The sequence below is a fragment of the Onychostoma macrolepis genome, chromosome 01 (genome assembly GCF_012432095.1).
Source record: "Onychostoma macrolepis isolate SWU-2019 chromosome 01, ASM1243209v1, whole genome shotgun sequence".
NCBI classification, from domain to species: domain Eukaryota; kingdom Metazoa; phylum Chordata; class Actinopteri; order Cypriniformes; family Cyprinidae; genus Onychostoma; species Onychostoma macrolepis.
In genome coordinates, this window is record NC_081155.1 from 37,076,569 (window position 1) to 37,220,747 (window position 144,179).

The 144,179-nt window shown below is 37.7% G+C and overlaps 1 protein-coding gene and 1 long non-coding RNA gene across 7 annotated transcripts; one reads left to right on the forward strand and one right to left on the reverse strand.

The window, feature by feature from the left end:
• Positions 1-32,604: 32,604 nt before the first annotated feature.
• On the reverse strand, positions 32,605-95,906 carry pcdh10a (protocadherin 10a). Of its 6 annotated transcripts, none has more exons than XM_058774413.1 (6): positions 92,936-95,906; positions 91,792-91,850; positions 90,842-90,948; positions 78,959-79,116; positions 76,586-76,635; positions 32,605-32,680 (listed from the first exon to the last, which is right to left on the reverse strand). In XM_058774413.1, exons 1-6 carry the CDS (start codon positions 95,423-95,425, stop codon positions 32,620-32,622), a joined length of 2,925 nt encoding a protein of 974 aa, XP_058630396.1. In that variant the 5' UTR covers positions 95,426-95,906; the 3' UTR covers positions 32,605-32,619. The 6 variants fall into 6 exon arrangements, with proteins under 6 accessions (XP_058630396.1, XP_058630397.1, XP_058630395.1 ...); XM_058774414.1 differs by lacking the exon at positions 32,605-32,680 and adding an exon at positions 74,872-76,468; XM_058774412.1 differs by lacking the exon at positions 32,605-32,680 and adding an exon at positions 74,872-76,468 and having other exon boundaries at positions 78,799-79,116.
• Positions 95,907-97,371: 1,465 nt separating this feature from the next.
• Positions 97,372-101,916, forward strand: LOC131539790 (uncharacterized). The gene is made up of 3 exons (XR_009271036.1): positions 97,372-97,749; positions 100,061-100,226; positions 100,361-101,916. It is a non-coding gene; the product is annotated as an uncharacterized LOC131539790 (long non-coding RNA).
• The last annotated feature ends 42,263 nt before the right edge of the window (positions 101,917-144,179 follow it).

The following is a 144,179-nucleotide window of genomic DNA, read 5'->3' on the forward strand; positions in this document are numbered from 1 at the left end:
CATTCCTTGTGAAGTTCACCCAAATTCTTTAATCGATTTTGCTTGACAATCCTCATAAGGCTGTGGTTCTCTCGGTTGGTTGTGCATCTTTTTCTTCCACACTTTTTCCTTCCACTCAACTTTCTGTTAACATGCTTGGATACAGCACTCTGTGAACAGCCAGCTTCTTTGGCAATGAATGTTTGTGGCTTACCCTCCTTGAGAAGGGTGTCAATGATTGTGTAGCCTAGTGAACCAAACTGAGAGACCATTTTGAAGACTCAGGAAACCTTTGCAGGTGTTTTGAGTTGATTAGCTGATTGGCATGTCACCATATTCTAATTTGTTGAGATGAAAAATGTTTTTTTTTTATTGGTCTTATGAAGTATTCTAATTTGTTGTGAATTGGTGGGTTTTTGTTAAATGTGAGCCAAAATCATCACAATTAAAAGAACCAAAGACTTAAACTACTTCAGTCTGTGCATTGCATTTATTTAATACACGAGTTTCACAACTTGAGTTGAATTACTGAAATAAATGAACTTTTCCACGACATTCTAATTTATTTAGATGCACCTGTGTATATATATATATATATATATATATATATATATATATATATATACAGTGGGGCAAAAAAGTATTTAGTCAGCCACCAATTGTGCAAGTTCTTCCACTTAAAAAGATGAGAGAGGCCTGTAATTTTTATCATAGGTATACCTCAACTATGAGAGACAATATGAGAAAAAAAATCCAGAAAATCACATTGTAGGATTTTTAAAGAATTAATTGGTAAATTCCTCTGTAAAATAAGTATTTGGTCACCTACAAACAAGCAAGATTTCTGGCTCTTACAGACCTGTAACTTCTTCTTTAAGAGGCTCCTCTGTCCTCCACTCGTTACCTGTATTAATGGCATCTGTTTAAACTTGTTATCAGTATAAAAGACATTTGTCCACAACCTCAAACAGTCCAACTCCAAACTCCACCATGGCCAAGACCAAAGAGATGTCAAAGGACACCAGAAACAAAATTGTAGACCTGCACCAGGCTGGGAAGACTGAATCTGCAATAGGTAAGAAGCTTGGTGTGAAGAAATCAACTGTGGGAGCAATTATTAGAAAATGGAAGACATACAAGACCACTGATAATCTCCTTCGATCTGGGGCTCCACGCAAGATATCACCCCTAGTGAATGACCTGCTGAGAGCTGGGACCAAAGTAACAAAGGCTACCATCAGTAACACACTGCGCCGCCAGGGACCTGCAGTGCCAGACGTGTCCCCCTGCTTAAGCCAGTACATGTCCGGGTCCGTCTGAAGTTTGCTAGAGAGCATTTGGATGATCATATGGTCAGATGAAACCAAAATAGAACTTTTTGGTAAAAACTCAACTTGTCGTGTTTGGAGGAGAAAGAATGCTGAGTTGCATCCAAAGAACACCATACCTACTGTGAAGCATGGGGGTGGAAACATCATGCTTTGGGGCTGTTTTTCTGCAAAGGGACCAGGATGACTGATCCGTATAAACGAAAGAATGAATGGGGCCATGTATCGTGAGATTTTGAGTGAAAACCTCCTTCCATCAGCGAGGGCACTGAAGATGAAACGTGGCTGGGTCTTTCAGCATGACAATGATCCCAAACACACCGCCTGGGCAACGAAGGAGTGGCTTTGTAAGAAGCATTTCAAGGTCCGGGAGTGGCCTAGCCAGTCTCCAGATCTCAACCCCATCGAAAATCTTTGGAGGGAGTTGAAAGTCCGTGTTGCCCAGCGACAGCCCCAAAACATTACTGCTCTAGAGGAGATCTGCATGGAGGAATGGGCCAAAATACCAGCAACAGTGTGTGAAAACCTTGTGAAGACTTACAGAAAACGTTTGACCTCTGTCATTGCCAACAAAGGGTATATAACGAAGTATTGAGATGAAATTTTGTTATTGACCAAATACTTATTTTCCACCATAATTTGCAAATAAATTCTTTAAAAATCCTACAATGTGATTTTCTGGATTTTTTTTTCTCATTTTGTCTCTCATAGTTGAGGTATACCTATGATGAAAATTGCAGGCCTCTCTCTGTCACGTTTCATGGGTTCGGTATCTCATTCTGGCTTGTGGTGTGTGTGTGTGTTTAAGTGGTGGGTGTGTCAGAGATACGAGTTGATTGGAGTCAGGTGCGGCTCGTATCTCTCTGGCTATTTATGGCACGCTAACCTGTCTTGTCTTCGTCAGTTCCTCTGTGTTAGTTCCTGGGTTCGGCTGGCGCGTGTTCCTGGATCCTCTCACTGTTCGACCAGTTTCACCTCTCGTTCTCCGGCTGATGGTCTTCGTCCGGCTAGGCTGCCCATTGTGGTCCCTGCGCTACCCAGCCAGCGAACCTCTTGTGACCAATTACTTCTTGTCTTCAGTCAATAAACTGTATTTCACCGCACTTGAATCCTTTTGTCTCATTCCCCGTGACAATAGGAACTGACCATGCAGGATTCAGCGGATGCAACCGATCTTCAGCACTTCCTGGGTAACACCACTTCTCGTATGGACGTTCAGGATGATCAGATCAGGATGACTGGACGGGCGGTCCAGGAGCTGGTAGCGCAGGTGTCTGAGCTCTCCACGCAATTACAACAGCTGAGACTGCCCGCTGCGCCACCCACGCCGCCGATGCCCCCGAGACCAGCGTCTGACTCTATACAGTTTGAACCACGTTTACCCACTCCTGAGAGGTATGATGGGGAACCCAACATGTGCAGAGCATTCTTGACCAAGTGTTCGATGTTCTTTTCCCTCCAACCATTTACGTTCTCCACGGAGGCGTCGAAGGTGGCATTGTCTTAACACTCCTAACTGGTAAGGCGGCACTATAGAATGCGGCGGTGTGGGAGAACCGACATCCGTGCTGCTCCTCGTTCCACCGCCTGTCTACTGAAATGAGGTCCGTGTTCGATCGTGCCGTGACTGGGCGTGAGGCGGCCAGAAGACTTCGCCGATCTCCGCCAGGGTGAGCGGTCGGTTTCTGATTATTCCATCGAGTTCCGAACCCTGGCGGCGGAGTGTGAGTGGAACGAGGAGGCGCAGCGGGACATTTTTCTGCATGGGCTGGCTGATCGCATTCAGAAGGAGATTGGTCTGCTGGAGTTACCAGACAGTTTTGAGGATCTCGTAGTATTAACGCTACGTGTGGATTCACGTTTGCACCAGCTGAATCGACGTGCCCACAGTCAGCCGTTTGTGAGTTTTCCCGAGTTTCCCTTGGAGACCAGGAATGCGATCAGCCATTCTACGGACACCGAGCCCATGCAGATTGGCAGAGCTCGGCTTTCTCGGGAGGAGAGAGATCGCCACAGAAGACAGGGTTTATGCCTTTACTGCGGGGTCACAGGACATTTTCTGATGGAGTGTCCAGTAAAAGATCGAGCCCGACAGCAGAACTGAGGTCACTGTTGGGTGGAGCTTCGTTGGACAAACCCTCAGCGAGTACTCTCCTCCCGGTGAGATTGCAATGGGCAGCCAAAGACTACGAGTGCAGCGCCCTCATCGACTCTGGTTCTGAAGGTAATTTTATGGACACGGCTCTAGCCGAACACCTTCACATCCCCAGAATTCCTCTGGGTCGGCAGATTTCTGTTAGGGCACTTTGTGGATTAGCGCTGCCCAGCATCACTTTCTCCACGCCCACACTGACTCTAGTCACCTCGGGCAATCACTCCGAACGTATCAAGTTTTATATTACTGACTCTCCTCTGGCCCCTATAGTGTTGGGTCATCCTTGGCTCACCCAACATGGCCCTACGATCAATTGGAGACAGAACTGTGTGACGGCGTGGAGTGAAGGATGTTATGCCTCGTGTCTTGTGTCTGCGTGTTCCCCTGTCTCTTGTGTTTCGTTGCAGGATGAGGTGGCGAACCTGTCTAACGTGCCCAGGGAGTACCACGACCTGAAGGAGGTGTTTAGTAAGTCCAGGGCTGTGTCAGAGATACGAGTTGATTGGAGTCAGGTGCGGCTCGTATCTCTCTGGCTATTTATGGCACGCTAACCTGTCTTGTCTTCGTCAGTTCCTCTGTGTTAGTTCCTGGGTTCGGCTGGCGCATGTTCCTGGATCCTCTCGCTGTTCGACCAGTTTCACCTCTCGTTCTCCGGCTGATGGTCTTCGTCCGGCTAGGCTGCCCATTGTGGTCCCTGCGCTACCCAGCCAGCGAACCTCTTGTGACCAATTACTTCTTGTCTTCAGTCAATAAACTGTATTTCACCGCACTTGAATCCTTTTGTCTCATTCCCCGTGACACTCTCATCTTTTTAAGTGGGAGAACTTGCACAATTGGTGGCTAAATTTTTTGCCCCACTGTATATATATATATATATATACACACACAGTGGGTACGGAAAGTATTCAGACCCCCTTAAATTTTTCACTCTTTGTTATATTGTATGGAGTCAATTTAATGCCGCATATATATGCAAAAGAAAATAAAGTTTTGCAAAGAAAAATAAAGAATTGCAAAAGAAAATGAAGTATTGCAAAAAGAAAATAAGTTTTGCAAACAAAAATAAAGAATTGCAAAATATAAATAAACAGAGCAAAAGCAATGATTTTGCAATACATATTTTCCATGGCCATATCTACTAATTTATTTGCAATGCAGCTTTTATTTTGCGTTTCAGTGAAGTTTGAGCTTGCGATACCGTTTTCCCCTTTGCGCTTCACGTTTCTGCACGTCTCACTTTGTGGCGCTGTTTTGACATGGGGGTAGAGTCAGGGGACGGGGGCGTGTCCAACAGGCCTGGGCATGCCTCCCTGGAAGTGACGTCATCGGCCCGAGACGCAGATCACAGCTGATCCAGGCACCGTCATTGAGCAGAGGCATGCGGGTGGATCGTTTCCTTTTATTCACTAGCTTTAAAACATGCATGTTTTCATTTTATTAACAAATGTATATGTGTATTAGCAGCGTTTGCTCAAGTTAAAGAAGTTGTTAATACGAACATCTGCTGTTTATTTCTCTCAAGGTGTGCACACTTTTATAGCATTAAAATGTGTATTGTTTCATTTGGTTAACTAAATGTGCATTAATAGTGCTTGTTTAAAATCTCTTAACCTGTGCACAGCGCTCTTTGTTTACATTAGTTCAGAGTTACTGCTAGTTTTAATGTAAAAGAATGCAATTAACTTCATAAACTATACATCATTAAAAAGGTCTAAGACTCGAGCTTCATATCCATCTCGACTTCGTTTTTCATTTACATAACTCCTGGCATAAATTATATTTAAATACATTTTATTATAATATATTTATATTTTACTATTTTTTTATTTGTTAAAAAAAAGAAGAAAAAAAAAAGAGGAATTGGGCATATCAGCCAAAAATGAAAGTTGTTTTAGAGGCAGAGCAAGTCTAAAGTCTGCAATGAAAGTCAAAGATTTCTATATGAGCTCATGCAAAACAATTATTTAAAATTTTAGTAATATTTTACAAAATTACAGTTTTTACTATATTTTGATCAAATATATGCAGCATTGGTCAGCATAAGAGACGTCTTTTAAAACATTAAGAAATCTTACCTACCTCAAACGTTTGAACAGTAGTGTACAAGACTTTTAGGTGCAGGTATCAGTAAACTGGCATGCAGAGAAGTGGTTGCAGCAAATAATGGTGCAGCTGTCCTTACAATAGGATAGAAATGGTTGATGCAAATTACCTAAAACAAAACTCTTGGATATATTGTATAATAAAGATTGTATGCTGTGAAACTTTGCCAAAGCCTAGTCAGATACACAAAGCATTTTTGAGCATTTGGTCCATGCTGCTCATTGTAAATGCCCCAGTGATGCCAAAGTGATGGCAGTCAAAATGTACTGCAATGCCTCATTTATAGCACATTTCATTGTCAGCAACTTCCACAGCTGTTTTGCTATGAATTTTTTATTTTAAACTTTGATGGTGTTATTGGTGCAGTATCAGATTTTTATTTATTAACTTTTTTTTTTCTGGAGACGTAAGTTATATTAACATTTAAAAAATATTAAATAAATAAATAAAATAATATGAATAAAATAAATTTGACTAGACTAGCTATGCAACCTTAAAACTGAACCAAAATTGCAGCTGGTTAGGACCTGGTTTAATCTGATGAAACATTTTGTGAAGATACATTTTAATCAAAGTGAACTTCTTTTTTTTTTTAAAGAGAGTGGACGACATTTTAGACCTTAGTCAAGGTAGCACAATATCTCATTTTTGATAAGAATGAAAACAAGGCTGTGAAGGACAGAAGAACCATTTTCAGTTCAGTTCACATTTATTTGTGAGTATCGTTTCAAAGCAGTATTACAGAAAATAAATGTTTCTACACTACAATTAAGAGCGATCTGTTATGAGAGCTGACTATGGCAAAGAAACGTCCATATGGCAGAAATGTTCAAAGATTATACAAATCATGCTGTTAACGTCACATATTAATTTAAACAGAAACTATGAATACATTAAGGCAATGATTACATGATGTGATTATGATGATTACAATATAAGAAAAAAAATGTCATCTCTTCACAGGTGTTGGGGTCATCTGAAGTGTACATAAGAGTCTGGATCCAATCTGGAGCTGGCGTAATCTCTAGTTACCTCAGTATGGACATACCGAGGTAGAAACAGAAAAGCAAATGGAGAATAATTAGCATAGCTGCTGTTCAGAACATTTCAAGCAAAAGATAATCATGTGCATTTGTTCTGATGTAACTGTAGCACAAGGTTCTGAGATGTATTATGTGAATGCTTGGCTAAAAAGATGTCTTTTTAATCTGGCTTTAAACTGGGAGAGTTGAGCCCTGAACTTTATCAGGAAGTCTATTCCAGAGCCAAATGCAAAAAACGCTCTACCTCCTTTAGTGGCATTTGATATCCTTTATACAACCAAATGCCCTGAGTTTTGTGACCTTAAAGAGCATGATGGATTGTAGCGTGATAAAAGATCTGTTAAATACATAAGAGCTAAACCATTTCCAGCCTTATAATTAAGCAGCAATACTTAGTAATCAATACAAAACTTAATGGGTTGCCAGTGTAGAGATGATAAAATTGGGGTTATATATTTTCTTGACCAATGTTCAATAGATTCTTCCATTGTTTAACAATTGTTCTGCTGACAAAACATCTTTATAAAAAAAAATAGCAAAAAATAGTTTTTAATACATATGTTTATCCCTCTCAGCCTTGTTGTCATTCATGTAAAATTCAATATGGTGTTTAGTACCCTGAATAAGGTCTGTGACAACAAGGTTTTCTTCATGAATTTTAAACAGGTTACACTCAGATATCATTTATTGCTTTTAGAAATAATCTTTGTGATTTGTTGATTCAGAGGTCAGGTCTGTAGTAAAACTTTTGTTCATTTCTGAATTAAAACTTATTTATTTATTTATTTTTATTATTATTTATTTTATTTTTTTTTCAGAGAATATTCTTGGAAGTACTTTTTTTCAGTATACTAGCTCCACAGTCGTCACCCAGGTGCACAGCTGAACAACATATTGATTAGATTATGCTTCTATCCTAAACAGCCTTTTTTGTTGTTGTTGTTGCCATCTACTTCGACTAAACTCTGAAGAACCCATTAGTGCAAGGTTGGAATGTTTCTTCTTAAAGGCCGCTTCGAACCATCCTGAAAGCCTGTTTATACCTGTTTTGGAGATTTTCCATCTTTAAAAAAATAACAAATAAATATCAACAGCTGATAACAGCAGATGTGTCATTCTATGAAACAGGTGCCTTTTTTTAGTTTAAAATGGGCAATATTAAAGTATATCTCTATATGATTTAAAACATTTGATCAGCTATGTAATATATTTTGTGTGCTAGTAAATCACATTTATCATCTTGAGGTAAATTAATACATGTTGGGACCTAATTATACCTCCAGAAAAGCAACAAGGCAGTTGTTGATGGGGTTGAGAGTTTTCTACATTTATTGTCCCCTCTTTTAAACTAAAAACAAAAACAAAATAAAAAAATAAATATATCTATATATATATATATATATTAATCATGCATGATCTTAAAAGAGGGGGAAAAAAATAAAAACTTTAAATTTGAGGTCAGAATTTTAAGTATTTTAACAATACATTATGCTATAAAATAAATAAATAAAATAGGCAAGAAAAATAATTATTTCCAGAAATTTTGATTTAGCTAATGTGCAAATTACTAAAATGGATAACAATAATAATAATGATAACTGTATTTTGCTGATATTTTAGCACATATTTAAAATGTGGCATCATCTATTTATTGTTAAAGCATTTGTGTATATATTTATACATTCATTTTTTTATTTTTTTATTTTTTTTTATTTTTTTATAAATATTGTATTTAAAGGGCCAGCTGGCACCTATTTAATATGTTTTGTGAGAAATATGTATCTTGTCACTTACATAAGGAAGGCATGCTCACACATCATGTCTTATTTTCCATACCATGATGGAATGTTTCATTTTGTGCTTTCGTTTTACTTTTACATTAGCCAAGCTTGTCTCATCCACTCCTCCTGTTGTTGATGAACATGCGCTCATTCGCAACGCTTCAATCTGTCTACCTCTCTCTCTCTCTCTCTCTTTCTTTTTGCACTAGGCAGGTTAAAATGGTGTCAGGTGTGAGATGCTTTATTGCTTGCTAAGCTCTGTCTGTGCGTATGTCGGTGTGTGTTGATGTGCGCGAGTGGGCTCTGTTCGGGGTCTAATCCAGACAGCATGAACCTAAGCGGCCCACGAGTAGAGACACGCCTGCTCTCCACGGTCTCCTGTTTAAACAGGTTTAATCCAGAACACCTCCTGTCAGCTTCGTATTTTATGATGAGAGCCGTTGGCTGCAGGCAGCGGTGGGAATCAGAGAGAAGGCTTCATTCGCCGGCTAGACCAGACCTGCTCATTTTTTTTAGCCTGCTGCATATTCATGCTGCCAGTTTAACATGTTTATTCAGTAGAATAAAATTATATACAGTATATTTATATATACAGGTGCATCTCAATAAATTAGAATGTCGTGGAAAAGTTCATTTATTTCAGTAATTCAACTCAAATTGTGAAACTCGTGTATTAAATAAATTCAATGCACACAGACTTAGTAGTTTAAGTGTTTGGTTCTTTTAATTGTAATGATTTTGGCTCACATTTAACAAAAACCCACCAATTCACTATCTCAACAAATTAGAATATGGTGACATGCCAATCAGCTAATCAACTCAAAACACCTGCAAAGGTTTCCTGAGCCTTCAAAATGGTCTCTCAGTTTGGTTCACTAGGCTACACAATCATGGGGAAGACTGCTGATCTGACAGTTGTCCAGAAGACAATCATTGACACCCTTCACAAGGAGGGTAAGCCACAAACATTCATTGCCAAAGAAGCTGGCTGTTCACAGAGTGCTGTATCCAAGCATGTTAACAGAAAGTTGAGTGGAAAGAAAAAGTGTGGAAGAAAAAGATACACAACCAACCGAGAGAACCGCAGCCTTATGAGGATTGTCAAGCAAAATCGATTAAAGAATTTGGGTGAACTTCACAAGGAATGGACTGAGGCTGGGGTCAAGGCATCAACAGCCACCACACACAGACGTGTCAAGGAATTTGGCTACAGTTGTCGTATTCCTCTTGTTAAGCCACTCCTAAACCACAGACAACATCAGAGGTGTCTTACCTGGGCTAAGGAGAAGAAGAACTGGACTGTTGCCCAGTGGTCCAAAGTCCTCTTTTCAGATGAGAGCAAGTTTTGTATTTCATTTGGAAACCAAGGTCCTAGAGTCTGGAGGAAGGGTGGAGAAGCTCATAGCCCAAGTTGCTTGAAGTTCAGTGTTAAGTTGCCACAATCTGTGATGATTTGGGGTGCAATGTCATCTGCTGGTGTTAGTTCATTGTGTTTTTTGAAAACCAAAGTCACTGCACCCGTTTACCAAGAAATTTTGGAGCACTTCATGCTTCCTTCTGCTGACCAGCTTTTTAAAGATGCTGATTTCATTTTCCAGCAGGATTTGGCACCTGCCCACACTGCCAAAAGCACCAAAAGTTGGTTAAATGACCATGGTGTTGGTGTGCTTGACTGGCCAGCAAACTCACCAGACCTGAACCCCAGAGAGAATAGGTATTGTCAAGAGGAAAATGAGAAACAAGAGACCAAAAAATGCAGATGAACTGAAGGCCACTGTCAAAGAAACCTGGGCGTCCATACCACCTCAGCAGTGACACAAACTGATCACCTCCATGCCACGCCGAATTGAGGCAGTAATTAAAGCAAAAGGAGCCCTTACCAAGTATTGAGTACATATACAGTTAATGAACATACTTTCCAGAAGGCCAACAACTCACTAAAAATGTTTTTATTTTTTTTTATTGGTCTTATGAAGTATTCTAATTTGTTGTGAATTGGTGGGTTTTTGTTAAATGTGAGCCAAAATCATCACAATTAAAAGAAACAAAGACTTAAACTACTTCAGTCTGTGTGCATTGAATTTATTTAATACACGAGTTTCACAATTTGAGTTGAATTACTGAAATAAATGAACTTTTCCAAAACATTCTAATTTATTGAGATGCACCTGTATATATGTGTATTTACCTGTATTTGATGTATGGCCCATTTATGTTTTGAGAGAGACGTGTATATACAGTATGTATACACATACAGTACTGGTCAAAAGGCTGCATTTATTTGATAAAAAATACTGAAATATTATGAAATTTTAAAATAATATTATTTGAAATATTGAAATATTATTTTAATATAATTGTTTTTAAGTATTTTATTTCTGTGAATATTCAGCAGCAATTATTCCAGTCTTCAGTGTCACATCCTTCAGAAATCATTCTAATATGATGATTTTGTGCTCAATTACTATTAATTATTAATGGTACTAAATTATTCACAATGTTTCTTATTATTATCAGTTTAGATGTTGTGGAAACCATGATTGATTGATTGATTGATTGAATGAATGAATGAATGAATGATGTATTCTGGATTCTTAGATGAATAGAATGTTCAGTGAAAAGCTTTTATTTGAAACATAAAGCTTTAGTTATATTATAAATGTCTTTAAATGTCTGTAATTTTTGATGAATTTAATGTATCCTCGCTGGATAAAATTAATATAAACAAAATATATATATAAAAAAAAATACCCCACACTTTTCAGTAGTAGTGCATCATGGTTTTCACAAATATATTAAGCAGCATAAAAGTGTTCAACATTAATAATAATAATAATAATAATAATAAATGTTTATTCAGCACCAAATCAGTATATTTGAATGATTTCTGAAGGATCATATGGAACTGAAGACAAGGGGGAAAAAATATTTCAAACTATATATACAGTATAGATATATAATTATGTATATATTATGTTAAATATTTTAAAATATTTAATTGCATGAAACTAACAGTAATGCAAAATGGGTTGTTGTGAATTGTATTTTACACCTTTCTTTCAAAGTTTCTGTATTTCTCCCTCTCTCATTTTGTTTATCACTGTATATCATCATGAAGTACATGCTGCAAAGTCGATTTTGTTGGTCGTACAGAAGCCAAAGTTATGCAGAGTGCTGATCTACTGCATTACCGCAGCTTTTGTGATGCTAAACACATTGTTACACACCTGCAGAAATCAGCCTCTCAATTTCAATGGATGGCGTGATAAATGAACTCCTTAAAGAGCATTTGAGTGTTTCATCTCGCTCGGTAAAGGAAAATGGACCACTGTATAAATGTTAAATGGAGACCATCAATGCGCTTTCAGAATTACGCCTATTTAAATATGAGCTAAAACATGATGAGTGGAGTTAAAGCAGACCGTATCCTCTGAAATTAGCATCTGTTCCTTTGTTCTTATTTTAACGCTTTGAATTAAATAGTTAAGCATGCTTTTTCTTTAACACTTTCCTTTTACGAAACTTTTCAGCACCTGATCAAAAAGTAAGGAGATTTAAATATGCATGAGACAAGAGTTGTTTGTTAAATTCTTTACAAGAAAAGTAAATGTTCTATGGTATATGGATCAGTGTGGAGGAGACCTTTCACAGACTACAGCCTGATTGATGATCCACATCAAGTATTATAAGTTATGTGTGGCTTTCATTACAAAGACCTTTCTCTGTGTACAGGGTGCAGAAATAATCTCATTTCTCTCTGGTCCCGAGGGGGTGAAGAATGCATGATGTCTGCATAGGTACAAGACAAATTAGTCACAAGTTTAACTAAAATGTGAACGGGTGAAGAAAGAGCACACTGTTTACTAGTTCATTCAGGAAAGGCGAAGCGGTCATGAGATGTGAGTGTGCTTGAGCTTATGTTGGCAAAAGGCCCTCTCTTTTTGTCATATGACACTTCATCGTCTACCATATGCCTCCTCTGACACAGAGAGCTCACTGTCTTTGTTTATTTTATTTTTTTCACATGGGAATCATTGGTTGGTTGGTGTGGGATCCAAACATTGACACCAGAGAACATTTCTGAGCAATGTTTTAAATGTGACTTTCATCCAAGGTCAGTTCACACAGGTGTCCTAGCAGAGGAACCACAAGATATTCATCACATTAACAATGACCATGATCAGTAAACAACCAGAAAGTGTCCAGGTACTTCATTATATTTAATATTGGATCCTTACCAATAATTCTATATATAATCAGTATCTTTATTTGTGTAGGCCTATATGTATGTGTGTGTACACTTGGTGTTCCCTATGGGGACAAAATGTCCCCACTAGTATATAGTAATACCAGTAATTTTGGGTTCCCATGAGAAAAAGAGTTTATAAACCATACAGAGTTTTTTGAAAATCTAAAAATGCAGAGAGTTTTGTGTGAGGGGTAGGTTTAGGGGTACAAAATAGAGTTTGTACAGTATAAAAAATCACTGTAGGCTATCTATAGTAAGTCTGTATAAATCATGGAAACCTGTGTGTGTGTGTGTGTGTGTGTGTGTGTGTGTGTGTGTGTGCAGTACTGCTGCTCCCTATACGCAGAGTACGCAGTTAACGTAGGGCACCAACTCCCTGGGGGGCACCTTCCCAGTTGCTCCAAAAAAAAAGATGGAAAGAAGCCCGTGCGTCACTTTCTGGTAACTTTTTTGGGTGTTGAAGTTAATAACGTGTTTTAATGTCGGTAATAATTTCACCACCACCAACGCATCTAATATTCTCTCCGAGTTTCCATGTTCACTTAAGAAAGTTAGCCATGTTTTTTTTTTTTTTTTTTTTTTAACATGAATAAAACAAACAGAAAAATAAAATCATGGTTCTTGTAGCCATGGGAACCGCAAATTAACCATGTTTTTTTTTACTTCAAATAATATTTTTTAAGTATTAAGATAATATGTTTTTGTGGTTATAAAAACAAACCTAAGCCAACAACAGCCTTTAAAATGACTTAAAATGCATTATATAAAAACAATGAGGCAACCCTGTTGAAAAACAACAACAACAAAAAGAACAGTAGGACCATCACAGAAAATTCTAATACCATCACAAATGAATCACAGATAAATCGCAAATACCATTACAAACATTACAAACCATCAACTTTTAACCAAAAAAAAAGAACAAAAAAAAGGTTTTCTGTAGTCTGTATTCCATTAGGATGTATTGGTTTTGACAAGCCACCAATAAAAGGTAACCAATTACCAGTAGAGACCAACAGGGCCGTTACAGTTTCCATTAAAACCAATACAAGTCCCATTATAACCAGTAAAACCATTACAAATTTTGTGATGGTGTCTATTGTTTTTTTTTTTTTTTTCAACATTACATGTTATTAAAAATGCCTGCAAAGGGAGCCAAAGTCCTGGTAATTACTGCTGTTACACTTACAGGACTATCATATCCTTGTTTAATAGGCTATTGACCAAACATTTAATGACACAGCCTCTATAATTTCTTCAACATAAAACATGTGGTTTTCTTTTGCTTGATTTCTGAATGCTTGAGAATATAAAATCAATCAGACAATTGTATTAATAAAATCATCGCCACAGGTAACTGTCTAGACTCTAGAGGTACAATTGTAATTTGTAAATAATGCAATTTAATTACAATTAAATTAAATATTGTCCCATAAAAATGTAAACTTATTTTTAGTATGGTTTGAAATATATATATATTAGTGCTGTCAAACAAAATAAAAGTTTTGTTTGCATAATATATATGTGTGTGTTCTGTGTATATTTATGTATGTAGTATACACATACAGTATATATTTTGAAAATATATTTATATTCATATAATTTATATTATAAATAGTGCTGTGCAACCATTAAAATTTTTAATCGCGATTAATCACATTATGCACAAAATTCAATAATGAATTCAAAAGTAGTGTAGCACCTTTTCATTTAAAAGTACTGCTATATGAACAAAAGTACAATAACATTTGGTTTGCAAATACACAAATAAGGTGTTTTTGTTGTTGCTGTTTTTACAGCAGTATTCTTTTTACATATAGTTAAAATATTTCTTGTATATCTCCACTTATGACATTAATGTAATGTAATCAAATTAAATATAAAACCAAAGCTATTTGTCACTGCCCGGGCATTAACATTTTTATAGAAAATATTTTATAGTTTGTTATAGAAAAACAAGTTATGTTCAGAGTCCAGAGCCTCGATCATAACATTATAACATTATAAGGCACCTTCTGAGTAGAGACCTGCACTATCGCGGGACACAACGCAGAATGCGGCGCGGGACAACACTTGATGAGCGAGTCCGGGCGGGTAGAGACTCGTGTGTGCGGGATGCGGGAGAATAAGGGTGTACTCACATTAAGCAATCTTAATCGTGCCCGAGCGCGTTTGACCCCCAAAGCCCGGCTCGTTTGACTAGTGTGATTGCTCCGTGCCGCGCTCCGGCGCGGTTCGTTTAGCCGTCCCTGGCTTGGTTGGAAGAGGTGGGCCAGAGCACGGTTCAGTTGGGCTCGGGCGCGGTACGCATGTAGCGTCGGAGCACTTAACTTCTGATAATTGCAGCATGATTGCGTGAACATTTCTTAGCAGCAAAAGTTATACATCTGTAAAGTAATATATTGTGAGAGGGCCATGTGTTACCGCGTCCCAAACGACTCAAAATAATAAACCACAAAGTTAACAAAACAATGCGCTCCACTGTGCTGAGCAAGAGCGCTTATTCTCTGCTGCATTCACGTGCTAACGGAAACTTCCTATTTCCAATTTATGAAGTTGTGAGCGGCGCCGGCGCATCCAACCTGATCTCACAGAATTCCGTGTAATGACCACGGACCCTTAACTCCGAATCTGTGGTGGCATCACGGAATCGCCGGAAATTCCGTGATGGCTCACAGAAGTGATACCAATGTAAGTCAGTGACAGGCATCAGCCGTGGTCCATTACACGGAATTCTGTGAGACCAGGTTGCAAATTATATATTGGGTAATAACATTGCCATTATTGCATATATGTTGGGGTGTGATTTTTCAATGTAAAAAGTCAAATCAGTTTTATTTATATTACATTATTTACACATTTATGAGCACGTAACCCAACCCCTGCCCCTAAACCTACCATTTATAAATAAAACACAAGCTATAAGGGACAGACACAACTACCGTCATAATTTATTAAAAAGTATTAATATTCCAAGTCTTCCGAGGCAAAACGATTGATTTGTGAGAGGAATAGACACGATCGCTGTCTCAGCTATGTGCTGCAGTCTCTGTGCTTAAATTCAAAAAATGCCGCCAGAAGAAGCCTTATGTCAGCTTTGGTTGTGAAATGCCATTGGCTCTTGCGTGTCTCGTGATCGATTGCGTCATGCTGTTGTGGCAGGCTATTGGTTCTTGTATGTCTCGTGACCGATTGCCTCATGCTACGGCCCGGGAGTATCTTTTTGAATGAGATGTGAGCGCGTTAACGGAGCGGGATCATTTTCAGCAATTAAAACCTTGTGTTTTACTCTCTTCTTCGCATAAAGACTTTGTATGGCTTCAGAAGACTTGGAATGCAATACAACTTGTTTGTAATGCTTTTATACTGCTTGTTTATGGACAGTTTTTGCAATAAATACCCGTGACTGCACTTATATTTGCCTGTGTGTGTTTTATATTGTTCAGAAGTGGGTAGGTTTAGGGTAGGGGTGGGTTAGGTGCTCCAGTGAAAATATAAATTTATATACAAATATAACTGCATCGGAGTCACTCTTTTTACGTGGTCCGATGCAGCTCTGGTGTAACTAGTGAAACCGTGCGTGGACCAGTGTTAATTTCGTCGACGAAGACGAAAAATATTCGTCAACGAACCTTTTTTCTGTGACTAAGACTAGACGTTGACGAGCTAAAATGAATGTCTGATGATAAAAACTATGACGAAATTTATGCCGCGTCTTCATTAACAAGACGAGACGGGACTAAAATGTTATTTGAGGACTACCAGACATTCAAAATACATCCTATATGCTAAATGAAGTGTCTTGTCTTTCAAAATGTGCGTCTCTGTCATTGGATTACAATCAGATGAGGGGCGTATCTAGTCTCAGTATGGCAGCCGCAGCGGACAGATAGGCTATCAAAACGCAAACTAACGATCTGAAACAATAGCCTCAGCACCCGAAGGGTTAGGGATAGGGTGACCAGACTTCCCGTTTTTCCCGGGAGTCACAATTCGTTGTCGATTAATTTAAAGTTAGTGACGGTGGGATAGGCGGAGTCGCGCTGATAGAAGCGCTCTCTCTCGCGCGCAAGCTCCACTTCTTCAGTTCTCATACAGCGCGCAATCAGTTCTCAGTGCTCAAATACACACACAGCAGTCCCGTGTCTATCGTGTAGTAGAGTCAGAGTATCTCACATAAATACAGTCAGTTATGGCTTAAGTGAGCGTAAACAGGTGGATGAAAACTGAATGTGTGTCAGTATTACATGCATGCCTTCCGTCTTAAAGGGACAGCATTCCTAATTATCCGTGTCATAAATGTTAACCAACAAAAGATGTCAAATAAATGTATACTTAAGTAAAGCTACTGTATCTGAAAAATGAGTTTAATTTGTATCTCTACCAAAAAATGAAAATGTATTCCAGTTTTTCCAAATTCAATCCTTGATTCAAATTTCTCATAAGCTTAATTGATTTGGTCTAAAGAGAGAAGAATTGATGCCTATTTTTGTTTGAATACTACATATAAAATAGCTACCAAAATAAATGTTGTTAACTGCACTTTGACTAAAAGTAAAGACTAAAAGTTGACAAAAATACAATGACTTTTTGTCGACTAAAACTAGACTAAAACTATGAAATACTCAAATGACTAAAATGTGACTAAGACTATTAAGCATTTTCGTCTCAAGACTAAGACTAAGACTAAATCAAAAATGCCTGCCAAAATTAACACTGGCGTGGACCACGGCTGATGCCTGTCACTGACTTACATTGATATCACTTCTGTGAGCCCATCACGGAATTTCCGGCGATTCCGTGATGCCACCACAGATTCGGGGGTTAAGAGTCCGTGGTCATTACACGGAATTCTGTGAGATCAGGTTGCAACGTTCAAGCATATCACAATGTTAGTTTAAATGTTTAAACTATATAAATGTGCGCTAGGCGCACATCTAATCATTTGTGTGAAGAGTGGAAGCTGAAGTGCACTTTGCAGGAAATGGAGGTGATAGACACTTGCATTTTTTTTTTCTTGATAGTGGAAACAACTTAAAATATGTTGTGATTTTGCTCATAAAGGCTAGAGTAATACATCATTCGGAACTGTAAAAGGTCTACTTTTATTTGTGTGCATTCTCAATATCAACAAAATGTTGTGCTTTTATAAAATAAATAGGAAAACAGAGGATGCGCTTGCCATCTAGTCTTGAACAGGAGTGCTTCAAAACGAAAACAAAAACTCTTTCATTATGTAATCCATAAAGATGCATTTCTCTCTAAAGGCATGAGGAGATGGCGAGTCATTTTTTCATCACCCTCTAAAATATAAAAATAAGGAAAAGCCTAAAACAGGCCCAATTTTATATATATATATATATATATATATATATATATATATATACATGCTCTCATTGGTTGAGATATGTGATGACACCCATCCCAAGCCAGTACTGATCAACATCCCATCCCTCCTGTGATCCATGGTTTGTCTGTATGTGTATTCAGAGCGTGAGCAATGGACTTTAATAATAATAAAAAACTGCATTAACGCGCAATAAAATAATTGTCGACATTAATCAATTAATGTGTTAATGCGATAATAATGCATTAACTTGCCCAGCCCTAATTATAAATAAATATATTTAATATATAAACATAACATATTATTTTTCTGAAATATATACATGCATGTGTGTGAGTATTTATATATACGTAATAAATATACACAGGACACACACACACACATTATGCAAACAAAACCAAAAACTTTTATTTTGGATGTGATTAATCGTGATTAATCGTTGGACAGCACTAATAATAATATATATATATATATATATATACATATATATATATATATATATATATATATATATATATATATATATATATATGTGTGTGTGTGTGTGTGTGTGTGTGTGTATGTACAGTACCCTCCACTAATATTGGCACGCTTGGTAAATATGAGCAAAGGCGGCTGTGAAAATAAATCTGCATATTTTATCTTTCATTCAAAAAATTCATAAAATTCCAACCTATCATTGAAGTAAAACAATTGAAAGTGGGGGAGTGGGGGGGGGGGGGGGCATTGTGAAATAAATGCTTTCTCTAGTTCATGTTGGCCACAATTATTGGCACCCAATTATTGCAAAGTAACAGCTGTAACAGCTTTGAGTTTTCTCCTATAATGCCTGAAGAGGTTGGAGAACACCTGATAAGAAATCAGAGACCATTTTCTACATACAGAATCTCTCCAGGTCCTTCAGATTCACAGCTCCATGTTACTTTTTCTCTTCGGTTCACCCCACTCATTTTCTGTAGGGTTCAGGTCAGAGGACAGGGACAGTCATGGTAAAAGATTAATTTTGTGCTCAGTGACCCATTTTTCTGAATCAGAAAGGTTTTGTTTTTTTTATCTGTTGGTATTTGATAGAATCCATGATGCCATGCATCTGAACAAAATGTTCAGGACCTCTGGCAGAAAAACAGGCCCACAACATTAAAGATCCAGCAGTATATTTAACCGTGGACATGGGGTACTTTTTATCCTTCTTTGTACTAAACTCATCTGGTGGGTTTTGCGGCCAAAAAGGTATTTTTTCAGTTTCATCTGACTATAGAGGCCAGTGCCATTTGAAGTTCCAGTCGTGTCTGACAACTGAATATGCTGGAGTTTGTTTTTGGATGAGTGAGGAGAATTTTCCTTGAAACCCTCCCAAACAACATGTGGTGATGTAGGGGAAATATATATATATATATATATATATATATTTATTTATTTAATTTTATTTTTTTGTAGGTTTCTGACCCTCCAGCTGTGATCCTTGGAGAGTCTTTGGCCACTCAAACTGTCCTCCTCACCGTGCATTAGGATGATATAGACATGTCCTCTTCCAGGCAGATGTTTAACATCTTTAGTTGATTGGAACCTCTTAATTATTACCCTGATGGTGGAAATGGGGATTTTCAATGCTTTAACTCTTTTCTTACAACCACTTTCTACTTTGTGATGCTCAACAATCTTGTTCTGCACATCAGAACTATATACTTAGGTTTTATTCCTTGTGATGGATGATTAAGGGAATTTGGCCTTTGTGTTCCTCATATTTATAATCCTGTGGAACAGGAAGTCATAGCTGGACAATTTCATGCTCCAATCACCCTGGTTTGCTAAAAAAAAATGTAAATATGAATGGGAATATACTTCAGAGATATTTTACTCATAAGAATTTCTGGGGGTGCCAATAATTGTGGCCAACATTCATTGAAGAAAAATATTATTTCATCATGAGATTTTCTACCCACTTTCAATTGTTTTACTTCAATGATAGGTTAAAATTTTGCAAATTTTTTGAGTAAAAGATCAAAAGGATAAACAATGCAGATTTATTTTCATAGCTGCCTTTGCTCATATTTATCAAGGGTACCAATATTAGTGGAGGGCACTGTGTGTAGGCCTATGTATGTATGTACAATATATCAAAACTGGGTTGTGCTAAAAGTCACTATATATATATATATATATATATATATATATATATATATATGTGTGTGTGTGTGTGTGTGTGTGTGTGTGTGTATGTATAATATATCAAAACTGGATCATTCTACATATAATAATAGACAGTTTAATGGTTCGAGCACTTCATGTCTGTTAAACTCTAGATTCATTTTTCTTGTTTTAACCATATTCTGTTAGAAAGTGTGAGCTGATATGATCTCACTTGAAGTAATGATTAACTTTTAAAACTTTTAATACTTTCATCATTTAAAATCTGTCACTTCTCCTTTTGTAATAAAATTTTTCCTTTTTTGTCAGCTCAAGCGTGCTGTGCTTGAAGGTATTAACCTTGATCCCATAGTGATTACGGAGCGATTTTGATCTAACAATTTTATAAATATATAAATATATGGTTTTTATATTTTATAAGTCAGTTTACCTTTGCTGGGGCAGTAATTAAAGTTTTGTATTATTTTATTAAAAATGAATCCGTTAGTCATCGGATTGACTGCAAATCTCTGGCACAACATATTGTCACATTAAAATTAATGCACATTTAAAACCATATTTCATTTTAATCACCGCAATCTGCTTCTGATTGCAGATAATTTTTTAGGCTGGTAGATTAAATTAAATATAACAACTCCAGCAGTCTCATTTGAATTATAAGCATTTCAAGCAGTGGGAGACAGTGTAACAGTATTCATACTGCTCTATTACAAATATTACATCCTGAACCAGACATGCATGAAGATTAGTTTAGACACTGATCCCAATTTCAGTGACTAAGAGTAATTAAAAACCCCTGTGCGTGTGTGTGTGTGTGTGTGCCAATGTGTGTTTTCAGAATAAATCCTTTGATGAGTTCCATGAGGCTTTCAATATTATAAAGCACACAGTTCACACTCATTGCAATCTCTAAATTTGATTCTCGAGAGATCAGGCTGATATGCAGAGCATTTATTTTCTATTGTTTTAATGAAGTATACCATTCACATTTGATAAAACAACTAATTTTTTATCTTTTATTTTTCCTATGAACATAATCATTAAAGTACTTCTAATTTACAGATAAAAACTTCTCAAAAGAGTTTCTTTATCGTTCACTGAAATTTCCCCCTGAGTTTACATTTGTTCAAAAATATTAGTCACCCTCATTATTATATTATTAAATTATCTGGGTCATTTCTGTCATTTAGTATATTTTAAATAAATTATTTTATACCAGACATTCAGAAATATTTACTGGTCAAGCTCAGGCCTGATTATTTACACAGTGGTGGGAAATTGAAAACATTAGCCATTGCTCTGAAAATGTATCAAACAAGATTAACAAACAAACAAAACAAAATTCATCACAGCCTTATTGTGAAAGTCTCAGTAGTGCATGTTGTGTAAAAAAAAAAGGCCTCCAAAATTACTTTCCTTTTCTGCTGACATCACTTAGGTATAGAAGCCTGTTTCTGCCACGGGACAAAACAAAAATAATAAGAAAGGTGATTGCGAATTTTTGCAATTCTGAGAAAAACATGTCAGAAACGCATGATAGAAACCCAGAATTATTTTTTTCTTGCAATTCTGGCCTTGTTTCTTTGAATTTGAGTTAACATTGTGCAGTTCTGATTTTTTGTTCCTGCCAAGGAAAGATAATTGCTCATTTTTATCTTTTGATTCAGACTTTATTTCTTGCAATTATGAGAAAAAATGTCAGAAATGCATTTTTCTTGTAATTCTGACTTTTTTTGTCTGAATTCTGTTTGTCTCACCACTCTTCTTTTTTTTTTTTCTCGCACTTTTGAAAAATGTGAGATGCAAACTCAGAATTCTGACTTTTTTATTGCAATTCTGACTTTTTTTGGTTACACTTTATTTTGATAGTCCACTTTAGACATTCTACTAACTATAAGTAACTTTGTAACTACATGTCAACTAATTCTCATTCATTTGCAACTACACGTCTACTAACTCTCAGTAGGGTAGGTTTAGGGTTAATAAGTTGAAATATACTTGCAAAGTTTCTCATAGTCAGTATGTTGTATGTTGTGGACCCATCAACATAAAATGTTAGAAGATATTAACCAGACGGTCTACTAATACTCTAATGACTGCTAGTTGACATGTAGTTGCAAAGTTACTTACTGTTAGTAGAATGTCTAAAGTGGACTATCGAAATAAAGTGTTACCCTTTTTTTCTGTGAATTCTAAGTTTATGTCTCACAATTCTGACATTTTATTCAGAATTGTGACTTTTTATCTAATTTTTTATATAGAAAAAAAGTTTAAAAAAATGTGAGATGTGACCTCAGAATTCCAACTTTTTATCTCAGAATTGCAAGAAAAAATTGCACATTGTGAAAATTAAAGTTGCAATTACATTCATTCTGATTGGGAAACGAGCTTCCACACTTAGGCCACGCTGTCTATTGGGTAATGTTAATAGCCAAATAGTTCTGGTATGCATCACCCGCTTGTCACCATTTAAATCAATTATCAATGGATAAAAGCATTTCCTTAATGTGAAATTACTTTACGAGAAAACTTGAATTATATTAAGATATACTGTAAATAATGGGGACATGAAAATGCACCGCCTAGTTTGAATGTCCTTTGTGGTTTCATGCCTTTAAATAAAAATTAAACCCAATAAAATGAGAAAAGATTGATTTATATGTTAATTAGCAAGATATTTTAAGTAATGTTTATTTTCCATACAACTCTCAGCGCCGTGTGAATAACGTGTGTAAGAGATTGCTATGACAACATACCGCTGCGTTCTTTGCGTTCACGGCACACTGCTGCTTTCCTCCCCACCTCTGGATGTTAATAATTTCCTTTCATCTCATCTCATCTCATCGCTATTTCTTCTGCCTGCACGCTCTTCAGCTGCATTTAAAAGCTCCCATCCGAGTGCACAAAGACTGCATTGTTTTCAGATGATCACGCAGACAAAGTTTTCCTTTATTCCCTTAACTAGGCTTGTCTGAGCCCCAATAGGCCTCTCCGTTTTGTTAGAGCAAATTAACCACCCTACTCGGTCATATGATAGCTTCCTCTCTCGTTTCAGCCTCTCTCTCTCTCTCTCTCTCTCTCGCTCTCTCTCCCCCTGTCTTTCTTCGTCTCATGTCAGAGCTCTTTTGTTTCTTGTCACAGAGCTAGCCCTCACTGTAGGTCATTTTGACATGAGAAATCTGTGACCTCAGATGCAGTGGCACCTGCTCCCGTGCTCTCGGCTCCGCTGTTCTCCGCTGTCATCCTCCGGGAGCTTTTGACAGAGTAATAGTGGGAAATTGAGGTTATTGAGGATGGTCGAGGAGAGATGCGGGCACCATTATTGAGGGAAGGTAAAGATGGTTTCAGTGGCAGAAATGAGAGATCGAGACCAAAAGATCGTCATTTCTTTCAAAACACATTTTTTTGGGTGATGAGATTTCCTTTTTGTTCTCCAGAAGTAAAGAATCCTAAAAGCTCTATCAAGCACAGATAAGGCCCATTCTTGTGGAATAAAAACCTTTTGATCAGTTTAACTTATAAATGGTTTAACTGCTCATTGTTATTCAGCTTAATAGATCACATCTGGTTGTGTGTCTTGTGTGAAGAATTGCTCACCCTGCTTCGCTAATGATGTACAATAACATGTTCCATACGGTTAGTGAAGAGCTATGAGTGTCTTTTCCGTGTAATACACAAGAGAAGAAAAGAAAAATAGAATATTCAGAGGTGCTGTGGTCTAATTAACGATGGCTTTTATTTGCTCTGGGAATGGGTTAGAGCTTTCAAAAGAGAGAAGAAACATGAAAAAAGAGAATGAGAGCTAAGTGTGTGTATGTAGAATGATAATTCAGATAGAGAACGACCTGTGCTATTGGCGCATGTGTTTCTGATCACAAAGTCATACTGTTCTCATCCAAATATTCAAATTTGGTGTTTCAAACCTCCATTTTATTTATTTATTTATTTATTTGTTTTTTAATGTGTCAAACACAAAAAGTAAGTTTTTGAAGAATATCCTGGCCATTAAAAAAAAAAAGAAAGTGTATCCTATATTCCATGTCTTGTGAAGCTGTACAGTAGCTTTGTGTAGGGAATAGACTGAAATCTGTTATTCTCTGAAATTAATCATATTTTTTTTAGTCAAATCTGAATCACAGAATCACAGATTCACAGAACTGTTTTACACACTGATCCACTTTTCACTGACTCACAGACTCAATGATCTAATCCCGGCATTTAACAGAAAACTATGCAATATGTCACACAAGTCAGTGGACATGGTACTTTTGTGTCCTTTTTGAATTTTGAAAGCTCCAGCCTTTGTTCATTGTAATTGCTTGGAAAGGACTGGCCAAATCATATTTCAAAATATATTATTTTGTGTTTCACGAAAAAACAACAACAACAACAACAAAAAACTTAGAGTTAGTTCACCCAAAAGTGAAAATTCTGTCATTAATTACTCACCCTAGCAAGGACATCGGTAGTCCATGTGACATCAGGGGTTCAACCGTAATTTTACGAAGCTACGAGAATACTTTTTGTGCACAAAGAAAACAATAATAATATGATTTATTCAGCAATTCTTCTCCCTGAGTTACCATCTTCCGCCATTTTGGAGAGTACCCCAGAACGTAATCAACGTAATGAGCGTTGCTGGCGCTATCTACTGAACGTAAACAACGCTGATTAAGTTAAGTGAAAGTGCACGCATGCTGAACATAAACGATGTTTTTTGCGTTGATTACATTCTGGGGTACTCTCCAAAATGGCGGAAGACGATAACTCGGGTAGAAGAACTGCTGAATAAATTATGTTATTAAGAGAGAGCTCTCAGATTCTATCAAAAATATCTTAATTTGTGTTCTGAAGATGAACAAAGGTCTTACGGGTTTGGAACTACATGAGGGTGAGTAATTAATGACAGAATTTTCATTATTTATTTAGGCTATTTATTTTTTAGCCTGTTGATGTCCTTATTCAGCAGTTAACAACGAGCACAATTAGAGTTGCTTAGTACGTTTGTAGACATTATCCTGGGATGTAACATTAAAGGCAGTAGATAGGGAAAAATATAACTGTTTTTAAGAGCCCTTAAAAAAAATAGCACTTAGTAAAACATCTACTATAATCTACTATAATACAATGAATACAGTGACTCCATGGCCACAACCTAGTGAATGAATTAACCTACAAAAAAGCTCATTAAGTGAATTAATGAACAAGTCTTTTTGGTTCATTGATTCAAAATCAAAAGGTTCAAGATCAGATTAGGTGAAGATATCGATATACATTTGCCATAATTTATTCATGCTGTGTTTTTAATAATTCCAGCTTTGATGGTAGTTAGTTTTACAAAGTTTTCACAGTGAAACCAGTCATTTGTTGACCCGGGCTGGTTGCTAATCGTGCTTAGAGCTGGTTGATTCTTGACTAATCTGGGTTGACATGGTTAAAAACATCTGGTTAACTAGTTTGACCCCTATAATCTGGCTGACCTGTTTTCTTCAGCCTGGAACAAACTTGTCAAAATTTGTGTCTCTAAATAAACCCAACCAAACACACACACTTTAAACATTAAATGGTGAAATTTTTCAGCCCTCCGGCATCTTCTGCTCAGCTCTCTCTTTCTTTCGCCAGTGTTAGGTCACATTAGAAGCAAGGTGACGTGAGGTTGGCACAAAATGTTATTTGCTCTATGTATGTGAGCGTGCATTTGTGCTACAGAGCTTGATGGAGTAGAAGTAGGCCATTTGCAGCGTGCGTATAGACGTTAGAACAGGTTTTGCACCACGGGCTACAATCAGCCACAGCCTTCTCACTTAATAACGCTCCAGGAGCAAGGCAGGAGAGAGATCAGACCTGATGCCCAGGCAGGGTGCAGCGCGAGCAGGGTGCGAGGCGGGGGGCTGGGTGACGGTGCTCCTAAAAATGTTGTGTTTGAACTAGAGGGCGGCCCGAGGGGTCAAATAATTTGTTGTATGCCACTTTTGCTTTTTCTCCCTTCACTTAGCAGAGCTCTCTGCGAACACACAGGGGAAAGTGGCCAGCAGGCGCTAACGAGGATAGAGGGCCGACTGGGGGAGCCGCATTCTGCTGTTATCCAACTAATGAGTCTGCGAGGGAGCGAAAGAAATGAGGATGCTTTAAGAGCTTTTTAAACTAGCATGATAAGGGCTTTGTTTGTGGCAGCAATTTGGAGCGGTTCTGTGGATCTGTTTGTTTCTTCTGTAATTGTGCGTGTGTGCGTTTTACTGAGTAGACCTATTAAAGGATTAAAGTGGCACGGATTTCTTTTCGCATTCGTATTGCTGTCAGTTATTTGTGCGCAGGCCCATGTGTTCTTGTGTAATTGTTTTAGATTTCACTTTGTTTGCACAGCTCTCACTTACGCACGTGTGTTTTTGCGAGTAATGTGCCAGAGCGCGTCGGCCCATTTTAAGGTCCCTGTTTTCTTTCCGCTCATTTTTCTTATCATTCTGCCTCTTTGGTTGTTCTTCACCTCTGACCTGTTTGCTCTCTTTTCCCTTCCGCTCCCCTTGGGGGACTGTTAACCTTTGTCATTCTTTCATTGGCCTCGGGGTGTGATTTGCACGCAACAGCGCGGACCCGCTGCTCGCTAACACGAGCGTGCTAGCCGACGCTGCAGCACCAGTGCACTGCTCTGGGATAAAGATTATTGCAAGGCACACACACAAACATTAGAGGCCCTTTAAACAAAACAATCATGGTGGCTGGCTTAAAAATCTGTTTGCTAATGCATTAGCGATGGAAATATGGTTGTGTTCTTTTTGTGATCGACTAGGAAATTAGCTGGCATTAACATGGAATGAAGACACTTGTTGTGGGTCATCAATAGAGACATGTTCACAAGGTTGATGTATTTTCCGCTGACACGTTGATGCTTTTTTTTTGCACATTCTCGTAGTCTGAAATGTTTTAATGGATTAATATTTAATTTAGATGACGATACACTACACATTTGGGAACATTTCTGATGCATTATGTCGCTAAATGTGGTAATTATAATTTCTTTGCGGTTGACTGGGATCTATCTATCTATCTGTCTATCTATCTTAAACAGTTGCAGTGAAAATTATACAATTATGTTTCATTGTGCTGATAGGCTGATGGTTAAAAAAATATAAAATGTCAATTATAGTATAAATAAATATTTGGTGTGCAACTAAGTGCAACTAGCGTTTGATGCTATGTATACTAAGTATGTACATATACATACATATATTAGTATTTTTAATGCATTAATTATGCCCTTTAATGCACCTTATAATGCACTATATAGCCTCAATAATCATTTTAACCACAGTTATAATAACACTTATCTATTCATTGAACACACCTTTAGAAAGTGCATGAAAACACGACAGACAACCAATTTCAAATGTAATGCATATAATGCATTTTACAATTGTTTGTGAACAGATATAAGGCATTACAACATACATTATGAATACCTTTATATACATACATGTATATGTGCATTATAAATAAGTAAAGTGTTACCAAAGTTTTTTTTCATTGCAGTGTAGAGTTAGATGTTATTTGGACTAAATGCAAATATTAATGCAAATATAATGTTAGCACAAACACTTTAAAATAGAATCAGTGTATATTTATTTAAATCATAAATGGATGCTGCATTATTCAGACCTTACTTGTTCCGACCCTAAAGCTCACCCCTACACCTACCTGTGTGTGTGTGTGTGTGTGTATGTGTGTGCTTGTCACTTCAGAGCATCTGCAGGCTGAAATTATAGCATTTGTGTCCTCTGATACAAGTCCTGATGAATTTGTTTTTGTCACAAATTGTGAAAGATGGTGCATAAAACTTGAGTTTAAGGAGCAATCTGTGCATGGTGCTGTTCATTGTCTTGGTTTATGTGCATGTGTGTGTGGTCAAGGCAAACTGTCATCAGTAAACAACAAAACATGCTGAGCTTTTCAGTTCAACATTTTTAATGGCCAAACACTCATATTTAATATCTCTAACTTTAAAAAATGTGCAAAGTAGACAAAGATTGTAATTGTACTGAAATGACTCCACATTCCATGCTTTTTTTCCCCTTCTTCATCAAATTTCTTTCTTTTTTTCTTTCTTTCTTTGGTGCTTGACAGCCACTGCTCTCCATCTTTTTTCATTGTATGAAATGGAGAAGCATGGACAGTTTGCTGAATAACTCCTTTTATTTTTACATTTAAAATCATGTAATTTAAAGTGATGCAATGGTGTGTATGCATTTGATTTGATTTGATTACCCTGCTGGTAAATCTCATTACTACAATTTGTGGGCAAAACAAAACATCTCTATTAATGTATTAATGACTATTTAAAGGTAGAAATACATTTGAAATAAATGTATTATTTATTTATTATTATTATTATTTTATCATGAGGGGTCTCAAAAAATAACTTTTGTATTTTTTTTTTTTTTATATATATACTGCCTTTAACATCTCATAGCTGAGGACCGTTGATAGTGAAGGGTTTGTGTCTGTACTCTTTTTTTGTGGTAATATCAGCCAATTAGCATCATGACATCATTTCCCCACGGCTCAACAACGATTACTCACATGGCATTTACGCCTCAAAAACAACTGCGTCCATAACTGAGTGCCCATGAAAAAATTGAGATAAATGGGAATACTAACAGATAGCTTTCATAGTGTCATAGAGCTTCTTGGTTGATTTGCTATTGTCTGTCTGTTGTTCTGTTTCAGTCAAACCCATGACATTAGTATTTCTAGTGCAACACTCCAGCAGATAAGCTACATTAACAGTCTTTTGAGACTTCTGTTCATTTGTGTGTCATTGTAAAGTCTCTTCTCAACTCCAGGTGAGGGAAGGTTACCTTTGTAACTGCAGACCCAAGAGTGTCATATGATTCGCCGCTCTCTCATTGAATTGCTAGGGTGTACTTTGGGACTCACTGGCTGCAAGACTCTCCCTGGATTCTCAATGCTCCCTCATCGATTACACAGGTAAACAATGTTTATTCAACAGCAGATGTTTGATGGCACAGAGGTTGGATCAGACCTGATTTAGCATTCATAGACCTGAAGATCAGCTTCACGGGACCTGCTGTGGACCCAGGCATGTACGGTTCTGTAATCTAGAATCGTGGTCATGATTTGATAGCATTGGTTTAAAGAAAGTTTTAGACTATGCAAGAGCATATTTGTGTGTGTGTGTGTGAGCGTGAGCGTGTGTGTTCTAATAAATTTGCTGTTAACCTTTGGCATCACCCTTCAATTCGCAATCATCAACATTCAGTGTTCAGCTGTGTGTTTAAGCCGTATCCAAGCACCATGTGCTCATGGGAGATAACTCTCGTCATTAAGCACAGCCTACAACCTGGGCAGCTTAAAATGAACAGTTTTCTGCAAAGATGATTCGAGGTGAAGTCAGAAAATCTCCAAATCTCTCTCTCACGCTCAGTGGCATCTGCTTCTTTGTGGCTTCCTCAGGCAAAGTCTTGTGCCTGTGTACAATCTGTGCTTGTTTGGAATGGCCTGATTTATTTAGCAGAATTCACACAATTGACATATTGGATTATGTGCAGTTTAGTTCACACAAACATGAAAATTATGTATCATCTTTATATTTATATTTAAAAAATATTTTGTGTAGAACAGATTTTTCAAGTTGTTCTTCTGTCAAAAAAATAAAATAAAAATGTTTGGGTCTCATGTTATTTTTAATTTAATTTAATTTAATTTAATAATTTTTTTTTATTTAATTGTATTTTATTTCATTTTATTTTACAGCAAATAACAACATAATTTTGCTCTCTTTGTCACAAAATTAATATATGGCTTCGGAAAACAATACACTACCATTTTTTTTTTTTTTCACCTCATGTTTTTAAAAGGCTGCATTTATTTGGTCATAAATACAGTAAAAAGTAAATAGTAATGTTGCGAAATATTAAAGTTATTATTTTCCATTTTAACACATTTTAAAATGTTATTTATTTCTGGTAATTGTAAAGCTCAATTCTCTGCATCATTATACTCCAATCTTCAGTGTCAACGTGATCCTTCAGAAATCAATCATTTATTCATATCATTTTCATTTAATATTATCCACGTTGAAAACAGATGTACTGCTTAATATTATTGTGGAAAATGTGGCGACAATTCACTTTCATTTTATGGAAAAGAGCAGCTTAAAAATTCTGCTAAACATTTAGGTACTTTAGGTACTTAGGTAACCTTTTTGAGAGAAAAAGTCAGATTGGGATTTTGGGTGAAATCTCCCTTTAATGTTGAGAAAGGACTTTTTTTCCCCCATCAAGTCATTACTGTTCCTTTATTTGTATAAATTTTTATTAAAAGTTAATTTTACTCTAAAGAACCCTGTGAAGTACAAGGAAAACTCGCTAACAAATTCTCATCTTGATGTTTATTAAGCTTTGATGAAGCGGGATGTGAAATGTGGCACATTTTTCAAATCCCGCATTTGTTGTACGTCCATCTGACGGCTCTCCAACATTGTTTATCATGTAGCAGGAACTAGATAGATAGCATTATTTATGTGGAATGTGAAGGTGGGGTGAGTCTCTTACATGCTGTCAGTGGCCTAGTGAAAGAATTGTGTTCATTATCCAGGCATATGTCTTCAGTCTAATGCACTAACAGCGTGATGCCTGTTTGCCGTCAGTCCCTCATAAACAAACTTGCTTGAGAGAAAGAGACAGTGAATGATAGAATGCCTGTTTTTGACCACAGGCTGAAAAACACTGACTGTTGTCAGTGTCAGTCGAGGTTTCCAGGGCTTACTTTCTAAAAATCACAATGATATTTGCTTTTGGACATGACAATACCATAATATTTTTTTGAAATACTATCAATCATTGAATACCATGGTTCACATTACAGTACCAACACCACACCATGATACCATCGCAGTACCTTTTTTGTAAAGCCTATGTTCAGTTTTTATTATTATATTATAGTTGTGATATGGCAGTGAAGGCTCAATACTCAACACTTCTGCACTCTTAAAAATAGTTTCCAAAAAGGGAGTTTTCTCAGCAGTGCCACAGAAGAACTATTTTGAATTCTGTTAAGTTCTTAAAAGAACCTTTTTAAAATCACCTTAGAAATCCCTTTTCCACTACAAATAACCATTTTCTATTGATTCAAATTGATTAACCATTGATTAAAAAAAAAAAAACTTTGATCTTTGTGGTTTCTAGGGTGTTTCTAGGATGTTCTAGGTGGTTTCTTATAAAAATCCCAACCATTAAGTCTCTAGAGCTATTAATATTAAATAAAATAATCAATGTAGGCAAGTATATACACGTTAAACAACTGGTCAGAACCAAACAACACACTACACTAGTAATTACGGTGCATTTTCTAATAACAAGGCTTCAAGGTGAAATGTGCATTTTTTTTTTTAAATTTTAGTGTTAAAATGCTTTCTCCTATCCAACCTTAATATCCAGAATAAGCAAGTAAGCCATTTTATGAGTCGATTTCCCCTTGAAATTTTAAACTCTATGACTCTGTGGCACTATAAAAAAAATGCTGATTTGTATATTAAAGCAATATATAATTCCGATCAGGACCACACAGCAAGATTGACTCAACAAATACTATAAGTATAGGGGCAGGGCTATCTGTTTGGTCAACCAATGACAGACATTTCAGTCTTAATGTTTCAGGAAACCAGTTTGAAAACAGCCATTCATTATTTTTCCAGTTGTTGCCACAGGTGGCACAGAGATTATATGCTTTACCTTGAATAGCTTTTGAGGTAAATTGATCTTGTTTTAAAAATGTTTAAACATTGTACTTTGGTTTACAGTGGGAGTCTGTAACTGTTTGGAAAGCAGCAGATTCTGTATGACTTCAGCCTGTAATGTATCTTAGGGAAATCTCTTAGTGAAGCTGTCATAGGTGATACATGAGCTTGTAAAACCAGCCAACCTGAAGACAGTTTCATTTTTTTTTTGTCTTCTCTGTGGAGTCCTTTGGCATAAGGGTTTTCCAGCATTCTCTGTCCAGTCTTGAACAGAAATGAAAAAGGAACTTGCACAAAGAATTGCAAAAACAGAGAAATAAAGTCAACATTTCCTAGTGGTACAGTTCTGGCGGGAAATTCCAACATGAGAGAAAACAAGGTTTTTTTCCTCAGTGCTGTCCTGGGTGCAGTTTTTTCTCCTCGGCTGGACGTGGGTAATATGTCATCCTGGGCAGAAGTTAAAACTTTAAATCATGTAGCAGGGATGTTTCCAAGCAAACACAGGCTCTCTTATGTATCTGTTCTGGGCCGTGGATGTCTTTGTATGTGTTCAGCATGCGAGTCATGAGCTTAGCATGCCTTTACTACAGCTCCCTGATGATACAGGCTCTCCATATGCCACCTTGTACTTATTCAAGGTGTGCATGTGTGTGTGTAGTGCTGGTAAATACATTAAAACATGTAAGTGCTGTTTTAGTATGTAGATGTTCTTCTTACCCTGAGGAATGGCTCCTTTATGCGTGTGTTCCTTCCTCTGTCCCCTTTGAGACTGGAAATATGCTGTGATGGGAAGAGCTGGCAGAAAAGAGACAGAAATGTTGCTTTCATTACAACTTCATGGTCAAACACAAACACACACACACACACACACACACACACACACACAGACAGACGGTATTGCTACTTTCATTAGGAATGGCCACAGTACAAACCCTGTATGACCCAAGATGGCGGCGCGATCAGACGCGGCGGCTGCTCCAGGTCCCAAAGACGGTGCTTTTTTGTCTTTTAATGTCGTCTGTTCGTCTCCAAATAGTGTAAATTTACCGCTAGTTCATAAGGAAATCACTCCTAAACTCAAATATGTTCGCCAAAGACTTTTGGATATCGGCAACGCATACAAAGACCAACTCGCCGGCGGCTACTGAGAAGCTACGAGGCCTCTGTTTACTGCTGAAGCCGGACCTCGAGACCGCGGCCTCGCCTACTGTCGCTACCCGCACAAGGCGGCGTCAAGCGGTGTGAGAGAGGACGGAAGCGCGGTAAGCGCGGAGGTATACGAGCTAGGCTGAGGAAAACCCCACAAGACCGGCTCTTCCAACACTCATGCTCTCAAACGTTCGCTCTCTGGAAAACAAACTGGACTTAATTCAACTCAGTCGATCTACACAGCATGAGACAAGGGATTGTTGTGTGTTTGTTTTCACTGAAACATGGCTGAACGACAACATCCCGGACTCCGCCATTCAGCTGCACGGACTAACTTGCTACCGCGCGGACAGAGATTCATCACTGTCTGGTAAGACTCGGCGGTGGCTTGTGTGTGTACGTCAACAAAGAATGGTGTAACAATGCTGGGGTAGTGACAAAACACTGTTCATCGCTGGTGGAGTTTATGTTTGTGAAGTGTCGACCGTTCTATCTGCCGCGGAGTTCACGGCCATTGTTATTGTCGCGGTATACATCCCACCGTGCGCAAATGCAAAGGACGCGCCGCGAGCTGTACAGCGCCATCAGCGAACAACAAACAAATAACCCCGACGGCTTTTTCATCATAGCCGGTGACTTCAACCACGCAAACCTAAAGACAGTTTTGCCAAAGTTCTACCAACATGTGAACTTTGCAACAAGGGGAAATAACACACTGGACTTTGTTTACACAACAGTTAAGAGCGCATACAAAGCTGAACCCGCCCCCACCTCGGGTACTCAGACCACATCTCTGTTATGCTAATCCCAGCATACAGACCACTTCTGAAACTGGCCAAACCGGTTCACAAACAGATCAAGGTATGGCCAGACAATGCCACCTCAGCACTGCAGGACTGCTTCCAGGACACAGACTGGAACATGTTTAAAGAGGCGGCCACCTACAACAACCACACAGACCTGCAGGAGTACACTGAAACTGTGACTGCTTACATCCAAAAGTGCACTGATGATGTGACAGTCACCAAGACCATCACCACACGCGCCAACCAGAAGCCATGGATGACAGCAGAGGTTCGTGGGCTGCTAAAGACCAGAGATGAAGCATTCAGATCAGGAGATAAAGCAGCCCTCAAAACAGCAAGAGCCAATCTGTCCCGCAGCATCAAAAATGCAAAACGGTCATATGCTCAAAAAATCAACAATCACTTCACAGACAGCAGTGACACACGGAGCCTGTGGCAAGCTATTCAGACCATCACAGACTACAAGCCCCCGCCACAGGCCTGTGATGACGACACATCCCTCCCAGATACACTCAACCACTTTTACTCACGGTTTGAAATGCTGAATGACACACCTGCACAAAAACTGCCCACACCTCCCAACGACCAGGCGCTCTGTCTGTCTCCAGCCGACGTAAGGAAGTCCCTATCTAGGATCAACCCACGCAAGGCTGCGGGTCCCGACAACATACCTGGCCGTGTACTGAAAGACTGTGCTGCACAGCTGACAGATGTCCTAACAGATATCTTCAACACCTCGCTGAGCCAGGCAGTCGTCCCCACATGTCTCAAATCCACAACAATCATACCGGTACCAAAGAAATCACCTGTGTCCTGTCTAAATGACTACCGTCCCATAGCACTGACTCCAATCATAATGAAGTGCTTTGAGAGGTTAGTCATGCACAACATCAAAACCAGCCTCCCCAACACACTCGATCCGCTCCAGTTTGCATACCGTCCGAACCGCTCACGGACGATGCAATTTCCTCCACTCTCCACCTGGCTCTTACCCACCTAGAAAATAAAGACTCTACGTTAGAATGCTGTTCATTGACTTCAGCTCAGCATTCAACACAATAATCCCACAACAGCTCATAAATAAACTCAACCTGCTGGGCCTTAACAATTCCCTCTGCAATTGGATCCTGGACTTTCTAACGGAAGACCTCAGTCAGTCCGTGTCGGCCACAACACCTCGAGCACTACCACACTGAACACAGGTGCCCCACAAGGCTGTGTGCTCAGCCCGCTGCTCTTCACGCTGCTGACCCACGACTGCACTGCCAAGTCCAGCTCCAACCACATCATCAAGTTCGCTGATGACACAACAGTGGTAGGCCTCATCAGCAACAACGATGAAACGCACTACAGAGAGGAAGTGGCACAGCTGGCTGAATGGTGTGGCACTAACAACCTGTCCCTCAATGTGAGTAAGACAAAGGAGGTTGTGATGGACTTCAGGAGAAACTCCGGTGATCACCCCCCACTGACCATCGACAGCTCGCCTGTGGAGAGAGTCAGCAGCACTAAATTCCTGGGGGTGCACATCACAGAGGATCTCACCTGGTCCACCAACACCATGTCACTCTCCAAGAAGGCACAACAGCGCCTACACTTCCTCCGCCGGCTGAAAAGAGCAAGTCTCCCTCCACCCATCCTCACCACTTTCTACAGGGGCACCATTGAGAGTGTGCTGACCAGCTGCATCACTGTCTGGTACGGGAACTGTACTGCAGCAGACCGCAAGACCCTACAGCGGACAGTGAACACCGCTGCAAGGATCATCGGTGCCCCTCCCCTCCATCCTGGATATTTTCCTCACACGATGCTCCAGCAAAGCCAATAGTATCGTGAAGGACTCCACACACCCTCCCACAGTCTCTTCCAGCTCCTACCATCAGGAAGGCGGTGCGAGCATCAGAGCCCGCTCTGCCAGACTGCTCAACAGCTTTTTCCCCAGGCTGTGAGAGCCCTGAACTCAAATCACCCCGCCCCTCTCTGAACCCCCATACAAACCCCCTACCTCCTGTAACATGTAACGTGCAATTCGAAGTGTGCTACACACAGGTGAGTGGGCCTGTACAAACCACCTGTAGTAGCACACTCTCCTCCTCTATGCGCACTAGTCACTTTTCACACACACTGCTGTGTGTACACAAATCCCACAAAAAGAACTCAGTAATATATGTATGTTTACATGCTCATGCACTACAAATCATCCTGCACTGTTCCCCAGCCAGCTGCTTGAACTCAATGTTTCTCCTTGCACATGTACAGTACTTATCTGAAGCATTCGTATAGTTTGTATAGTTTGTATTTTTTAGTTTGTATAGGTACTTTTTTATAGATAGTATATTTATATTTATAGTCAAAATCTATCAGTAGGATAGTTGTGTATAGGTTTATATTGTCTTACTCCATTGTTGTATGCCTGTATTTATGTAGCACCGTGGTCCTGTGAGGCACGACATTTCGCTCCACTGTATGCCCCGCATGTAGCGGAATGACAATAAAGCTCAACTTGACTTGACTTGACTTTGTATAGTGCAGATGGTTATTAGGTTACACTTTATTTTAAGGTGTCCTTGTTACAGTGTAATTATACATTTAAGTACTGGGTAATATTAATTAACTACATGAACTTACTATATGGTTATGGTTAGGATGAGGGTTTGGCGTAGGGTTACTTGCATGTAATTATGCATAATTTATTGTTATTATAATAGTAAGTACATGTAATGTGTAACGAGGACACAAATAAAGTGTTACCAATTATTACCACATTCATACCTTTTCGGAGGTACTTAGAAAATTCTATGAACTATGAACAAAATAGTATATTTTTTAGAATATAATTCAAAATCAGGTTGTAAATCAAATTATGTAAAAGTACAATTATTCTGCAAATCTTTCTGCACATTTGGTGTAAAGGAGCTAAATCAAGGAGTTTTTTTATTTTTATTATTATTATTTATTTATTTATTTTAAATGTGTCTTCTATTGCGGCCTGTGAGAATTGTCTTTATACTATTTGAAATGTTACGGACCATAGACGCTCAATGATTCACAAATGAAAGTCCCAGTTGGCTCAGCTGGTGTTTGAAAGGGATCAAACTTGAATGGAAGGACATTTTGAATGTACGTGATCTTTATATTTTACATGCTGGGAGATATTAGGCATACTCAAAAAATAAAATAAAATAAAATAAAATAATATATATATATATATATATATATATATACAGTCATGGCCAAAAATATCAGCACCCTTGGTAAATATGATCAAAGAAGGCTGTGAAAATTAATCTGAATTGTTAATCCTTTTGATCTTTTATTTTAAAAAAATTGACACAAATCTAACCTTTCATTGGATAATAAGAATTTAAAATGGGGGGAAATATTATTATGAAATAAATGTTTGTTCTCAAATACACGTTGGACACAATTATTGTTATGTATATTGTTTCAATACCTGATTGAAATTGTTATGAGTAAAATATCTCTGAAGTATATTCCTATTCATATTCACAATTTTGAGCACTCCAGGGTGATTATGAACATGAAATTATCCAGCCATGGCTTCATGTTTCACAGAAATATAAATAGGAGGGATAACAAAGCCCAAATTCCCTTATTCATCCATCACAATGAGAAAAACCAAAGAATATATTTCTGATGTGCAGCAAAAGATAATTGAGCTTCACAAATTAGTTAATTGGCTTTAAGAAAAGAGCTAGAGCAGTGAAAATTCCCATTTCCACCATCAGGACAATAATTATGAATTTACAATCAACATAAAATGTTACGAAACTGCCTGGAAGAGGATGTGTGTCTATATCGTCCTAATGCACGGTGAGAAGGAGAGTTTGAGCGGCCAAAGACTCTCCGAGGACCACAGCTGGAGAACTGCAGAAAATAGTTGAGTCTCGGGGTCAGAAAACCTTAAAAAAAATTGTCAAACAGCACCTACATCACCACATGTTGTTCAGGAGGGTTCAAGAAAAATTATCCTAGCTCATCCAAAAACAAACTCCAGCATATTCAGTTATCAGACACGACTGGAACTTCAAATTGCACTGGCTTCTATGGTCAGATGAAACTAAAAAATTAGCTTTTTAGCAGCAAACACTCAAGATGGGTTTGGTGCACACAGGGATAAAAAGTGCCCCATGTGTACAATGAAATATACTGCTGTATTTTTGATGTTGTGGGCCTATATTTCTGCTGGAGGTCCTGGACATCTTGTTTAGACACATGGCATCATGAATGGTCTCTGATCTCTTGTCAGGTGTTCTCTAACCTCATCAGGCATTATAGGAGAACATTTAGAGCTGTTAAACTGGCAAATGGAGGTTTCAAAAAGTATTGAATAAAAGGGTACCGTTAATTGTGGCCAATGTGTATTTGAGAAAAACATTTATTTCATAATGATATTTCCCCCATTTTAAATTCTTATTATCCAATGAAAGGTTAGATTTTTGTGAATTTTTTTAATAAAAGATCAAAAGGATTAACAATGCAGATTCATTTTCACAGCCTCTTTTGATCATATTTACCAAGGGTGCAATATTTTTGGCCATGACTGTATATATATATATCTTTCTTTTTTATTTTTTTTTTTTTATGTCTTTATAGTTTTATTAGAGCAGGGGATGCTTTTGACCTCTTCCATGAGAAACACCAATTTGTGTTTTTTGAATGTCTGTGATAAAGAAAAAAAAAAAAAAAACCTTGGTCTTCAGAAAGCTTATTCATTAGGACTCCATTAGCGTTAGTCCCTCTCTTGTGTTATGTTCTTCCTGTTGATTTTGGGTTTGTCTTCTTTTGGCACCACACTATTATATCTGCTGTACTCTTGAGCAGAAGCCATGTGAGATATAGACTGGCCTGTGGTATTATTTGTCATTTCAGCATCCATAACTCTGAAAAAGCCCTCATTATTTACCACCTGCAGTATGCCGCTCACATAATCTCCAGCTAATGACACTCTTATCTCGTCCATGAGTCAAGTTTGTGTAGTCTGCGTGTCATGTTGATGGTACCCTCACTGTTTGTGTGCAGTTCAAGCTGGATATGTACTTTTGGCCTGCGCCACTCTAAAATGTTTCACGTCACATATGGAAGTGATTCCTACTGCTGCTGCTGTGAGTGTGTGTGTATACTGTTCCATTACTGTTTCTGTCCTACACTAATGAAAATTACTGTTCCCAGGCCAGTACCGCTGATCCTGCGCCTTTAGACCCAAAACATTATCAATCACAAAGCCTTATTTTTACAGGCCGGGACTTTTCCAGCCGTCTTTCCTTCTTTTTTTATTCAAATCAAAGCTCGCCTTAACCACTGATGTGGGTGTCTTTGTCAGAGCTGAGCATTTTATGGTTTTGAATAGTGTAAATGTGTATGCGGTGTTCTCACAAAAAACTCACTGCAGTTTTGTTGTTTGCTGTTTTTATAATTATAAAGGGTTTGAAAGATATTCATAGTTTTAGTTTCCATTAATGCCTCTTGAATGCAGGTCCAACTGGGGAATAGGTAGAGGGGTGGTTGCCAGGGTGGGCAAAGCTCATGATTTGGCGATGTCATTTATTTATTTTTATTTAAATGAATGTTAAATAATATTAATATAACAATTACTATTATCAAAAGTAAAATAAATAATAAAATATAACCAATAATAGTAGTATATAATGTTTGTTGTTGTTGTGTGTCATTTTCTTAGTTTTTATTTTATTTTACAAGTTTACAAAACTGCACAAGAAACACAAATATTCCATACCATTTTAAAAACGTTGAGGATAAAATAAACACAATAAAGCATATGGTTTATTTCCATTGTGGTCCTTGATTATCCCTATCCAATACTAGCAAAAATGAGTAAATTAGAAAAAAAAACAATACCAATTCCAGTACAATATCATATCTATATTCATAAAAAGTCATATTTTAACCTGTATTTTAAAACTTCTCAAATTTTTAAACCCTTTAATGACACAATATATAGTTAGAACCAATTATTGAACTGCATTTTTGCCTCATTAAAAAGTCTGTCTAAATGAACCTCTTGCCAGACTTGTTTTAAATTTATTTTAATGGTCAAATCTGAAATTACATCATCATTTAGCAACAAAGTGCTGAGGGCAATTAATGCAAAAGTACATTTCTTATTTGAAGTTATCGGAGTTTAAGGAATCGTTAAGGATTTTGAATCAGAAATACAGTGTCTAAATCAGAAATAGAAGAAGTGAATTATATCCCACCCATCACCCTACTGAGCTTTTTAAGTTATTTTTAAATAATTTAATTGACTAATTTTCAATACATCAAATTATTTACAAATAGAATTCTTGACGGTACATTAGTATTAATAGCCTGTCTATAGGTGGTCAATAATTACGTAAAACTAAATCACACTAGAAACCTGCACTAACACTGCTACGTTTTTAACATAAAGACTTTAGATTCATCTCTGGACAAAATAAAATGAACCCAGCGACTGTAATTGGGTATGTGTGAGAGACTGCAAATTTTTTCTCCGTTTATAATTACTAGTGGCTTTTAGACTCCATGAAATGTTCCAGGGCTTGAGCTTTTAGTGTCAATTTGAGGACTTCTAACTGTTAGTCAGACTCTCTTTGGCTTGAATGATCTAGCACTGTAACAAGCTTTAAATCAATTGCTATAATGATTAAAATCATTACAGCCTGTGCTGTTTTATCAGAGAATAATGATTGTAGTCTTCCTATTTTTTTTTTTTTTTTTGTACTCGCTCACACATGCACACTGTATTATGTACAGGGAGTACAGCAGTTTAAGCAGTACACAGTGATGTTAAATTCTTGTAGGAGAAGAAAAAATGAGTTTTTATTGCTTCAGTAAATTGTATCTGGAGTCGATCCAAATGCAGTATTTTGAAGATTCATATTAAGGTGCTGAAAACACATAATCAGTGTAAGTGAAATGAAGTGTCTGTCTGTGTGTGTGTGTGTGTTCAGTAAGAGTTACAAGAACACCCTGAGAGAGTCCAACAGAGAAATCTTGAAGGACCACAGGGGTCATTCCACCAGGGAGCAAATCTATTTTTTACACCTCAAAGGCATCATGAAGGAGAGATCTCACATACACGCACACTGTGCTCAGTTTCTTGTGGGATACAGTTCTAGTATATGTTCCTATTCTTTTTCCTGTGTTGTTTCAGTCTGTTCTAGAGTGTGATCGCTCAGAGAGCTAGATTTGTGTGCAGTTGTGTAATTGTGCGTAAGTGTGTATGTGGGCAAGATTCTCCATTGAAGTAACATTTGTAACTGTACTTTTACTTCTCACTGCTACTGCTGTTATGATATCTCTCTGTTAAAAAAAAAAAAAAAAAGAACAGGGCCAGAAATTTACTCATATATTACTAATCTACTTAAACACTCTCAGAAAAAAAAAAAAAAAGATGTCAAAAGATACAGATGGTACAAAAGGTGTCACTGTGGAGGTATCTTTTCAAAAGGTACAAATTAATATGTAATACCATTTAGGTATTAATATGTACCCTTAAGATATTTATATGGATATATATATTTATATGGACCTTTTGTATATAAGGTATTTGTATGGATATATATGGATATTTATTTATATGGACCTTATGTATATATTTATACATAAGGTACACATGTGTACCTCTCCATTGACAGCTTTTGTATCTTTTTTTTCTTTTTTTTTCTGAAAGTCAAGAGAATTCACAAAAATTTAAATTCTGTCATCATTTACTCACCCTAAAATAAAGGTCAACCGGCAACTGTTTGGTTAGTGACATTCTTGACATATTTGCTTTTGTGTTTAATAGAAGGAAGAAATTCATACAGGTTTGAAGCAACTTGAGTGCGAGTAAACGATGGCAGAATTTTCATTTCACTTTTTAGGTGAATAATGATAATTGATGCATACAAAGGCAAATTTCAGTCTTTGTAAACACTTGACCCTAAATATTAATAAATGTTCAATAACCATAAATATTAACATTTGGCATTAAACTCACAACTGTGTTTTTGCTACAAACTTGAATGATATCTGTCATTGTTACTTTTCTTTTTGGTCCTCCTTTCGACGTTAGATAAACCTTCGTCAGATAAAAAATGGACAAAAATAAATCCTTTAGACCTGCTTTGGTGAAATGACCTAAGTTATGTGGGCTCTTTTGACTTGAACCAGCAAGTAATCTACCAGAAGACCCTAGAATCCCACTCCGAATTAGGGCCGTCACTAACGATTATGTTGGTAATCGAGTAATTGGTTGATTATTCTGATGATTAATCAAGTAATCAGATAATTGTAATTAATATTTTGTAGTAATAAAAAGTTATTTCAATTACATACGAATAAATTAGTTCAAATAAAGTGTCAAAAGCAAGCAATCATATGGTTTTATTGAACAAAACTGTCAAAATACAAGCAATAGAGCTAATGTACATTACACATTGTAACAAGTGGCTGCAGAGGGTGACAGCTTCCTGACGATTGTTTTTACACTTTACAGCGCAATCTAATCTCTTGTTTACTATTGACTAAACAACATTTCATTCAAATGTCCACTTAATCTTTAATATTTGGCCATTTCTTTATGTGGACATCAAAATGTGTAAACTCAGAGTGAGTGTTTGGGCTTTTTCTTAAAAGTTAGCATATTGATAAAGATATTGATATATTATCCTGTGTTTGCGTAGGTTTATAAGTTATTTAAATCTTTTACAAATCTGATGAAGTGGTGCACGTTGCGTTCCCAGCTGAACATTATAATAAACCCAAACTCACAACGATATGCAGAGATGGAGTTTGAGATGCTCCACACATGTAAATGATAACAGTTTGTGTGGAGCAGCATTTACTGTGAACAAAGCCACTCTAAGATGCACGTAATGTTGCGTAACCAATAAACATGTGAATAATTAAAGTGCATATATTAAAACCTGCATCACATACATTTATTTAATTCAGTTGTAGCTTTTGTGAATTCACAACAGCATTATGCTTTATTATGATTTTTAAATGTGTTTAATATAGCCTATCATGCAGCCTTCTCATCTGTGGAATGCGCTACTTCTGGTTACTCGACACAGGAGGATTTTTTTAAAAATTGAATACTCAAACTGAATCGAGGAATCGTGACAGCCCTAATATGAATCTTCACTAAGAATCCAAGAATACACTTTGACCATCCATGGTTGAGAAATGTTTGTTGTAAATATTGTTTCAGTACCAAAAATACTCAACAATTCTGAGTGCTATGCACTTTTATACTTTTTTTTCAAATATTGTGCCATTAGCAACATGCTAGCAACAAACTCTATAAAATGCAACAATCGGGAGGTAAATTCTAGAAGTAAAAATGCCATTCTTTGCATATTTTGCAGTTAACTGAAAATGTTTCTGTACATATAATCAACCATTTTAAATGAATAGTTTTATGTCTCTCAGTCATTTTCGATTGTCTTTTGCAGTGCTTCATAGTATTGTAGTTATTTCCCTCATTAAACCTCTGCACTCCCACATTAAAGTACACAGTCTTGTTCATTTGTCTTTTAGTATACTGTTTTGCTTTAAATAAAAGTTTGTAATGTTGTGAGGAATGTTATTTGTATGATTCACCCTATGAAAAGTCACTTATAAGGTTCCATTTTGGTTTGAATGTTGCCTATGTAGGCAGTACACAGCAGGGCAGCTCACTAGGTTTTGGAACAGAGCTAAAATGTTGCGTTAAGAAAGAGAGGGGGAGAGATCTAAAGAGGAAAAAGCAGAAAAAGCTGTCAAATGTAGGTTTATAAGGGATTAGGCTACGGCTCACACCAGACTCCAAAGTTTAGAATGCATTAGTCCTGTTTACACAGGCTTTGGCAAGATTATACTCACACCCACAGAGAGAGAGAGAGAGAGAGAGAGAGAGAGAGAGAGAGCGTGTGCACACTTAAATAACAGGAATTTTGCAGATCCCAGTCACAGATGGTAGGGCCTACACAGGGGGGTTGACCTCAGTGATGGCGGGATATAAAGAGACGAGAGGGGGAGGTAAATAATAGAGACGGGGGGGTTGATAGAGGAGACAGATATAGTATACTGAGATAAATATATGCAGAAAAGAAGGACAGAGAGAGATGTTTTTTTTTTTTTTTTCCTAGAGTAATCATGAATTGGATTTCAGTACAAACTCACTCCTAATCTTCTTCTATCTTTCCTGTGTAATTTAATTCAGAGGACAAATACATTGACACACATCTTAACACAAAGCAGCTGTATCAGTGTGTGTTTGAGGATGTTTTGGTATTAAACCGTCCAACCAAATTAGTTTGGGGCATTTACAGGGTGAATAATAGTTCAGCAATGAACATCTCCTCGTGGTCAGTGCATTTGCATCCTGTTTGCTCCTCACGTAGGCACCTCTAGCTAGAATTCAGTGAGAAATAATCCTGACCTTTATGACAAAAGAAGGGCTTGGTCTGGAGAAAAATGATGTTGGATAATAGATTATTACAAACAGCACTTCCCTTAGGACTGTACTTTTATTTGGTGATCCCAATTAATCTGATTTTTCAGAATGAAATATGTATTTCAAAAAAAATATTTATTCAGTTCAAAAGGTAAAATATTTTTTCTTTCTTTTTTCTTTTTTTTTCTTTGACAATAAACATTCATTTAAAGTTGACTACCTGTCGTATTTCTGCAGCACATTAAAGCTACTAAATCATTTAAATTATCTAAAGAAATAAATGTCATTTAATGACATTTCCCCGACATTTTTAATTAATTTATATATATATATATATATATATATATATATATATATATATATTATACATAACATATATGTTCATTTATGCGTTTATGTTCATTTTTTTTATGTTGGCGTCTATAACCATTAATTTGTCAGGCACCTTCATTGCTGTTATTGCCTCTGGTTATATTTAATACAACTGACAGTTGTGTTCTTGGCTGTTTTGAGCTTGTTATCTGTTGACACAGAGTTGATTTGCTGCCACGTTTTCTGTGACAAGCTCAATGTTTTAGCATGAGCAAGAGTCTACAATCTGATTCATTATAAAAGAACCTTTTATTTTGTCACCATGGTGACTGGTGGATTATATGTTATAGGAACCGGTCCCAAAAGCTGACAGTTTTTCCAAGTATAACGTTGTGTTTACATCAGGGTGTGAAATTAACAATAAAAATGCATGTATTATTATTAATAAATAATTAATAATAATAATAATAATTAATAATTTAATATTTGTACAATGTAAAAAAAATATATATAGAATTTAAATTTAAATGAAATTTATGGTTATTGGAAGATTATTGGAATACATTTACAAGAAGATACTCTTTCAGTCTTCTACTTCAAAGTTTCGCGTTTAATTTAGTGTTACTTGCTGTTTCCTTTATTATTATTATTATTATTTTTTTCTGTGTAATAAACATTAATATATTTGCATATTTAAATATTTGCTTTTTTTTTTTTGGTTTTGATTTTAAGAAGATATTAGTGATTTCAGATGTGGGTTTTTGTGTTTGTTTATTTATTTATTTACAGTGTAATGAACATTAATATATTTGCCTATTTAAATATTTTTTTTTTTTTTTTGGTTTTGATTTTAAGAAGAAATTAGTGATTTCAGATGTGGGTTTCTGTGTTTGTTTATTTATTTATTTTCAGTGTAATACACATTAATATATTTGCCTATTTAAATATTTGGTATTTTTTTAGAAGAAATTAGTGATTTCAGATGTGGGTTTCTAAAATTTTTATTTATTTATTTTTTTTTTGCAGTGAAATAAACATGAATATATTTGCTTATTTATATATTTGGTCATTTTTGAGTTTTCATTTTAAGAAGAGATGAGTGATTTCACTCAGACCTTGTCTGTTCTCCTGCACAGCTAACTTTTCAGATCTCTTTGAACATCTTTAATGCAGTTCACTTTTGTTTTATTACCACAAGATATCTTTACAATATTGCCAAATGGAATTGTAACAAAGCATGATAGACAGCGCAGAGTTGAATATATCTGAAATATGATTATTTCCATCTCTCTCACCATATTAAAGCATGGCTAAATTATGCTTTTTTATCCTAGCATGAACTTTCTCTTCTATAAGATTTATAGTTTTTCATACAGATGTGTTTTAGATTGTTTTCAGGTTATGGTTGCTATTCACAAAGTTCACAAAGTTTCTTGTTTCGCATTGTTGACAAAAACTATAAATGCATATTTAACATACGATCAGTTTTATCCATGCACGCATACAAACTGTGCTGCTTATCGAGTGGCTGAGTCTTCTTAAAGCGAATCTAATCTGCTCTCTTGAGGGGCATCTCTATGCTGTCTCTGAAAGCAACGGATCAGCCTGCCAGCTGTTGTCCAATCAGAGCTCAGAGACCAAGCCAATCACAGAGCACTAATCTGTTTGCAAACCTGTTCACATATTGAAATATTGCTTATACAGTTCATATTCATTGTTGTTTTTCTTCAATATTCACTGATATTTCTGACTCCAAGACATGTTTTGTTTTTTTTGTTTTTTGAGGTAAGCAATCAGATTATTTATCTAAATGAAATAAATTACAGTAGCTGCAAATTTGAAATACCACAAAGGTCTTATTTGTTTATTTGACTGTTTGTTTCCCTTCTCTTAGCACTTACTCTATCAGTCCATCTTGTCTATGCGTATCCACGTATACCTGCAGAGTAAACAGGAAATGGAGAGCATATAAATGCAGTGACTTGCCGTTGAAAAGGTCACCGTGGTGACGGGAGTTGATAGAGATCCAATAGCGAGGACAAGAGGACTGAGCTAGCATAAAGCTAGACGATTACTGATACATTACAGGAACAGAATAGCAGTCCAAAAACACTGAGATTACAAGACAAAAGCCCTGATTTTCTGTTCTCTTTCACAATAATAACACACAGGTCAAAGTGAGAAGATTGCTCATAGTATTCACCTTCTGTAGGATTTCAAACCTTGATGGTCTTTGCAGTAGTAATTAATGTTTGCAGGGCCAGAGCTGGAGATCATCAGTCTATCATCAACAACAACCTTCTCCTTTTTTGTTAAAAGCTGTGGTGCAGTGTAAGCGACATACCACACAGCACAAAACGGGACATGGTGCTCTCATGAATGTGCAGGGTTCAAACTGAGTGCTCGCTCTCTTTATTTTGGTTGGGGATCTGTGCAGTAGTTAAACGTATTGGCTGTTGACTGAAAGATCATGTGATGTAAGTCCTCCAGTGCTCCATAACTGTAAGCTATCACTATCAGCAGAATCTGCAGACTTTTTTTTATTGATTTGGGGTAAAATAGGAGTTTAATATAGTCTCTGTTAAACTGATACATTCTACTACTACTGAGATTAGACTGCTAAATTCTTAGTGCTAGTTGAAAACAATTAAATTTTGCCAAAATCTGCAAGGACTAAGAAAAATATACAGGTGCATCTCAATAAATTAGAATGTCGTGGAAAAGTTCATTCATTTCAGTACTTCAACTCAAATTGTGAAACTCGTGTATTAAATAAATTCAATGCACACAAACTGAAGTAGTTTAAGTTTTTGGTTCTTTTAATTGTGATGATTTTGGCTCACATTTAACAAAAACCCACCAATTCACTATCTCAACAAAATAGAATACTTCATAAGACCAATAAAAAAAAAACATTTTTACTGAATTGTTGGCCTTTTGGAAAGTATGTTCATTTACTGTATATGTACTCAGTACTTGGTAGGGGCTCCTTTTGCTTTAATTACTGCCTCAATTTGGCGTGGCATGGAGGTGATCAGTTTGTGGCACTGCTGAGGTGGTATGGAAGCCCAGGTTGCTTTGATAGCAGCCTTCAGCTCATCTGCATTGTTGGGTCTGATGTCTCTCATCTTCCTCTTGACAATACCCCATAGATTCTCTATGGGGTTCAGGTCAGGCGAGTTTGCTGGCCAATCAAGCACAGTAACACCATGGTCATTGAACCAGCTTTTGGTACCTTTGGCAGTGTGGGCAGGTGCCAAGTCCTGCAGGAAAATGAAATCAGCATCTCCATAAAGCTTGTCAGCAGAAGGAAGCATGAAGTGCTCTAAAATTTCCTGGTAGATGACTGCGTTGACTGTGGACTTCAGAAAACACAGTGGACCAACACCAGCAGATGACATGGCAGCCCAAATCATCACTGACTGTGGAAACTTCACACTGGACTTCAAGCAACATGGATTCTGTGTCTCTCCACTCTTCCTCCAGACTCTGGGACCTAGATTTCCAAATGAAATGCAAAATTTACTTTCATCTGAAAAGAGGACTTTGGACCACTGAGCAACAGTCCAGTTCTTTTTCTCCACAGCCCAGTTAAGATGCTTCTGACGTTGTCTCTGGTTCAGAAGTGGCTTGGTAGCCCTTTTCCTGAAGACGTCTGAGCGTGGTGACTCTTGATGCACTGACTCCAGCTTCAGTTCTCTCCTTGTGAAGCTCTCCCAAGTGTTTGAATCAGCTTTGCTTGACAGTATTCTCAAGCTTGCAGTCATCCCTGTTGCTTGTGCACCTTTTCCTACCCAAATTCTTCCTTCCAGTCAACTTTACATTTAATATGCTTTGATACAGCACTCTGTAAACAGCCACACCTTTCAGTAATGACCTTCTGTGACTTACCCTCTTTGTGGAGGGCATCAATGTTCGTCTTCTGGATCATTGCCAAGTCAGCAGTCATCTCCATTATTGTGGTTTCAAAGAACAAGAGATACCCGGAATTTATACTGTAGGGATGGTCATTAATTGAAACTCAAATGTAAATATTCTAATATTTTGAGGTACTGATTTTTGATTTTCATGAGCTGTAAGCTCTAATCATCAAAATTAAAACAAACAAAACAAACTTTTGAAATGTTTTACTTTACATGCAATGAATCTACAGTATATGAAAGTTTCACTTTTTGAAATAACTTAAAAATTAACTTTTTCACGACATTCTAATTTATTGAGATGCACCTGTAGAACTTTATGAATGGCATATGGGCCAAATCTATGTAGTTTATGTTATTGTTGTTTTTTTTAGTAAGGCTCTCTAACTAGATTTTTTTTTTTTTTTTTGAAGAAATGTATAGTTTTATTCAGCAAGGATGTTTGATTAGATAGATAGATAGATAGATAAATAGATAGATAGATAGATAGATTGTGCCTTTATTCTGTATTTGAAAAAAAAGTGAACATTAGAGACTTGTTCTCATTTTTTCTAAAACATTATTTTAGAAAAAAAATATTCCAATCTTTTGACCAACATGGTTTACATACAGGAATTGTAAAAAAAAATAAATAAAATAAAAAAATAAATAAACAGTTTTACTGTTGTTTGACAGTAAAAACCAAAGACAAGCTAAAAACATAAAATAGGCAAACAGTTATAGGGAGAATAGATGCTAATGTTGTATGGAGAGAGGTGCCTCAATGAGAGATACACACTGCATATCGAAAAAGAGATAGTAGATTGAAGTGGTGGAAAGAATATTTTGAGAGATACTTTACAACGACAGTAGAAGAAATGGGAGAGAAAGAGAGAGGACAGCTGGAAAGCAATCTGACGTTTCTCTTAAAAGCAGCGTATCTCTCTATAAAGCGATTGGCTATGCAGAGGTGAAATGTTCTGTTCTCTCACTGAATAAAATCACTCCGCCAATTTCCAACCCTGGCAGCTTCTGCAGATTCCTTTAACCTTCCTCTCTGTTTTTCTCTCTCTCTATCCCATCACTCCCCTCCCTCTTGTTCTTTTGAAAATTACTAGCAACATGACAGAAATACAGGTTTTCTTCCTGAGGGCCCAGGGGTTGAGTTTCATAGAAACAGAACGGAAGAGCTTTACAGGAGTGAATGTTTTAATTTGTTCAAAAACTGTCATTACCATGTGACATGGACGAGGCCTTTCTGTCTGCGTGTGTGAGGCTTGTGAAAGTGAAAGTTAAAGTGACGTGACATACAGCCAAGTATGGTGACCCATACTCTGAATTCGTGCTCTGCATTTAAGCCATCCAAAGTGCACACACACAGCAGTGAACACACACACACACCCGGAGCAGTGGGCAGCCATTTATGCTGCGGCGCCCGAGGAGTAGTTGGGGTTCTGTGCCTTTCTCAAGCGCACCTCAGTCGTGATATTGAGGGTGGACAGAGCGCTGTACATTCACTCCCCCCACCTACAATTCCTGCCGGCCCGAGACTCAAACTCACAACCTTTGGATTATGAGTCCGACTCTCTAACCATTGTTAGTGTGAGTGTGCTTTGTCAGTGTTCTCATAAAGAGTCATCAGTTTATAGGTAAGTTGATTATCCCGTTTATGCCATGGTCATTTGCCAGCAGTCACATATTAAAGATGTTAATAATATTTGCGCTGCAATATTTGACCGGAACGATAAAAATGATTTATTTTTGTCTGTATTACCAAAGACTATAGAATATCCAAGACGTGTCACTCGAATAGTTTTGAATGAGGAAAAATGCAACGCTCAATATGGACTTTGGTCAAAGTCATGTCACTCGGCGGCCATCTTTGAAACGCCTCTCGGGCATCCAAGTGCAGCTCCTATCTCTTTGAATGGGGAAATATCAAATTCTCCAAAACTGTTCACTAAGCTTACAATTAAATTTCATATTTGAAATCACCAAAGAAATCTGACAACAACTGTATCATAAATGTTGTCTCTTTTGCTCAAATAGCATTATAAAAAGCTTATTTTTCAGGCTAGATCAGCCAGTGTGCATGCGCAGTCCTAAACGCACGTCTCAGAACACTGACTGTTTCTATAGCAACCGGGACTTGTAACGGAAGCTGCAGTGACGCGCTGACTTTACCGATTAGTGATTGGCTCTTTCATTCAGAAGGCAGGGCTTCCTGCGATTGAGCGGCCATATTGAGCGTTGCATTTTTCCCCATTCAAAACTATACGAGTGACACGACTTGGGTATTCTATAGTCTTCGCTTTGGTTACCAATGTTTATATGAAGCGCATTAATATAGAACGTGATTAAACTGACCTGGAACTACCTGTGCAGTTAAACGAATTTAATCAACACCTGCCAGCCAATCAGAATCGAGTATTCAGACAGACCATGGCATAACTATTGATATTCAATGTTCTGAAGTCACGCTCAAGCCATCGCGTACTTTGAAACGTGGGGGAAATGTAACTCTGCTGACTACCTTTCTTGCTCCGAAATAGAGTTAAAGGTTTCAGAATTGTCATCTAAGTGATATGGATTGAAGTAATATAAAGAAGTATATATAACATAAAAAAAAAAAAAATAGTAATAATACAGTGGGCGCCTACACATTAAGGAAGCTCCAACAGATAGGAATGCACAAGGTTAATTTTAAGAGTGCAGAAAAAGCTGTATCAGTTTGAAAACAAGGAAAGCAGATAATGAGTTTTCTGAAAGCAGTGAAATTCTCATTGGTCAACAGAAGTGAACTGGAGTAAAAGTTAAGGCTTTGGTTCTTTATGTCTTTTTGACGAATCATCCCCATTGAAATCAACAGATTTACAGTGTTTTCTAATACAGTTTAAGTACCATATATCACCATATATCACAAAATTAAAACTCTGAAATAAATATGTGCAAATATAGTAAACTAAAAAGACTAAATTGAAATTAGATGAAATAAAGTATAAAAAAAAATTACATGATGCTGTTGATCAAAATAATTGTAATTAAAGGGCTAGTACACACACACAAATGAATAAATACAATTCTGTCATCATTTACTCACCATCATGTCATTCCAAATTTGTATGCATTTCTTTCTTCTGCTAAACAAAAAAAAAAAAAAAAAAGATATTTTGAAGGATGTTGAAAACCAAGCACATTCATTTCTCATTGGCTTCCAATGTATTTTTTGTCAAGTGTCAATGGGAACCAAAACTGTTTAGTTACCAACATTCTTCAAAATATCTTATTTTGTGTTCCATCAAAGAAAGGAGAGCATACAGGTTTGGACATAAGGATGACTAAATGTACATTACATTGTGGTAGGCAAGTAAATCTTTAAAAAGACATTAAAAAGTGGCTTTAGACATCATACATAATTGTTTATTTTACCCCAGCTGTCTTTGAACACATGAACATGTGGCTCCTAACTAATTTTTTGCTGGCTATTCTCTGTATATGCTGTTTGGCAAAGTGTATAAAGTTTGTAAAGTGTAGCAGCTGGTAATGTGATACAGGTCAGGGAATATGAATATCTAAAACATTCCAAATATTAGATTTGGCAAGAATTAATGAATGCAAAATTCCAAAGTTTAAACAAAGTCTTGATCCAGAGTTCCAGGACCCCAATTTTCACAATTTTCTCTTTTCTAGTAAAAATATTCAAATTATACTCACTGGCAAATGCTGTACTTTGTGAGGTTCATGCTTAAAACAAGAAAAAATGTATGCTTTATTTTATCACTTGTATTTCATTTTAGTTTTATCAGTTGTCAAAGCAGCATTTCTCATTTTCATTTAGTTTAACTAGAGCTACTATAATATTACTAATAAAATTAATTTTAATTCACTTCATATTAGATGGCCTAAACTACTACTTACATAAAAAAGCACAATGTGCTTTTGCTGCTATTGAGGTAGGATATGGGTAGATTGGGGAAAGGTTTGGTGGTATGGCTAGGTTTAAGGGTGGGTTAAGGTGTAAGGTATGGGTCTACAGTGTAATTATAAATGTAATTACAGAAATTAATTACAGGTTACATGCAGGCTTTAAAAAAAATGTAAATACATGTATGTACACAATAAGTGCATTGTATTGATTAATTTAAATGTAAGTACATAGTAAAGGCCACCTAACATAAAGTGGGATCATAACTAAAACTGAAATTAAAATTAATTTGAAAGGTTTAATCTGTATAGACAAAAAAAAAAAAAAAAAAAAAAAAGTGTCTCAGTGGTACAAAAATAACACTGTTCAAAAGAAGAGAAATAGACTGATTAAGGAATTTTTTTTGCTGTAAGACTATTCTGTTGTGGTGTCAAGAGTTATCTCTATCAATTGTGGTACATTAGAACTTTAGTTGAGATGAACATGGTCTCTTTGTGGCTTTGAAGCCCAGGATTTAGGATGTCTAAATGGAAAGGCTTTTATCTCAGTTTCTCATGTGTCCACACGACGGATCGGTGCATTATCCACTTTCTGTTCCGCTGTTATCTGCCATTATATCTAATCATTATCATTATCATCATGCTCAGCATACCTGCCTTGTTCCTGTTCTACTGATGTTGGAACTCTTTTTGTCATGTCAGTTTATGAAATGTTAACTTTGCTGTGCAACAAAGCCCACAGCACATATACCATTAGCTAACCAGACGTCTGAATATGTGTGCGGTTTGAGTGCCTTAATGCTTTTGTCTAAGATTCCCTCCAAAGTTTTCATTCCACAAAAGTTGTCTGTGCCTGCAAATTGAACTGTAAATCACAAGGCCTATTACACAATGTTCTTGTCCATTATCAGCTACTGGCTTGCAGTGTGCCGTACGTGTTCTGGGTTTTCTTATGGGTAACCCAGCAACCTTGGAGGTGCATATGGTCTGATCAGACAGCTTACCTCTCCCATGGTCTGCCTCAAAGGTCCATCTCAGGACAACAGGCTTTACAGCATCAGGATCAGCCGTGCTGACCTCACTGAGCAGGAGGATGAGTAATCTCGACAGCACGGAGCCCTCGCTACATACAGTACGCTCAGACAGTGCTGTCCAGATGATACATTCAATTTACATTTGATTGATTAAAGTACTCCAAGTTAATCAGTAACTTAGATTGATCTATTATAACTAACTGACTAAACTGATGAGCCATGTTCAAAGCCAATATAAAATAAGTCAATAAGCCCCACCCCACCCCAAAAAAAATTAAAAATACAGGACCTTATGAGTGCACATGATTAAAAATATATGATGTTTAAGATTCTTTTGCTGATCAAGGCTGCATTTTATTTGATCAAAAATACAAAAGAAAAAAAAAACAGTAATATCGTAAAATATTGTTTATTTATTTTCATGTATCATTATCACTGTGATACATTTTATTTTTTATTTATTTAGACAGTAGACTGCCATTCAAAAGAACCTGTCTGACAAAGTGGAGCATGCTTAAAGAGCAACACATCATTCTGCGACCTTAAGAAGTTCATAAACAGATGAGAAACAAAATAGTTTACATGTATCAGTCTGGAAAGGGTTATAAAGCCATTTCTAAGGCTTTGGGATTCCGGTGAACCATGGTCAGAACCATTATCCACAAATGGAGAAAACTTGGAACAGTGGTGAACCTTCCCAGGAATGTCTGGCCTACCAAAATTACTCCAAGAGCGCAATGACGACTCATCCAGGAGGTCATAAAGAACCCAGAAAAACATCTAAAGAACTGCAGGCCTCACTTGCCTCAATTAAGGTCAGTGTTCATGATTCAACAATAAGAAAGAGACTGGGCAAAAACAGCATCTATGGGAGAGTTCCAAGGCAAAAGCCACTGCTGACCAAAAAGAACACAAAGGCTCATCTCACATTTGCCAAAAAAATATCTTGATTATCCCCAAGACTTTTGGGCAAATATTCTGTGGACTGATGAGACAAAAGTTGAACTTTTTGGAAGGTGTGTGTCCCGTTACATCTAGGGGTAAAACCAACACAGCATTTTATAAAAAGAATATCATACCAACAGTCAAACGTGGTGGTGGTAGTGTGACGGTCTGGGGCTGATATGCAGCTTCAGGACCTGGACGACTTTCCATAATTGATGGAACCATGAATTCTGCACTCTATCAGAAAATCCTGAAGGAAAATGTCCGGCCATCAGTTTGTGACCTCAAGCTCAAGCGCACTTGGGTTATGCAGCAGGACAATGATCGCAAACACACCAGCAAGTGAATGGCTCGAGAAAAACAAAATTAAGGTTTTGGAGTGGCCAAGTCAAAGACTTGTCTCAATCCAATTGAGATGCTGTGGCACGACGTTAAAGGGATACTCCACAATGAAATGAAAATGTTGTCATTAATCACTTACCCCCATGTCGTTCCAAACCTGTAAAAGCTTTGTTCGTCCTCGGAACACAATTTAAGATATTTTGGATGAAAACCGGGAGGCTTGTGACTGTCCAATTGACTGCCAAGTAAATTACACTGTCAAGGTCCAGAAAAGTATGAAACACATAGTCAAAATACTCCATCAGCCATCAGTGATTCAATCGTAATGTTATGAAGTGACAAGAATACTTTTTGTATGGAAATTAAACAAAAATAAAGACTTTATTCAACAATTAGGCACCGCAACGTTTCCTCTGCATCACCGTAGCGCCATTTTGAAGAATATGCCCTGGACGCAAAAAATGCGTACACTCTTCTGTGTCAGCCACGACACAGGGATCCGATTGAGGGATCCTTGTTCACACCACTGTATTCACACACACACACACACACACACACACAGTATATTTATAAAGTGATAATAAAGACTTGTATTGTTAGAAAAGATTTCTATTTTGAATAAATGCTGTTTTTTTTTTTTACTTTTTATTCATTAAAAAATTCTGAAAACAGTATGACAGTTTCCAAAAAATATTAAGCAGCACAACTGTTTCCAGCATTGATAATAAATTAGCATATTAAAATTATTTTTGAAGGATCATGTGATATTGAAGACTGGGTGAATACTGGAGTAATGGCTGATAAATATTCATCTTTGCATCACAGAAATAAATTCTATTTTAAAAGGCAATTGAAAAAAAATAATAATGATACATTTTGATTTTTAGGACTCATGGATAAATATAATGTTGGAAAAAATTGTATTTATTAAGTTACTTTTCTATGGTTTTATATATATATAAATGTAAAAGAACAGAAAATTCCTTCATTTTAAAACAGTACATTATGCCCCCCCCCCCCCTTTTTTTTAAGTGTATATGTAAAAGTATGAGTGACTTGTATTAAAAACATATGGCATGTGTAATTAGCATGGAGATTACAGACTGGATACATTTGTAGATTTATCTGTTCGACTTTCTGTTTCGTTTAAGTTGAATTGTGATATACAGTATTTATGACCCAAAGTTCAAAGGCTTGTTTTATTCCAGAACTTTCCTCTCCTACAGGCCCTCTTTTAGTGTGGTTAATGAGCTATGAGGGCTTTGCCTTTTATAATCTTAACATATTTCCATCCCCCAGTTGAAACAAAATTGTACTAATTATTCTTCCTAATGTAACTCCATAATCGTAAACGTCTCTGACCTTCTGCCAAGTTTTTCGACTTCGGCTCACAGTTGTTTCAATAAAGCATTCGGGGCTGTTATTAAGTTACCTGACAACCAATTTCACATTATTAATTTAAGAGAAGCAACACTCACTGCCTCCAGCAGTTCCTACCGGCTTTCGGTGGCACCATAATTGCCCATGTTCTTTGCTTATATGTGGCTTCTAGTATTGACCTATAGCCCCAGCAAACAGGCCACCTACACATCATATGCTAAATCATATCTATCAATCTGAGAGCTATTACAGAACAGACTGCACGAGCAAGGCCAGTGCTCATGCAGCAGCCAGTTTGCCTTAACCCTGCTAAATGGAAGTCATCCCAGAGATTAATAGAGCTGGCATGAGACATTTTGTTTGCTTTCACCTAGAGGGAGGGTGAGACCGGCGGAGCAAGAACTACATGTACTCCGATTTTCACTCTTTCAGTGTGCTTTGCATGGAGAGAGAATCCATCTTTCACCTTTTAGATTGAATAGGATTTTTAAGAAGCAATAACTAATGAGGCTGCTTGTATGAAGGTCATCGATTAATGAATTAATTAATCACCTAGTCGTCCTACCAAGGTTCTAAATGAATCTGTATTCACACTGCAATGTAATTCCGATCTTTCAGACTCTAATAGTTATGACACTTTTGAGATTACTTTAGCACAGCAGCCTTTTGATACATTCAGAAATGCTTTGTGGTAAATCCTGTCAGCTACATTATTAGTTAATTAATGCTGAACATAAGAGTCCTTGAATCAGAATAGTGTGTGAAAATCAATTAGTGCTCCAGATTTTTTTGTGTTTTCCTTTCTTAATTTTACATAAAAATGCACATGAAGAGTGATGTGCAGATGTCCACATAATAATTAGTATTTAGCCACCTGTGGATGCTAATTACCATACTATGCTATACTATAAATGGGTTATATTGACAATGGGTGATGTTTGCCAAGAGTTACCTACAATACTATAGTTAGTATTTCAAAACAATCTCATTGCAATTCATAACTATTTCACCTTTTGGTGAATTGGTGGCTAATTTGAATTAATACACACATCTTTACACACATTTTGTACAAAATGATCAAGCTGCAGATTTCTACTAAACCCTTGATAATGCCATTAATTACCCATAGCCTTCTACTGTAAATGTATTATTGTAAATTCTTTGCACACAAGACGCCACAGATGCACTAGAGCTTAACCTGTATTTAACCCCGGAACATTCCTGGGTGGGTGTTTGTTTTGGGTGCATATCGCTGTTTTAGAATCATGACCCTGATATCTTGTTCTGAGGGGCACGGGTCAGTATAAATGTTTTGAGGTGAAGATAAAGGGCTTAGGGTTTGGTTTATAGAGACTTTGTGAGGGGACAGAGAGCATCTGGCCTATCAGGAGGACTCCTGGCCTTCTGGTGCGACGGTCAAATCAGTCCCCCTAACAAGGTTGACCTCAGTCGGCAAATTAAGTTCCATAAATCGGATCAGAGGCCTGCCGTCACTTTGGGTGGCAGGAATATTGTAACACGTAATGGAACTGTCACCAGCTGGATATACAGTGGGGTTAAAAAGTCTGAGACCACATTTAAAATCTTTAAATGACTGTCTCTCAATATTTTTTTTCCCCCTCTTCTGGAAAGTGTTTTGCAAAAATTGGGATTGCAAAAATTATATTTGTTGTAGTTTCTGTTCAGCAGTATAGAAGTTTACCCATCCAAATGGGCAAAAGGGTTGATTCTCAAGGTACACCAACAACAATAATAATTATAATAATAGTAATAATGATAATAATGATAATAACAATAATAATAATATATTTTATACAATTATACAATTTATAAATATATGACATGGCTTTTTTTCTCCCACCAGTGGTCTCAGACATTTGGACCATGATTTACATCTGAAAACATATAGGAAAAACACACATAAACAGAATTGTAAATTAGAATAGTTATAAAAATACAATAATAATAAAATGTATTGTTGTTGTTGTTGTTGTTGTTGTTATTATTATTGTTTATTTGATAAATATTAAATTATATTTTAATGCGATTTTTAAATATTTATCTTTATTGACTCCCTTCTTTTTCTCCCACTTGTGTTGCAAACACACATACACAGAATTTTAAAGTACTTAGAATAGAAACATAAGCACACACAGAGAAAACGATTTTGTGGTATGATGCAACACACAAATAATAACCCAAGTGGGTACACAGTAATAAAAACATAACACACTTGTGTCTCTCCTAAATGAAAACTTGTTTATTGGCATAATAATTACAAAGGTGAAGGGTCTCTCTCTCTTCCTCTCTCTCTCTTTGGGAGGTTTAAATTCTTTGTCCTTGTTACCTCTCTCTCTCTCTCTCTCTCTCTCTCTCTCTTTCTCTCACCCTCTGGGAGGTTTAAATTGTTTGTCCTTGCTCTCTTTCTCTCTCGCTCTCTCTCAGTCATTGGCCTGGCTGTGTTTCTGTATCCCTAATGAGACAGTCCTGTCCTAACCTGACACAGCAACTTACTTCTGGCTAACCACTAATGAGCAATATGAGGTGCTCCACTCGTTTATTTACACCCTCGTTCTCTCTCTCAGTCTCTCTCACCCTTTCCAGCATTACAAACCCTGCAGAGGTTTTGGTGTGAGGTCAGAGGGACGGGAAATAAAAGGAGGGTGAATAAATGACAGGGTAAGTGGAAGTACCCCAGCAGTCATTACCCATGAGTCTTCACTGATACACTCATCTCTGATTGGCCTGCAGAGATCTCACTCACGAAATGGCTTCTAGCATTCATTCTACGTGTTGTTTTTTGGTTGGCAAGCACGAGGCAATAACTCATGCGTTTGCTTTGGCTCAGGGCAAAATTTCATCTGACATGTGGGAAAATTAATTTACTTAAAAAAATCAACTTCAGGCTACAGTAAACACGCACAGAGGGCTGTGTTTTGTTGATTGGTTGAGTTGAAATGATGTTGTCGTTATAAGATAGACATGAATGTATTCATCTGTATATGTGTGTTACTACTAGCTGAAAATGTGTAAAACACAATGCATGCAATAAGAGGCTCTTGCGTTGATTTATTCAGCCTGAATCACTCATTCTGCAATAAGTCAATAGAACTCAAATTGGTCTGTCTGTTACAGCAGCAGCTCTCGTTCTCTTTGAATGTGTGTATACTGAAGCTTGGTGAAAATACACTATATGGCCAAAAGGATGTGGATACCTTGTTCTAATTAATGGACTTTCTGTGAGGACAAATCTTAGCTTTCTACTTCTAGATGCAACAGTTTAGGAAGGGTCCTTTTCTCTTTCCAAAATTCTAAGAACCCTATACACAAAGCAAAGTCCAAGAACTAGACTGTCCCGCACAAATATACCAGACCTGAGAGGGATATATACTCAGCATGTGCCATTTTGCTATGTAGTTTATTTATTGTATTTATTTATTTATTTATTTGTTTATTGTGTATATACATTCAAAAGCTGCGGTTAGAGCGATTTTTTTTTTTTTTTTTATGTTTTCAAAAAAAAAGTCTCTTACGCAGAATTGTTTGGATTAAAATGTGAAATATTATATATATTATATTGTTTTAGTGTATTTTAAAATATCATTTATTCCTGTAATTGCAAAGCTGAATTTTTAGCAGTAATTACTCAGTCTTCAAGTGTCTCATGATCCTTCAGAAGTCATGATTTCTAATATGCTACTTTGGTGCCCGAGAAACATTTAATATTAATATCAGTGTTGAAAACAGTAGTGCTGCTTAATGCTTTTCATTAATTAATTCATTCATTCATTCATTTTATGTTTTTAATTTTTAATTTATTTGTATTTATTTTTTTATGAATAAAATGTTTAAAATAATATCCCTTTCTTGAAATGTAATTATTTTTTTAAATGTTTTTATCCTAGGTGAATAAAAGTATTAATTTATTAAAAAATAACTAAAAATAAATAACAAACAAAAATCTTACAGACCTTATCTGCATTCGAATGCACAATCGCAAGATCATAAGAAAGATTTTCATAATTACCAAATTTAAAATGCATTTACATCATCATGTTCAAGACATTATATTGGCAACAAAATTATGAATATATAATAAATATAGTGAGCATGATGCTAACAGCAGCAAGGTACTAGGTGCTGTTCACAGAGAAAAAACACACAAAATGAATTATCTCTTGAATGCACTGTAAGTCACAATGAATGAAGTGTGTGCTAAACACATAAATGTAAATGTTGCTGCAACTCAGCCGGCACTAGTGACACCAAAGTCGTGGATTTAATTCCCAGGGTGCTCTTTGTGATAAAATGTACTTTGAATGCACTGTAAGTTGCTTTGCATGAAAGCATCTGGTAAGTGTAAATGTACTGTTAAACGTAAGTGTAATTAATGTGTGTTTATGAGGCTAGCATATTTCTCCCGCCCTGTTCTGTGCTGCATGAAACTGTCTGAAGCATCTGTGTGTGTGTGAAGGAGTGTTTGTTTTGTGACAGTATATGTGCATTCTCTTTCCTATGCAAATGTAATATATGCATAAAATGATTTAAGTGCATGCAACAGATTGTGAGTTACTACAGCAGCGCAGCAGTTACCCTACATTGCTGTATCTTGCACAGAACTGCTGTTCTCCACAATCTCCACTTTGGTCAGGCTAACAGTCGGAGGCAGGCCTTCATACATTGCATCTTTCGGAGGGAGATGGGCTGTGTATGTGTGTGTGTGAGAGTAGTGCATGAGTGGATTAGGTTTAAATAGAGAGACAAGTCTTGTATCTCCTTTGTTTGTTGTGTAATCGTTGTGGAAAGCTGTCAGAGGAGGTTGGAGTTTGTTTTATTCTTTCATACAGAGGCAAGACTTCCAGTTTTTATTCTCTCACATTCTCTTTTCTCTATTCCCCTGTTGTTTCTTGTTTATTCTTTCTTTGTGTGTGTGTGTGTGTGTATGTGTGTGTGTGTATGCATGTGTGAAAATGTAGTTCCTGTTGATGTCACACTTACAGAAAAAACTGAACAGTTGGAATGTGCTCAAGTACGGATGCAGAACGGATGCTGTTATAAAAATAGTGTGTGTGTGTGTGTGTGTGTATTTGTGTGCATTTTATATCACATGTGACATGGTTTTTGGTGTTTGAACACACAATGCCTGTGAAGTGGGATGTTTCTGGATCAACAATGCTACCATTTTTGCCGTGTTTATATGTTCTTTAAAAGTTATATTTCAGCTATCTAAAGCATTTTTTTTTTTTTTTTTTTTTTTTTAAGTTTTGAACATACTGTAGTATTATTATAAAAAATAACTTTTTAGCATTTAATAGTTTTTGTTTTAATTGCAGTATTTTTGTGACACCAAAGTGTTTTACATGATGCTATTTCATTTGGAGCATTAGATGTATTATAAAAATTCAATCATTTACAAAATATTCCCTAAACTAAAATTATCATGAGTCATGAAAATGTATTTTAGATTTCAGTTATTTTTATTTTAGATTATGAAAGTGTCATTCTAAGTTTTCTGTTATTTGTGTTTTAGTTTTTGTTAACAATTTTTTTTTGGTTGATGCAAGAGGTGATTTAATGTTAATATGAATATTTTTATATTTTTAATATAAATGTATATGTTAGTTTTTAACTATAGCAAACAAGAAAGCACATCAGTCAATGCTGTATTGTAAATACAAATAATTAATCAATCAATAAAGGGAAAAAAACTTTGTGGATAACATGCCTTAATTTTATACATTTTTACTGAATTTTAGTTTTTGCGGTATACTTTTTAAATTGAGACAAAAAAAAAATTAAAAGCACAAAAAAAGCATTAAAAAATCTTTTTAAAGTAATTACACAAATATTAGTCTGAAATATTGAGACTGAAAAAAAAAAAAAAATTAAAAAATGTTCACCCAGAAACTGGTATTAAAGTTTACAGTTACAAAGAGACGGCAATTAACAGATTGAATCAGATGTGAAATTTTTAAGTAAAAAACTGGAACATACTGAAAAAAACATTGTATCGAAACAATTTTCACTTTTTTTTTCATTTTCGCATACAGTTACAATGAAAGTAAAACATTACATTTTGAGGCCGACAAACTGAAACAGTATTTTCGTGTAAAACACGCTCCATGTTTGTTTTATTTACCTTTTTTTTTTTATTTATCATTTTTATAATGCAGTATAGTAGAAAAGTAACAGTGTTAATTTGTGTTTTGTTTTGTTTGTTTTTTGTTACTATATTGTGATTGTGATGCATTGTGGGACCCCTCGAAAACGAGATGGTACATCTCAAGGGGTTAATCCTAATAAATAAATTCAAATTCAAACAGTAAAAAACTAAAATAATCTTTGTTGTATTTACAACTGTTTTTTAATACAGTATAATTAAAAGTTTCAGTTCTTCCAATTATTAAAATTTTTATTTCAGATAATGAAACGTCCAGCACCCTTGTGACCCTACAGAGGACAAGCAGTTTAGGATAGATGGATGAATGAATGGATGATGGAAAAAACATCGTTTATGTTTTTGTTTTCAGTGCGCTGGCGTTAACAGGTTAAAGGGGTCATCGGATGCCCATTTTCCACAAGATGATATGATTCTTTAGGGTCTTAATGAAAAGTCTATAACATATTTTGGTTAAAATTTCTCAATGGTAGTGTAAAATAACACCCTTTTTACCTTGCCAAAAACAGCTCTGCACACAGCAACCTGTTTTAGTGCATGTTTCTTTAAATGCTAATGAGCTCTGCTCACCCCACCCCTCATGATTTGCGTGAACATAAACGCATTTAGGCAGATTGGAGAGCGCATTCCCTTGTGTCTTCAGTGGCTCAGATGTCGGGAGTAAATAACGATGTCACACAGACAGGCATCTGAGAATGGCTTGATATGAGAAAGGGGATATTATTTATAGGGATAAAAAAACAAAACAAAACAAAACAAAAACACTGGGTGGATTTTTATCATTATAGGGTGGATGTGTACAAACACTGCCAACACACATTTATGTTCAAACAACATGTAAAAGTGAATTTTGCATTCGATGACCCCTTTAACAATAATGCCACTTTTTGGAATTTATGTGACTTGTAAATGTGGTCATAGGCCACAAACAATTTCAGTTCAATAAATCTGACTGAATCCAGATGATTTAAGCAGTTTATAGCTACATTTTTGAGGTTTGGGTTCTGCTACATGTCTTGGCTAAATCACAGTGCTTGTGTGAGTGGAATGCTTAAGTGTATGTATGTTTTATTTGTGCATACAGTATGTTGTTCATAGATATTTCTTGTCTCTCTGCTATAGGGTGTGTGTGTGTGTGTGTGTGTGTGTGTGTGTGTGTGTTTGTGACATATGAGGACACAAATTTCTATAATGACATGGGTATGACATAGGTATTACAAGGAGAAGGTGACTTATGAGGACATTTCCCCATGGCCCCATATTTCAAAAGGCTTATAAATAATACAGAACGAGTTTTTTTGAGAAAGTAAAAAGTTTCCTGTAAGGGGTAGGGTTAGGTGTAGGGTGATAGAAAATACGGTCTGTACAGTATAAAAACCATTACGCCTGTGGAATGTCCCCACTATTCACAAAAACAAATATGTGTGTGTGTGTGTGTGCGTGTGTGTGTGTGTGTGTGTGTGTGTGTGTCTATGTGTAATATGGCCAGTAATTGTTTCCTGGGAGAAACACAGGACAGGTATGAACCAAACCCGTCAGACACACTCATAACACATTAACTCACACAAACAACCTTTCTGCTCATTAGAGCCTGTTGTCGATTTTTCTGCACGCACTGATCATTTACAGATGCACCTCTGTGTGTTTGTGTCACAGAAATGCATGGCCAATGTTTTATTCTTGTTTATAAGTGCCTCATGCTTTTCTTTCAGCTAATGTTTAGTTGTTTTCCTTGTGTGTGTGTTGTGTGTCTATCGACTATACTGTAGTAGTAATAAAAGAAGGAAATATAATCCAAAAATATTGTTGTGAAAACTCATATTACTGTGTCAAGGTGAAAGTTTTGATTTTCAAAATGATTACAATGCTATGTTTGTTCTAAAAAAAAAAAGCTAAAAGCAATAATTTTATATAAACCAAGTTTATAAGTTTTATATTGTTTCGATGTGATATCATTATATGTATATATTCTACCATTATGTGTGTATTGTTACAGACTGAAGAAGTTTCTGTCCCTTCTTCAGCATTCACAGTGAGAAAACAACAGTAGAAGTGCAGCCAGACTGTCTCAGCATCCGCTGCAGATGTCAGGCGCATTTATCACACTGACTCCAACAACAAACTGTTCAGCTGTTTTTGTTTGTTTTGTTTATGTATTTGGTTCACGAGTCAAGCTATGCTTAATCTTGACTGGTAAATATCTATATCTAATTAAAATGTAAAGATTGCTAATGTTTCTGCATTGTTTGGGGGGTCTCAAACTGATTCGCCCACTCAAGGACAATTATTTAATTTGAGGGGGATTTATACTAGAACTGCAGCTGTCCCTTCTTTACTGGCTAATGTTGTTATTGTAAACTGAAACTATTAAAATTGCTTTTGTTAACTGAAACAAAATAGAATATACATTTTAAATGAAAAAACTAAACTTAAAAAGCTTTGTGCTGGTTTTAAGGAGTTTTGGGGTGTCTGGCCAGGCTGAGAGACCATCAAACAAGCATAAGCTGGTTTAAGCAGCTTTCACTTTAATCGGCTTTGGTAAATTATTGCTACATAATTCATACAGTATATTCACATTTTTAGGGACAAATATACTCAAGTTAAAATATTTACTATCAATTCATAATTGATCCAGTTGTGTTAAATTTGTTTATGAGCAGACTGATAGGTTGGTACCCACCGAGAGCAGTCTTACCTCGGCCAGCTCTTCTGGAATTTGTCGCTGGCTCTGATGTCTCTATAGTGGTTAAACATGGGATATAATTCATTTTGGGTAAATCTAATGGGCAGTCTTTGGTCTCATAAATATATTATTTGTTCCAGAGCAACTAGTTTTGGCTGAGGGCAAAATCTCATCACGGTAGCCTATAATTTATGTAACTTTAATGCTGTAGACCTGTATTAGAGCACTGACTTTGTACTTTTGACTGAATTGCCTAACAACTTTTATAATGGCTGTTGTTGTTCTTATTTATTAAATGTTATTATTCAGTAAATAATATTTTATATAAATAATAGTAGTATGTTTTTATAGTATTTTATAGTTATTTAGTATTGTAAAATGGTGTGTGATGGTGATTTTAGTTACAGTGTTCCACCATTAGATTGGAGACAAGAGACTGCAAAAAAAAAAACTTTTATATTGCAAGAGACTTATGGTGTGTTCACGCCATGTTGTAATTATCGTAATTCCGAGATGACAACAAGTGACATTCAACCAGAGGTTATCTAAAGGTGTGTTCACGCCATATAAGAATTCCCGTAATTACGAGATACCAACTTGTAAAAAGCGTTCACGTCCTTGTAGAACTCTAATTTCAACTTGTGAACTGGGAGTTTTCAGAGAGCTACAGCTTGTACCACATGACCGCTGCACCACCTGACCACCGTACTGACCGCAGGCACTGTTTAGGGGTTGATAGTGTTGCCATAGAAAAGCATAATTCCAAGTCCGAGGACGTGGACAGCTCACGTGTTGTCATCTCAAAATTATGGTAATTACGATATGGCATGAAGGCAGCATTACTATAGGGACATGAGAGGGTCTGTATTACTTACTATTGGGGAACGCATAATGGCTAACTTGGATCACGTGTCCCTTAATAACCAATCACATTTACAGCCTTGACGTCATTGAATTTCTGTCAGAGTTGTGCGACACTCAGTAGCCATTTACGGATCCCATAGGAATGAATGAGAAGTGCCGTAAGCTGAATCCCACCTGTCGCAAAAGTCAGTGACTTCTCTTATAAAACAGCATATTTTTTTTCATGGTAAACTCTAAAAATAGTTCAATCCAAAACATGTTGATGATTAGCAGATAGGCTGTCGATTCATTAAATGATAAGCCTTTCCTCTAAAAAGCTGTTTATTCAGCGTAGTGAAGCCTCTTCTCCATTGACATCCATTCAAAAAATACGGCCTCTGGTCTCCTTTCCCACTTACTGCCAGACCAGAAGCGTTAGCTTTAGCCATTACACTTTTTCGGAAAATGGTTGCAGGCTTGCCTTCTAGTGGCTTTGGTTCAACTCGATACTGTTCACATACTTGTACTGAGGATTATCCGTTTCTATAGCGACAGTCAACAAAATGAACCCATGACCGCATAAAAATGTTACTAGCAGCTGTAAAACACATAACATTACATTTGTATGCTACTACTAAATATTACAGAACACAGAAACCATGTCAGGTAAAAAATAATTACAAACTGTTTGTTTGTTTGTTTGTTTGTTTGTTATTATTAATGATGACGACGATAAATATTGCTAACCTAAACAAACAACAACAAAATAATAACAGTATGAACACTTAGATATGTTTTTATATTATAGTACATTATAGTATCTATATATGTATCTATTTCCTCCTTTTTTAGAGCAATAATAGCTTTCTTTGAAAGTGCCGCCATTTTTTGCTGGTTCCACATGAGGTCTAGCGGTCACGTGGTACAAGCCGTAGCTCTCAGAAAACTCCCAGTTCACAAGTTGTAATTACTGGTTATACGAGGTCGTGAATGTTTTTTACAAGTTGGTATCTTGCAATTATGGTGTGAACGCACCTTGAAACAGGGCTGTAAACAAGGAAGTTATTTTTACTTTCAACAAGTTGTAAGACACAGCCAACAAATTCACTGAGCAGCTCTGTCATTGGAAATCACCCATAACAGATGAAAGAATAGTACAACAAAGATATTGCTTTCCTCAGCAGACATTAAAACTAATCTTTTATTGTGAATATGAGATTGAGCTGAATAATGAATGCTGTATCAGATGCAGGTAATCACACTCGCTAAGTCCATCTCTCTCTCATAATGCTCTTAATAATACAGTGAACTTTTAACCATTTGAATACAATAAGCTTTTAATGAAGCAACTCAACGTTCCTCCGTTACTAGTTCCAAAGTGATGTTTTCAAATTAGTAATGGAAGCTTGGGTTCAGCTGTTAAACTGTCAACTTGAGATTTCAATCCATGGCGGAAGGAAGTAGAAAAGAGGGCTTTTAAAGGGCACCTATTATGCCCCTTTTTACAAGATGTAATATTGTTACTGGGTATCCCCAGAATGTGTCTGTGAAGTTTCAGCCCAAAATACCCCACAGATCATGTATTATAACAGCTGGCAAATGTCATTTTGGGGTGTGTCTAAAAAAGAGCTGATTTGGAGTGTATGGCTTTAAATGCAAATGAGCTGCATATTCCTGCCCCCTCTCCAGAAGAGGGTGTAGCGTATCCTTCTCCCTGCATTGCATATCTACAGCAATAAACAGCCGGTATAAACAACATAACTGAGAGTGAGAGAACCGGTGTTCAGCCGGATAATAGGGGAAGTCAAATGCACTGAAAGCGGGACGAAACAGCGCGATGTTAGCTCGAACGAACTGCGCAAACTAATCTCACAAGCTGATCAGTTCAAATATTTAATGTACGCACACAAATACAATTAAAAGGCTAAGCACTATAACGACATGACATTCACAAAGAAGTCTGGAGTGATACACGTATTTAGGTAGATTTTGAGGGGCATTACCTTGAAAAATTGAAGTAATCCACAGCATCCTCAGCAGCTCAGATGTTGGGAGAAAATGAAGACTCTTATGTTCAGTCTTACATCCAAACACAGAGCACCAGAATTGCTTGCGAGACATTATTGATGTTGCAGCTGCTCGAGCGCGGAGAAAATGGAGGACAGCTTACAACCTCTGAGGACGGAAACTATGGCAATGCAGGGCTGTCAATCAACCCCCATGGCCCCGCCCTCTGAAATGTGACGTCACACTGCGGTGAGAATCAAAACAGCAGGCCTAGTGAGACTGACTTGATTTAAAGGGGATTAAAAAATGAGGGGTGGGTGGATTTTTGTTATTGTAGGGTGGTTCTGTTCAAAACACCATGTAAAAGTGGATTTTACATAATAGGTGCCCTTTAAAGACACTCTGTTCTTGTTTCTTATGTATTTACACACTCGTGTCATCGAACTGTTGTATAAACGCAATAGGCTAACACGCTCATAGCCGTGCAATATGGCTGTATCTCGGCATGCTGCAATTACCTACGGCCGAATCACAGCCGTGCCGATATCCAGCCATATTGCACTGCTACTTGTTTGATATTGCTCATATATACTGCTAATTGATATTATTTAACAGTAACTAATACTACTTAATTCAAAAGAGAGTACATGAATAAGGTGGATAAGTTCTTGCTCTATCTGCTGTTTTCCTGTCATCGCTTGGAGGTATAATTTAATGTCGATTCCAACTGGGATTTGACCTTGCGACCCTCTGAGTGTCCAACACTAAACTTCAGGGTTTCATCTAACACACTTTTTACCTTTAAATAAACCATTACTTAACCAGGTTAGTCCCAGTGAGATTTCAGATGTCTTACAATAGAGATCTCTTATTTCAGAGATCCACAGGGCAGCAACAGCCTTTACCCTGCAGGAATCTCTGGTCAGCCACAACGCACTGCCTTTTATAGTATTTTAATTTGACAGCGCAGTAGGCTAGTTTGTAATTCCATTTTGACTGTATAGCAGATTTTTACGCCGTGTATGACTAGGTGGAGTCAGAATCAATGTTCGGCGACTGTGCGCTCACCAGGTGTGTCTGTGAATTAGCTGATGTGTGGGGCCGCAGACTGACTCTGTCGGCACTCTTTCTGTGCTGCTGCTGCTACAGGGCTTATTTCTGCTGCATGCTCGCTATTCTTGTCCTTGGACAGACACTGCATCATGGATCCGCTTGTATTTTCTCTTGGGATGGCTAAAATACAATGTTCAAAGGTTCGTCTTTCTTCTGAATAGCTCTTTGTCTCACTGTCCCTCATGTGCTCTGTCAAGGTTTGCAAAAACTTTGCAAACAAATTTTTATTTTTGGAAAAGTTTACATTATGATGACAATTTGGCCACTCATACCATTAAATCCAATAAAGGTGTAAGAGTGTGTGTATATGTACTGTATATACCATTCAAAAGCTTGGGATCAGTATATTTTTTAAATTGATATTCACACATTTATAATTTTACATTGTTGCTTCAAATAAATTATGTTCTTTTTCATGTTTTATTCATTAAGAATCTTTATCAAATGTACCACAACAACACTGAAGACTGAAGTAATGGCTGCTGAAAATCAACTATGCCATCTACAATTAAAAATCTATGGAAAATGAAGTCAGTTATTTTAAATAATAATAATTCACAATATTACTGTTTGTTTTTATTCTGCATATTTGAATATATAAATGCAGTCTTGGTGAGCACAGAAGACTTCATTCAAAAATATTTAAAAAGACATCTCCAAATATATTCAATTTGAATGGTACTTGTGTGGATATAACTTTTATTTAATACATTTTATTTAATAAAATATATGGTTTGATTTTATTTTCAGTTTAATTTTGTTTTAATACAATAAATAAAATTTTATAAAATAAAATAAAATAAAATAAAATAAAATAAAATAAAATAAAATAAAATAAAATAAAATAAAATAAAATAAAATAAAATAAAATAAAATAAAATAAAATAAAATAAAATAAAATAAAATAAAATAAAAATCAGGTGATCAGGTGTATCTTGTATCATCCTGAAGGGTTTTGTTTTGAGATAATGACTGGCTGACTGTGCATTGTCTGAACACAGATTCTTACCTAATAAATACATAAATGGACATTAATATTGATTTAAGTCAAAATGATTTTATTAAGAGGGAAAACAGCAATACGAGACACAAAACTAGCATACAGTAGCATGCATAAAACAAAAAATTATAATAAAAAAAAATAAAAATAAAAAAAACAAGTTAATTATACAGTATAGTTAAAACAATCATTATGCAAAAATATTTGACCAATCAGTATTCCAGAAAGCTGTATTTTAATGAATAATTCATCTATTTAAAGTCTACAGTGATTACAAAGGCTTTGGTCTTGCAAGTGGTTGTTTTTGCTAAAATTTATATTCTCCAGTTTCATCTGAAACATTTTCCTGAAGTTCTTAAACAAGTCTGTATTAGTTTGCTGCTAATAGCACATTTTCTATTAATAATACAGTGCTTGCTAAGAAAACATAGTTCTGAAATTTCTTACAGTATATTTCTTCCTCAACTTCACACTAATCTCCAGCAGCTGTTATTTAGAGAATTTCAGCCTTATGTATTATGTATTTTTGGGTTTTGTAACCAACCAAAATTAGAGTTTTAAAATCTCTTTGACTTACACTAATAGAACGTTCAGCACTGGCATTGATCTTTGGATCCGTGGCCTTTGACCCGCCTGCCTTTAGCTGCTAACGTTTGCTGCCTTGCAAGCACCGTTATTTCCTTCAAGAAATGCAAATGTGGTTCTTTAGTCATTCTTTATGCAGGTACTCTGAATATATCTGGATGTAAGTCCAAACATATTTCTCTCTCACTCACTTATTCTCCACAGAAATGAGGTCCACCCAGGTGTTCATTACGGCCTGATCGATTCATCTCTGGCTAAGCTGATATCATATTTCCCTCCTGATGAGCGGCATTATTGAATAGTGTAGATGTGGATGAGGAGCAGCAGGAGCCTTTTCTGCTTACAGTACAGCATAATGAATGATGTGATATTGCTTTATAAATATGTGCATAGCCTGGCTGTGCTAGCTGATGTGAGATCCTGTGTAACAAACCATTGCGTTTCTGTCAATAAGTTTGTAATGGAGAGTAAAACAGGGTTGGGTTTATTTGACTCATACTTGTTAGGGATTGTACCATTAAATGCTGAAGACATCAATCCTTGCCATAGGGCATTTGTTTTTGTATTTTTTGAATATCTGCTAGCTGTTTAGGTGTGTGTCTGTGAACTGCTCTGTCTTGTGTTTGTGGCTATATACTTAGACAAGCATTGAGTATTAGGAAAGTTGCTGCTGCTGCTGGTGGCTGGTCATTCTCACTGCCATTTGTGTGTCACCATTACTTACTAAGATAAGAATTTAAAAATAGCGAGAAGCAGATACAGAGACATATGGAGAAAGAATAAAACACTGATAAAATAAATAATAGATTGAACCATTTAAAACTTTGTGCTTTTTTATCTGAAAGAATTATTTAATGCTCAACAAGGCTGCATTTATTTGTCCAAAAATACAGTAAAATAGTGATATTCTGAAATATTATTACAATTAAAAATGTCTGTTATGAATTGTATTTTTTATTTTTGGTCCCACTTTATATTAGGTGGCCTTAACTACTATGTACTTACATTTAAATTAATTATTTGGTGCAATGCACTTATTGTGTACATACATGTTTTTACATTGTACTTATATTTTAAAAAATACATATATGTAGTTACATCTGTAATTCATTTCTGTAATTACATTTATAATTACACTGTTGACCCATCCCTTACACCTTAACCCACCCTTAAACCGACCCAAACCACCAAACCTGTCCCTAGCCTTACCCGTATCCCACCTCAATAGCAGCAGAAGTGTTTTGCAATACAATATGAACACAATAAGTACATTGTACTTATTTTTTGATGCAAGTACATAGTAGTTAAGGCCACCTAATATAAAGTGTGACCTTATTTTTTTTTTTTAATATAACTTATTCCTGTGATGGCAAATATGTAATTCCTCAGAAATGATGCTAACATGCTGATTTAATGCTTAAACGTGGAACATTTCTTATTATTATCAATGTTGAAAACTGCTTAGTTTTTTGTCGAAAATACATTTATTTGTTTGTTTCATTCATTCATTCATTCATTTAATGAGTAGAAAGCTTCAAAGAGCAGCATTTATTTTCTTTCTTTTTTGTAACATTATAAATGTCTTTACATGACTTTACTTTGATCACTTTAATGCATTTTGTAATTAATTCTTGCTGAATTTTCTTTTTTTTTCATAAACTCCCTACAGTCCCCAATGACGGTTTCTAAAAAAAAAAAAAAAAAAAAAAAATTCTAACTGATTTTTCTTTGACGTAATAAAAAAGTGTAAAATGATCATGCCACAGAATGAGAAATGAGAAATGCTGAGAAAAACCATGGTACTCTATAGCTTGTGTTTACTGATGACCTTTTTGAGGGCCTTTTGACTTTAATAGACAATAAAGTGGGGGAGAAAGAGGGAAACAGGACATTTCACAGGCCAAATTTGAACCTGATCCCTCTTGTGTGCTCATGTTTGCTTGCTTTTTGCTCTCATTCACATTCCTCCCCTTCTCCCTCCATCACATGCTTTCACACTGAAGATAATCTTTTTGTTTAGTGGTGTGTCTTGTGATGAACTCCAGAACGAAAGGAGATAAGAGGAGCCCGACCTCCTACAATCACTTACTTGTTGGGATGATCTTCCCCAGCTCTGGCGGTGTCTGTGTGGGATAGTCAGGCCCAGAGGAGGGGGCAGATTGGCTGATAACATGTCTTTGTCTGTGGTCATTCAGTCTTTCTCTGATATCTCTTGACCTCGTTTTTATCTGGGTGCTGTGCCTGTCTGACATTTCATGGTTCCGACCCCCTCTTTAACCTGCCCAACCCTCTCGGCTGTCGTGTGACTTGAGAGAAAGCAGATATCTTGTTCTTGGTATTTGGAGAATTTTGAAAGCGAACTCAGTGGTTTTCCACTGGTCACCATTACATTCTCAAAATGACAATGATGTGTTCAGAGACCCTTCAGGACATAATAGCCAGAACCTCAAACAACATAGACATGTTCTGAGAGAACAGATCTCTTTTTGGATCTTTCAGTGTGATATTTTATATATATATATATATATATATATATATATATATATATATATATATATATATAAAATTCTATTTTAATGTTATATAATAATATTATATAATATGTATATATATATATATACAGTATAATAGTGTTTGACAGTTTGTTTGTTTGTTTGTTTGTTTGTTTGTTTGTTTGTTTGTTTGTTTGTTTTTTAAACAATCTATATCCATTATCAATGCTCTATAATATTCCTCTTAACTGTCACTGTCCCTCTGCGGACGTCTATGTTTACTTCACTATTTTACAATTAAATACTAATCTAATCATGACAAACTATATATCATTGGAAAGGTCTAAGACTCCTAAATAGGTACGTTACCACGTTTTTTGTTAAAAAATTATGTAGGAAAAGTAATAGATTAATTTATGACAAGAGTGGACCTGAAAAATCTACATCATAACAGGAGTTCTGACCTTTGTCACAGAAAGTCTTCTTAGTTGCATTTTTCTCTATTACGTATTAGAAATCATAAGAAATTATATATCAGTTGAAAACTTTAAATCTCAAAATTCATCCTTTGAAACCCATTTTAAATTCAGACATTGCATTACCATGGAAATGGCACATCATCAAATTCATGTTACAAAATGTTTTCATTCATGAATTATAAAAATGTAAGTTTGGATAGCGCACTATAATGTCTCTGTTCAAAACTGTGAGTGACAGTTAAGGGGTTAGTAAATTGTTCATATACATGGATTTATATATATATATATATATATATATATATATATATATATTTTTTTTTTTTTTTTTTTGTATTTAAAAATGGAGGATAACCCATAATTTGGTCTTTCAGTTAATTTAATTTAATTTATTTATTGTTTGGGGGTGGGGGGTGCGTGTGTGCGTGTGTGCGTGTGTGAGTGTGTGTTGGTATATACACAGTACCAGTCAAAAGTGATTAATAAATAATGAAATGTTTTGTTTTTAAAAGAAGTCTCTCATGCTCACCAAGGCTGTATATATTGAATCAAAAATACAATAAAAACAGAAATATTGTGAAATATTATTACAATTTAAAACAACTGTTTTCAATTATAATATATTTTTGGCAGAGCTGAATTTGCATTAGAATGATTTCTGAAGGATCATGCAGCATTAAAGACTGGAGTAAAGGCTGCTGAAAATTAAAATAGAAAACATATTTTACATTTTTAAATTGTAATAATATTTCACAATATCACTGTTCTACTGCATTTTAAATACAACCTTGATGAGAGACTTCTTTAAAAAATAAAGAAATAAAAAGAAATAAATCGTACTGATTCCATACTTTTGATTGGTAGATAGTGTGTATATATATATATATATATATATATATGTGTGTGTGTGTGTGTGTGTGTGTGTGTCTGTGTGTGTGTGTGTGTGTGTGTGTGTGTACTATAGTGTAAAATATATTCATTAAAACAAACCTTTACTAAACTAAAATTAACAACCACAACCAGATAAAAACATTACTAAATCATTAAAGATCTCAATATCTCAATAGTGTGGATAAACCCCACAGGGATACTGGTCTAAATGGAGACCTCATCTTTACTTAAAAGCTGTCATTCTGTTATTGTGAATACTCATTGTGTCCATTTGTGCAAGAGAAAAGTAATTTCTACCATATTTGTCCTCTTAGTAAATAAAAAGCTTGATGTTTTTCTGTTGCTGATTAGTCATGCAAGAGTTTTCAATTCAAAGCCTTGTTTTTACATGCTGATTTATCCATGGCATAAAACAGCATGGGTGTTTTTTTTCTCTTTTTTTTCTTCTTCTTTTCTAATGGCCAATCAGGAACACTGGAGAAAAGGCCAGAGAAGTTTAATGTTCAAAACAGCTCTCTAATCACAGTCAGTGTGGCAGGACTGAATAAACATCCGCAATCAAAGTCTTTCATACTTGTGCTTATCATTTCAGGCCAAGAAGCAAAAGATGTTCTGGATTGCTTTGAATGAAACTATAAGCATGTGATCTAATGTGTGTTATATAGAGAGAGACAGGAGACCGGGTGGTTGTCACAAAGGACTGGATCTCAGTTTCGAGTCGAATCACAAAAACGTGTTTTCATTAACAGTGAACATATATGTGGGTTCCAGACACCTAGTTTCATTCCTAGAACATTTTTGTAAATTCTGTCCTCCAAATTAAAATTCTAATAGCATTTTTTATTAAAAAAAAAAAAAAAAAAAAAAACTGCTGAAGAAATAAGTAAATACAGTAAAACAACACATAAGTATTTTGTTCTTCAGCAAGTTGGTTGTCACATTTATATTAGGGCAAATTGAGAAACTTAAAACATTTTGTATGTTACCATTAAAATGTAGGGCATGTTGTCACAAAAGATCAATGTCTGTTCTGTATATATCATGAACTATATATTTTACGTGAGCAATAATTAACCATGTAAATGTTCAAAAATGTTTTTGTAGTTAAGACTTACACAGATTTGACAACTAGACCCGGTCTCAGCTATATATTGTATGTAATCCGTGTGCATTTGAGAAAGAATTATGTCAAATGACTACAGCATAAAATAATTCTGCACTTATAGACAGAGAGGCCACACAATTCGAAGCCCCAATTTTAATGCAAGTCTTTTCAGCACTTTGTATTGGTTTATGGCAATATGGTGTTTAGAAAACTATCCAATGGGCTACACAGGTTCAGAAAAAAGTATATTTATATATTATATTATATATATATATGTTTATATATATATATATATATATATAGGTTTATAGTTATTTGAAGCTTTAAAAGAGAACAGTACACACTTGCACACGTGAAGATAACCACAATGTCAGATGAAGTATCCATAGGCCAATGAGAGGACAGAATCGGCTTTTCTTTTCTTTTTTTTTCTTTTTTTTTTACTTTTTCCATTTTTTTGTCCCCCACATCCACTCTTTTTCTAAAGATAGTAACTTCAGAAGAACACTTGACCACACTGATTAAGAAGAAAAAATAAACGACTATAGAAAACAGTCAAGTCTAAAACGGATAGTTGAGTTTATAATGCACATAGTTTGGGCTGCTCTTTGTACAGTACGTTTGTACAGTGTGTATGCGCGCGCGCGTGAGTGAGTGTGTGTGTGTGCGTGTTGAAACGGGTAAAGGGCTCAGATAGTTGGTATAGTTTACAGTGGACTGTAAACAGAGACACATTGATCATAGAGCGGCGAGAGTGAGGAAACAACCGTGTCCATTGATCCTCCATTTTTCTCCTTTTGTCTCTCAATCACTCCTAATCCTCTTTTTGAGCTCTCTCCCTCTGTTCTTCCCTCTTCTCATCCAGTTTTTCGGAGGAGATTTGGAGAGGTTTCTCAGTCCTGCTGAGAATTCTCAGGGTCTTTACGTCATCGGATCGCATCCGATTTAATCTGTTTCAGACATCCGACAGAGCTGGGAACGACCAGATTGTCCGTGATTGAGTTCAGTAAAAAAAAAAAGAAACGAAGGGAAGTTTAAAAAAAGAAACCCTTGATGCTTTTGGCCGGTTGCGTTACTGTGCAAACTCACGCTTTTTCAGGAATGTCCACGCGGAAGGTGCTAGGAAATCCTTTTGCGTGCTATAGGGCAAAGAACAGGAGAACACGTTAAAATCTGATTCTTACCAGTACAAACATTTATTTTCCCAAACTGAGTCCAATCTCACAAGGAAAAGCATCGCTGTAGCTGCATTTATCCATGCACCACAAAAACATCACTCATAGTTCAGACAATTACATTAAAAACAAATTGGAGTGAGAACTGTATAAATGTTCTTTTGTGTAATTTGTTCAGTCAAATATAGCACATAAAATGCATTTTATATCACTTGTGCTGTGCTGAAAATTCTTTACTTAATTTGGTGTTAACCAAAAACCAAACCAGTTAACCAAAATTGACCAGGCTTTTAAAAATAGATTATAAATCTTTTAATATGCTATATATTCTCCAAATCTTGGATTCTTTTTCTTTTTCTTTGTTTTTTTTGTTTTCTTTGTTTTAACTGGTTTTGTGTTTATTTTTGGAACTGATTGATCCCAGGTCTCATTGATCTGGGCTCATGTTGTTTTTGAAAGAAAAAGGAAGTATTTGTGGTTAATTTTGGCAGTATTCACTCAAAAACTGAGATGCATAAACTCAGATTAATTAAGCTAATTGAAAAGAAACAAGTTAATGAAGGAGACTGAATCCAGTATTTGGAAATAATATAACATAACAAAATATTTATAAGTTATGAAAAGACCTGTTATTTTTGACTGGGAACACTACAAGTGTAACAAGGTAGGGAAACAATTCCAAAAAAAGTACCAAAAAATTAAATAGGGAAGTTATTATACCTTATGTGAGCAAAGACCGTAAGTTTTGTGCAAAAATGTTGGCTAGCATTTTCAGGAAAAAGAACATCCTATCTTGGATGTTCAAAATGGCCCAACATGAGGTATATAGCATATAAAATGTAATAGTAACTTCAATATTTCATCTACATTTAATACAATTTTAGATTTTTATTTTAATTTATTTAATATTTTATGTAATAAAATATGATCGTATAATATGAAAAGCCATATCTGACATCAAAAGCAAATCAAGGCTTTACAGAACCCTTTGAAGCACTGTAAAAAAATAATTTCCAGAGTGACATTTTGGTGGTTTGCTGATAAACGTCAGTATTGTGACATTTTCTTGTGTGAGTGTTACCCAAAATTCCTAGTTATAAAAGAAAAATGCAGTTAGCAAATAGCTTAGAGGCGGGGCATGTGGATATAAGGTTTGTCATATCCTCATGTCTGGAAGAATACAAACACATGCACATGCACACTTAGTCTCCGCCCACAGGAGAGCACACAGTGTACACTTGTCCTCGCTTTAGTACAGTAGTAGTTATACTGCATTAAAACACATACAGTAACAAAGTGATAGATGTGTCTGCGGCTGTGAGCGTACACTACCACAGTTTGCATGCTATAATCAGAGGCGAGGAGGCAGGGCGCTATGACTGTCGCAAGTGTGATTACAGTAGAGTGGTGACATGGTGATTAGAACAGACATGGATGAAAAACAGGTAGATATTGTGGGATTTTATAAGGTGTAAATGAAAGCTGGAAAATAACGACTGCCACTCTATATGGCATGCCATGCATTTTTGTTTATAATGGCATAAACGTGCTACATGATGGTGGAAAATGTGCTAAATTGTGATTATTGGAGATGCAGAACCATGTGATGAGATATAGTTATGTTGTATAAACAAACCATGTCTTACATGATTATGATGAAGATAGATTTCAGCTTAAGGAAAAGTCACAGCACAAAGTATGTATTATGTAGGTTTGGATGACAAATTAGTTGCAAATTCAGCATTCATGAGCCAAATTTGTAATAGGATGGTTTTTCACCAGTGTCTTCAGATGCTTTGGGGAGAATTTAGAGGGCAGGGAGAGGACAAAATGTTGGACACAACTCCACACTTTCGCTCAAAAAAGTCCTTTATTGATATGTCCATATATTATACATGTAGTGTTTTTGGTTTTTGTCATTTTGCTTTTGAAGGAAAGGGGAAAACAAATTGGAAAGTAAGAGAATAGGTCAAGAAAGGGTGTTTTGAGAAATGGGATTACATATTATTTTTAGAAATATAAATAGTTCTATACAAACAGAGCCATGGGTTAGATTTGGAAAAGAGATGACGGCAGTGGATCAGATCTGGGGGGTTCAGAAATCGTACATTTTGAGTGAGTACTCACACAGATAGTTGGGTTTGTAAGGCGCTCGGGCGCTTGGTAAGAGTGTGTGTAGCTCGTGGCGTGTGAGCGTGCCGTGGTGTGACTTGTCTTTGCCGAACGTGGAGAATGATCTATCATCGGCCCGATTGCACGTATCGCCCGGAACCACGCTCTCCTGTACCTCAGTGTCCGGCACCGCGTCCATTCCCGGGACGTGCAGGTTGCTACGGTAATCGGCGCCCTGGCGACTGTCACCAGGCATGAAGGAGGGCATCCAGCAACGGTCGGAGTGACCCAGAGCCTTGCACTCTTCAGTGCAATTGGAAAAAAGATCAGCTCCTGTGAAAGACAGAGGAAGAATGAGAGGAAATGTTAGCAAAGATCATGTAGAATGATATATAATTAATGGTGCTACTATTTTGACAATACTTAAAAATATAATTAAAATGAAATGAAATGTTGTAGTATAGTTAAAAATAAAACATATCATTTCTAGAAAATGAAATTAAATTTCTGTCATTATTTACTCATGTAAACATCATTACAAACCTGTATGACTTTATTTGTTCTGTAGATAAAAAGGAATAGATCCATGAAATGAACAAAATAATATAAAAAGAAATTAAACTATTATTTTTTGTAATAAAAATGTAAGTCACAGATTTGAAATGGGTAAATGATGATAGAATTTTCATTTTTAGGTGAACATTCTCTTTAAGCTTAGGGATTTTAGTAGTACTTTTCTTTATTATTAAAATGAGTACTTGGACACACAATTTATGGACTGCTGAACCATAAAATGGTGAAAAAAAAAAAATTCCCACAGATTTACATTTAAGCAGAGATTTGAGCCATATCTAGGGACCAGAATATATTGGAATATATTATATATAAATTATGATTATGATCTTTCACCCAAAACATCTAAACAACTCCCTAACATACAGCCACAACACCCTATAAACATGCCAGTGAGTTTTATAAATGTAAACACCGCTCGCATCTTATAAAAAAAAAAATCCCTGTTTTTGTAATGTTTCAGAATATCTTTGATATAAAAGCAAAAAAAGACCATGAATAATGGTCTAAAATGAATTAAATTAGCATGTGCGTGGGAGCGTCAATGTCCCTCTGTCCACGTTCCGAGATCTATTTAGCAAAAAAGATGTTTTATGGAAGCTACACGCTTCCTTGCACCGAGATCTTCTGCTTTCACTTTATCTGCTGTTCTTCTGTGTAACAATCCGATGTCAACAGTAATACAAAGGCAAAATTACTATGAATTATCCAGAGCGCGGAGTCTGAAATTATTCATATTTGAATGGAGATGATTATTTAACCAGACAGATTGCAAGCTTTTTACTCGTTTTATAATCAACTGCAGTCATTGTCAGGCTTCAGCAAAGCACGGTAATTGACTGGAAGGCGGCCCACTGAAAGACGGATAGTTATATACACAAAGCAGTGAACTCTCCAGCCCTTTGTTTCTCCCTCTCTGCCTCTCCCTGTCCCTCCCACCAACCGATATTAAACGAATCTGCTGTGATGTTTTCGTGCTGTTAATTTCACCGTGTCTCATCCGCCGGTCTCTCAAGTCCGTCGTACAAACACTAAGCAACACGACCAAAACTAACAACACTGGGAGAAAGCATCCTCCAAACACACAGGCTCACACATACACGCTCTTGCTTTCTGACTAATGACTACACAGAGCATGATAATTAGCTGGTTTCAGAGGAAGAGAATGAGAGGGGAGCTTGAAAGGGAAATAAATGAAAGAGAGGGGCAGAGAGCAGCGTGGCGTCACACTGAACTCTAATAAAGGCCTCTGGATTCAACCCCAGCATGAGGTTCAGTGATATACAGGGAGCTTGAAGACCAATTCAGAATTTGGATGGAGAAGATGACCACATTATTAAAGAAATAGCAGTTAAATCTTAGTGGTTATGTGCTCGACATCACAATCCAATGGCAATTCATAACTATTTACATTTGAGGCTAATTCTTATGCTATAATGCTTAACATCTCATTCATACGTCTCATTCTCACGTGCCAGTTACAATTATTAATAGAGGTGGACCTTCATGCTTACTTTAAAAAAAATAAATAAAATAAAAAATCATAAACTTTTGTACAGCAAATTGTAAATACTTATGTTTTGGTGAATTTGTGGCTAATTAATATGAATTAGTACAATCTGATTCGTACCTTTTGCCTACGTCCCAGTTACAGTTATTAATAAAGGTGGACCTTCATGCTTATTTTTTTTTTTTTAAAGGTGCTGTATGTAGGATTGACACCCAGCGGTTGAACTAGGTATTGCAGTCCAAATTCAAAATATTGGAGACGTTTTTTTCACCCGGCCCCTCCTCCTCAGACTTGACGCACACGCAGGTTGCCAGATTAACGACACCAACAGGAACGAGCGCACATGAGGATGAATACAATTAAATACACTGTGTTTTCCACCAACTGGCAACCCGCGGTGCCGAAATACAATTGGGTAAACTGGCAGTGGGCGGGTTTCACAAACCATAACAAACACAGACATTCCGGGCCGGAATGCACATTTTCAAAGGAGAATAACTGACTGTAGTATTGTTTTTCAGATAAACATGTATGTTAACTTAGCATGTTTCTTAAATATCTGCAAACATATTATGGTATTTTGATGCTTTAGTAGAGTCAAAATCCTACATACAGCACCTTTAAATCATACATTTTTGTACAGCAATTTGTAACTACTTATGTTTTGGTGAATTTGTGGTTAATTCGTATGAATTCATACACTCTCATTTGTACGTTTTGCTTATGTCCCAGTTACAGTTATAAATGGGGTGGACCTTTATGCTTACTTTTTTTTTTTTTTAAATCATAAATGTTCGTACAGCAATTTGTATTTACATTTTGGCAAATTGGTGGCTAATTCATATGAATTTTATATATTTTAATTTGTACTTTTTCGTATGGTCTGCTTGTGTCCCACTAATGCTTATGTTAAAGAGTTGACCTTCATGCTGTCTTTTTTTTCTAAAAATCGTAAATTTTTCATACAGTTCACATTGAAATTGCCACCTTGTAAAATCCTTTTTTTTCCCGCAAGATCATGTGGGCTTTGACACATCGAGTTAGGTGCTCATGAGGGAGATGCAGGTTTGAGTTCACCCCATGTTCCTGTGCTAACAACACTGTTAACAACTTTGTATTATTCCCCTCTGATTTTTTTGGGTAGTTAATGGTTAGGTATCTTAACTGTGGATCCTAATCTACTGACTAGGAACAGCACTAGTAAAATATGTGCTAAGCTTCAAAACAAAGGTCAGGGATTTGGAAGTTTGGACTAGGAGAAAAGGTAGGAGTAGGGATCAGCGTTGAGCCTTGTTTATACTGACGCATTTGACCTGGCATTAACCATCACAGATGCATGTGCACGTCACAGCATGTATACCTCATGTGCACTGCATTGGACAATTCTCTGCTAAAGAGTATTATTTTTATTCAGTAAACTATGTATAGAAATGCTCTTTATAATGAGAACAAATGAACAGACAAACTGTAACAGGAAATTTCACAGTGTAGTCAGAAGCATTGTGCTTTTAAAATGATTTGAAGTCATTCCCTGCCTGAAGAAGTCCAATACAGGTCTATCTGCTCAGCCAGCCTTCCCTCAAGTTTGGTTTGCTGCATATGAAATTGCAAGCACCCATTGATATCACTGTTGGTGTGCACACCTTTTTGCTTGTGCAGATGCATCAAGCATAAACCTGGACATAGGCTTGAATTTGGATGGGGTTTGGACTGTGTTTATTTGACAGAACTCTAGTTCCAGGACCAACAAAACATGATCCAGGAGCATACTCTGCAAAATCACAGTCAAGGTGAGCAGCATAATATGGTATGGTATGATCTATTATTCAGCACCTGCAAGCCCTGTCTTAATATATTATATGAAATATTAAACTCCTAATTTTTTATTAATGATAGAAATCATATTAGCTCTTTTATCATTATACCACAATTAAATAAGTTATTACTATGTCATTAGGTGTTCTGCACTAATGCCTAATAAGAACATTGTTTTAACTGGTAATCACTTGTCAATTATTTTGTAGTTTTTGCCCGTTTACACAATATCACATTTTATCCTGCTAATTTGGTTTTTAGTTTTAAGAGACATGCACTAAAATTGTAGTGCTACATGACTTTCATATTGAAATGTGATATTTTATATATTTAAACATAACATTTTAGTGATGAGATCCAGCAGCTTTAAATACCACCTGGATTGTATTAATGTTGCTACGTCCGGTCACATGACACTTCCTCAAGATTTAATTTTGTTTCTCATACATTCCATATGCTGCACTGCACTGGAAGTTGGCTACTGAGGATATATGTGGAAGCAATTGTTCATAAAGTCCATTACAAAGAGCCTGGATGTTAAAAATATTCTACCTGGTCTCAAGGTTGCTTTTGACTGATGCTTTTGAATGTTAGCTTCACACATATCCAGCTTCATATCTATGGGTTTTCATAGACGGTAGGTTTGTTCGGTAGCTCACGGAGTACGGAGACGTATTTGAGAGCTGAGGAGCTCCGGTTTGAATCCCGTGTAACTACGGTTTGACAAAACAGTTCAAATCTGCATATAAGGAAGTTCAAATAGCATGATTGCATCAACAAATGCGTTTTTATATCAGTTTTGCATTTGTCAACACTATCGGGTAGATTTAGGGTTGGGTTTGGTGTAGGGCATATTTCCAACAAGATAGAGCATTAATGGACAGTCCCCGGATATTTGAATTCTGAACCGCCGCAATACATACCCGAAGCAATGTAATAAAAACACAGAAATACATACCAATATCAATGTAATAAAAACGTGCCAGGGTTTACGTATTGAACCCGTGTTTTAGTGCCACTCAGTGGACATTTTTCTTTGAAACTGCAGCGAAACGTGCAACAAGGTACGTAAAAACGGTCTCGCTAAAAAGTGCACCCAGGTACATTTATGCCATGAGACCAGGTTGAACATATTATACTCCAGAAAGTGACATCATTTTGGATAGGAGCAGCACAAACTTCTTCAAGTATTAGAAATTAAATTGATGAATTATGTGATGTTTTGAGGGATTTAATCAGCTTATTTCAGTTTAAAATACCCTATACTGTTTTATTAAAATACTCTCAGTCCCTCACTGATAGGGCTGACTTTCAATCCTGTTGTGTAATAAATAATCAAGTTATATCTGACAAAAGTGCCTAGGCCGGAATCAGCGTGTACGTCTTCTATATACTTCTTAAATTCCTTCTAAAAATACGAGTATATATTTTTTTCTATTTACAGAGTTCCGTAAAAGGAATGACCCATATAAGAGTGAAGGAGTAGGAGCAGATACAGTGATGCACAAGGTCAAATTCAAACAGGTACAATGAGGAAGACCAATTTAAAAGAGGAAATTTGAAGGGAATTAAAAAAAAGAGAGAGAGGTGAGGATGAAAGAGTCTGTGGGCTGATATGGGAAATTTGATACAAAGGTAAAGACAAAGGCCGACAGAGGAGGAGAGGGAGGGGGTGGATGCATGTCAGGCCAATCTCTAATCTCTAATTCCTCGTGGCAGAAGCCCTTCTGAGGGAGATCAAAGGATAAATCTGCCCTTCTGATAAAGCTGACCATATTATGAGTGTGTGCGTGCAGGTTTGTGTGTGTATTGATGCCAAAATGAACACACAAGGGAGTAATGATTTATTAGTGCAGAACTGTTGTAATGATTTGCATAGGTGACCAGGAAGCGTGTTATTAGCGTGGCTTTGGGACCTGCATATATATGCATAAAGTGCTTTTCTGACCCATAGTATGGAGCTTATTAGTATTGCTATAGGGGACTTTCAGTAGATGATGAAGTATCATCTAGTGATCAAAGTGTCTGGTTATGTTGTGCACAAAGTAATCAGCTTGTTTGCAATGGCTCTTTCATTTACTGGACAGCACAGAAAATGCAAGATAATTGGTGATGAGGCCTTCTGGATAAATAAATGTACACTAAAAGTAGGACATGATACACCAACCCTACTCTTTCATTGCTTATAAGTTGCTCTTTTTTTAAGTATCAACACTTAACACAGTTAACATAGAGCTATAAAATGAAGATACTTTAGTTCATCTTGAAATCTCAGTTTTTTGATTGCTGACTTTGGTGTCTTGGTGCAGTTTTTGACATTTCTGAGATCTCTTATGAAACTCTAAAGGAGGCATATGCGAGATATAGCGTATTTTTCTCAGGAGAGATCTGAGAAGCTTAAGCAAAAGTCTCCATTTGCTCTCTGTATCATTGCTGTCAGGGATAAGCAAAGTTACAGAGATTTCTTATGTGATTCTTCTTTCCTTCGTGCACCTCAGTACTTCTAATCTTACAGACACAACATCTGAACCCACATTTAGCTCACATCTCTGCTCAGATGTGTTGTTAAATCCATAGATCACTTCCACAACCTGTCCACTTTGTTATTTCACCATTATATCAGGGTGATATATATGGACAGAGATATGCGGATGTACACAGTGGCGTAAATCTTGTTAAAGCAGGAATCCAAGGCCTTTGTGACATCATCAATATTAAGTACCCAGATAAACCTGACTGCATACAATCAAACTCAATGTAATTAGAGCAGCGGTCTCAAAATATCCCCACTGAGCGAGCAGACAGAAGCGCACAGCATGAGGTTCACATCGATATCACAGTGACACGCAGAGACTCATGTAGAACATGTAGGACCTGATATCATTTCATCTGACTGAGGTCTGTTTTTGTAGGCTTTGTGAAAAAGAAAACAACCGGATTGGCATGTTCTGAAGGAAATGCAAGTGACAATAAAATAATAGTGTTTTATGAATTTAGCATAATTTAGTGGTAGAATAATACCCTGATGTAGATTTGAATCCTGGTTAGCAGAACAGAGTCCAAATTCTTGGAGATTGCAGGGTGATGGAGAATATATATGCAAATGTTGGCACACTGAAGCAGCAAATTGGAAGGGATTTTTAAGTTTTAAATACTGTTACAATAATTTATCCAGTACATCTTTGATTTCATGTATTGATTTGGACAAGATTGAGCTTTTACTCTCATTTACTGTACAACTCATTAAAAGCATATTTATGATGGAATTGTGAATCTAAATCATTAATAAAGGTACAAAATGAAGAGAAACATTGTGAAAAAGTAATACACTGCAATCACAGCTGCTTCTATACAAACTGGATTAGATTTCTCAGAGGACCCTGAGTTAACAGCATTGGTTGTGGATGAAAAACAGACATTTTCAATTTGGACGGGATTTAAATCACAAAGTATGTCTGTGAAACACAAAATGACCATCCTCGGGGAAAACAAGTCCTATTCGAATGAGGATTAAGGTTGAAATTATCTAGAAAACAAAGTTTGAATGCAGTCATTAAATGGTTCAGTCTGAGTTAAATGCTGAAATTTGGGCTGATAGTTCAGCATTAGTGCTCTTTGGATAAAAAGAACATGACAATGCAGCATCCATTATGCATTGCAAGCGGTGCACCTCGAGGATTTTATGATTTTTTTAGCTGTCAAGAGAAATTTGAGCTGTCAGAATAATTGTGTTTAAAATCTAACAGCGATATGGTTCAGCAAACTGCATTTGCACGGTTCATTCCATTATTCTGCAATACAAAACATCCTCACAAAGACTAGTGTAGCAGGTTGTATGCTATAGATAAACACCTGCACTTCATGCGGCCAATAAATAAATAAAGAAATAAAAATATCTACATAATTGCTCATGAAATCCTATAATTGCAGACCTGTATTCGATTAGATATTAGATATCCTCAGTGTGGCTGGGAGCTTTATTGAAAACATTAATGATCTGACTAGATGCTGGACTCTGGGGCTGCAGATATCTAGAGAAAAAGAGATGCTGCGTTGAGTACAAACACACTGACTAACTAAGCTGCTCTCCATCAGGAAGTGCTCCGCATCCCACTGTGTGCGTGTTATTTTCGTCTCGTTCCGCTTCTCTTGCATTTTCTCTTCTGGAGACCTCATCACATCTTTTATCAATGGTGTGCAAAAGTATCAGAACGAAAAGGAAAAACACTGCCAAAGCCCTGATGAGCAGAATTTCCCTTCAGAACACCTGTCGTCGGGCTGACCAAAGACCTGAGCTCACATGCTGAGGATGAGAGTTTTTGCTATAGGGTTGGGAGGAAACTTTGGTCAAGAACAATCAGGGTGGGTTTTAATTCAAAATCAACTTCTAGCCATTGAAATCACCCACATTGTCACTGCTTTTGCCAGTCTCGGGGAGTGACTCTACTAACTTTACTATCTTTTACGGTAGCAAGTTTTGTTTTTGTTTTTTTTATTTTGGTGGTGGTGTGGTGTGACAAAACACTGCATGACTGCTTTTGTCACATTGTATTGAACACATAACTTCATACTGAGCGAGCTGAAGCAATAATCCAAAGAGCAAACAGCTGTTTAGATGGATAAATGAATCATTTAAAAAGTTTTCTATTAAAGAGTTTTCTATTTTGTGTAGCAAAACATGATAAATGGTATTGATTATGACTATATTTCCGACTGTATGAGAAAATAATGTATGGTGTTTTGTAATTTAATTGTACTTTGAGATCTTTATTGTATAAATTGCTAAATAAATTATATAATCTGATATACATTTAAAAAGATATTGCACCCTGATAATACCTTAGTATTTATTTACCGTTTGTTAATAGCTTGTAGTGTAGCTGACTACTTTTCCAGAGGATAGCTTGACTAGTTGAACTACTTAAAATTACGAATAGCTTGTAGCTAAAGTTTCTAAGTTATTCCCCCAGCATTAGCCTTCACTATAGCTATAAACTCTGTCTCTGTGTGTGCGTGTGTGTGTGTGTGGGTGCAGAGCAAATGGAGTTGCCTGATTGGGATCTGATAGGATTAAATTACAGCGACAGGAGTGATTTGATTAACGTCATCACCACACATCCCTCATTTATAGATAATCATCAATCTATCGCTCACTCGTGTTAATCTAATTGTGCAATTTGTCACACCTCTGTCTCTTTGCAAACAAATGCAGATGTAACAGTCTAAATCATGGAAAATGGCCTTTCTCTGACCCCAGCTCTTCTAGCTTGACCCTCATGCTCATCTGAGAGACCCCAGGGCCATTTAAAGGGGTGGTTTACTGCTTTTTTTCTTTGCTTGATTGTGTTTATGGGGTGCAATATAACATGTCTTCGTGTTTCGTTTGTTAAAAAACGCCTTATTTTTCATATATTTCACCGCTTTCTCCTCTGTCATTTGAACGACCGGTTGACTTCCTGATTCTATGAAACCACTCCCTCAGAAACAGGCAATGGGCTCAGATTGGTTAGTTGGGCCGGTGTGTTGTGATTGGCTAAACTGCGTACTGCACATTGTCCGGAAACTTCATGCCTATTACCTTTATGGGCGACAGCTGCATGTGCTCCGGTCAAATGTAAATAATGGTGTCAATATTGCCGTATCAGTTTGAGCCAGAATCAGACCCAGAAAGCGGTAATGAAGAGAGTCAAGCAGAACTTCCATAAACGGCTCTTACAAACGTTTCTGAATGGAAGTTTGCTGTTGTGATTACATATCATTTTTTGAAGTTTGTACACGTTTGTCTTTTACACACAAAATAGCATCGAACTAACTGGCTACTATAACCAAACAGCGTTGGCTTGTGTTTACATTCTTGATCAAATCGAAAAATTACGTCATAAAGTATACATGGAAAATACATTTACAAAATTAGTACATAATTACAAATTCGGGTCCAAAATGTTTGTACGCGTTTGTCATAGACACACGAAATAGCATTTAACTAACTGGCTATTAAAGCCAGCGTTGGCATTTGTTTACGTCCTTGATAAAACTAAAACATTACGTCTGAAATTATACATGCAAATACATTTAAAATTATGAAATATTACTTACAGGTTGTGGCCCAACAACTGCTACCTCTGTTTTTAAAGTTGGAACTGCTCCATGTTTTAGTAATAGTTTCTGTGTGAATCCGGCATTGAACTCTGAACTCTCTTGATTCTGGAAGCTGTCTTCCGTAAAATGCGCAGCACAGAGAGCTAAATTAGGATTGTAATTGTCAGGAACATAATCAAACATAAATTTTAACCATTGTTGACGAACTACAGCGTCCGTAGGAAGCCCGAACACAGAAGACCTGACTGCTGGGTGAAAATAACACTGTTTCGACGGTATGGCTACAACTCTCCACTATAACTCTTTCTCTTCGACAAAGCCGCAGAACATGGCCTTGCCCCCTTTTTTGCATGTTCCGGAGGGAGGGGTTGATGCAAATTTATGGGTTTGTTACGTATGCAACCCGGGAAGTATCTTGTTGTAATCCCATATGAGTCGTTTTTGTAGGCATTAAACTTCCTGATTTTTAAAAGTCGATATCTCCGCTTACGTTGAACTTTCAGCGCAGCAACTTTGCAGATACTGTTCAGGCACCAACAGCAACATTACACACTATTTAAAATGAAAAAAGTGAAATCGCAGTAAACCACCCCTTTAAATAGCTCGACAGATATACATTACTTTAAAATATAAGGCTTTTCTAATCTTACAAAAATGATGAAGAAAAATTCAACTATTTTAAAATGTTTCATTAAAATGTCACATTACTTACATTAGTACATACACCTTTTATTCTAATTTTCATGTGTTTTGAAAGGTCAAAATACCCCACGTTAGTTAATGCTAACAAATGGAATCTTTTTGTAAAGTGTTACCTATTATTTTTTGTATTTTCATCACTGGGATCTCTATAATAGCAGTAGAGTGCATTACACGACATGAGGGTTAAAAAGCTTCTTTGTCTTTATCTTCTATCCTTTGGCTGGGATTCTCTTAATTTAGTCTGATATCTCCAAATTGATGCTGTAAGAACAAAAGGAGGTGAGGTAGGGATGTGTGAAGGAGATAGCGAGTGTGTGTGTGTGTATGTAAGTGGTTGTTAATGCAGTGGTTCTACCCCTGTCAGTGTCCCAGGCCTTCATCTTAACCTTGCTGTGATAATTGGCTATGCGGAGACAGGCACTGAAATGGGAGTGCAGAAACTGCGAGCTTGCCAACACACACCCAGAGGAGAGCAGGGAAGGAAAGGACACACACACATCTTCTCATTTTACCTCTTTGATGCTCTAATAAGTTTTTAAAAAATCTCAATCCCTCTGCCTTTCGCCCTTTCTCCTTCTGTGATTCCCCCGCCCCACAGAAAGGCCTTGTGAAGTTTTCTTATACTGTAGTTACCTAAACTGTGAATCCGTGCTCTTTTCAAGAATTTGTATTCCATTGTGCGTGGCGCATACGTAATATCTGGCAACCCATCATCTAACTGTTTGCCAAACCGAAGGCTGAATGTCATGATTCTTTGGAGAGAAAGGTCAAAGCCTTATCCAGTCGAAGCCGTAAGGCTCCACCTTGATCAATAAACGAGCAGCAATGAAATATAGAACTTGAAAGTCAAAAAAGCTCATCAAATTGAATATAAATAAATAAAGAATAAACAAAATAAAATAAAATTTGTCTCCAATGAATGATTGCCATTTTGTCGTGCTTGACTCAAACGTTATTGGCATTTAATATGAATGGAAAAATAATTGTGTTTTGGGGGTGTAGGTGGGGTGGTGGGCAGCTGTTTGGATTCGTTACCGTGGAAGCTTTCAAATACTCATTAAATGCTTCAGAAAGCCTGTCCATCAGACAAGCCAGACTCCTTCGCAGCATTGACTGAAATCCATTTAGCTCTGTTGACAGATGTATAATTTCCACGCAGTCCTTATATTGATCCACTGCTGGAAACGGTTGAAGGCTTGTCGCGTTGCTTTCAAAGCCAAGATACAAACAATTTCCCAATGTCTATCGCTGCCTATGTTTCTCCTCAGTGTTCATTCCCCAGGGGCCTTTCACTCCTCTACGCTTCTTTCAAGTCTAGCATGAGGTCGACAGTAGGTGAGAAACTCGTAATCAACTCACCTGCTGTGTGGCCCCGGTTGGTGGCATCATGGTCGCTGTCTCCCTGCTCGCTATCTCCATGCCCGCTGTCTTTAGAGCTGACGATATCTGCCTCTTGAAACGCTGAACTATAAGGGAAATTTTATGGTTTAGTACTCATTTGGTAATTGGAGCTTTGTACTGCTTTTTCCCATTAGAAATATTGATTGTTTTGGCTATTTAACACTTTTGGCATAATTTAGACTGCTGATTAAATTCAATATCAAATTCTGTATCAGACTCGTGCTGTGTAGTATCAAACATTACGATGACACATGCAACGCTGAGTCAGATTTTGTCATTTTGGCTAGGCACCACATCATTTATACCTCTCTTTCTTTGTCTCAGTGTGGAGTTTATTCTATTTAACCATATTTTGGAGACTATTTTGTACCCAGAAGTGAGCTAAATCTGACAAAAAATCTGTCCCCTTTTGGGGACGTCCTCATTTGTAAAAATGGTATATTAAAATAAAGGGTTTTTTTTGGTTAATTGTAAAAATACAGAAAGGTTTCTGGGTCAGGGTTATGGTTAGGTTATAGTATTTATAACTAGTTGTGTATAAGACATGAGCGTCTATGGAATGTTCCCATTTATATAGCTACTGTAAGTAAATGTGTGTGTACCTACTTAACCAGTTTGTACCCAGAAGTGAACTAAATCTGCCAAAATTTCCATTTGTAAAAACACTGAAAAGATAATGTAAATAATTTGTAAAAAGATAAATTAATAAATTGTTTTTAAAAAGTATATGATAAAACCTATTATTATTATTTAATGTAAAAAGGCAGACATTTTCTGTGAGGATTAGGTTTAGGATAGAATATAAAGTCTGTACAGTATAAAAATCATTATGTCTATGGAAATTCTCCATAAAACATGAAAATGTAATGTGTGTGTGTGTGTACATTGTATTTACTCGGTAATCTCACCTGTTAACACGACGGGGCCTATCCACCAGGTAGCTGAGCTCAGCTCTCTGGTGCTTGGTCTAAAAGACAGCAACAACAATAATAAATAGTAATAGTAATAATGATGATGATGAGCAAGTTTATTTGATATTCTGCATTTGTCATTAAAACACTGGTCAGGCCTCTGTTCTGCTCTGTCCATGCACTAGAGCACCTCAACCATAGAACGGCCTTTGTTCCACTGATACCCAGCGACTGTGTGCTTAGCATACTTAAACCCTCGTCCAATACACTCCCCCCTCCCTCCTCAGACTTGACTCCAGGGCTACACCCTTTCAGAGAGTGCCAGGGGATAGTAAGGTAGACCTTGTCGGATGTGGGGCTCACTTAAGATAACATGGCTTGTCTCGGAGGCAAAAAGGAAGATGCTAGTATCAGAGCAGAAATGTTATACCAGCTTGTAACCACCCTCAACATTCGCATCCCCCATATATTCCTATTATTGGTCAATCAATATAGGATTTTCATTGATTGATTCTGAAATGTTTACATTTGGTTTCCATCCAATCTTGAATATGTGGTTGCATCCTTCTATGTAACTGACCCTGAAGTGCTGTAGTGTAATTAAAGCGCCTGAAAATAGCACTACAGCCCCAAGCTACCTTTAAAAGCACTATGTGAGTCATAAGCAAGCAGATGATTACAATCTGACATTACAAACACAGGAAGCTGAAAGATCACCACTGAATAGCCTCTTAAGGTGCATATAGGGTATGTACAGAAAGATGATTCCATCCATTGAACTTCTCACAAGAATTTCTGTCATTTCTACTCAATTTTGATACTCAGTTTTGAGTTTTTGATTTCACTTAAAACTGTAACATTCTCAATACAGCAATAAATTGAAACACTAATGCTGAAAACAAACTGTGTGTGTGTGTGTGTGTGTGTGTGTGTGTGTGTGTGTGTAATTTACACTGTTTAAAGCCTTAGCAGTCTTTTTTAATTTTTATATGAATATAAATTATTATTATTATTTTTTATTTTTTTATCCTAAAATGTAATATGGTAATGTTAATATGGCTATTGCTTGCTAATGATGTAAGCATTTCATACTGAATTAAGATAAAGTGTTGCCCGGATAGGTAATAAAATGTGCTTTCACCTCGCTGGATAAAATGCTCCCGTTTGAGATGATATCTGGTTGCTGATCCGCGTATCCGGTAACGATTGCCCCGCACGGGTTGTGCTCTGTGTCTGTGCTCCGGGATGGGCTGCACGGTTTAAGGAACATCAGGTCGGTTTTGGCGGACTCCGGAGTCAGGCACACCTGGTAGCAGTAGTTCTGGTTCTGGTGGTGCGAGCCGAAGCTGCCTGACTCCTCCACCGGCACCTGTGCGGTACTGGCCACGTTAGTGCTCTGGACCAGCATGATGTCCGATTTACTGAGCTTCTTCTTGCGCCCGCGCGCTTGACGACTGCAGCACTGACAGCACGAGTCTCCGGCCATGCACGTGTAGATGTTCAGTTTCTTGTCCTTCTGACAGCGCACCGCCAGCACGATCATTGCGAGGAGGAAGATGAAGGACACGGAGCCGAGGGCGATGATGAGGATGAGCGTGAGGTCCAGCGAGCCCTCTTTGGACTTGACCGACCCCCGGTCGCCGCTCCGGCCCTCCACTATGCTGTCCACCAGCACTACGTTGATGCTTGCAGAGGACGAGAGCGGCGGCTGCCCGTGGTCGCGCACCTCGATCAACAGGTCGTACGGGTGCGGCGGGTCCCGTTTGCTGGATACCCGGCGCGCGGTGCGTAGCTCACCGGTTCTCCAATCCATCCGGAACATCCCGAGCTCGTTTCCTCGGAGGATGCTGTATGACAGGCGCGCGTTCTCACCGTCATCCGCATCCGTGGCCACAATACGGGTCACCAGGTATCCCGGCTCGGCTGAGCGGGGCAAATGTTCCCTCGCGGTGCCGTTTTTGCCCAGAGGCGCGATTATAGAGGGGGCGTTGTCGTTCTGGTCCACTATGATGACATTAACGGTGGCGTTGGCCGTTAACTCGGGCGCGCCGGAGTCTTTGGCGTGCACCATAAAACTGAACTCTTTTATTTGCTCGTAATCAAAAGAGCGCAGCGCGTACAAGTAGCCGTTCTCAGAGTTGATTGACACGTAGGTTAAGATTGACATACCCTGTATTTCGCACTCCAATATGGAGTAAGTGACATAGGCGTTCTGTCCAACATCAGGGTCCACGGCGCTCACCGCGTAAATGTAAGCGCCCGGGACGTTATTCTCCGTCACGTACACGTCGTAAACCGACTGCATGAATCTCGGCGCGTTGTCGTTTTCGTCTGAGACGTGCACTTTGATGGACTTGCTTGTGGAGAGAGACGGCACCCCCTTGTCTTTGGCGACCACCGTGAGCGTGTAAGACTCCGCTTTTTCGCGGTCCAGCGGACCGTCCGTGACGATCGTGTAATAGTTTTTGAAAGACGACTTGAGTTTGAACGGAACCTCGCCGTGCAGCTCGCAGGTCATCTGTCCGTTCTCGCCAGAGTCACGGTCCGTGACGCTCAGCAGAGCGATCACCGTGCCCGGGGCAGCCTGCTCACTTACCGACTCCGTGACCGTGCTGAAACTAATCTCAGGCGTGTTGTCGTTCACGTCGATGAGTTTGACCAGAACTTTGCAGTGCGCGGGCACGGCGTTCGGTCCCATGTCTTTAGCCTGCACGTAGATCTGATGCGTGCTGCTCTCCTCGTAATCCACCTCACCGGTCACTTCAATCCTCCCGGTGCGCGAGTCGATGTTAAACAGATCCCGAATGCGCGGAGGATTGTGACTACTTAGAGAGTAAACAATCTCTCCGTTCTGGCCCTCGTCCATATCAGTGGCATTGAGCTGAATAACTAGCGTGCCAACCGGGGAGTTCTCGCGCAAGCTCACAGAGTAAACGGATTGATCGAATGTGGGCGCGTTGTCGTTGGAGTCCAGCACTTTAACCACTAGCAGTGCGGTGCCGGTCTTCTGCGGCTGCCCTCCGTCCACGGCGGTGAGCACGTACCTGTGCACTGCCTGCTGCTCTCGGTCCAACGGTTTATCCAGCACGAGCTCCGCGAAGCGGTTGCCGTCGCCTTGCGTCTGTACGTCCAAATAAAAATAGTTGTTAGTGGTGATGGCGTATGTGTTCAAGGCATTAGTCCCCACGTCAGGGTCGAAGGCGTTCTCCACCGGGAATCGGGTGCCCGGTGTGGCGCTCTCGGTGATCTCCACGGTGATGTCCGTCTCTGGGAAACTCGGCGGATTGTCGTTAATATCCATGACCTCGATCTCGACGCGGAACAGCTCGAGCGGGTTCTCCAAAAACACTTCGAGGTGCAGGAGGCACGGGACGATCTGGCGACATATCTCCTCTCTGTCGATGCGCTCGTTCACCACCAGCGCTCCGTTCTCCAAGTTGACCTCCAGGTACGGCGTGCGCGAGCTAGGCACGGTCTGGAAACGGCGCGCGGAAAGTTTGGTGATGTCCAGCCCCAGATCTTCGGCGATATTTCCCACAACCGTCCCGCGCTCTTGCTCCTCCGGTACCGAGAAGTGCAGCTGCGATAACCCTCCATCCAAGATAGAGAAAAAGAGAAATATCAAAATCATCTCCAAACAACAAGTGCACTCCTCTTTATTCCCTCGCTCTGTCTTGACACCGTTTCTTCTCCAGTCACAGTTTAGGAATTACCCATCGCTTTGGTCCAAGAAAACATATGCGCTGTGCAACTTCCCAAACGAACAAGAAAGCTCCCGTGTCAGCCGGAAACCATGTCGCCATATGCGCAAGATCTATAGCCATTTGATATAATGCTGTCTCAAGGAGAGCAGAATTTAGTAGTCCGTGCGTCACAGCAAGACATTGCAGAACCTACAGATGCCCCGATCCTTATTACTGAGAAGCAAAATCTTTCCAAAACTCTTTTGCTTAGTGAGTGGGTAAATCAATTTATAATTAAATCCTGAACGTGAGCTATTGCAGACAAATAACACTTTTCTACATATAGTTGTCTAATAGTCCATAATATCTGCGGGATGCTTAGAAATCCGTAGGTCCCCTCTTCCCGAGTTCTGCAAGGAGAGTGAGCATCAGTGCGTTGTTTTGCGCAGAGCTCTTGCCACCAGCAGCCAATGGACGGCCCGGACTGCCAGCGCTGCGTCAGCCGATTCGACCCAGTGAACGTCAATCAGACGCTCCCTCCCGCCCTCCCTCCTCAAATCGCCCTCACATCCCCACTCCAGCTCTCTTTAAACGGAGAATGAGAATTGATTTACATGTCTTATAAAGTCAGAAAATCGCATTCAAGGTAAATATTAGCACTGGAGAACGCGATTCACAGTGGACAGAAATCCTTCTACGGTTGTTTTTATCTGTCAGTTTCTAGTCCTCTCCAATTCATTTCTCATTCTAAGAAATGTAAGTGCGTGTGTGTGTGTGTTTGGTAATATACGACTATAGTTAACAATATGATGAATGTGATACATATCTAAGAAGCAAATTCTTAATGATGACATTTGAATGTTTTGAATCTGAAGCACGGAAAGTGTACTCTTTAGTATGCAGTTCACGAGCGCGCATGCCGAGAGCGCGTGTATGTGGAGGAATCTGTAAAGAAAAATTCTAGGGGAAAGATAAAAATGCTTCAGTAAAAACTTGCTAACTGGATGCCACCTTATACAGTAGGTAAAACAGGCTACATGTGTTATTAGAATAAAATATAGTAAAACTATTTTAGGTGGTATAGGGTATGAATTATATTTACATTATATATATATATATATATATATATATATATATATATATATATATATATATACTAAATTAAATGCTTTTTAAGTATAAAGTATGAATCTCATTATAACTGTTGGCCAAATACCATTTGTATAAGCTACCTTTAGTATTTTGTTATATAGTTAGTTTTTATTGCATTATTTAAGCGTCATGTGTGTTACCCGGAAGCTGTTTAGTGTTATTTTAACACTGTTGCGCTTTGTCTTTGTTATTATTGGTTACAAGCCGACTTTGAGTGACGTGGCCTTCCATTATACCACTAGGGTTATCATCACTACATTTTGTAGTAACAGCCAGATTTTTATAGCTCAAATTGGTGGGTATACTGGCATTAACTACACAATTTAATGACAAAACGCCATCCCGTAATCACTTCTTTTCCTGCAAAGAAGGTAGGGTTTTAAACGAAAATGTAACATTTTTACAGTGTGGTCCGTTTGCATCTAATGAGATTCTGTCATCCGATTGTTTACCAGCGAGCCTCATATCAGTAACAAGATTTATATTTCTCCGTCTTTCCTTCCGTTTTATCTCTTTCTCAAGACTGCCGTATGCCTGCGACAGACTAAACTGATTGTTTGATATCAAGAAACAAACTCTCATTCGGAATGCTCTCATTTCCTTTCCTCCGTTATTAACACGGTAATGTGTGGGTGCTGTGTTAAGCTCTTGTCACACGGTTACCAAGTTCTCTTCGTGTCGCAATGAGTTGAAAGCTCTCGCGTTGTACGTCTCTTCTATGTGCACCATACGCCCTCTAGCGGAAGCGCAGCAACCTACCTTCCGGTCTGTGTGAGCAGAGATTCCTGGGACAAGACGGATAGCCTTTTATTATGTGTTTTAATTGTCACCTCAAGGGCATATTTAATGAATAATGCATGTTATAATATTGTAGGCTACTGATTTGAGTTATGGTCTAATTTGCTGACAGTTCTAAACAACCGACAGTGCTTTTCTCTCAGTGACTTTGAGAGGAAGCTCTCAACGGAGATTGTAATATTACAAAAAAAAGCTTCTATTTACCTGAAAGGTGTTTGTTTGATGTCCTTTATAATTCGAGATTAGCCTCACATTAGAAACCTCACAGGCATCGGTTTCTCGGCATCAGGTGAATTTCAACAAACAACAGCGCCTCCAAGCGGTCTGTTAAACCTTCTGATATTCCCCCCGTCATGCTCCTGGAGATGATTATCTGGGCTATAAGGAGATGTGTATAATTAAGAAGCTATAATGCGAAAGTAATTTTGAGGAGCTGTAAAATAAGCATTTATGATTAACACTGTAACTCTTGCAGTGTGGATTAGCTACAGTTTTAAGAGAGACACAGAACAGGAACTCATTGATGGAAATAATGAGATATTTCTTTCAAAAGTAATTCAACTAGGATTGTGATTTGCAGAAAATATGGAATGAATAATAAACAGTCATTAAATAAACCCTGACTGGGTGAACAGTCACCTTAAAGGATTTTTGGGGGTGTATGCCCTAATTATTATACCACTTATTACATCTACTTACCAAATAAATAAATACATGGACATGAAATATTGATCCGAGTTGAAATTGTTTTATTAGCTTACTTTTAGGGACCACAGAGAGACAGAACAAGAGGAAAACATGGTTTCCCGGATGAGCAATGATTTATACATCACCGCCATGGACAACAGTCATTATTTGCAAAAAAAAAAAAAAAGTTTTTTTTTTTTAATCCACAAACGAACCCGAACACTACTCAAAGGTTCGTTTTGTGACAGAATGCCACAACTGACTAACAAGAAACAAGTATTTCAGAGGGAATAATAAATAATACATACAGGTGCATCTCAATAAATTACAATGTCATGAAAAAGTTTTTCTTGTAACTTATTTCAAAAAGTGAAACTTTCATATATTTTAGATTCATTACATGTAAAGTAAAACATTTCAAAAGTTTTTTTTTTTTTTTTGATGACACCCTTCATAAAAGGGTAAGTCACAGAGGGTCATTACTGAAAGGTGTGGCTGTTTACAGAGTGCTGTATCAAAGCATATTAAATGCAAAGTTGACTGGAAGGAAGAATTTGGGTAGGAAAAGGTGCACAAGCTACAGGGATGACCGCAAGCTTGAGAATACAGTCAAGCAAAGCTGATTCAAACACCTGGGAGAGCTTCACAAGGAGTGAATTGAAGCTGGAGTCAGTGCATCAAGAGTCACCACGCTCAGACGTCTTCATGAAAAGGGCTACCAAGCCACTTCTGAACCAGAGACAGCGTCAGAAGCATCTTACCTGGGCTGTGGAGAAAAAGAACTGGACTGTTGCTCAGTGGTCCAAAGTCTTTTCAGATGAAAGTAAATTTTGCATTTCATTTGGAAATCAAGGTCCCAGAGTCTGGAGGAAGAGTGGAGAGGCACAGAATCCATGTTTCTTGAAGTCCGGTGTGAAGTTTCCACAGTCAGTGATGATTTGGGCTGCCATGTCATCTGCTCGTGTTGGTCCACTGTGTTTTCTGAAGTCCACAGTCAACGCAGCCATCTACCAGGAAATTTTAGAGCACTTCATGCTTCCTTCTGCTGACAAACTTTATGGAGATGCTGATTTCATTTTCCAGCAGGATTTGGCACCTGCCCACACTGCCAAAGGTACCAAAAGCTGGTTCAATGACCATGGTGTTAATGTGCTTGATTGTCCAGCAAACTCGCCTGACCTGAACCCCATAGAGAATCTATGTCAAGAGGAAGATGGGAGACACCAGACCCAACAATGCAGATGACCTGAAGGCCACTGTCCAAGAAACCTGGGCTTCCATACCACATCAGCAGTGCCACAAACTGATCACCTCCATGCCATGCCGAATTGAGGCAGTAATTAAAGCAAAAGGAGCCCCTACCAAGTATTGAGTACATATTCAGTAAATGAATATACTTTCCAGAAAGCCAACAATTCACTATTTCTTTTTTTAATTTTTTTATTGATTTTATGAAGTATTCTAATTTGCTGAGTTTTTGTTAAATGTGAGCCTAAATCATCACAATTAAAAGAACCAAATACTTAAACTACTTCAGTCTGTGTGCACTGAATTTATTTAATACACGAGTTTCACAATTACTGAAATAAATGAACTTTTGCCACGACATTCTGATTTATTGAGATGCACCTGTATAGCTTTAAAGACATAATTCACCCAAGAATGAATATTCTGTTATCCTTTACTCATGCTCATGTCAAACCGGTGTGACTTACTTTCTTTCTGTAACACAATTGAGGATACTTGTTTTTGTACAACCAAACAGTGAAAGGCAGTGGGGTCCAAAACACTGGACTTTCATTGTTTGAAAGAAAGAGAAGAAGAAAAAAAACATTTTTGAGTGTACTATGCCTTTAAGATCTTAAATGCAAGAAATGGAAGATTTGTAGGTTTTATTTGGTTGACGGCATGCCTCTGTCTCTCACGCTGTCTTTCTTTCTTCTCAGATGGAGTGATTTGTGTTTCATTCATCAATCAGCACGTCATGGCAGGAGGATGATGGGTGTGGGACTATACCACTCTTCCTCTTCCTCCTTGACCTTACGCACTAAACAAACACATCTATTACTTAAAATCAGCGCTTGTGCGTTTGCATCAGAGAGGAGGACAGAGGTAATGATATTGTGCCATTTTGAGAAATGAAATGATGGTTGCCAAGATATGACATGATGAGCATCTGCCGATTCCGCCAGCAGCCAACCAATAATTGTTCTCTTTTCATCTCTGTCTCACTTTCTCTTTCTCAGCAACATTATTCTGCAAAATGATGTCTGGAATGAGATGGGCCTTGGCGTGTTTGATTTTGTGCAGTGACTATCAAACTCTTTAAAAGATTTAAACCTCACTCATCCCTCCCAAATCCCACCTCACACTACTCAGCGTGGAATAACGGTGTTGTTCAAATATGATGTGAGAACAATGAGATTGAAGTCAAAGTTTACTGACACTAAGCCGGACCAATTCTCTGTTAAATGGGCTATTACACTCACAACAGCCAGCGAGTGTTTGACCGGGTAAGACTTCATTACAGATTTCATTCTCGCCCAAGGTGTAGGATCTGTATAGCTGTCATTGATTGCATGAATGTGCGGGTTAATTGGCTTTTGGAGTGGGTTCTCTGTGATTTCGCTCGGCATAAGTGAGATGTTGATGAATAGCGAATCCTCTTTTGGATGCATGCTTGTGTAGGATTGAGAGTTGAGGTGAGGGTGTGGGTGTTCTTGAATATGACTGTTGCACCATTGTGATTCCTACTGAGCGACCCTGAACATCCAACAATTAGTTTAAATCGTGTGGATCAATAATGGATGAAACCAATGTTTAACATTTACTTCAAGGGCAGCTGCTGTCTTACAACATGCTTCTATTACTTTTAGATAAAAATGGTAAGTTTTTATACCAGGTGATTTTACACTTTCCCTTTCAAGTGGTCTTTGTTATTTAAAAAGTTTTTTTGTTTAGTTTTTTTGCTCTGTAAATCTAACAATGTAGCAGCTCTGTGATGTTTAGGGTTTAAATGAATAGGTCACTTATACATGAAAACTGGCTGAAAATTAACACCCTCAGGCCATCCAAGAGGTAGATTTGTTTCTTCATCTGAACAGATTTGGAGAAATTTAGCATTACATCACCTGCTCACCACCATGGATCCTTTTGCGGTGAATGGGTCCATTTACCGATGGACTCCAGTCCATTGGTAAATATCTTGTGAAGTGAAAAGTTGTGTGTTTGCAAGAAACAAATCCATCATTAAGACGTTTTTACCTTCATACTGTTTCAGGCTAAAATACAAGTCCATTTCATTCTCCAATGAAAAAGTAGTTTTGTCTGAATCAGGGGAGAAACATGCACAGATCAAGCATTATTTGCAAGTGAAAATGGTTCAAAACAGCTCTAACGGACTTGTCGTTTGGCCAAAGTGGTTTAAAGAAAATACCTTAATGACGGACACTTCTTGTGGATTATTGTGGTGTTCTTATCATTTGTTTGAACTCTCATTCTGGCACCCCATTCACTTCAAAGGATTCATTGATGAGCAAGTGATGTAATGTTACATTTCTCCAAATCTATTCTGATGAAGAAGCAAACGTGCTGGACGGCCTGACAGTGAGTGAATTTTCAGCAATTTTTCATTTTTGGGGTGAACTATTCCTTTAAGGGTAGTTGTAGGCCTATAAAAATCATTGTGTTTATGAGAGGTCTGTACTGAAATAGCTTCTTTGTGTGTGTTGGTCCATTTTTTTTATGTTATTCTGTAATGAAGTGACAATAAATATATAGTAGCCGCCACAGCTGTAATAAACAAGAAGGAACAATCTATCAAGTGTCAAACGCCTCTCCAGATTTTAATTAATTACACTAACTTAGGACAAGGTCAGGGGTGCGCCGCGGGAGCAGCAGGGGGATGGATCGATTCGAGCATGCGCAACCCCGAGACACAGAGCTTTTGGCTGAAGTCATTAAGAAGTTTGAGTCCTTTTGTGTCCGGCTTTTGTTCCAGGCGCCTCACCATTTAATTATCCCACGTAGGTACGGAGGTGGATTTAATGCATGCGCATAATACAAACATATTCATCGAGTTTAACATCTCCATTATGATGAAACAATGCACTTTTTGCGTCCAGATCCTGTGCGCTGCAGGGAAGACAGAGCGAGGGAGAGGAAGGAAGAGTGCGTGAAACACATTTTTCATGCTATTGGAACTCTTTACAATCGACCTAATGGAAATACGATGCTTATCTTTGGCCCAGGGAGACTGGCTCTTTAATTTACTCGTAGATCATCGTGCAATGCGGCCTATCCTTATTTACTCCTATTGCTAAGTACAGTCATAATGTGAAAGACTCTCTAATACACAACTGAATTAAACAGATGAAGCATCCAGTTACAACAAGCATTGTAAATTGAATGTATTTTGTTGACAACATGAGAGCAGCGATTAAAGTCACAGCACAAATTATTTAATTGTAGATAGCAATGAGTTGTGTAAAGAAATGTAATACAAAAATAGTTCAATGTCGCATATTAATTAATACAGTACACAGTACTGTAGGTAAAGGAAAACCTTTTTTTTTTACGGAGATACATACAGTGGCCCCAAACAAAGTCCTTTTTAAAGGGATAGTTAACCCAAAAATGAAAATTCTGTCATTGTTTACTCACCATCATTTCGTTCTAAACCTTATGTCATTCTTTTTTTCTGCAGAACTCAAAAGGAAGATTTTTTGAAGAATGTTGGTAACCGAAAAGATTTGGTCAACATCGATCCACTAAGACATTTCTCGAAATATAAAAGCCACATTTCCATTACCCTTTTTTGTGTAATTGAAATTGCGAAATATGCCCAATGGAAACACGTACATGAGGTGGTTTTTCAGGCAATTTGAAAAAGGAATGGAATGGAAACAGTTTTTTTTCTCATTTACAGGTCACCTGGCATACGTAAAAGTCACATGATCATTCTTTAACGTACTATAGCCTCCAAGAAACACCTCATATGTGGCCACTCTCAAGTGTAAGGGGCTTTCCTTGCCATTAATGATTGGATAATCCCTTATTTACCGGCGCGCCACGAGACATCTTAGAAGCATCCCAGAAGGGGCTCTCCACACTGCTTTGCTAAAGATTCATGCTAGTGCAGTGGCTATGATATGCGTCAACCTACAAACATCTGTCGCCATGACTTGTCGCGAGAGGAAAAAGAAATATGTTTAAATACTATTTAGCACTGGGTTTTTTAATCGCCATTTATAAAATAACAAAAGTTTTGTGCAAATCTGCAATGGAAACCTGGCTACCGTTTTAGAACAACATGATGAGTGAATCATGAAGGTTTTTTTTTTTTTTGGTGAACTATGCCTTTAAGGCAGGCAAGATGACAAAAAAAAAAGAAAAAAAAAAGTGGTGCTTCGGTGAATATTTAAGGGAATGTTCTACTAACTTTTGACACCCTCAAAGTATCTATTGCTCTATAATTTACAACAACCTCTTTTTTAAGTGGTTTTCTTGATAAATGTTCTTGTGGTATCATTACTTAGAACAAATGGCACTTGGTGATATTTTGGTGCAAATGCAATGACATTCATACATTTTACATGTAGTGTTAGATGATTAAACATTTCACTCATGGCTGTGCTTAGCTACAACAGGATACAGAAACAGGAAGTAATGTTTGTTTTCCATTTATTATTAAATGTCACTTGAGCAAAGAGGTTTACGTGAACAAATGCAGGCAGAGCACACTGTACTGACTGTAGTAGTAACTCGGTTTAAGAATAAAAGGAGGCCATATCACATGTAGTTAACCCCGGGCTTCCTTGAAGGTCAGACCAGGTAACTCTCACACAGAGAATATCAGAGAAGAGCACACTAACTAATGCATGTGGGGATCGTGCAGACCAGTTTGACGAAGACAGATGACAGATAGATGTATTCTATAACTCTTCAATACTGTATCGATTTCTGAAGGGAAGTTCAGGTGCAAGACAGCAGCCACATTAAATGTGAATTGCACCATTCAAACACACATACTGTAATAGTGCGAGTCATTATGTAAAGAGCAAGACACAGATTACAGAATGCAAATATAATGTTCAGCATGTTTGAAATTAATTAGAAATTAATTAGACAGGCTCAGCAGATTGCAGTGAATATAAATGTGGGTATAATGACAACCAGGAACATGCAGGAAAAGTGTCTGCAATCATATTTCAAATGTTGTAAGGTGTTTTTAAAGAGCAGTGCTCTGAGGTTTCTCAAAATACTCTTTTTGTGGATTATTTGAAAGTATTCTAAAATCCCACATCGATAACCGCATTTCAGAGGAAAACTCTGTCCTGATGTGGATGTCTTCAGGCATACTGTATTATCTTCAAAAGTGTGTTTTGAATAATACGTGTGAGACTGAACTTTGCTTTTTCCTCTCTAAGCAGTTGGAGTGCTGAGTTTCTCTGCGTGTCATGCCACACAGTGAATACACAAGTACACATTAACAGCAGCACATGAATATCACCATCAATATCACCATTTTCCATTTCTGACAAACCCTACTACGCCTCTGATTTCTCAGCTCTGATGAGCTTTAGATTGGAGAGACTCCACCTCAGAATTTATTCATTTTACCCTTGACATTTTATAAAGTCATATTTATGCTTGACTTCGGTGTGTGAATTTTATTGTTGAAGACTGCATGAAATAGTTTAATGAACCCTTTTTTTCCTTCCTTTGTTGATGTATGTTCTATTGAAGCGGGAAGTTGCTGTAGGGTGAGACAGCTTGGCAGGCTTGTTCTTTATATGAATAGCCAGACGCTTTTAGTTTGTGTCATGGCCTGGTCAAGCCACAGTTTTCCAGAGTTGCAATTGTAAGTATTATATCTAAGAGCATTTTTTATTTGTATACGCTCTTGCCAACAAGTTGCGTCATCAATATTTTGGGCCATTTTCCCAGAAGAGAAATAGTTCAAAATTTCAGATGCTTTCACAGGTGGTTCATTTCTGATTTCATGAGAGAAGTTTGGAGACATAAGAATTCTGACTTAAAGTATACCTGTATGTATGTATATGTATATATATATATATATATATATATATATATATACACACACACACACACACACTCTAAAAAATGCTGGGTTAAATACAAAATATTGCTAGGGTAAATATTGGACAGAACATATGCTGGGTTGTTTTCTACCAACAGTGGGTTAAATGTTTAACACAACCTTCTGGGCAGTAACCCAACAGCTGGGTCTAAACAACCCAACCCAAAACATTTATTATTTTAATAAAAATGATCAAAGGTTTAATTTACTTTTCTTTAATAATATTAAATACTTATATTTTCATGTTTAAGTAAGACAAATATTTTAACTATAATACAGAATTCAACTGGTGCATAAAAAAAAACAATGAAAGCCTAAAACTTTTAATTTAGATTTTTGGTAGACTTAAAGTGAACTGAGTGTGATTTTAAAGAGAGAGAGAGTGTGATAACACTGTTTACATTTTGCATCTACAAAAACAATGACACAATCATAATCCAATATATTTATTTATTCCTTTTTATTCATAATAACTTATAAAATCCACTTAATTTCATAGGGACATTTCCTTCACTGTAAAAAAAAAAAAAAAAAAAAAGTTGAGCCAACTTAAAATTTTAAGGCAACCAGCTTCAGCAGATGTTTGAGTTTGCACAACTTATTTTTGTGGGAGATTCTCAAATTTTTGTTGTATAAACTTAAAACGACAAGTTGAGAAAACTCAAAGATCTGCTGAAGCTGGTTGCCTTAAATGTTGAGTGTGACTGGTGAACTATGCTTCTGTCAGATCTTTTGTCAACATCATTGCCTCAGAGTCCCATAATCTGCAATTTGAATACATTTCATTCTCTTTTGCACACCATTTATACTACTGCAGATGACCATTTTAAGATTCTTGCTGAGGGATCAAAATAAAGTGATTTTGCAGATCATCAACTGTAAAAGAATTTCATATGTCGGGTCAGAAGCAGTCCTCAACACCTAGCGAAGAAAATAAGAGTCAGTGAGAACCGCGGGGATAATTATGCTCTCAGGAATAGATTAAAACCCCACACGCCACACTAAATGCTCCTCAACACATGTAATTTCATAAAGTGATATGGCAGCATTACAGAACCCTAAATGTTCAGCTTCTAAAGATGATAAACTGAAGGCGCCGTGCATTAGATGGTGGTTTAGAGGAAGCTGGCGTTTCCAGTGATGCATGCTGGGTGGATCATAGGATGATATGGATTGTTTGTGATGGATGATAAGAGGTGTTATCATGTAAATATGGTATAATAGTTTTTCATCTTGAGCGTATACAGTAAACTGGCTCGGCTATCTCTCTCTCATTGCAATCACTCACTCTTCTCTACTTCCCTTGAAATGACAGGGTGAAAAAAACAAGAACATGGCACTATAGAAGAGGTCATCTGCTTTTCACCAAAAATTCAATCCTTTTTTCTGTGTAAAAATGCGGCTACCTCACCTTCTCTCTCGCTTACACTCACTCTGGTGTTGGTATGGATGAGTGGCCAGCCCATTTAAACTGCGTGAAGGACGCTGCACGCATGAGAGGTGGCCTTGTTCTGCATGTAGCTTTTCTTTCTCTCAGCCTGCTTTTATTTCATTCACTCTCTCAATCCGGACCCTCTTCAACTGACTCTAAAATAAGCCTTGAATTGGTACCGAACATTCATACTCTTTTCCATTCTCTTCAACCCCTTTTCTGTTCTTCTCTGACTTGGAAGAAGGGAGAAAAGGTACAGAACGCTATCGATGGAGGATTAGTTCTTTTTTTTTTTTTTTTGAGCTAAAAAGCATATTACGCTGAAATTGCATTATGAAATTTTAATAAGAAATCCTGCAAAAATCTCTTTTTAAATCCGTCCTGGAAATACTCTAAGTATAATTACTAATGTTTTTTAGCTTGTGTAGTTCAGTCAATCAAGGCGATCAGTTTATTAGTGTTTTTAAAAGACGAATAAAGGAGAGATGTACTATTTACCTTCAGTTTATGGTTGACTCTTGCTGAAGGATACCATTAGGACATTTTATACACATTCTTGTTTGTGATTGGATGTTTTGTTCAGTTTCTCTCACACACACCATCATCACTATTGAATACTTTGCCTCACTCTGTTACATTTCTTGTGTTGCTGATAAAAGTTTATTTAATTAGTAATAAACATTTGGCTTTCCCTCGGGCTTAGTGCTTGCAGTATCTTAGAGCTAACCTGCTCTTTTTCTACATTTCTTTCACCATCTCCTGGAGCTCTAGCAGGTGATTTCCATTAATAGAAGACAAAATATAAGGTCTAAAATAAGCATTTTTAGTCGGCAAAAGGAAAAAGGAGAAGCTTAATCTTCAGAAAAAATTTAAATTTAAGAATTAAGGGTCAATCTAAAAATAATTTCTACAGTGTACAACAAAGAGAACCCCTTAAATATTTGATAATTTGAGTAGCATGGTTGAATAGAACACTACAAAAACACTACAAAAAATATAGCATATTTTTATAGACTTCAGCTATAGCACATGTCTGTGTGTCCAACATACATACATACACAGATCTTTAATCACAGAGTCAATGTTAAACGTTATGTTCTTCATGCTGGGTGCAGGAAAAAATGTTACTGTAAATGTTTTATTGGCCTTCATTGTTGTGTAAAAACAGTATCGCACAATCCTTTTTGTTTGTAATTTAAGCTGTCTCTGACAGTTGTAACTTCACGTTACTATTACTATCGTGTTACTTATATTGATCCAATATTTGTGACTATGACAGACAGTTAGTTAGTTAGATTATGAACTTTGTGCTGCAGAATGACAGACTCCCTTGACAACAGTAAATCAGTTAGTCTGAGCTGCTTTTCAGAAAATCTGTTTTTGAATAGCAATGAAACTCCATCAGCTATCCGACACAACATCACTCGACTATAAATTCTATTTACAGATAGTCAAATGAAATAATTTTCCATTGCAAATAGTTCACAAAGTATTCTACCTTTTATAGTTCCTGAGGTCCACAGAAAATGCCATCTCATAATGAAGAATCTACTAAAATGCACAAGAGAATCTCTGTAATGCTACTTGGGTAGCTTTTTATAGTTCTTTCAGTGAGCTTTCACCCAGCACAAAAAAAAAATAATTTTGAGAACAATAAATGATTCAAAATAGCATGCGACCATACCCTAACTGCCAAGAAATAAGTCATTAAATTAGAATTTAAAAAAAAATACAAAATGTTCATTTTCATTTCTATGATAACTGACAGATGCATCTTGCTGAATTAAAACTGCGGTGTGATGAGGCCATGTGACAACAGTGTAGAATACTAATCTTTAAGATGTTTATTTTTGCATAATGCATTCTGTTTCACATAATATTAGAAAGCAGTACTGTGTACTGTACAGTCTGTAGTATGCAGTATGCTTGCATTCCATTCTTAAAATAGCCAGTGTGTGTACTGTGTGAAATTAGATGGCTGTGTAAATGCGTTTGTGCGTGTTTTAATCTACACAGTAAATTCCAACTTGCTAACCAGAAAGTTGACATCAGGTCTTCTCCTCTCAACCCACCCACTAAATCACCAGCTTCTTTATTGGGCTAATTAACCTCCAACGGTCACCTCAATTACACCTGTGTTTCCGTGGTGACACAACCTTTCTACTGGTTCATTTGCACCTGAGTATTAACAAGAAGTGACTTGGCGACTGCAAATACCGTGATGACACACACGCTGTGGCATTTTGCCAATGTTGTTTTTTTCTTGTTGTTTCGCAGTGCCCCATTCTTCATTTGTAGGTTACTGGTTTTTAGATGGCAAAATCTTGATTTGTCACCACAGAAAATTCTTCCCAGTAATTTTTAGGTTCATAATTTGTGAAGAACAGTTTGTCTACAAATCTGACTGATTTGTTCATGAATCAAAATTTGACTCACTGTCTCATTTAGACTATTATTGTAATTGTTGCTTGTCGGTACTGGTTTATTTGAACTGTCAGATGAAAAATGGCACATGAATATTATTCATAATTTAGTTTTTTTTGTTTTTGTTGTTGTCGTTGTTGTTTTTTTTCCCCCTCCCATAAAAGATAGAAAGTCGTTCAGGTATAGAAAGACATGAGGATGGGCAAATAATGAGAAAATAGCCTAGAAAATGCAGACATCTTAGTAAAAAAAAAGTGGACACAACTCTTAGGAAATGCAATATTCCATAATATTTCAAAATAAATTGTGACATTTTAAGGTCAGTGAAATAATATTAAAATATATAACTTTTGATGGAATGTAAAAGTCATTTAAATTAATTTACTTTATTCTTGCTTATGAGAGACTGAAATAATTCTAATAACTCTTGTTCTGATATTTCCTGTCCTTTGTTCTTCCCTCCTTTGCTCTGAGAATTTACCAACCAAAAAATGTCAACATGTTCAACTCTAAATGATCTAGATAATCAGTGATATTCTGTCCACATTTAATTTATAGGTCTCATTTATTTATTCATTTATTTGGGGACATTAGTGGCATCCTGGAATACAGTATTTGGTGTCTAGATAGATAGATGCAGAAAACAAATAACTTGATCTTTGGAAGATGGAGAAAGATCCTGTGAGAGCACAAGCCTCATGACAGTTAAAACTTTTCAGTTTTAAATAAAGTCATTCTATTTTGACAAGGAATCAGTTTTCTGGCAAGCTAAAATTGACATTCTGGATAGGAAAGCCTTTGTAAATAAATTGCTGCAGGGCGTAATACATATGAAAAAGAAGAACGATTTTCACTACATGAATAAAACTCACCTTCATGACGACAATTTCTGACATTTAAATGTATTTATTTTTATCACTGTATGGGTGCAGAGATCTATCTTAGAACAGTGAAATCACTCAAAGTAGCGTTGACTTCCAGTATATTTTACCATCATTCAACTGCGTGATCACACAGGAGATGTCTTTACTCGCATTGGTATTGCATGGCTACTTGTTTTCAAAGTTTTTTTTTTTTAACTTTGTGATTTTTAACTTTATCCTTTATGGGCTATGAAAGCTCAAACTTGGAGCATTGGGTAGATTAGATACTTTTTAATGCCGGGAATAATGATTTTGATTCTTGTTGACATGATGCATTTGGAAATTTTCTGGATGTAAAAGTGATGAGAGGCTGCATGTACAGTACGCGCCTGAGAAAGGGAGAGAGATTGACAGCGACAGACACCCTCTTCACTCTTTGACAGAGATTAAACTCTGAGTGTTCTTTTGATCTCTCCTGTATAATCAGCCATATAAGCACAGGAACCATCAGAGTTTATGCGTGTGTGTCACAGTGTATATGAATGATCCTAGGGATATATAAAGCTTGTCTCCAAGGGTCTAGCTGGTAAATTTGCTGATGTCAGAGGAAGAGATGGAGTGCTGTCAAAGCATCTCTCTGTCTCACACACACACACACACATCCTGTCAGGCATCCAATGTGTGTGATTGCACATACTGTATATGCTTTTGTAATTGTCTTAATGTTGAGAAATTTTAGGAGCTGTTTTTGAATACTTAAAAATTGCATGTGTTAGCACTAAGAGTGTGTTAGGTTTAATTTTAAGACCTGAGCCATGAGCAGAAGGCTGACTCAGTGTCACTCAGAAGACAGCTGTGATTGAAAGAGAGGAAGAGAAGAAGATTATATGAGAGAAGGTGGGGGAGTGACACTTAGTGGTGAGTGGTTGTTGGCTTGAGCTTTTTGAAGAAAAGTGATTTTATGATCATAGTATTAAAGCATTATGCCTGTTCAAACTGCACATTCCCCTCAGATTATTTTATTTTATATATACTGTATATATATATATATATATATATATATATATATATATATATATATATATATATACACACACACACACACACACACACACACACACACATATATACATACAGTGTATATATACATATATATTTTTTAAAGTAATGTCCAATAATGTTTTATCTTTGCAAACATGTTCAAAAAATAAATAAATAAATAAAAACTTATTTATTTATTTATGTTTGCTTGCTTGCTAGCTAATGTATCACACTGGAAATGGAAGGTCAAGTCAAGCATGCTGTACCGTGCTGGAAGTGCAGTAGTCCAAGGCACTACACTCAAATGTAAACAACTTAACAAATCCCATTAAATTCCAGTGACATTTAGATTTACAACAGTCAGATTAACAATTGATGCAGTGATGGGTTAAAATGTTACTGTTTCACTCTTTCTCCTGTGCGCTACCTCCTTTTCTTCTCTCTCTCACACACACACATTGCAGTTTATAGCTATTATGAAGCCTTATCACCTTCAGGTATGCTAAAAGTTTAAAGATCAGCACTCTGTTCTGTCTAAGTGTGTGGGGGTGTGTGTGCCTGCCTGCACAGGAGCAGTGTTTTTGAAAAGCAGAAATTTACACACACACACATGCACACACACCGTTTCTGTTCTCATTCTGTTCTGCAGAGAGAGTAATTACTTTTCTGGGCTGCTTGGATGCTTTGAAAAGGCAAGCATGCATACACACACACTTACACAGTTTTTGAAATTCTCTGGAGGCCATATTCCCTCATGGATCACTAAAATTTACTCAAAGGCTTTTTCTTTTTCTTTTTTTACCACATAAGCGTTCTTAGTATTTTATTTATTTATTTTGCTATTTTGTTATTGCCCTCTGAGGTGCTGATTGGAGAAAGTATTAGCTGGGAGAGAACAAAAATACAAAATCTGTAAATAAAATGGTTCACTTGCAGTTTTCCCCAGAGCGAGAGTTAATCAAGATGCGGAAGATGTGAGTTGGGTAACCCCACCCTCCTTCAACACACACACACACGTAGTAATACCCTCACAAACACACATTCATTCCTCATAAACTCCCATTTCACTTCTTCAAATATACATATACACACCTAAAATATTAGCATATTATAGGCGATTTATAATATTTCTGATGTATCTCTGCACTGTTCTGCTCTACTTTTGATGCACTCTGTCTCTCTTTTTGTTTTAAAGCAAGGGGTCAAAGTTGGCTGGTTGGCATAATCTACCACTGCCCCCGCTGTTTTAAACTATTTGACTGCATCATTCCCCAGGCAAAGAAAGTAAGAAAGAAAGAAAGAAAGAAAGAATGTAAGAATAATTCTGACTAAACTTTGTGCAAGCAATGTAAACCACAAATATTTCATTACATTATAACATGTCTTTACCAGTACAGATTTTTTTTGGAGGGCTCTTAAAAGCATGAAGATGATTTATAATGCCTATTTGTTACATTTTAGAACAGTAAAATCATCAACACTGAAAACTTATTGGTTATTTCCTAAGGCAGAATGGGAATTATGTGATAAAACAGATGTTAAATAATCATTTTTATTTATTTTTATTTCTTTTTTTGCTAAGCTCTTCTAAAGACATCAGTTTCTAGTGTTTAATTGAATAAAAGCTTGATCTCCCTTTACAATTAATGCAAAGAATGTTTCTTTCAGTTCATGTTTGCGGGTGTGCCTCAAGGATGTATAAACGGACCATTAGTTTTATTCTATGTGCAGTACTCTATATTCTTGTCCCGTCTCATTTGAGTACACTTACAGTCCATTTATGCATTCGGGTATACTTGTGTGTGTGTGTGTGTGTATGTGAATTTGAAGAGGACATACAGTGAAGTCATCACTCCAGCAGGATGGCTAAGAGAGAGAGATCTGATGGAAGAGTATGTACCATTGGGTCTAGAGGAGCACTTGCTTCAAAGAGAATTTATCTATTTACATCTGGCATGATAAAGTGTCAAGTGATTAAAGAAAAATCTCTCTCTTTCTCTCTCTTTTTTTTTTTTTTTTTTTAATATTTCATTATATATAGATGTTTTATTTCATCATGTAGACTTTTTACCAGTTCCTACACGTTGAGTAGTGCAGTCTAATTTTGACAGACGTTTTTAGGATGTGTCCTCATGTAAAAGCTTCTGCTTCTTCTGTCTTTAAGTTCTCTTGTTTTCTCCATTTTCTAAATTTCGAATTCTTTATCATCATCTTAGCAATAAAATGCTTTGTGAGATTCTTGCAGATTGAAAGTGAGAAAGATGTGGTCTGTCTGCATTAATAAACACTGGAGGGAACAGAATGGAAGACTTTCTCTTGAACTGAAACTGAGTATAAATCATTGGGTAAAAGTAGCTCGAACAGATTATGAATGTAAACATATGCCTTTTTGAAACTGACATGATGCTCATATTTATGTACAGCCCTGCTTTACATATTTTTTGCAACATGTATTTAGTTATACTTAGTTGCATTACATTCAAAGTTTTCTGGTCTTAAACTGTTGTTTGCTTGTTACATGTTTTCTTTTTTCACATGCATATTTTATGCACATTTTATTCAAGCAATGGTGTAATATACTACTTAAAAGTGAATAATAATTTATTTTAAATGGAAAAAATTTGTATAAAAATGAACTCATTATACAATGTAATGCTAGTACTATAACTGTGTATACATGTGGTGAGAAGACAGAGATTATTTAAATCAAGTCAAGTCAAGTCAAGTCAAGTTGAGCTTTATTGTCATTGTGTACACACAGCAGTGTGTGTGAAAAGTGACTAGTGCGCATAGAGGAGGAGAGTGTGCTACTACAGGTGGTTTGTACAGGCCCACTCACCTGTGTGTAGCACACTTCGAATTGCACGTTACATGTTACAGGAGGTAGGGGTTTGTATGGGGGTTCAGAGAGGCGGGGTGATTTGAGTTCAGGGCTCTCACAGCCTGGGGGAAAAAGCTGTTGAGCAGTCTGGCAGAGCGGGCTCTGATGCTCCGGTACCGTCTTCCTGATGGTAGGAGCTGGAAGAGACTGTGGGAGGGGTGTGTGGAGTCCTTCACGATACTATTGGCTTTGCTGGAGCATCGTGTGAGGAAAATATCCAGGATGGAGGGAGAGGGGCACCGATGATCCTTGCAGCGGTGTTCACTGTCCGTTGTAGGGTCTTGCGGTCTGCTGCAGTACAGTTCCGTACCAGACAGTGATGCAGCTGGTCAGCACACTCTCAATGGTGCCCCTGTAGAAAGTGGTGAGGATGGGTGGAGGGAGACTTGCTCTTTTCAGCCGGCGGAGGAAGTGTAGGCGCTGTTGTGCCTTCTTGGAGAGTGACATGGTGTTGGTGGACCAGGTGAGATCCTCTGTGATGTGCACCCCCAGGAATTTAGTGCTGCTGACTCTCTCCACAGGCGAGCTGTCGATGGTCAGTGGGGGGTGATCACCGGAGTTTCTCCTGAAGTCCATCACAACCTCCTTTGTCTTACTCACATTGAGGGACAGGTTGTTAGTGCCACACCATTCAGCCAGCTGTGCCACTTCCTCTCTGTAGTGCGTTTCATCGTTGTTGCTGATGAGGCCTACCACTGTTGTGTCATCAGCGAACTTGATGATGTGGTTGGAGCTGGACTTGGCAGTGCAGTCGTGGGTCAGCAGCGTGAAGAGCAGCGGGCTGAGCACACAGCCTTGTGGGGCACCTGTGTTCAGTGTGGTAGTGCTCGAGGTGTTGTGGCCGACACGGACTGACTGAGGTCTTCCGGTTAGAAAGTCCAGGATCCAATTGCAGAGGGAATTGTTAAGGCCCAGCAGGTTGAGTTTATTTATGAGCTGTTGTGGGATTATTGTGTTGAATGCTGAGCTGAAGTCAATGAACAGCATTCTAACGTAAGAGTCTTTATTTTCTAGGTGGGTAAGAGCCAGGTGGAGAGTGGAGGAAATTGCATCGTCCGTGAGCGGTTCGGACGGTATGCAAACTGGAGCGGATCGAGTGTGTTGGGGAGGCTGGTTTTGATGTTGTGCATGACTAACCTCTCAAAGCACTTCATTATGATTGAGTCAGTGCTATGGGACGGTAGTCATTTAGACAGGACACAGGTGATTTCTTTGGTACCGGTATGATTGTTGTGGATTTGAGACATGTGGGGACGACTGCCTGGCTCAGCGAGGTGTTGAAGATATCTGTTAGGACATCTGTCAGCTGTGCAGCACAGTCTTTCAGTACACGGCCAGGTATGTTGTCGGGACCCGCAGCCTTGCGTGGGTTGATCCTAGATAGGGACTTCCTTACGCCGGCTGGAGACAGACAGAGCGCCTGGTCGTTGGGAGGTGTGGGCAGTTTTGTGCAGGTGTGTCATTCAGCATTTCAAACCGTGAGTAAAAGTGGTTGAGTGTATCTGGGAGGGATGTGTCGTCATCACAGGCCTGTGGCGGGGCTTGTAGTCTGTGATGGTCTGAATAGCTTGCCACAGGCTCCGTGTGTCACTGCTGTCTGTGAAGTGATTGTTGATTTTTTGAGCGTATGACCGTTTTGCATTTTTGATGCTGCGGGACAGATTGGCTCTTGCTGTTTTGAGGGCTGCTTTATCTCCTGATCTGAATGCTTCATCTCTGGTCTTTAGCAGCCCACGAACCTCTGCTGTCATCCATGGCTTCTGGTTGGCGTGTGGTGATGGTCTTGGTGACTGTCACATCATCAGTGCACTTTTGGATGTAAGCAGTCACAGTTTCAGTGTACTCCTGCAGGTCTGTGTGGTTGTTGTAGGTGGCCGCCTCTTTAAACATGTTCCAGTCTGTGTCCTGGAAGCAGTCCTGCAGTGCTGAGGTGGCATTGTCTGGCCATACCTTGATCTGTTTGTGAACCGGTTTGGCCAGTTTCAGAAGTGGTCTGTATGCTGGGATTAGCATAACAGAGATGTGGTCTGAGTACCCGAGGTGGGGGCGGGTTCAGCTTTGTATGCGCTCTTAACTGTTGTGTAAACAAAGTCCAGTGTGTTATTTCTTGTTGCAAAGTTCACATGTTGGTAGAACTTTGGCAAAACTGTCTTTAGGTTTGCGTGGTTGAAGTCACCGGCTATGATGAAAAAGCCGTCGGGGTTATTTGTTTGTTGTTCGCTGATGGCGCTGTATAGCTCGCGAAGCGCGTCCTTTGCGTTTGCGCACGGTGGGATGTATACCACGACAATAACAATGGCCGTGAACTCCCGCGGCAGATAGAACGGTCGACACTTCACAAACATAAACTCCACCAGCGATGAACAGTGTTTTGTCACTACCCCAGCATTGTTACACCATTCTTTGTTGACGTACACACACAAGCCACCGCCGCGAGTCTTACCAGACAGTGATGAATCTCTGTCCGCGCGGTAGCAAGTTAGTCCGTGCAGCTGAATGGCGGAGTCCGGGATGTTGTCGTTCAGCCATGTTTCAGTGAAAACAAACACACAACAATCCCTTGTCTCACGCTGTGTAGATCGACTGAGTTGAATTAAGTCCAGTTTGTTTTCCAGAGAGCGAACGTTTGAGAGCATGAGTGTTGGAAGAGCCGGTCTTGTGGGGTTTTCCTCAGCCTAGCTCAGATACCTCCGCTTACCGCGCTTCCGTCCTCTCTCACACCGCTTGACGCCGCCTTGTGCGGGTAGCGACAGTAGGCGAGGCCGCGGTCTCGAGGTCCGGCTTCAGCAGTAAACAGAGGCCTCGTAGCTTCTCAGTAGCCGCCGGCGAGAGTTGGTCTTTGTATGCGTTGCCGATATCCAAAAGTCTTTGGCGAACATATTTGAGTTTAGGAGTGATTTCCTTATGAACTAGCGGTAAATTTACACTATTTGGAGACGAACAGACGACATTAAAAGACAAAAAAGCACCGTCTTTGGGACCTGGAGCAGCCGCCGCGTCTGATCGCGCCGCCATCTTGGATCGATCCATCTTGGATTGAAATGAGTAAACCGGAGACTGTTCTTGCAGCTTAGTTTCAATAAACCTTGAATCTGGACTGTCTTTTTAGACTTGGGAAATGTTGGGTTTTTAAAGTTACACTATGTTGCATACTAAATCAAACATTTTCACAATATTAAGAAAAATCCATTTCCCATGAAATAAGAGTTTAATATTTAAATTTAGACTTTAAACAAACTGAATATTTGGCTAAAAACGACCAAACTTGTGGGCCAAATTATATATACTTTAATCAGAAGTCAGCATTATTGAAGAGAATATTGTGGTGTTTGTTTTTAACTATTAATGATTGCATTCTGAACGGTGTCTGAACTGAATCTGAAAGAATATATTTCTGTCGGAAGGATCTTATAAACTCTGGGAACTTTATCTCATGAAATTTATAGAGGGACAGCTTTAACTTCTTAAAAGTATTCTTCAATTCCTTTTTTGTTCTTGTCAAATAGGGACTTTTTCTTCTCCTTAAGCCTAGGCATCAGATACACTGATTGGCTAATTGAACTTAGCCTTTCATGTTGGCTATGCATATACCTGAGCGATGGAAGTTGACAGAAACTTTGAAGAAGAAAGTCAGTGCGTTAATCAGAGTATCTGTCAACTTCAAACACTGTCACTGTTTTACTGTTGCACACAGCTCAACACAAACACACATGCATACACACTAAAAAAAAAAAAAAAAACACTAGGACATGCATAAACCGTCATCACACTGTTCTTAACAAGTCTTCCGTTTCTCACACACACAGACACATTGAGCCTGTGAAAGCGAGAAAACTCACTTTCATTAGCGTTGACAGTTTGATGCTCTCTCTCATACAGAAAATAATTTATTAACAAAGTTCAGCATCCAGTAAGCCACTTTGCAACCATCAAGCTGGTAAGACAGCACACCCTAAATCAAATTACTTCTTCAACCTTTGAAAATTCACTTGGACATTTTGGGCCTGTTTACACCTGGTTATTTCATGCATTTTCGCTGATCGGATATCTATCTGACACATAAATGTGTCGTTCCCATGCTATATTTAAATTTAACGGAGTTCACGTCAACGAAATCAAAAGATAAGCGCTGCATTTTATTAATTATCAGCTCATTTCAAGATCAAAGGCCGCAATAGGAGAGCGAGCAGCATCAGCACTGGAAATATATGTTTGTCTTACTACTTTTAATGAAGATGATTTTGTGTTGAGCATCTGCATCTTACTTTCAGCTTCATCCGCAACAGTTTGCGCGTCAGCTTGCTGAAGAGCGGTGCGTGTTGCATTAGCGCAGTCATATCTGACTATAATATCATATAGCCTATAACATGCTGGCACACGTTTATTATTTTAACATTTTGGGAGGAGTCAAATTTGCATATGTGGTTTCAACAACCAGATGTATTTACACTCGTCCAGTTTTGTCTGCAATGTGGCCCAGACCACCTCCTGAAATGGTTTGAGCGATCGGATTTATATCCGTCTCAAATGCGTTTCGGAGGGCATTTACACCTGGTCTTTTCACGATAGTTATCCGATCAGACAAAACACATGAAGTGACCAGGTGTAAACAGCCCCTTTGCCTCAGTGTGTCCACAGAGTCATCCATACTCAACTGTTCATTCAGGAAATCCCAGCTTCAGGTTGTTCCAGACTCTTGGGTAAAGAAGGTAGTTCTTTATATTCCTGTACTGCTATCTTCCAAGTTGTGAATTCTTCTTCTTTATTGCGAGGCATATCAGATAGTAACAAAGATTTGCAACTCCTTTTTGTTTTGAGACAGCTTTTGAATGGTATCCCAGGTTTGGTATAGGTCTTTAGTTCTGCTTCCACTATTCAACGCCAAATGTTCTTTGGTCTTCCTCTCTTTCGTTTTTTTTTCCTCTGGTGTCTTGCTGGCACTATGCGAGTAAATGCCATTAAATGCAAATGAGCTGCTGCTCCCCGCCCCCTTTTCCAGATTTAGGGGTGTGCCTTTACAGCTCGTTCCTTATATACTCTGCTAAAAAGCATCTGTTTGGTTTTCATTATCATGTCTATTGCGCTGAAATCATGCGTTTCATTCATATCAGTTTAAACTTCTGATGTAGGGTTTTCTGAGCGCACATCTGAAGCACGCACACAGAAAGCGACGGTCACATGGCATGTGAGTACTAAGTTCTCTTTCATGTCTTATTGCGCTTAAACTGTCAAATACACACAAGTTTATGTTAAAAACACATATGAGTTACAAAAACAGTCAGGTTATGTCTGTGAAGGTACACAGCTGGGATAGAAAGTGCATGTTTATATTAGATCTGTGTGGCGGCAGCGTGATTTACAGTAAATAAATCAATCAAGTCCACTGCTCCCTTGTCTCCTCTGAGGCTGGGACGAAATAAGTGCTCGTCAGTGTAGCCAAAGACAGAACAGTGCTTTGCTCAAACTTTTGCCATGGCGTTAGGACCATGAGTGGTGACTTGCAGATTAAGGGGTGGTAATATTAAAATGAGATGCTCTTTCTACGTCACAGGCGGAGCGAAATCTGAGCGGCTCGTTTTTTCACAAGCTTGCAGAGAAAGTCTATTAATGGGTTGTTGTTTTTCACATTTTCTGGGTTGGTAGATGCACTGGAGACCTGATTATAGCACTTAACCATGGAAAAAGTGAGATTTTCTTGTCAACTTTAATTCAACTGAATGGGTTCTCTGAAATCCTTCATTCTTGACTTAGATATTCTATCACAAATGTGCAAAAGAGAGTTGAATGACATTTTAAAATTTAAAAAAGCACCAACACGTTATTAAAAATATACATTTAAATCATATGGTATTACTGATAGGAGTAAACGATGACATAATTGTCATTTTTGTAGAAATGATTTCTTTAAACACAGTCTTGCAACAAGATTGCACGTATCAGAGGATGAGACACGGAGGCAGGCTCCTTCGGATTCCCGAGGCAGGTTGATTAAATGTGGGAGTTAATGAGGGTTTCCGGACGAAGGGGGTCGGAGTGAGAGCGCAGTCCGTCTGTCTGGGCGAGGGTCTGACAGGGTCAGGGCTAAGGTTTAGTGGTGAGTAAGGCGGTAATTAATTTTAATATGTAACATAACTCGGCACTAATGAAGAGAGAGACTCAGATGCAATTGCAAAGATGTAATAATTGGTGAGGGAGAGAGAGACAGTGAGTTCAAGCAAATGTTCAGAGCATAATGAATGCCTCTGACACCTGATGCGTGTGTGTGTGTGTGTGTGTGTGTGTGTCGTTGAGGTGATGTCAGCAAGTGTCACCCAGACTGTGAGGGAAATTAACACTCAACAAAAAACTGTTTTTTTGCAACAGTGGAATTTACCTTACCTATCACAGCAATCAACTTCCAAAGTCATGAAGGCCTGCAGGGAGCCTCTATTTATTTATTTATTTATTGATTGATTTATCCATCCACATGACTTTGGCAGGAAAGTTATTTTTTAAGGAGTAGTGAAGCAGTTTTGTTAAAATATTTGTCTCTGTGTTATGATAGTTGGACAGTTATATCACCCAGACATTTTTGACTTGTCCCAAAGAAATATCAAATTAAATTTTATTTCTGAAATTGAAAATCCTTATCATATAAGTGAATACAAGTAATTGCATATGTGAATTATATTTTTATAACTATATAAATATAGAATTATTGCACACAAAAAAAACTTAACTGTAATCCATACGTAACCAGTTCAAAGCCAAAAGCCAAATATAATTTAATTTTTTTTGCAGAAATTAATATATTTTGGGGGGAAAAGAACATAATTTGCAATAATATAATAATAATAATAATAATAAAGTTTACAAATAGGAGAAAATATTTGTGTCTTTGTTTAATTACATTGAAAGCTGAGTTTGTCTTAAAAATATAAATAAATAAATAAAGTTATTGCCAATAATTAACACCATAATAGTTGTTTATGAAAATCTCTTTGTCCTTAGTTCCGATTCTCTTTGTGACTTTGGGATATTGCTATTCTGTTCACATGACTTTGATTGCTTTGTGACTTCCGTGCATTTCAGTACTTTATTACCAGAAAGAAAAAGAAAAAAAAAACTGTCTCTACATGTGATAATTTGTTATGGAGAAGTTTGCGGAAACAGTTTGGTAGTTGTGAGAATAAAAGAGTCATTAACCACCTAAACTGTCTGTTTCCTTTGGTGAAGAATGGAGCTTTTTATAGTGGGATGTTTATCAGGAGGAATCTGAAGTGAAGATAAGAGCAAATAAACACACTCAGAAGGAGCCTTAATGACTTCATTAGACATTACAAATGAGGACAACAGAACTGCTGCCAGAAGGGCGAAAGTATGTGTTATCACATGTGTGAGTTGGTGTGAGTGTGTGTGCGTGCGTGTGTGCGTGTGTGTGTGTGTGTGCGTGTGTGTGCGTGTGTGCGTGCGTGTGTGTGTGTGTGTAAAACCAGACATACATACTGTAGGTGTACTATCAGTATCTTTGTCATGAAGGAAATATCTCATCCTTAAAATAAAACAAATCAATTTACACCAGAATCAATATACAGGTATGTCATGAAAAGTTCTTTAAATGAAAACAAAATGAAAATTTCAGCTCTTATAAAGGAAAACAAAATGAGATAAGTCCAAACTGCTGTTTTCCATTTCAGATGAATGGGACCTGGAGTTTTTATACTCTAAAAGAACAAACAATTGCCATTAAAATACTATTAGATAGCTTGTTTGCTATATTAGTGTTGCCATGTCTGTGATTTTACCACAGAATTTGGTTATTTTTGTACTGTTGAAGTGGATTGTTTTTCAGTTCACGGAAACCCCCCGCTCCCAAAAGGAATGCAGTTTGAAACAATTTTTATAGCCAATTTCCCTCTGAATGTGACTGGGCTAGTTTTTAGTAGCAATTGGGCTGGTTTTGTTACACAGACCTGGCGACCCGGTGCTATATATTCCAAACCTTCTGAAATCATAAGAAAGCTTTGTGTGAAGAACAATTTTTGGTTTCACTTTATTTTGATGGTCCCTTTAACACATTCTATTGACTATAAGTAATGTTGCACCTACATTTCTACTAACTCTCATTAGTTGACTGGTAGGGTTAGGGTTAGAATAAGTTGACACGTTCTTGCAAAGTTACTTATAGTCTGTAGAATGTCTGTTGGGAGACCAACACAATAAGGAGTTAGTAGATATGAAGCAGACAGTCTACTAATACTCTTATGAGAGTTTGTTGACATGTAGTTGCAACATTACTTAGTGTCAACAGAATGTTCAAAAGGGACCATCAAAATAAAGTGTTACCCAATTTTCTCAATGACATGGGATGAGTAAAGGATGACTATTGTAATTTTTGAAAGTTTTTGTAATTGTTCACTTAATCTTCCTCTTTTATTGTCTGTCCACATCCTTATCTATAACTTTTTGAACCATTCCTTTACAGACCATTCCTTTATTGTATTGGAAAACATGAAAGATACTGTTTAAGAACTGCTATTTGCAGTGAAGCTAGTTGTTACCAAGCAGTTTTTATTAAACAAAAGAACTAGAAAGTCAGTTTCCCTGTGAAATTATTTTCACAAACACAGAAACCCTCCCACACCCACTAAAGCATCTCGTGATTCATGTTCATTGTCAGCATACATACAAATTAATTCACATTGTCACAGCTATGTAGTGTGTGTAGTCTATCGTCCTACAGGAAGAACACCAGAGCAATATTCTCAAGAGACTGTACCCACAGTCCCTCTTCAGTCATTAGAGACGCTACTAATCCATCTTATATCTCTCTTTCCCACCCTGTATCTCCCTTTATCTCCTGCTCGCTCCCTCTCATCTCCGCATGCGTGTGAAGTTGTCTAAAGTAGGCCGCCGGAAAAAGTTCCGTGGTAATTAAACTGCCTCTTTCCTGCCCGACACTTTATGTTCGCATATTTAAATGTGACAGATATCAAGTAAATGAACAAGAAAAAGATGGAGAGAGAGAGCTAAAAGCTGTTTTAAGTGTCATGGGAGTATGTAAAGAGTATTAGCTAATGTGTGTATTTGTGTTGCAGCTCAGTGAAACTGGCGCACTGGCTACCATGCCAACAGGGCTTTGAGTCTGTAGCGATGGCAAAGTGCCCGCCCTGATGTCAAAGGCCCATTTTTGAGACCGGGATGTATCGCTGTCACACTGCACGCTTTACTGTGTGTGTGTCTGTCTGTGTGTCTTGCGGATGAATAATGCTAATGTAAGCAGAATTAACCTATATATGTGGGCTCACTCATGTGAATAATAACAGTGAAGATTCAGGGATGGTAGAGTGGAAAAAGAATTATGCATCATTTGTCACATGTAAACATCTAAAAATTAAAAGGATGGTTCACCCAAAAATGTCATCATTTACTCTCCCTCATGTTGTTTCAAACTTGTGTGAACTTTGTGTGTGTGTGTGTGTGTGTGTGTGTGTTGAACACAAAAGGAGATATTTTAAATAATTTAGCTGATAGTCACTGACATTCATTCATATATATTTCAATGGCTACCGGCAACTTTTTGTTTACCAGCTTTCTTCAAAATATTTTATTTTGTGTTCAACAGAAAAAAAAAGTAGTTCATACAGGTTTGAAACAACATGAGAGTGATTAAATGATGACAAAATTGTAATTTTTGGGTGAACTATCCCTTTAATGTTGCACAGCATCATAAGATTTTATACCGCGTGACTGTTTCAGTAAGTTATAATGAGGTAATAATAGAATATCATATCTTTACCTTTCTTTGGTTGTTTGTTTGTTTGTTTTTGTTTTTTGGTTTCAAGATTCTCTCAATTTTTTTCATCTTTTACTTGCCTTTCATGCCATCCCAGATGTATGACTTTCTTTCTTGAGATGAACACAAACAGATTTTTATTAAAATAATAAATCTCTGCGAAAACTATGCAAAATAAGCTTGACGATAACCTATACCAGGGCTTTTCAAACCTGTCCTGGAAGACCCCCAGCCCTGCACATTTTGTATGGCTGTTTCTCAATATGCATTCTTCAGCGATCTTGCGTCCTTGTGTTCTCATTCTACGTCAAGATCGCTGAAGAACGCATATTGAGAAACAGTCTAGGTCTCCCTCATCTAACACACCTGATTCCACTCATCAGCTCGTTAGTAGAGACTGCAAGAACTAAATTGGGTGTGTCTGATTAGGGAGACATACAAAATGTACAGGGCAGGGGGGTCCTCCAGGACAGGTTTGAAATCCACTGACCTATACAACCCCAATTGACCCATGATTGCTTGCCAGGAAGGAAGATTGATTGACAGGTGATATGACCAATCATAATGTCAAATCTGCCATTTTGTCCGACAAACAAATCAGACAGGAGAGTAGATTAACATGGGTCGACTTAAACTTGAAAAAATGGTGTATATTGACGTCTTTCTGCGGTTGACATAAAATGCATTCTGATGTTCATTCAAGTTTATTTTGTGCTTTAAGTAGATATGAAAAGATGATCAGTTCACGTGCCGCTTGAACGAAGGTGCTACAGTGATCTGACACGACACATTAAAGAGTCACAAAATTATATTTATTGTTTGAATTTCTTTGAAAGCTAAGACTTTGTTTCATACCAGAATTAACCTGCTCTGTCTGGTCTGTCAGCTTATTGTCTGTGTCCTCTTTGCTGCACAATGTATTTTTAACTGTAACGAAGGCAGGGGTAGGTTTTTGCAAAGGGTCAATTGATGAATCAGAGTCTTCCAAAGTGAAAAATACTAATATTGTTTACTTTTATAGAATGGTCTCCTATCTTTCTGCGTCACTGTTTACGCAAGTTTCACATTGTGCGTGCAACATGCAGATATTTATGTCAAGTGAACACACTTATGAAAGTTGGTCAGACTCAGATGTGATGGTTTATAAAGCTTAAAAAATTTAAAATATTAGCATTTTTCTCACAGACACTTATGATTTTGGTCATAACATCAACTATAAACATTTTCCACTGATATCTGACATATAGAAAGCACAGGGTTTTTTTTTTTTTTTGTTTGTTTGTTTTTTTTTTTCTTGCTGTTTAATTATTTAAAATCAAGCTATTTTTGCAGACAAATAACTTGCCTGAGAAGTATTTTTTGGGGGGCTAATTATGCTCTCAGCTACCAATAAGTGTACACTAATCTTAGTTTCTTAGCTTAGCTAAACCAGCTAAATAACGCAGGCCGGGAGATTAGCTGAAGATCTGTTTGGGCAATGCTATCTTGGGCAATTTGTACGTATTTTACAAGGTGACTAATTCACTTGTATGATTTGAAGGTTACGTTTAGGGGTGGGGTTAGGTGTAGTGCTTTGTACGAATTCCTACAAATTTGTCACCTTGTAAATTACGTATGAATTGCCATGAGATCAGGTTGGTTTGGACTGGTTTGGGCTCTTCAACCAGAAAATACCACCAAATCAGCTTGGGCTGGTTTTAGCTGTTTTTTTGTTGTTGTTGTTGTTGTTGTTTGTTTTTTGCTGTAAGGAACAGATTTTCTCTCAAATTACTACAGAAAATGCTGCAGATTATATCGGAAGCTCAAAGTATTCTTCGGCTGTCCACGTTCTGCGTACTGTCCGTGCCACGTAATTTTTTTTTCATCAGGAGGGTCCACAAGCGTCCCATTTTTGTGTCTGTGCAGACAGTGAATATGCAACAGCACTTGTGCGTGGTTAATGCTGAGACAGAAGATTGTACTGCATGTGTCAAAAAATAGTTATAATTCATGGTTATTGCTCACACTGAGGACAATAACTATAACGATAACCATGTCTTTTTATGGTAACTATAAGGCGGATTCCATATTTTTTCCATCTGGTGTTCGTTCATCTTCGTTCAGATCTGTTTCCGAGAGAGATAAAGAGAGTGAACTGTATATATTTTTCACACACACACACACACACACACACACATGCTTGCTGTCCTCTTTATCAGCTGTTGTATTGCATTAGCACCACGTGCGAGCACTGAAAACCTCCTTCACATTCATACTCACACACACTGTTAGCAGAAATTCTAATAAAAGCTATTTAATGCAGAAGGTTAAGTGCTTTTCTGTTTAACTGAACAATGCTAATGTAGAGGACAAGCTCTTTTCTCACTTTAACATGTGAATACACACAAGCACACAGGCATTCACTGGTTGCGCACGGTGTTAATAGAGGCACACCTCTCCTGCAATTCTCACCAGCACGCACATTAAAACTAAAAACACACATTCCATTACTTGTCACTATTCACACACATACACACATATTGTACTAATATCGTGCTGCCTTTTTGAAATACACGTATGGCTTAAAAGCAAAGGAAAAATAGGAATTATAATATGGTTTAGTCATTTAACTGCTTATTTGTTTGTTTAACATGCTCAGTGAAATCTGATTTATAAAAGGCAGGAATCAGGATTAATAAGTTGCTATGTATACTGACAGATATTTGCTATTTGATGTTTTTATTTTGGTTATAGTATCATATAGGGCTGCCTTAATATGTTAACTGGTAACATTTAAATAATATTTAGTGTTAATTGTAGGGATAATTTCTCAGTTTTTATTTTTATTTATTTTTTTAATTTAATGTGTCAACTGTTAACATTTAAAAGTAATTTAGTTAAATTTCTCAGCACAGTCTAGTGTTATCATAATTGAAAATAACAATTTATAATGGAGACAAATATGTTTTTCTATTTATTTCTAGTTGGTTTTAAAAATCAAGAAAAAAAAATGTATTTAATTTTTTTCTGTTAAGCTGCTTTGAAACAGTGTATTGTGAAAAGCACTATACACAATTTAATATTTTAGTTTTCCCAGATATGCAATCTTTTATTTCAGTTCATGAAAATGTTTTCATTCAGTTTTTGTGTTTCATTAATGATAATACCACTCTACTAGTTTATACCAAAATATTCCCTGAACATGAGTTTGCCATTAATTCAACACATTTACTCGGTCTTTGTAAACTGTTGAGTTACTATCATTCCTTCAGTGTCTCCTTCTCACCTCTTTTTCTCAGGCCTCAGGCACACAATCCCAGATCACACTGCTGACATTTAACCGAATGAGAGCGAGAGGGATAGCAGATAGCAAAGAGGTACACCTATAGCCCTGGTGAAAGCGTTTGAGGGAATATATGAGTGAGGAGGTGGTAGATAAAGAGCCTCTGACATTTTGGCCTGTACACAGATCTGCCTGGCCATCCACACCCTCAGTATGTGGCTGCCCTAGAGCATGCTGGGAGGAAAAGGGTGGTCCTGTGATCCTGATGCATGTGTTAGACTCTCAAATGACGGTCTCTATTATCTTCTTCACTTTCTAGCTCTCTTTCTCTCAGCACACCAATATCTCCATCTGGGATAATGTCATTCTTTTAACTTTGCTATATAACAGCTATGATATCATACAAAAAAAGCCTCTTAAGAAGAATAATATGTGTATGTTTATCTGTTGGTGGGTCCTCAGACCATATTGAACCTTTTATGGCTAGTGATGTCTAGCCTTGTGACTTTTGAATCTCAGATTGATCAATTTGCACCTTCTTCTTGCCTAGAACCGCCCACTTAGACTGACCAACATGTCAAGCAAATAAGTACATTTAATTTCTCATGTGCCCTACAGGGATGTTTATATAGAATAGTTGATACCACAAAGGTACATTAGTGTGAAGAAGAAACCTTCAAAAATTAAATATTGGTGACAGTCCACAGAAATAATAATGAAAATGTGTGTATCTTTTAGAATTTTTATCTAAAGTTAATAAGCACACAAAGCAAGCAAGTTCAGGGAACAAAGTGGATTACAAAGTTCTTCTCATCTATATTTGGTTTACGAACAAAACTATTAATGTCTCTCAGAGATTTGATTCCATGACCCCTGCAAATTTTGGCAACTTTGGTTTTCTCAGAAGTACTCATTGTACCACCGCAGTACCTTAGTTTCCAGGCAGATTGGTGCACCTCATGTTTTGAAAGTTGCATAAAGCCAGCCAATTAGTTTGGAAGTGCAGATTTTCTGCTAACTCTACCATGCAATATGCATCATAAAAATCAGTGAATAGACTGTGTCCAAATGTATTTACTTCTTCTCTACAGTAGGCAAAAAACTGTATGTGAAATGAGTAATACGTCTTAATTCATCAAATTCTTAAAACGGTAGGCGAAATCTATGAACAGTTGTGAAGATGAGATGACTAACTTTTTAAGGCTAGTCTAAATCGTTTATGCAACCGGCCCATTATGTGATCAATTTACAAATGTACATTCTTCTGAATTGGTTATTTTCGCTGAATTAGTTAATCAGGTTTACTAATTAATCAAAACTATGTTCAAATCAATCCGGACTCTTAAATGTTGAATGATTCATTCAGTAGAAGCAGTTCTTTAGGTAACAATTCACTTTTACACTGAAACGGCCATAGTGGTTCTCAAAAAACTTACACACTGAACTAAAATGATCTCATTTGGACATGTACAACTTGAAATTTGGATATAATATAGGAAATATCCTAGAACAGGGGTCTCCAACCATTTTTACACCACGGACCGGTTATGTTTTTAAAATATTCCCGGGGACCAGCTGGAGGGGGGTGGGGTTTGTGTATAGAGAGAGAGAGAGAGAGAGATGAAAGAGGAATCACCTCAGTGTTTGTGCGCTGTCTGAAACACGTCTCACGAGTAACTAATCCGGTTGTCTTTCACTTCTTCTTCCTGTGGGTTAAAATCACTTGAATGTGTACATTGCAATTAATATGCAAATCATATGTGTGCTGAACTGTGGTGCCTGGTCCGTACATATCACGGATCAATTGCGATATGTTTAACCCCTAATATATATACGACAGATCCGAACAATCATTTACTAACTGAACATTTAATTTACATGAATTCGTCAAATTGTTACTCCATAGCAATCGCATACAATAAACGAAAATACAGAATAATTAGAATAATCATTAACGCACAATAAATAATAGTGTCATAGAGATTTTTCCTGAACGTTCATGAGACCCATAGAACCGTAATCAAAATTTGTTTCTATTATATATTTTTTAGTATCCAGAAAAGGTACTAGCGGTACTTCTGTAGCACGACTGCCATCACAGTTAGTATGAAAGTGAGAGACTGAACTTTAATACATATTACACTAATTACAGTGAACCCCTTCTTGATATTTCTATCAATTAAATTGCATGCTCAGTTGAGAATCGCTGAATTAATTTGAAAGAAACAATTTGCAGAAATGAGTCAGACTGGCTCACAGTGAAAAGCTAAGCACAGTTATTAGACTTTCTCTTCTCTTGAAGGTTTTGAATATTTTTATTTTGGAGATATGTGGAAATATTTGCGTTTGTGAGCGATGGCTCTTGAATTGAATTTCTGCTGGATTTATGCAGCAGTCTTATCATTGGCTGGTAATGTTTATATCTCACTGCGGTTCTCTTGTTGGCAATATTAATTCTTCAGTGAGGTTCTCTTCCCGGTAATAGTAATTTTTCAGCAGGGTTCATTGCGGTCCTGTTGCTCTGGCAGGGTAAATAAGAGAATGACTGCTTGGAGCTGTCTGCAGTTGATTGCTTTGTCATCTCCCCACCTGTTAAAGTGGCTGGACTGAATAATGAGGCCTGCATGGTGATATTGATTCTACAATTTAAGGTTAACAACAACAACCAGGGCTAGGATGGAATCAGACTTCTGACATGCCTGTTATGTCATCAGAGTAAATGAAGTCCGGTTTGATGTCATAAGATTGACAGCGGATGGGCGGAGTCACAGAGCCATTGTTGGCGTTAATAAATGGTGGCTTGTGAAATGGATGATGTGACCAAGGCTGTTTGCGATTTAACGTCTCAGATCACCGCCCTCAGGTTTATCAGCGAGCAAGGAAATACAGAATGTGTTTCTCATTGAAAAAGGAGAGCGGAATAACACCCGAGCATATTTTTCAAAGATTGAGATATTTGTCATCCAGCTACGGGGGCATCTCTCACAACCCAAACTCACAAACATGGCCAGCGATGACATTTTCACACTTACAAATGCACGCACACACTCTGTGGCATCCCATAGGTTGACAAATGTGTCCAATCTCCATCCTTCCTCACAAAAAGCATCATGCCTTTATCATTCTTTCTCCTGAAGATTTATTTCCTCCATCTCATTTCATCCCTCTTTCATATCCTTCCATCAAACGCACAGCAAAGTCAGACAAAAAAAAACCCGCATTGGCTTTTACATGCTAATGAGCAGTTACACAAACGTCTCCCACCTCTCAGCACAGTATGCTATATAAAACCCATGCATTCTCATGATACATGCTGCTCGAGTGTCTGTGACGTAATGTAGATTTAATAAGATAGATTTATCTTTAATGAAGTGCAGTTTCATCTGCATTTGTTTTCATCATCAGAAACGAAGCTGACGTGAGATGTTGTTCATCATGCTAATGTTAACTCTAATGGCTAGTCTTTTTCAGGCAGGGTTTGTGCAGATGCCTCATGCTCTGTCTCAGAAAAATGACTGATGTTTCTGTAATGATCTATCCATCCTGCATCTGACGGCATTAGCATTTAGCCCTTAATAGTACAGTTAGCCTGGCACTTTGAAGATTCATCATCTAATATTGTGTGCGTGTGTGTGTGTGTACCGTTTTCTATTCAGGTGGGGACTTAAACCCGAATACACACAGACTGATGGGGACTCGTGTCATGGTGGGGACCTAAATTGAGGTCCCCACGGGTAAACAAGCTAATAAATCACACAGAATTAAGTTTTTTTGAAAATCTAAAAATGCAGAAAGTTTCCTGTAAGGGGGAGGGTTAGGTGTAGGGTTGGTGTAGGGCAACAGAATATACGGTCTGTACAGTAGAAAAAGCATTACGCCTATGGAGAGTCCCCACAAGGACAGCAAACCAGACATAAGTATGTGTGTGCGTGTTGCAAAGTTTGACTTGTCTTTAGAAAAATGCCTGTATATAGGGGACATGAGGCATTGTCTGCTACTTTGCTACTTGTAAGGCTGGTTTGAAACTGTAGCTTTGCAAACTACAAGCTACATATTTACAGTATATGATAATTAGTTACAAGGTACTAACAGAATGTCAGGGATCCGTCACAAGCCTCACAGTCACCACCCCCAGCACAATCACCCGCTCAAAGTCACCTGACTACTAATCACATGCGCCTGCTGCCACTAATCAGCATATACACACACACATCACTACCTCTCATTGTCCGGTCTACCGTTCACCTTCACGGACTGCTCTGGACTCCCTCTATCGTATGACTTACCTGCGATACTTCGATACTGCGATTATCCTCACACCTGCAAAAGAAAGACACTGCATCAAGATCAAAGCTAAGCACTCTGAAACCCATAACATCTTGCGCACTCACCTGCCTTTTGCCTCTCTCGTTCCTGTTCCCCAAGTTCCCTTCAATAAACCATCTTGTTTGTCACTTACCTGTTGTGTTAGACCTTGCTTTGTGACAGAAGACCGGACCTGGACCGTCAACCAGATGGATCCCCATCCATCCACACCAGCGGAGGTCCTGGAGTCACTACCCTCCGGGCTTCCCTGGCTCCCCAACACCTCTGCGGTCTGCCTCTGTCAGTCCCATGGCCCTGCCTGCTAACTACGCGGGTGACGCAGCTAAGTGTGGCAGTTTCCTTCTGCAAGTGGCGCTCTACTTGGAAATGCAGCCTCAGCAATTTTCCACCAAGCGATCGAAGGTATCTTTCCTTATTTCACTTCTCCGAGGCAAAGCGCTGTTGTGGGCAATAGCCATATGGGATGCTAATAGTATCATAACCAACTCATACAGTGCGTTCACTAACCATTTCAAGGAGGTGTTTGGCTGTGCTACAGGAAATAGCATAGCCAAACAATGGCCAATCAATTGCTGTGGCTGCCTCAAGGTACTTCTTCCACAAGCGACTATACCCTGGAATTTCGGATGCTAGCGGCCACTAGCAAGTGGAATGAAGCTGCTCTGCTCAGTGCCTATAGGCAAGGGTTGGATCTCCGCATCCAAACGCATATGGCCATTTATGATGACTCCGTGGGATTGGAGAACTTTATGCAGAGAGCCACCCACATTTCTCAGCGTCTCACTGCCTCGCACATCACAGAAACCGCCCACCAGTCTGTCGCGCCCGCTACGGGTTCCCCAGTACCAGAACCAATGCAAGTGGATAACACTCAGCTCACTTCCTTGGAACGGGCGCGCCGCCTGGCGGCAGGCTTGTGTCTCTACTGCGCTGTTACTGACCACTACATCAGGACCTGCCCTGTCCGACCTCCACACCCTGCGGTGAGTACCCTTCAGTTGGATCCCATCATTTCAACACTGTCATTACTACCAGTTCAACTATTCACCGATGATCGTTCTGTTACAGTATCAGCTCTCGTCGACTCGGGCTCCTCGGGCAACTTCATCTCCCAGGACCTATTGAGGCGTCTTCAACTACCCCGGAAGCGCCATGTCCAGGAGTTCCGAATCAAAACAATCCAAGGAAAACCGCTAGGGCGTGGATGGTTTAAATTTCGAGCTCCCACACTGAGGCTCAAGGTTGGTCACCTGCACGAGGAGGAGATCAGATTTCTGGTACTGGAGGGACCCACGGTGGATATCATCCTGGGACGCCCCTGGCTCGTGCACCATTCTCCAGAGATCAGATGGGACACACTGTCACCGCCACTGCCTCGCATCACTACTCACTCCTTCCCAGAGATCCAGCACCATGCAAGTAGCCTCCACGCTCATTGAAAGTCCCGAGCCTCAGGAAGAAGTCAAGGTCCCATCTGATTACGTGGCGTTCCAGGATGTCTTTAGTAAGCAGGCAGCCACCAAACTACCACCACACCGGCCATGGGACTGCGCTATCCATTTGCTGCCTGGAGCTAAACTCCCCAAGGGTAGAGTTTACCCCTTGTCCATCCCGGAGTGCAAGGCAATGGAGGAATACATCAAGGCTCTCAACCAGGGATTCATCTGACCTTCCACCTCACCGGCGGTGTCGAGTTTCTTCTTCGTGGGTAAGAAGGACGGGGACTTGCGGCCCTTGAAACTACCATATCCTCTTTCCCTGGTCCCGGCCCCCCTTAAGGAACTCCGTGGGGCCCGCATATTCTCCAAGCTGGACTTGCGAAGCGCTTATAACCTCATTCGCATCCGGAAGGATGACGAATGGAAGACGGCATTCATCACTCCATCAGGGCATTATGAATATCTCGTCATGCCGTATGGGCTCGCCAACGCCCCGTCGGTCTTCCAAGGGTTTATGAACGAGGTGTTCTGGGAGTTCCTCCACCGTTTTGTGATTGTGTACATCGACGACATATTGATCTACTCCCGGAATAAGGCCGAACATCACCAACACGTTAAGCAGGTCCTACAGAAGCTCCGTGAATACCATCTATTCCTGAAGCTGGAGAAATGCGAGTTCCATCACCCCACGGTGCAGTTGCTAGGCTATCTCGTAGATCAAGAAAGGATTCAAATGGACCAGGGGAAGGTAGATGCAGTCAGGAAGTGGCCTCGTCCCCAGACCATTAAAGAGCTCCAACAGTTCCTAGGATTTGCAAACTTTTATCGCCGGTTCATCAAGAATTTCAGTCTCCACACAGCCCCCTTGACTTCTCTACTCAGAGGAAAGCCCAAGTCCCTGTCCTGGAACTCCAACGTCCACGAAGCCTTTGAGAAACTTCAGACAGCCTTCAGCACGGCCCCCATCTTACATCATCCTGACCCAACCGTTCCCTTTGTTGTGGAAGTGGATGCCTCCACCACCAGCGTCAGGGCCGTGCTGTCCCAAAACCATGGTGAGCCTCCTAGCTTCCATCCTTGCGCATACTACTCCAAGAAACTGACCTCAGCAGAGCAGAATTATGACGTCAGAAACCGGGAGTTACTGGCCATCAAACTTGCCCTGGAAGAGTGGCGGCACTGGCTGGAGGAAGCCACTCATCCATTTACAGTCATAACCGACCATAAAAACCTCCAATATCTTCGAGATGCCAAAAGACTCAACCCACGTCAAGCCCACTGGGTGTTATTCTTCACAAGATTCCAATTCTCCATAACTTACCGCCCCGGAAGTCGCAATAACAAAGCCGATGCCCTCTCCCGAATGCACTCTCCAGACACACCCTCCGATCCTGAACCTATCCTCCCTCCAGCCATGATAGTGAGTCCCATTCAGTGGAATCTTGATGAGGAGATTCGAGCCGCCACTCTCACCGAACCTGCTCCGCTGGGAGGCCCAGAAGGGAAGACGTATGTACCCACCTCCCAACGACAATCCCTTCTGGGCTCAGTTCACAATGTACCGGGCTCTGGACATCCAGGCAGCCAAAGGACCCTCTCGCTCCTTCAGCTCAGTACTGGTGGCCTAGTATGACCCGAGACGTCATCAGGTACATCCGCAGTTGCTCAGTCTGTGCCATGTCTAAGACCCCTCGTCATCTTCCCGTAGGCAAGCTTGTGCCCCAACCAATCCCTCATCAACCCTGGTCCCACTTGGGAATAGACTTTGTAACGGACTTACCCAACTCCAAGGGCAACACCTGTGTACTGGTAGCAGTCGATCGCTTCTCTAAAGCATGCAAGTTCATACCCCTCAAAGGACTTCCCACTGCCCTGGAGACGGCAGAGAGTCTATTTAATCACGTTTTCCGAAATTTTGGAATTCCTGAAGAGTTAGTCTCAGACCGAGGTCCACAGTTCATTTCCCACGTGTGGAGAGCATTCTTCCGGTTACTGGGAGTCACTGTAAGCTTGTCCTCAGGCTACCACCCCCAGACAAACGGCCAGACTGAGCATAAGGTCCAAGAACTCGGACGGTACCTCCGGGCATACTGTCACGACGATCAACACAGCTGGAGCCGTTTCCTCCCCTGGGCCGAGTATGCACAGAACTCCCTGCAACAAAACACCACCGGCCTCATGCCATTTCAGTGCATACTCGGGTACCAGCCACCGCTCTTCCCGTGGACAGGAGAGCCATCGGAGGTTCCAGCTGTAGACCACTGGTTCCGAGCGAGCGAGAGAGTGTGGGACTCAGCTCACGTCTACCTCCAACGTGCAGTGCGGAGGCACAAGACCTTCGCAGATGCTCAGCGAACCACGACTCCCATCTACCACCCCGGAGACAAGGTCTGGCTGTCCACCAGAGATCTGCGCCTCCGCCTGCCATGCAAGAAGCTGAGTCCCCGCTACATTGGTCCCTTCCCGATACAAAGGCAGATCAACGAGGTCACCTACGAACTGCAACTCCCACCCAGGTACAGAATTCATCCCTCCTTTCACGTGTCACTCCTTAAACCCTGTTCTCCCTCTGCACCAGGACTCACCGAAGTAGACGAGCCTCCTCCCCCAGAAATCCTCGAGCAACCCTCCGTCTACCTAGTCAGAGAAATCCTGGACTCACGGCGACGGGGCGGCAGGCTGGAATATCTAGTCGACTGGGAAGGCTACGGACCAGAAGAACATTCCTGGGTGGCCAGGGATGACATCCTAGACCCGTTACTACTCGAAGACTTCCATCGTACCCATCCCGATCGTCCCGCACCCAGAGGCCGTGGCCGCCCCCGCTGCCGCTCGAGGGTGTCAGGAGCCGCTCCTGGGGGAGGGGATACGGTCAGGGATCCGTCACAAGCCTCACAGTCACCACCCAGCACAATCACCCGCTCACAGTCACCTGACTACTAATCACACGCACCTGCTGCCACTAATCAGCATATACACACACACATCACTACCTCTCATTGTCCGGTCTACCGTTCACCTTCACGGACTGCTCTGGACTCCCTCTATCGTATGACTTACCTGCGATACTTACCCCTTGGACTCTCCACCGATCCTCCATCGAATCCTGAGAAACCCGATCCAAGATTATCCTCACACCTGCAAAAGAAAGACACTGCATCAAGATCAAAGCTAAGCACTCTGAAACCCATAACATCTTGCTCACTCACCTGCCTTTTGCCTCTCTCGTTCCTTGCTTTGTGACACAGAACAATTAGCAAACACAAATTATAGCAATTTAAAGTAATATATAAATATCCATTAATGTTAATCATTTAATCAAAGTTATTTAACTGGAACAAAAACAATGAGCATTTTAAATAAATGAACACTTAAAAAAACCTGAAATGTACATTCCAGCTATGAAAATTCTTCAACTGAACTATTGTCATACTGTCTTACCGAAAAAATGTTTCTAGAGTACTAGTGTCAATACAGTTATTTAGTAACTCACTAATGTGTGATACAAGTCTTGGCACCGGGTATATTTGATGAAACTTATAGAACCTGTCTATGCTCTGTAAGCTGCACATGAGATAAACAGTTCTGCTCCCTGTCTCTCTGCACACCCACATGTCTCCCTGTACCTTTAAATGAAAGTTTGAGTGTACGGTAGCTTTCCTTAGCCAATCTACTTTGCAGGACACTGGAGTCTCTTAGTAACCCTCTGTTTCTCGTCCTTTTCTTTGTCTTGAGCTTTCTTACCTCCTTCATTTCCGCCCACATGCCTGCATTTAGTCCTCCCTATAATTGCTCCTCCTGCTGTTACCATTTTCTAAAAAGGAAAGTTCCCTTAGTTGTTTTTAACTCTCTCATGCATGGTGTCCACTACAATGGATGGATCCTTAAAAGTAGGCATGTATAAACGTAGTTATTTTAGTGAAGTGAATTAAATTTCACAGGAAACGCTCTAATTTACTGTAAAATATATAACAAGGGTATGTCTGTTCACATTTGCTCTTGTAATTTATTTTATAGTAAACATACATATTTCTACTGTAATTTTACAGTGTCAGCTATAACAATGTGGCTCATTTTACAGCAGACAGTGACATTTTTTACAGTACAATTATAGTTAATGATTTACAGTACTCGGTATGTTTATTTATATTTTTATATTATATATTTATATTTTTTTACTCATTTCATACTCATTTGCAAGTATGATTCTTTGCAAAAGTTGGATAATGCATGCAACTGTTTAAGTCTTTTTATTTGTTAGCTAACTTATTTGTTTTATTTGTTAATACCTTGTATTTTCATTGTAAGTGTCTTACTGTAACCGCAACATGTGCTATTCAAAAACGTTTAAAGTGATTTTTGGTGATAATTGTCATTATGCCACAAATGCTATCGATAGCATTTAACTTGTATTGAACCGGGAACATTCCTTTAAGGCTTTTGTGTTGCTGCAGCTGTCTGCCAAGTGGCATTATCTGTCTTGTTGGCAGGACGAGTTAGGGGTCAATAAAGGGGTGGTGGAAGGAATGGGCACAGTGTTTAGGAGTTGAATAGAGAGACATAATATGAGTTTGATTTTGGGTCTAAATGTCCAAAAGGCAACATAGCAGAGGAAAGCAAGGAGTTATTTTGGCAGACTGTGAAAGAAAGCAACAAAGAGGGATGTAGAGAGAGAGACAAAGAATGGTAGAGTTCTTATTTAGATAACAGAGTTCTGGTCTGTGGGATACATGAGCTGCCATTGTGAAGATGCTCCATTAAGGAAATGAGCTAGAACTATATCTGTCTCAGACAACGGTAATTACACTCCGTTCATATCCTCTATCTGTTATATCCTCTCGCATCTCCCTCCTGTTTTTAAATAGTCAACAGGCTTTTTTGTCGAGCCCTCCATCTTCAAACACGTAACCGTGTTTCTGAACGAAACATTTAGCGAAATGCCGTTTTTGAAAGGTTCAAACTTATAAAGAGCATTAAAATAGCATCTGCATTCAAATAAATTGGTTAAATTATTGGTGGCTGCATGTCCCTTGTTTTTCAGCGATTAGCAAAATCAACATCAATCAAAGAACGAGCCATCGAGAAAGCTTTTATCTATGTTTTTTTTTTTTTTTTTTTTTCTGGTGCTGTTTTCATTGACCATAGAGCTAATAGTCTTTTTATCCAGCGTTAAGCGAGCTGTCAGACAATCACTTTGCTTAATTTCATCTCCATAACTTACATATGTATGTGCTCAGTGCTTTCATTAACCTTGCAGGCTGACTGGAGTTAATAATGATTTTGTTATTTGTGCACAGACTTGCAAAATACCTGATGAATTATTCATATTTCATTCCTCAGTTATTAAAGGCTGATGACCGTTTAATCACCTGAACTAATATATAAAATGGATCTATTTATTTATATATTTATTGTGTTGCTATTATGTTAAATTTAGGAAAACTTAAATGTAACTATTTTATTGACTTACATGTAGATCTTTGTTTTATTGTTTTCGATTATGAATATTTTCCGAAGTAGCCTGATTTAATGGTCTATTTAGAGTCTGTTGCTCAACTGGTACACTTTAATATGTTTAGTATGGTGTGGCCTGTTGTTTTACCGCGAAATATTAGAATGTGATTTAAAGAAAATGTGGAAGCACTGTGGCTCTATTGCTATCATAACATTGCTCTGTTTATTTTAGCATCCCAGTCAGCCCAACATGGCAACATTGGCTCAACCAATGGGCAGGACTTGTCAATATAATCTGGTAAAATTTGGCTAGGACTAGCCTTTTCCAAGTCATCTGTTCTCCTGTGATGCAAAGCAAATATTTTAGCTCCATTGTAGGATGTTTCCTGTCGTTTGCATCTGTCAAATGTTTGCTGAATGGTTCAAAATGTAAATCTCAAGCCTTTAAGCAAGCCCACTGTAGAGCTGCTGTAGATTTAATCTTTCAAAATAACAGACATTCAGAAAGATAAAATCTCAGTGGGCACCAAAAGGCAAAATAAAGAGAAAGCTGTATATGAAAAAGCTGGACTGCCCAAAATAGCATTGTTTCCAGCAACAGAATTTCACAAACCACTACAAAATCTTATGCATTATATCACTGCTAAGGGACAGAGCCCCACAGATTTTCCACTTCCTATAGGAGTCAAGAGAATACTTTATTGTTAGCCATTTCCAATCATGTTGCAATTTCAACCCAGACTCATTGGAAAACCTGCTGGTGGCAACATTTCTGCAAAATATGACATTGCTTCTAGCTAATTTCACAACACTTTCGAAGTGATATGTCCAGTGAGTGGCGCTAAAAGCGTATTCAGTTTTACATTGGTTGTTGTATGGCAGTTCGGAAATGAAATGTCCGGATAGTGGTGCTAAAAGGTTACTGCTCTATCGTGTTTGAAAATAACATAGCACCTGCACTAAACTCTACCCTAAAACTCTAACCAGTAGGGTCGACAAAAGAAAATGTGAGGTTAAAAACACATTTTCTGAAGAAAATTTACCATTCTAGTCTGCTCCTACACATGTTTGAGGTTTTTTATCATGACTCATGCTTCACAGGACTCATACTCATGCGTTCTGCAACGCAAGTGCAACACTGTACAAGGTGAGCTACCAAGCAAGTTTACTATAACAGAAAAGTAATTCATATGGAGCTGCTTTTGTGATGTAAACATCAAAATGTATCATCAAAATACTCATAAATCCAAGGCACTCGAGTAGTGTGAAAAAAATAATTTAAAAAAATAATAATAATTCACACTACTCGTGTGCCTTGGATTTATATATATAATATATATATATATATATAATTTCATATAGTTAAAATCACATGAAGAGTGCTGTTTTTTTATTCAAAAATAAGCATGATTACAAATGTGATATTGATTTTATACAACAGTTCAAAAAACAATGAGTTAATATTAAGAGACTTACGTTTTAGATATCATATTGCCTGTTTTTGCTCCATTTCGCCAACAAAAATTATTCCAAACAGCCACAGCGCTGTTTTGCATCTCTGAACAACATGACAGTGTTATTCCTGAATGAATCAACCGTTTAAATGATTCAGTTCAATCGCATTGACTCACTTGTTAACAGTGACTTGCTGCCACCTACTGGCGATTTTAATTTCACATTTAAAGTATCTTTTCATTTTTAAAATAATTTCAAATATCAGTATTAAATGTTTTATGTTTAAAATATCAAAACATTATACATTTGTAACTTCAGGGCAAAGCACTCCATGTCCCTCTGAGCTGCATTAAACCGTGTGTAAATACATCTAAATGCCACTTCAGATGCAACTTCTGCAAAGATTAATTTTGTTGATTCTGGTTTCATTTGTTTGGTAACAGCTTAAATGTCTTATTATTCTAATTGACTGATTAAAAAAAAAAAAAAACAATTTGACTCAAAATATCATCTAATTATCGTTATCGAAAAAATCCAAAAAATATTGGTTTTTTGTTTGTTTGTTTTTTCAATATCGCACACCCCTACCCGGCAGTGTTACATGTATGCCTTGTTTTCTCTTCGTTGTGACCTAGTTTTCTTGAGTTGCCTGATTATGTCACTCAGTTCACCTGTTGTCTGTTAATCATCTCATTAGTTTCCTTTGTTTGATTCATGATTATAAGTCCTCAGTTCTCTCTTAGCCTTCGTCCGTTCTCCGTCTATGTTAAGTTGGTTTACTTGCCTTGTCTCCTGGATTTATCTAATTAAAGATTTTTCTGTTGATCTCCATTGTCATCGTGCGTTTGTATTAGACCCCGACTGATATATCGTTTTGCTGCCTTTATCAGCCGATATGAACCTGTCGCAGATATATCGTATCGGCGAATATGCCGCCGATATGAACTTTTTTTTTTTTTTTTACCGAACATTTAGACCTTTTTCCTGAGTAAACGATGAGTAAAGCATTACGCAGATGAAATGCTTCTAAATGGCATAATTCCTTAGTTTGTCCAGCAGAGCACGCTCCATTGTTTGCTAATGGCGACCCAGGTCACTGTAGTGTAGAGATGCGCGGATGAGCTCAAACTTCACAGAGTCCGCTGCTTCAAATAAATTATCTGCCCGCCACCCACCTGCACCTGATCCTCACATTACAATGATTCTTATTCTTAGTTTTGCATGATGATATGATGTTGGATGGTTCATTTTTAACAGTAGATGTTAGAGCTGTTCTGTGCATCACTGCACACGTCTGTGGTGCATTACAGCTCCACGGCAACCTGAGCTAATCGCTGCAGTCAGTGCTTGTGTTTATATCAGCCGCGCCGTGTCCCAGAACTCATGCTTATCACATCGTGATATCACTCATGCTTACACAGCATAGTTTGTCAGTAATGTAGTTAGTATCTTTCTGCAGTCCAATAGACGGTTGTACGGTGGTGGCTCGAATCTGTTGAATGGTGATTTAACGCTACGTTGTCACCTAGTTGGTGAGACTCAATGCTATAAAGTAAATAAACAATGTCCCCAACTTTTACTTTCACAATGAGCTTATCATACTCATTTGCTACATTAGTAGGGCCCTATGATTTCCTCGATGCAGAAAACGCAGACGGAAGCATGGAATCCAGTCATAAAAGCGGAATTTACTGTATAACGCAGAATTTCATGGAATCGGTCATATTTGTGATGAATAAATAAAAAGCAGGTCATTACACTTAAATTAAATTGCAATATAGACTAGTGTCTGTCAAATATTAAACTGCAAAAAGACTATTTAAATACAAATCCACATGTTCTGCGTGTTCATTTGATTACCAGAAAATGCACAACACAGAATTTGTGAGAAAAAAAATAAAAATAAAAATAATAATAATATATATATATATATATATATATATATATATATATATATATATATATATATATATAATTATTCATTATTATTATTCATTTTAAATGTTTAAATTTGGAAAAGCTAAGCTTCCTGCATAAACCTGCCCCTGTTGGATTGGCAGTAGTTTGTTGCCCTACACAGTTACCTTGTTTATTTTCTTAATTTATATTTGTGTTTTAAAGTTATTTATAATAAATGATGTGAAGTGTACTGTTAAGTGCACTGATGTCCGGCTCATTTTGGATAATAAAGTTTATTGATAAATTGTTAAATACCCTGCCTCCATTAGCTACATATTTTTGTCACATCATTATAAGTGTTTGATCATCACATTGGAGTTATCATTGCTAAAAATGTGTTTATGTATATATATTCTGTTTATGTATATACTGTGTTCTATATACAGTACCAGTCAAATGTTTGAATGGAAAAATTTTGACTGGTACCATACTATAAAATACACAAAGAATATCGGCCGATATATATCGATATTGGCCTTTTTTTACTCCCTAATTTTGGTATCGGCATCAGCCCCAATAAACCCATATAGGTCGGGTTCTAGTTTGTATATCACCAACCTGTGACAAGCAGCAGTTTTTTGCATAATTTTGAATGCATCAAAATGTACCAGTTTACAAATAATACACTATGGGGGAATTATTATTATTACTATTATTATTATTATTGAATTTTTTATTTATTTTATATATAAATGAATATTTTTTATTGAAAATTCCAGAGAATTACAATACAATACAAAACAATATTCCTTGTAATATAATAGAATACATATGAGGTTCCAAATTGTCCAGATATGGAGACAAAACCTCAAAAAACTGTCCTGTTACCTGATGTGAAACATAGGTAAGACGCTCCAGTGGAATCAACTCAAAAATAATTTTATGCCAACCTTTAAGTGAGGGGGATTTGTCACTGATCCAGTTCAATTAAAAAAGAAAAAGAAAAAAAAAAGATATACTGTAGGCTGCAAAAGATAGGATATTATGCAATTTCTTATTAGCAGATGTAGCAATACGCCTGTTAGGTATACCCAACACCAGTGAGACTGGGTCAAAATCCAACTAAATATTAAGGATATTTTCCATTTCCCCCAACACCAAAAACCAGTACCTCTGTAGTCTATTACAAGACATAAATAATGTGTTAAGGTACCTATTTCAGTTTTACATTTTAAACACAGACGATAAAGAGTGCACTGTGATCAAATTTATTTAAGGTTATATCATAGTATTGAGCAAGCAACCATGCAAAAAATAATCTGCCAATGTATAATTTGATTTTTTTTTTTTTTTTTAACTGCAGCTTTTTTTTGGGGGGAAAAATATAAGTAGATAAATTTTTCCCCAATAAACCTATGTTGTGTCATTTTGTTAAATTATGCAAAATGTTTGAAATGACTTCTGTTGGTTACAAAAAAGTTAGTAGAAATGGACTAGTGAGAGTGTGAAAAGTGTTTTAAGGGAGTTTATTTTCTAAAAGTCCACAGGGCTCAAAGTTGCCATAGTTGAAGAAACACCCATATGTTCTTTCATGTGGTTAAAGATTCATGGCCATCTGTTAGCCCTGCTAGTCTTCAGGGATGTGGCATTATTGCTCTGAGACACACCGTGAGAAATGGGAATGAAAGAGGGAAGGCAGCAAAAAAGCAAAAGACAAACAAAGAAAGGGCCGGAATTCTGGGAAAGCACAGTGTATCGATGGCTTTTATATTAGTGTACAAAGAAGACGACCTGTAAATCAGGCAGATGCAGGCTTAGCTCAAACACATGCGCACACACACACACACTCGCACAAACATACACCCACGTTTACTCAGAAACACATTTGCCTTCTAATAGACCTCCAGAAGCGGAGCCAGCTTAAATGTGCCATAACTGTTAATATTACAGTGATGGGGTATAGGGTTTAAACTATGTTATGCAATTAAAAATGGTCTCTTTCAGGGTTTCAAGTTGATTTTAAAATGTATTAACCAATGGTGGATATCTTTTGAAAGAATCGCTTGGTCCATTTGACCACAAAAACGAATGATTAGTTTACAAATTGTGATAGGACTCTCACTGATTCAATTTGGCTCTCACTGATTTTGATTTGGTGGATTTTCAGTGCATAATTAATAACTTAAATTTTGGTTTGTTCCTCACAAACAAACATACAGGGCCCTATCATACGGCCGGCGCAATGCAGCGCAAGGCGCGGCGCAAGTGTTTTTGCTAGTTTCGGCCCGACGCAGTTCTCATTTTCCCGTCCTGCGCTGTGTTGTTTAAATAGCAAATGCATTTGTGCCCATTTGTGCTGGTCTGAAAATGAGGTGTGTTCAGGTGCATAGTTGGTGCATTGCTATTTTGAGGGACTGAAAATAGACTGCGCCATAGACCAACTCAAACCTGGTCTAAAGTAAATGGCGCAATATTTGTTTATTTAAAGAGCGCGTTAGTAGAAAATGCGCCTCTGGGCGGGTCCACAACGCTCGTTCACTTTGCTTATTACACACAGGGATGTGCAGCAGCACACAAACATGCCAAATTATTAAAAAATTAAAGGATTACAGTGTAAAGAATATTATTGTGTAGGCTATGTAAATATAAAAATGTACATATTTATAATACATGTCATAATCAGTGGTTTAGTCTACGTGATACGCAGGTATA

Bases quoted from the DNA above. Each gene is read 5' to 3' on its own strand.
- pcdh10a (XM_058774417.1), bottom strand. From the start codon at position 95,425: ATGATTTTGATATTTCTCTTTTTCTCTATCTTGGATGGAGGGTTATCG. The intron at 91,851-92,935 runs GTGAAAGCACAT...GCTGTCTTTTAG, and splicing joins GGAGCATTTTATCCAGCGAG to ACCAAGCACCAGAGAGCTGA. The intron at 78,466-78,798 runs GTGAGTACTCAC...TTCTCCCCAAAG, and splicing joins TTACAAACCCAACTATCTGT to CATCTGAAGACACTGGTGAA.